At 46.3% G+C, this 142,479-nt stretch overlaps 3 protein-coding genes and 1 long non-coding RNA gene across 17 annotated transcripts in view; 2 read left to right on the top strand and 2 right to left on the bottom strand.

Annotated features, from left to right (window-relative positions):
* The window catches only part of RP9 (RP9 pre-mRNA splicing factor), a 22,537-nt gene extending 776 nt beyond the window's left edge, over nt 1–21,761 (top strand). The window contains exons 2-6 of one of the 4 annotated variants that reach the window (XM_051853290.3): nt 6,412–6,442; nt 7,732–7,861; nt 13,652–13,743; nt 16,872–16,933; nt 21,124–21,761. In XM_051853290.3, the coding sequence (XP_051709250.1) occupies nt 6,412–6,442; nt 7,732–7,861; nt 13,652–13,743; nt 16,872–16,933; nt 21,124–21,322 (514 nt within the window). In that variant the 3' untranslated portion in view covers nt 21,323–21,761. Of the gene's footprint in view, nt 1–6,411; nt 6,443–7,731; nt 7,862–13,651; nt 14,793–16,871; nt 16,934–21,123 lie in introns of those variants that run through there. The other 3 variants (XM_089315491.1, XR_016222611.1, XM_089315490.1) reach the window with 3 other exon arrangements.
* A 23,018-nt stretch (nt 21,762–44,779) lies between these two features.
* NT5C3A (5'-nucleotidase, cytosolic IIIA) lies at nt 44,780–87,662 on the top strand. Of its 11 annotated transcripts, XM_051852754.3 has the most exons (11): nt 64,651–64,688; nt 66,204–66,316; nt 68,751–68,805; nt 77,418–77,516; nt 78,616–78,685; nt 80,188–80,234; nt 81,069–81,154; nt 82,186–82,275; nt 84,144–84,306; nt 86,243–86,443; nt 86,955–87,662. In XM_051852754.3, the coding sequence occupies exons 3-11, from the start codon at nt 68,770–68,772 to the stop codon at nt 87,054–87,056; spliced, it is 894 nt and encodes a 297-aa protein (XP_051708714.2). In that variant the 5' UTR covers nt 64,651–64,688; nt 66,204–66,316; nt 68,751–68,769; the 3' UTR covers nt 87,057–87,662.
* Nucleotides 49,250–66,776, bottom strand: LOC127492663 (uncharacterized). The gene is made up of 2 exons (XR_007922339.3): nt 66,506–66,776; nt 49,250–49,776 (listed from the first exon to the last, which is right to left on the bottom strand). It is a non-coding gene; the product is annotated as an uncharacterized LOC127492663 (long non-coding RNA).
* A 7,380-nt stretch (nt 87,663–95,042) lies between the features above and the next one.
* On the bottom strand, nt 95,043–141,448 carry FKBP9 (FKBP prolyl isomerase 9). The gene is made up of 10 exons (XM_002713745.6): nt 141,051–141,448; nt 123,490–123,635; nt 122,911–123,100; nt 122,138–122,283; nt 116,745–116,934; nt 114,954–115,099; nt 106,367–106,553; nt 100,273–100,418; nt 97,768–97,931; nt 95,043–96,364 (listed from the first exon to the last, which is right to left on the bottom strand). The coding sequence occupies exons 1-10, from the start codon at nt 141,275–141,277 to the stop codon at nt 96,188–96,190; spliced, it is 1,719 nt and encodes a 572-aa protein (XP_002713791.3). The 5' UTR covers nt 141,278–141,448; the 3' UTR covers nt 95,043–96,187.
* Between the last annotated feature and the right edge of the window lie 1,031 nt (nt 141,449–142,479).

The following is a 142,479-nucleotide window of genomic DNA, read 5'->3' as shown; positions in this document are numbered from 1 at the left end:
CCTCCGCTGCCTGAGAGGGGTGAGGAGCCAGCCCGAGAGCTGAGCCTGAATTCGGGAGTGTGGACCTTTTCGCCCCAGTCCTGAGGAGTCTGTGCCGGGACCCGGGCCCGGAGTGCTGAGAGGGACAGCTGCAGCCCGAACTCGGGGCCAGGGTGTCCTGTCGAGGGGTCAGCCTGGCCCGACTGCGGCGCCCTGCGCTCTCCTAGCTCCAGACAGCCTGGGAGGGAGAGCCGGGTACAGGCCGGCACAAGGTCACTTTCCTGGGCCCTTTCAGGTTCCTTGGCCGGGCTACTGGTTACACCGAGGACCCGGGTCAGCGGGAGAGAAGCTGTCTGAATTGTGTACCCAGGCCCAGGAGCGTCACCAAATCGGAGACTCAAACATGCTTCTAGGCGTGTTGGAAAAGCGGTGGGGGTGGGGGTGGGGCGAGGGGAGGAAATGTGGGGAGAATGCAGGCGGCCTGGTAGGCAGGTAAGTCGGGGGTGGGTCATAAGGACTCACACAGCTGTCTTCCAGATAGGGTACGGCTGTTGTGAAAATTCCTGTGACAGGTGTAAATTTCTGTTCTTCAAGGGCCTTCCCACGGGCCTTGCAGGCAGTTGAGTGTGGGCTTAGTGTTGGCTGGCTCAGAGTAAGTGGTGTGTCCGGGTGCCATGTTCGGAGGTGGCGTGTTCAAGTCTTGCCAAGTTAGTTGGAGGAGGTTTCCTGAGGTCCAGTACAGTATCAGGCAGGTTAGTTCTGCAGCCCTTAAGTTCTCTGTGATTTTTGCATTAACATAGAAGTGGTGATTTTCATATTAGCGTAGAAGTCGGTTTTTTTAAGTTCAGTGTGTCCACAAATTGTTTCTGTTTCAGTCGCTTCTGGTTACCTGCACTAGGTCATGTAAGGAAAGGCCCTCAAGGAGTTAAAATCTTCCCTTATTAACCTGTGGCGGCTTTGATGCACAATTCTAATGGGGCCTGGCCTACTCTTTCCAGTGTGGCCCCGGAGCTGGCTGACTCTTCTTGGCCTCGGCTAGGCAATGGTGCAGGTGCAGGCCCTACATTTCCCACATGCACATTCAGGCTCGGTTCTGGCCCCTTCACTTCACTTTCTGGTGCTGAAGGTCTCCAGAGATCTTTCCCCAACATACAGGCAGGGAGGCCCCAGCCTTGCCCAGCCTTCCATATCTTTTAGTGTTTGCTGCCAGATGTAGTTAATACCATATGTATATTTTTTTGGTAGTTCATAGAGCTTTTTCATAAAAAGAGAGATTATAACCCACTTTACAGATGATAAAATGGAGGCTCCCTGGTTAAGTCGTGTGCTCAAGGATATGTTGTCCAGCCTAGAGCTGAACCCAGGTGTCTGATTCTCAGACTAACAGTTTTTCCTGTTCCAGAGTTGTTTGAATGTTGATGTATTTGCTTTGGCTACTTCAGAATCTTGTTCGATTCTTAAATTAAGCCATATTCACGCCAGAGTACTATTTACGTGTTGCATGAAACCTGAAATGGCACCAAAATGCTGTTAAAACAGTGGGCTGCCTAACTCCACACCATCACTCTCCGTTCTTTCTCTGTCCCTCTCTCCCTCCAAATAAGGTTTTCATGAGCAAATTCTTTTTGTTTTTAACCTTTGCAATTTAACTGCATATTTCTAAACTATATTCTATACTGTTTTCTTTCACTCAACAATTTTAGGCATATCTGTCAACCTCTTGTCATAAGAGGTAAGGATGTAGAAGTGGCCAAAGCTGGGAACCAGGAGTGCAAGTCAGGTCTCCCACGCGGGACATGAATTCAGTAACCTGAGCCTCCCAGGGTCTGCACTGGTGGGAAGTCGGAGCTAGAAATTGAGCCCCAGCACTGTGATATGGGATGCAGGCATCAGTCCCCATGCCGACCGGTGTAACCAGGCGATACTGTTCATCCTTGAGACGGGTGGTGTGCTGAGTCTTGCTTCCTCGTCAAAAGCCTCTGTTTTTCATTTCTTCTGCTTCCTGCTGCTGCTTTCCCTGCATAGGGTCAGCAAGCTGGGGCCATGGTAGAGGTAGAAAGGTGTGGTACCTTCCTTTCCTCACCTGGTAAGGGGGAGGCCTCAGACAGGAGACAATAGCAAGTATAATGAAAATCTTACATGACATAGGAGCCTTCAGGATGAAGGCCCAAAAAGTGCTCCCTGTTGTGCTTGGATCACGTGAAGAATCCACACCCGTGTGGAAATGTGATTGGACAGAAAGGCTGTGACCTAATGGCAACAGACTGCGGAGGCGGCCTTGGTGGGTTCCCTCCCCAGAGTTTCTGGGCCTTGCTCCTGGCTTTGACTTGGCGCTCCTGGCTTCGGCTCAGCACAGCTCTCGCCATTGTGGCCACCTGGGGAGTGAACCAGCAGACAGAAGACCTCTCTCTGCCTCTCCTTCTCTCTCTATGTAACTCTGACTTTCAAGTAAAATAAATATATCTTTTAAAAAAGAAAAGAAAAGAAAGTCCCTAGCTTGCCAAAGCAGTTAGGGATCCCCTTTGGTGCCCTGACAGTACTTTGCACACATGTTCCACCTACCAGATAACCCAGGAGTTCGTTTTCGACTTAGAATCTTTCTTATCTCAATAGGCATTGGTTACTTTCTATACCTGGTATCTTGCAGTTATCCTTAACTAACTCCCCTCCCCACTTCCTGTCTTGAATGCCAGTCCTGGATTCCATGGCTTCTTTCTATTTTTATTCCCCCATTTTACTACTGCATGTTCTCTAACTTCCCAGGAAAGAGTATGTCGAAGTTAAATCTGTAGACACAGCATGTCGTGTCTGAAAATTTCATTTTCAAACTGATAGGTAATTTGGCTAGGTATGGAATTCTAGGTTAAAAAAAAAAAAAAAAAAGCTTTGAATTTCAGAGGTGGCATCCCAGGGTTGCTGAGGAGTCTGATGTCATGCTCATTCCCTGTCTTTTAAGTTACCTGTCCAGTGTCACCCCACCCTTACAGAGCATCCTGTGGTTGCCATCCACAAGTTTCACGGTGATGTCCATGTTTCTTGGCGAACTTTTTTTTTTTGGCTTGGCATGTCATGGGTGTGTTTAGTACATAAGTAAACTTATATTTTGTTTCCTCTTCTGTTTTTCCTATTTCTTGGATTTCTGTTGATCTCTGCCTTTCCCTTCTGGCATCTATCTCTTTGTCTTTTTAACTTTACAGAAGACTTTATTTCTCTGCAGTAGATTTAGTTTATTTTTTTTTTTATTTGTTTGGAAGTCAGAGAGACAGAAAAAGACACATCTGCAGGTTCCATCCCCAAATGCTCTTAACAGCGTGGACTGGGCCAGGCTGGAGCTGGGACCTGGGAATTCAATCCAGATCTCCCCCATGGATGGCAGGTTCCCATCGTGGACGGCAGGAGCCATCACCGGCTGCCTTCCAGGATGTACATTAGCAGGAACCTGGAGCGGAGCTGAGACGTAAACCCAGGCACTGCAATATGGGTTGCAGGCATCCCGAGCAGTATTTTAACCACCACACCAAACACCACCCCTACAAAACATGCTTTTTTATTATTATTATTATTTATTTATTTGGAAGTCAGAGTTACACAGAGAGAGGAGAGGCAGAGAGAGAGAGAGAGGTCTTCTATCCTCTGGTTCACTCCCCAATTGGCTGCAACGGCGGGAGCTGCGCCGATCTGAAGCCAGGAGCCAGGAGCTTCCTCCGGGTCTCCCACTTGGGTGCAGGGGCCCAAGGACTTGGGCCATCTTCTGCTGCTTTCCCAGGCTGCAGCAGAGAGCTAGATCGGAAGAGGAGCAGCCGGGACTAGAACTGGCGCCCATATGGGATGCCGGTGCTTCATGCCAGGGCGTTAACCCTCTGTGCTGCAGTGCTGGCCCCCAAAACATACTTTTTAAAACTCTGTTGTATTTCTGAATTCATGGACTCCCAGTTTCTATCAACCCAGTCCTGGCCATTTTGGAGCGTGATACAGGGAATGGGAGCTCTCTTTGTATCTCTCTGCCTCTCAAATAATTGTTTCGTTTTGTTTTCTTTTAATTTAAAAATACCTGGGGAAGGAAGACAGATAACACAACAAGCCACGTTGAATGGGAAGCACTCCGCACTCTGGTGGTTTTTTACAAATTGAATTCAGATGCATGCTTCTCTGTCTGCACAGCAGTTTTCCAGACTTCACCCCCCTGCCAAGCCCTCAGGGGCATCTGAGTTCCACCCATATTCCTGCCTTTGCTGTCACTCAAGAGCTCCCGCGTGTCGGGCATAACAGGGTGGCCACTGTGGGCATCTGCAGGAGTTGGGTCTCTGCCTTCCAGCCCCTTTGATGCAGGGCAGGAACAAGTGTGTGAGGAGGAGTAGGCTTACATGAAGGACTCTTGTCAAGGAAATCCCACCCCAACATTCAAAAACTTAAAGGAGTAATATGAAATAATTTGCAAAAGAAAGATTTTTGCCTCATAGATAATTGAGTCTTATTGTTTGGAGCAATTACCGTCTCAGTGAATTAACATTAAGGCTTCTCAGGGGGTACAAAAGAATGGGGCTTTGCTAACTGTTTTTTAAATTTTAAGAATTAACTGCAAAGATAAGTGCAGATTCTTAGCTGCCACAGAAAACAACCTATACATAAATATGTTCCAGATTCCTTATCTTTTCTGTTTAGTGTTAAATACTACTTTAAACCTTGACTGGGGGGCCAGCACTGTGGCACAGTGGGTTAAAGCCCAAGCCTGCAGTGCTGGCATCCCATATGGGTGGTGGTTCAAGTCCCAGCTGCTCCACTTCTGATCCAGCTCTCTGCTGTGGCCTGGGAAAGCAGTAGAAGATGGCCCAAGTCCTTGGGCCTTTGCACCCACATGGGAGACCTGGAAGAAGTTCCTCTTAGCTCTGGCTGTTGTGGTCATCTGGGAAGTGAACCAGCAGATGCAAGACCTCTCTCTCTTTCTCTACCTCAATTCTCTAAAAAAACAAATAAACAAAAAACCTTGACAGGTATACAGGTATCTTTTTTTTTTAATTTTTTTTATTTGACTGGTAGAGTTATAGACAGTGAGAGAGACAGACAGACAGAAAGGTCTTCCTTCTGTTGGTTCACTTCCCAAATGGCTGCTATGGCTGGCGCTGCACCAATCCAAAGCCAGGAGCCAGGTGCTCCTTCCTGGTCTCCCATGCGGGTACAGGGGCCCAAGTACTTGGGCCGTCCTCCATTGCCCTCCTGGGACACAGCAGAGAGCTGGACTGGAAGAGGAGCAACTGGGACTAGAACCCGGTGCCCATATGGGATGCCGGCGCCGCAGGCGGAAGATTAACCAAGTGAGCCACAGCGCCGGCCCAACAGGTATTTTTCATGAAGGACTTATGTAGCTCTAGAAAAAATACCAACCACCTTTCTTTAAAATTGTGAAACCCGTGGTAAAATAGACTTTAGGGAATGCCATTGTTAATAATGTATTTCAAAATGAACAGTGACATCACGCCCTTTTTGATCTTGGCAAGATCAGATAGATTTTTTTTCTGTGAACTTGGATCTCCATTAGGCCATATGCTGCTGTGTGTACAGCTCTGACATGTTTATCAGATCTGTGGCTTTATACACTTCACTGCCACGCTCATTTCGGTCTCAATACATAAGGCGCAGCGTTAGTGTTTCTAATGAGACTGTCATCTTCCCAAGTTGTGCAGATTTCCAGTGTTTTTGCTGGGTCAGGCCTGTGTCATACCACCACTTTGTGTTAGCAAATATTTTAAACAGCTGCTGTGGAAAACGACTGTGACATACTCAAGAAGCTAATTCTGTTCATATCCGGTTGTTTACTGTGCAGGGCTCAGTGGGCAGATCCTCCTCTGCCCCTTCAAAAAGCTCTGGTTAGTGGATAGCAGCGTTTCTCATCCGTCCTCTGCCAAGTTGTTTTCCCCTGTTATTTTTCCCTTAGTCAATTTTCCTAGACACATACCCCTAATAACCATTCTCTTCTAAAGGGTCTCTTAAACCAGGATGAAGAAAATGTTCTCGTTGTTGTAGACTTTTCTGAAGTATCCGAATGAATCGTTCCCTGGAGCTGCACAGAGATGAGGCCCAGACCTGAGCTCAAAGTGTTTGTGTGTTACTCCTGGGCGGAGGCACGCACCCCTTTAAGGAGTGTTGGGCTTTCAGTCCGTGGACACTGGGTCTGTGGAATGGCCTTCCTGTCTTGCCACCTGTCCTAATGCACACTTCTACACTCAGCCTGCTGCGTCCTTCTCGGGGTTCAGTCCCTGAAACACAGCACCGTCTGGTGCCACAGAGCAGCTGAGCCTGAGCAGAGGCCCATTGCCGCTCTCCCAAGGTGATGCCTGGCCTGCACGTGGGATGCGGCTCTGATTCTCATTAACTTGGTGGGTTCTGTTCCTGTTAATGTGACTGATGATTTTCTCTGTGTTTCTTCTTTTCTAGTTATGAAAAACCTCCTCCTGGACTCATCAAGGTGAGTGTGAAGTTTGTATTCTTGGTTATTCCATTAGACAGGTTCTTGGAGACTCAGCCACTTGTTAGGAGAACGGGTTACATAAGAATTTAAACCTGCTTTTAGGAAAATCCTGTTTCTTCCCTGCAGGTGCTAGACAGCTCCTAATTTGTGGCTTTGTCACCAGCCAGTGCTTTTGTGGAAGCGGTGTTTCCCTCCCCCAAGGAACCAGCGCGGGCCGTGTATGTGTGTGTGTGTGTGTGTGTGTGTGTGTGTGCGCGCGCGCGCCTTGCCTCTGTTCTTTCACAGCTCTGCTGCCCCCTTTCCTTGCTTGTCCAACCTCATGTGGCCCCTGGGTACATTCTGCTGGTTTCCTGAGTGTCTTCAGCTTGCAGAACAGTAGGTTCAGACCCAGAGCTCCGGCGCTGCAGCCTCCCCTGTGCGGGGATCCCTCCTCCAGTGCCACACCTTGGTTTCCAGTTATTGCTGCATGAGGCAGGACCCAGGGCAGCAGTTAAAGGCTGGAGGGACTTGTTGTGTTTGTTAAATCTCAACTTTAAAAAAAGATTTTTTTGAGAAACCATTCTCCTTTTATAAATTTGATATTCCTGGAAACATGATAATCGGGCTCCACTCATGTAAATTGGGTCTGCGATTCACATGGGAGACCTGGGTTGAGTTCCCTGCTCCTGCCTTTGCACATTGAGGAATGAACCAGGGATGGGAACTCTTTCTCTCTGCGTCTGTCACTACCTGTCTGCCTCTCGAATTAACAGATTAAAAAAATAATTATTTAATTTTTTTAAAAATCAGAAAGTTTAAAAAAATAAACACCTTACCTGTAATCATGAAAGTGCCTGTCAGAGACATGATATGTATGACAGTGGCCTTCAAGATAGAGCTGGTTATTTTAATATGACATGCAATTTCCCTTATTCTCGAAAACAGCCTTGTATACTGTAATTCTTACCTTTTCTCATTACACAAATTTTGAGGTCATGAAACTTTTTTCTCATCTTCAAATCTGTCTGCGATCAGCATTTAGCTCGCAGACCATTCCTGTCTCTAGGACATGTTTCATCCATCCCTTTCCTCCCAAGAGAAGCCATGTGGCTGCTTTGCTGTAGCTCCTCGGTGTGTTCATTTCCAGTTTTTCTTGGTGGGTATAACTTGTCTTTCTCTACTTTTTGTGGAATAATTGGGGATGACTGTGGAACCAGCAGTGCTTGAGTGGGTTCCAAAGCAGGCAGAAGAGAATTCCCTGGCTTTTTCTGCCACCGTGTTGCTTACATTCTGTTTCCTTCCTTCAGGAAGATGAGACGAAGCCAGAAGACTGTATACCAGATGTACCGGGCAACGAACATGCCCGGGAGTTTCTGGCTCATGCGCCAACTAAAGGACTTTGGATGCCCTTGGGGAAAGAAGTCAAAGTGATGCAGTGTGAGTGAGGAGGAGTTTCAAGGAACACTCCCCGACACACGCAAGTCCCTGCCACTGCCTTGAGTTGTGTGCTTCTTTTCTTTAACTCACCACACTAATCGAAAGTCCTGACATGATCTCCATTTTCTAGGGAAGGAAGCTGGGGAATACATGTTAGCAGGTGCCCAAGGGAAGAGGGAGAACTTAGCTTGGGCTCTGGGGCTTTTTTTTTTTTTTTTTTTTTTAAAGATGTATTTAAAAGGCAGAGTCACTGAGTGAGAGGTGTTCCAACCACTGGTTCACTCACCAAATGGCTACAGCAGCCAGTGCTGAGCCAGGCTGAAGCCAGGAGCCAAAATCTCCATCCAGGTCTCCCATGTTGGTGACAGGAACCTCAAGTATTTGAGCTGTCATCCCCTGCCTCCCAGAATCACATTAGCAGAAAGCTGAGGAGCCAGGACTGGAACTGGCACTCTGATATGGGATGCAGGCATCCCAAGTGGTAACTTAGCCCACTGTTCCTCAACACCTACCTCCTAAGCAGTACTTTTTTTTTTTCAGTGAATATTTGGTAATTTTATTGCAAAATAAACATCCTTGCACTCCAAAAAAAATCCATTTTCTGTTCAGTATTACGTGACATATTCACAGTAATGATGAATCAGATTCAACCTACAAAATATCCAGACCTAACCATTTATACAGAATATGGATGCTGGAACTTTCTTGCTTCTCATAACATCAATCTTTGCAATGGTGGTCTACTTAAGATTAGTTCTCTTTGAATACATTAACTTTGTAGGAAAAAGGAAAATAACAATACTATTTATCATATGCCTTTTATGCTTCGACCACTATTTCACTATGTGCTTTCCATGTTAATTTACTATCTAGAATAGCCTCCATCATAACACCTGAGGACAATGGTGCAATACCAGCTTAAACTCGGAGCCTGGACCTCCATCTAGACGTCCCAGTACTTGGGCTGTCCTCCATTGCTTTCTGAAGCCTTGGATTGGAAGCTGAGCAGCTGGGATTCCAATCAGCACTTGGATAAGGGCTGCTGGCATTGAATGAGATGGCTTAAACTGTTGGACCACGATGCCAGCCTCCTAAGTGGCATCTTAGCCACTGCACCAAATGCCTGCCCACTAAGATTCTTTCTTAATAAACAAGTACTGTCTATTACTTTCCTCAAATCCCTGTAAATGGGATGTTATAAAAGTCACAGAAATGTAGTATCTCATAATTATGAGATCCAGAATCCCAACATCTGTTTCACTGCATTGAAATCGAGCTGTTGGCCAGGCTGCACTAACTCTGGTGGCTCAGGAGCAGTTCCATCCTCTTTTTTTTCCAGCTTCTGGTGGCTCTTGTATTCCTCTAAGTAGTATCTTAACTGCTATGCCAAGCATCTGCCATTTTTGTTACAATTTTTGGAGTTCTGCTTTCCATGTACTGATCTCCAGTTTAACCCCAAAATTGTTCCTACACATGAATATTAAGTCCTTTAATTCAGACAGTTGGTTGAATTCAATTCTGTCAATTTCATATCTGCCTTCTGTGGATTACCTTCCTTTTTTTTTTTTTTTTTTAACGTTTTATTTATTTATTTAAGAGGTAGAGTTACAGTGAGAGGGAAAGAGAAAGGTCTTCCATCTGCTGGTTCACTCCCCAAATGACCATAATGGATCAGGAGCGTATTCTGGGTTTCCCACGCGGGTGCAGGGGCCCAAGGACTTGGACCATCTTCTACTGCTTTCCCAGGCCACAGCAAAGAGCTGGATCAGAAGAGGAGCAGCCAGGATTAGAACTGGTGCCCATATGGGATGCTGGCACCACAGGTAGAGGATTAACCTACCATGCCGTGGCGCCGGCCCCATGTGGATCACCTGTCACCGTCTGTATAGAGTATGTCTGTGCCCCTAATTCATCTGCTGATGCCCTAATCTCTAATGTAATAACATTTGGAGGTTATACCTTTATGAGGTAAAATTAGGGTTAGACGAAACCATGTAGGCATTTGGCGCAATGGTGGAGTCATGACCTGGAGCCATGAACTAACCAGGTTTTTAAAAGTGAGATACAGGTGTGCCGGCGCCGCGGCTCACTAGGCTAATCCTCCGCCTTCCGGCGCCCGCACAGCGGGTTCTAGTCCCGGTCGGGGCGCCGGATTCTGTGCCGGTTGCCCCTCTTCCAGGCAGCTCTCTGCTGTAGCCCGGGAGTGCAGTGGAGGATGGCCCAAGTCCTTGGGCCCTGCACCCACATGGGAGACCAGGATAAGCACCTGGCTCCTGGCTTCGAATCAGCACCATGCGCTGGCCGCAGTGCGCCGCCCGTGGCGGCCATTGGAGGGTGAACCAACGGCAAAGAAAGACCTTTCTCTCTGTCTTTCTCTCACTGTCCACTCTGCCTGTCAAAAAAAAAAAAAAAAAAGTGAGACACAGGCAAACATATTAACTGTTAGACTAAGGACCTACTCCTTAGCCATTCTTTTTTTTTTTTTTTTTTTTTTTTTTTTTGACAGGCAGAGTGGACAGTGAGAGAGAGAGAGACAGAGAGAAAGGTCTTCCTTTGCCATTGGTTCACCCTCCAACAGCCGGCGTAGCCAGCGCACTGCAGCCGGCGCACCGCACTGACCCGATGGCAGGAGCCAGGTACTTATCCTGGTCTCCCATGGGGTGCAGGGCCCAAGCACTTGGGCCATCCTCCACTGCACTCCTGGGCTACAGCAGAGAGCTGGCCTGGAAGAGGGGCAACCGGGACAGAATCCGGCGCCCCGACCGGGACTAGAACCTGGTGTGCCGGCGCTGCAAGGCGGAGGATTAGCCTAGTGAGCCACGGCGCCAGCCTTCTTTTTTTTTTTTTTTTTCTTTAATCATTTTCATTTTATTTGAAAGGCAAAGAGAGATCTTTTTTCTTATTTTTTTTTTAAATTTACTTATTTGTTTTATTATTTGAAAGGCATGGTTAGAGAGAGAAAGATACTCCATCTGCAGGTTCACTGCCCAGCTGGCAACAAGAACTAAAGCTGGGATAGGCCAAGAGGCAGGCACTTCATCCAGGTCTCCCACATGGATGCCAGAGTCCCAAGCACTTGGACCATCTTCCCCTGCTTTCCTAGGTGCATTAGCAGGGAGCTGGATCAGAAGTGGAGCAGCCTGGACTTGAACTGGTATTTCAGTATGGGCTTCTGGTGTCACTAGAGGCAGCTCCAACACACTGCGCCATGCCACAGCATTGGACCAGAGAGAGATCTTTTATCTGCTGGTTCGCTTCTTAAAAACTTGGCAATAGCTGGGGCTGAGCTAGGCTAAAGCCAGGAGCCAGGAACTGTATTCAGATCTTCCACATGGATAGCAGGGACCCCATCACCTTCTTTCTCCAATGGGAAACATTAGGAGGAAGCTGGAATCTGAACAGGAGTCAGGATTTGAACCCGGGCATTCCAGTATGGGATGCAGGTATCCCAAGCAGTGCTTCAACCACTGCACCAAATGCCCACCTCTCCTTGGCCATTCGTGACGGAACTCCTGATTTATTCTTTTTGGAAGGAATTCCCTTTCTGTCACCTTGAAGGAGGGAATGAAAGCGTGTGACTATCTGCAGTTAGTCTGTAGAAGTCTACCGTCTGCTTTCTAAAAGCTTGTTGCCTACTACCTGTTTAATAAGGTGTCTGATTTTGTCTCATGTATTTTACATTTCTGTCCATTGATTTTTAAAATGAGAAGGTTTGTATTGGGAGCAGTTTTAACAAGAAGTTAAGCTAAAGCTTTGATTTCCTTGACCTGTGCCTCTAAAATGCCTGTGGAGACCCTAGCAGTGTGTTCACATGGTGACCATGTAAAGTTTTACAAGGAGAGGTAAGCCTGGTGGCACAGTGGGTTAAGCTGCTGCTTGGGGTGCCTGTGTTCCACATGAGAGTGCCAGCTCAAGTCCTGGCTACTCCACTTCCCATCCAGCTTCCTGCTGATGCGTCCTGGAAGGCAGATGATGGCTCGGGTGCTTGGGCCCCTGCCATCTGTGTGGGAATCTCCCACAGGGTTCTGAGCTCCTAGCTTCAGCCTGGCCCAGAGCTCGCTGTTGAGGCCTTCTGGGGAGTGATTTAGCAGAAAGAAGATTTTCTCTCCGCCCCCCACCCCCCCTTCCCCGGCTTTTCAAGTAGATGAAAATAAATCAGCATTTTTTGAATGTTAAACTTTTCCAAGGCAAGTTATTTTTCAATGCTATTCCTAAGCAATCTTTCCTCCTTCAGACTCCCAAAAACTTATACCCAACCAAGATGGGAAGCAAAGATGTCCCCATGTGCATGTGAACTACCAAACTGGTTCTCAAATTTTGATATACCTATAAACCACCGATATATCTTATTTATTCATTCATTCATTTAAAAGTAGAATGACACAGAAAGAGATAGAAAATCTCCCAGCTGCTGATTCACTCCCTTAAATGTTGCAACAGCCAGATCTGGGCCAAGCCAAAGCCAGGAGCCAGGAACTCCATCCTGGCCTCCCATATAGGTGGCAGGGGCCCAAATACCAAGCCATCATGCACTGCCTTCTCTGGGAAGAGTCTGGGATGCTGGATTGGAGTGGAGCAGTCGTGACCAAACCAGCACTTGGGGGGATGCTGATGTCACAGTAGGCAGCTTAAACTGCTATTCCACAGCACCAGCCCAGTACAGCTATAAACTCAGGTTATTGGCATTTGTTAGGGGGCCCTGATAGTCTGCATTACCAGCAGTCTCCTTCATGTTTTCATCTGTGCTGTGGAGCACGGTTAGAGTTCCTGGGATCACCTTTTCTTCAACAGTAACAGAATTTTGAGCAGACATGGTATCTTCTGGAGACCTACACGTGAATGCAGGTGCTGCGGCGGGTCACACCCCTTCAGTTTGGCCATAGAGAAGGCTTTGGTTGGATGGAGGGTTGTCCTTAAAGTGTGGGGAAGACAAGGACAGAGACAGCTTAGAGGCAACCACTGAAATCCCCAGACTTCATTCTTTTTGATGATTTCCTGCCTCCAATCCTTCTGTAGAGATAAAAGGGGAAAACTTTCTTTCTTTTCATTGCACATTTGCTATAGTTGCCAGCATGAAAGACAATTGGCTGGTCCTACCTGTGACCTCATTTCATGCCTCCTGACCTCCCTGGTTGTACCTGCTCAGGTCCCAAACACAGGTTCTCACTCCAGCGCACCACTCCCAGTTTTCTAACTTGCCTCAAATTCAGATGGTTCTGAAAGGATGGAAACAGGTGAGAAAAGTAACACGGATCTCCTCAGCCTTCTGCTGTTTCTAGTGTACCTCCTTGCAGGACAATCTCCCTGTCGTGCAGGTACCATTTTATTAGGGTTCTGATTATATCAGCACTTTAAGAGAATCTGTGGTTTCATTCACTTAAAGGAGAAGATTTGTATAAGGGTTGATTTGACCTGAGAAAGAAGCTCTGATCTTTTTGTGCCTAAATGTATGAATGAAGATGAAGCCCACTTTATGAACAGGAAGGATTTACTCTACAAATTATACTGAGGCACACTAAAGAGAAAATCCACATTTTTCAGTACTTTTGTATTGGATTGCTTCATAAATACTTGTGAATTGAGTATTTATTCCTAAAGCTACAAGATTCAAAGATGCTTGAGTTGACTTATGCACTCTGGAGTCTAACTTTGATGGCTCATGCACTGATTGTATTTGCTCTTAGAACTGGAGTGTGATGATGACAAGCTTTAATATAATTAAGTGTTGAGTGAAATGTGACCTCCATTAGTTGAGACCGTTTTACATCAGTATCCTTTCTTTGTTTTTAGGTTGGCGTTGCAAACGGTATGGTCACCGAACGGGCGACAAAGAATGTCCTTTCTTTATCAAAGGCAACCAAAAGTTAGAACAGTTCAGAGTAGTAAGTAAAACCCCAGTGTCCATTTACATTTATGAGAGATGGTGAATATTCGACAAGCCAGGGAGTCACCAGTGAGCTGAGTGGTCGTGTAAGACACAATCCTAGAAGCCTTTTGGCTTCTGGTCTGCCTGATCTAATTTTGCCTGTTAAATGGCATTTGTGTGACAGCTCAGCTCATTATCAGAAAACTAAATTCTATTAAAATGTTCTTTATTTTTATACCTTTGGAACAGTGCTGCATTTTCTGGAGCAGTCATTGTTATATGTTCAACCCCATTTTTGTGAACTTATTTAAACAGTCAAGTCTCATGATGGTAATCAGAATTTTTGTTTCCCAGTCTTTATGTAGAAATTGGGTGTCTTCCCATTTTTAGCTAGAAGTGTGTCTAAATTTCCTCTCTAGATGAAAGGAAGACATGTCTGTCACTCCTCACTTTATCTTAAGAGTCATCTGCCTCACGTGTGGATTCCTCATTCAGTAACTGTTTCTGCCACATGAACTATGCCGTGTGTGAACACATTGGGATTATCAGTATAAAATGGGGACAACAGCCATTTTCCAGACTTTTCACAGTATTTAGTTTTATGTTTTCATTTTAATAATCTGAAAAAAATTCCTCAATGAAATACTTGTAAGTAAAATGTCAATTTTTATAAATACCGTAAAATATAGCTCAATGATAAATTTCAAATAACTTTAAACTTTAATTGACAAATCCACTTCCAAAAGTTTACCTTAAGGATTGAACAGAATGTTCATATATATATATATATATATATACACACTTTATGTCAATAATGTTCATGATTACATACTGATATGATTAAGAAAATCAAAACTAATATTTATAAAAAGTCCAGCATAAATGAATGTAGTATAGAAATTATTTAGACATTAGGAATTAGGTTTTAGAGGAATGTGCAATATTCTGGGAAAATATTCATGAAAACAAAAGTATAAAACAGTAGAGCTGTGTATAATCCAAATATAATCCAATTTTTTCATAAATTATGAATCATGAGTGGAAGAACTACACCATATGTTAACAGTAAGTATCCCTGGCTGGTGGAATTTTTAAATTCCACTTTTTTTTTTTTTTTTTTTTTTTGACAGGCAGAGTTAGAGACAGAGAGAAAGGTCTTCCTTCCGTTGGTTCACCCCCCAAAATGGCCGCTACGGCCAGCGCACTGCGCCAATCTGAAGCCAGGAGCCAGGTGCTTCCTCCTGGTCTCCAATGCAGGTGCAGGGCCCAAGCACCTGGGCCATCCTCCACTGCCTTCCTGGGCCACAGCAGAGAGCTGGACTGGAAGAGGAGCGACTGGGACAGAATCTGGCGCCCCAACTGGAACTAGAACCCGGGGTGCCGGCGCCACAGGCGGAGGATTAGCCTAGTGAGCCATAGCGCCAGCCTAAATTCCACTTTTTAATAATATCTAAATTACTATACACGTTTTTTTGAGGTAATGGCTTTCCATATTTTACCTACATTATTCTTATATTTAAGACATAGAGGCACTTAAATTATCTAATCTAAATAATGCAATATGTTAACTTTTTTAAAAAAAGATTTATTTATTTATTTAAAAGACAGAGTTAGAGAAGGGAAGAGACAGAGAAAGAGAGATGTTCCAGTTACTGGTTCACTCTCCAAATGGCCACATTGGCTGGAACTTGGCCAGAAGCCAAGAGCTTCTTCTGGGTCTCTGACATGGGTGCAGGGGCCCAAGCACTTGAGCAATCTTCTGCCGCTTCCCCGGGCACATTAGCAGAGAGCTGGATTGGAAGTGGAGCAGCCAGGACTGAAACTGGTGCCCATATGGGATGCCGGCCCTGTGGCTTTACCCACTGTGCCACAGCGTTGGCCTCAAGAATATGTTAGCTTTAATCTACAAAATGAGAAGCTCTGTAAGTTGTTGCCATGAAATGCAATCCTGCCTCCCCACCCCAGAGGTGGGTTTGCTTCAGATAGTTTGATGTATACATTTCCAGACTTCTTTGCAGTATGTGACATGTATTTGTATGACTTTTACAGATATTTCTTACATATATTTTGTAAGTCATTTGTTTCACTTAATACTATCTCTTGCTTACCTGCTCATAAAAACCCAAGATAATTATATAAGTGATTCCAAACTGAAATACTGTTTGACACTTTCACTATGCCTCAGTTTATGCAGTTATTTCCCAGTGCAGAATATTTAATTATTTCCTATATATATATATATATATTTTTTTTTTTTTTTTTTGACAGGTAGAGTAGACAGTGAGAGAGAGACAGAGAAAGGTCTTCCTTTTGCCGTTGGTTCACCCTCCAGTGGCCGCTGCGGCCGGCGCACCGCACTGATCCGATGGCAGGAGCCAGTTACTTATCCTGGTCTCCCATGGGGTGCAGGGCCCAAGCACTTGGGCCATCCTCCACTGCACTCCCTGGCCACAGCAGAGAGCTGGCCTGGAAGAGGGGACAGAATCTGGCGCCCCGACCGGGACTAGAACACCGTGTGCCGGCACCGCAAGGCGGAGGATTAGCCTAGTGAGCCGTGGCGCCAGCTAATTATTTCCTATATATTTGTAATAGAAAAATTTTGGCTTGTAGCCTTCATAAGTTTACAGTGACGTAAGTCTTTTTTTTTTTATTTGTTTTACTTGAAAGTCAGAGTTACACAGAGAGAGGAGAGGCAGAGAGAGAGAGGTCTTCCATCCACTGGTTCACTCCAATTGGCTGCAATAGCCGGAGGTGCGCCAATCCAAAGCCAGGAGCCAGGAGCTTCTTCCGGGTCTCCCACATGTGTGCAGGGGCCTAAGGATCTGGGCCATCTTCCACTGCTTTCCCAGGCCACAGCAGAGAGCTGGATGGAAGTGGAGCAGCCGGATCGCGAACCAGCACACATATGGAATACTGGCACTGTAGGCGGTGGCTTTACCCGCTATGCCACAGTACAGGCCCCCAGTGACTTAAGTCTTAAAATGATTACAACATGTTGAGCTTAAAGCTATGTTAAACAATGAAATCACTGGTTTTGGAAACACACAGGGATGTAGTAGTGGTTTTTGTTGCTGGTTTTTAGGAGTTTTTATTTAATAGCATTCATGCAGTCTAATGAAACCTTAACCCTCTCTGACCCTTAAGGCACATGAAGATCCCATGTATGACATCATTCGGGAGAATAAAAGACACGAAAAGGATGTAAGGTGAGGTCATCCTGATCATAACAATATCTATCTCTTATCCATTGAGAACAACCATACTAATATTAGGGGGATGGTTTGATAAATACAGTCCTTTAGTCGTCAGAGATTGAGAGCTGAGGTGTCAAAGCTGAATGGGCCAGTGTCAAGGAAATGAGCTGGCCAGACCCCTCCTGCTGGGTTAGCTTCAGGTGGTGGGCTTGATGCAGCAGACTCACTCCACTGGTGTTGATGTTGGCAGCCCACCTCAGTGTCTACTTTTCCTATACAGTCAATGCCTTCACATGATTTAGGTTATCTTCTACAGTGTCTTTAACTATCTGAGCTTTTGATAAAACTCATTTTTAGACATGATTAAAGTGGCGTGGGAAATGGGAATATATTTTTCAAATTGGTTCCATTGCACTGTAATTTTTTTTAAGTCATACTTTTCTTTTGAAGATTATTTTATTTATTTGAAAGTCATAGTTAAAAGAGGGAGAGAGGTCTTCCATTTACTCCCCAAGTGGCTGCAGTGGCAAGGGCTGAACCAGGCCAAAGCCAGGAGCCAGGAGCTTCATCCACATCTCCCACATGGGTGGCAGGGGCCCAAGTACTTGGGTTGTCTTCTGCTGCTTGTCCCAGACAATTAGCAGGAAGCTAGATCAGAAGTAGAGCAGCTGGGAAAAGAACCTGTAGCCATATGGGATGCTACTGTCGCACACAACTGCTTTACACACTATACCAGAGTGCTGACCCCTGAATTAAAATTGTTAAGGAGCTAAATCTATGATAAAAGAAAGCAACAGAGGAATGGTTAGCAAAATATGGCATCTATTAGTAATTATAATTGTAAGGGTTGTGGGACCATGCAGAAATAGCACACTTAAAGGAATATAAACTATACAGTAGGGGCTAGCATTGTTGTATAGCAGGAGGAGCCACCACCTGCAACACTGGCATCCAAGTGGGCACCAGTTCATGTCCCAGTTGCTCCATCTCTGACCCAGCTGGCACCCATGTGGGGGACCCAGATGAAGCTCCTGGATTCGGCCTGGCCCAGCCCTAACATTGTGGCCATCTTGGGCAGTGAATCACAGATGGATGATCTCTCTGCCTCTGCCTCTCTCTGTTAATTTTTTTCTAAATAAATAAGTTGTCTTTAAAAATATGTACAGTGGTTAGGTGTACAGTGAAGTAGGTATTTATAGGAACAAGAATGGGGAAAACATAAAATACAAAGGGACTTCAGAAAGCTCATGGAAAATGAAATTAAAAGATAAAAATAAAAGCAAACTATTTCCCAACATGAGTGCCCTCAAAACCAGAACACTTTTATGAGTGATAGTCCATGTCTGAAGGACTGACAGTCCTTGGAATGTACCGTGTTTGTGTTGTCTTTTTTACATTATTAACTGAGGAGAAATAGACACCCTTTAAAGATTTTTTTAAGATTAGGAAGCAAGGGGCCGATGTTGTGGCATAGGAGGTAAAGCCATCAGCTGTAGTGGCAGCATCGCATATGGGTGCCAATTCGAGTCCTGGCTGTTCTACTTCCAATCCAGCTCTATGCTAAGGTGCCTGGGAATGCAGCAGAGGCCCAAGTGATTGGGCCCCTGCACCCACATGGGAGGACCCAGAAGAAGCCCCTAGCTTCTGTGTGGCCCCACTCTGGCTATTAACAGCCATTTGGGAAGTGAACCAGTAGATGGAAGATGTCTCCTCTCTCTCTCTCTGTAACACTTGCCTTTCAAATAAATAAATCTAAAAAAAAAAAAATGAAGCACAAAAAAATTAGAGAGAGCCAAATCAGGACTCTGACACCAATACCCAGTGTTTTTCCAATGAAGCTCACAAACAGGACAGCACTGGTTTTTCGTGGTGGAGCTTTTGTGGACATGTGCAAAGCACTGGCTAGTTTTCACTAAGCTCTGATTCTAAGCAGATGTTACCATTCTTTAGCTCTCTACAGCCAACAAACAAAGTGCTTCAAACCTCCCAAAACCCTGTTGCCCTGACCTTTGCTTTTGACTGGTCTGCTTTTGCTTTGGCCCACTTCTACTCTGGGTATCCATTGCTTTGATTGTGCTTTGTTGTCAGGTTCTACTGGTAAAACCATTACTCATCTTCATTTACAATTCTTAGAAGAAATGCTTCAGAATCCTGACCCCATTCCTTTAAAATTACCATTAAAAGCTCTGGGGAGGGTTTTGTTTTGTTTTTATTTATTTAAAAGGCAGAGTGACAGAAAGGGAGTGACAGATCAGTCTTCCATCTGCTGGTTCACTCCCTAAATGCCCAAAACAGCCAGGGCTGGGCCAGGCTAAAACCAGGAGCCAGGAACTCTATCCGGGTCTCCCACATGGGTTCCGGGGGTCCAAGCATGTGAGCCATCATCTGCTGTCCTCCCAGGTACATGAGCAGAAAGCTGGATCCAGGGGCTAGCACTGTGGTGTAGCAGGTGAAGCCACCACCTGCAGTGCTGGTATCCCTCATAGGCACCAATTAAAGTCCCGACTGCTCCACTTCCAATCCAGCTCCCTGCTAATGGGCCTTGGAAAGCAGCAGAAGATGGCCCAAGTGCTTGGGACCCTGTACCTGCATGGGAGACCTGGGTGGAGATCCAGGTTCCTGGCTTCAGCCCCACCTGTTGCAGACATTTGGAGAGTAAACAAGCAGATGGAAGATCTCTGTGTCTCTTGTCTTTCAAATAAATAAACCTTTTTTCTTAAAAAAAAAAAAAAAAAAAAAAAGAAAGAAAAGAAAAAGAAAAGCAGCTGGATCAAAAGTGGAGCAGCCAGGACTCAAACCAGCATTCCAGGAGACAGGCATCCCAAACAGCGACTTAACACCCATCCCAGGGCCTGCTCCAAGAGCTCTGTTACATGCAGCTCACCTGGGGGCAGTGGTTTTGGCAGAAAGTTTGCTTCACTGAAGTATTCAATCTGCATTGTATACGCTGAACTGATGGAGACACCTGTGGTGCTGGCTCTTGATCCTCTTCAGTTAACACTTGAGGAAGAGTTTCCTGCACAGTTGATGTATGTGATCTGTTGCTGCATGTTTCAAGGTTTGTCTCTTCTTTTTTTAAAGATTTATTTATTGGGGCCAGTGCTGTGGCACAGTGGGTTAAAGCCCTGGCCTGAAGTGCCGGCATCCCTTATGGGCACCGGTTCTAGTCCCAGCTGCTCCACTTCCCATCCAGCTCTCTGCTATGGCCTGGGAAAGCAGTAGAAGATGGCCCAAGTCCTTGGGCCCCTGTGCCCACGTGGGAGACCCAGAAGAAGCTCCTGGCTTCAGATCGGCGCAGCTCCGGCCGTTGCGGCCATCTGGGGAGTGAACCAGCAAATGGAAGACCTCTCTCTCTGACTCTACCTCTCTCTGTAACTCACTTTCAAATAGATAAAAAAAGAAAAGAAAAAAAGTTACACAGAGAGAAGAGGCAGAGAGACAGGTCTTCCAACCGTTGGTTCACTACCCAGTGGCCTCTGGCTGGAGCCGCGCCAATCAGAAGCCAGGAACCAGGAGCTTCTTCTGGGTCTCCCACGTGGATGCAGGGGTCCAAGGCCTTGGGCTATATTCTGTTGCTTTCCCAGGCCATAGCAGAGAGCTGGATTGGAAGTGGGGCAGCCGGATCTTGAACCAGTGCCCATATGGGATGCTGGCACTGCAGGCAGTGGCTTTACCTCCTATACCACAGTGCTGGCCCCAATTAATCTCTGCTTAAAATGAGTCAATCAATTTGTTAACTGCTGATAACTTTGGGGCATGGGTCTCATCAACTTTTAATTTCTTTGAAAGGCAGAGAGAGAAAGGGAAAGAGGCTTGTTCACTTTTGAAATGCCCACACTGATCAGTACCAAAGCTGGTAGCCAGGAACTCAATCCAGTCTCCCATATGGGTGGCAGGAACCCAATTAATTACTTAGCCATCACCACCACTTCTAGCATCTGCATTAGCAGGAGACTAGAACCAGGAGCCAGGACTGAAAACAGGTGCTCTGTCATACCAAAGTATGGATCTGCTGCATGCTGCAGTATTTTTAAATCCATGCATACTTTTTCCATAGTATGCATTTCCCTGAACTTTTTGAAGAACTCATTTGTACGTAATGAAATAGCTGATTGTAAGTCCCCCTCCTCCACTTATCTAAAATAAAACTTAAGTTAAAAATCAGAGTTCATTGACCAATTTTTTTTTTTTTTAATGTTTAGGATACAGCAGTTAAAACAGTTACTGGAGGATTCTACCTCAGATGAAGAAGGGAGCAGCTCCAGTTCCTCAGAATGTCAAGAGAAACACAAGAAAAAGAAGAAAAAAGAAAAACATAAGAAAAAGAAGAAAGAAAAGAAAAAGAAGAAAAAACGGAAGCATAAGTCTTCCAAGTCAAATGAGAGTTCAGACTCTGAGTGACAATATCCTGACTTGTTCAACATTCTCTTCTCAAAAGCAAACACTGCAGCCAAAGAACAGGGGGAGTTGCCATCCGAGCATAACGGGATCCATAGACCAGAGAGAGGAGGGTCTTGGGTGTCACGGCTGTGAAGTCTCAGCACCACCCAGTGAAGAGCTGACCCTCAGCAGAGTGAGTTGTCTCTTCCTAGGATCCAGTGCTGAGTAGCAGCGGACTTGGCTCAGACAAGAAGGCTTGTTTCGTGTCCATCTCCCTGCTGGCCACCTGAGTGTGCCATTCCTGCGATACTCCTGCAAGGTGCAGGCTGAAGCATTGAGGAAGTTCTGGGTTCTGGGACAAATTCTGCCCCCATAATGGGGCGACTCGAGTCCCATGGACTTCAGAATCAACCCTGCTCTGTTGTTGAGGATAATTAAAGTTCATGATGTATTTTTTAAATGTAGTTATTTATGAATATGTGCATGTGGTCAAAATTTACAATGTTTGTATGGTTTAATTATGAAAACCTTTCCTTCCTCCCCTCTAACCACAGTTCTTTCCCAGTGTTGCCAGTTTCTTTTAAAGGTTCCCAGAAATATCTCATATTTCACAAATATGGGATGTTTTATACACATACTCTGTAGAGATTCACTTACATGTAGTACTTTTTAACTTCACCATGTAAAGTGACCATCTTTACATGGAGTGTGTACGACCTTGCCACCTTACCTATAAAGGGTATATGTTTATATTCAACTGATAGGATTTATTGATTTGGGGAACAGGTTCCTGTCACAGCAGTGAAGAATCTTATATGGAACTGGCTTACATCTTACTATGAGAGTCCTAAGATGTTCAGAGAGTAATTGACTCAGGAACCACTTAAGAATATAGGGCAGTTATACTAGACCTGGTCAGCTTACCCACCTCCCCAAGTCCATCCCCCACTTCCTCCTCCTGTTGCCTGAACATAGCCCACCTGTATTCTTTGTAGCTTAGACTGGGCCACAGCAGAGGCAGCTCAGCAGGTTAGGGTGCTTAGTACCTTTAGCTAGAGAATAGAGGAGAGAAAGTCCATTTTTTCCTGAGCCAAATAGGCCAGATCTTGTTCAGCAGCAAGACTGCCTCTTTGTATCCAGCACAGTCTGTTGCTGTTGTCAGCATTTGGTCATGTTCCAGAAACTCTTTACTCTGTATTTCCTGCCCTTTTTCCTAAGAGTTGGATTCTCTCCTCTTTAAAGAACAGCCTGTGGGCCCAGAACTGATTCTTCTCCAGCTCTCATGGGTCAGTGCTCCCAGTCTTGGCCTTAGAATAGTAAATCAGGAACAATCAGCCCAAACTGGCACGGCCAGGACTTCCTCTTTCTGAAATCTGTGAGGCCAGTTGATTCGGCCAATCCTAACACTTGCTTTGTCATCCTCAGTATGCAGAACATAGGCCATGTGTTGTCTGCCATATGTCGAAGTATTTCTTACCCGGTTCTTGCCTTTTCTCTTCTGATAGCACATTTTTACTGTCCCTTGGTAATCTCATTGATGATTGCCTTGCTAACAAGATCTCAAGTGATGCTAATGCTATTGCTTCAGGGAACCACAGTTGGAGAACCAGTGCTGTAGACCTTTAACCTCTTTCCCAAGCATTCTTCCCCTTCCTGCTTCAGTTGGAATCTCAAATATTCCTTGCACTCCTTGCAGGTTAGTCGCTCTCCCATCTCCCTCTGGCATAGTTTCCAGGGCCCATTGCTTCAGCCTGTCATGTCTCTTGAACTCCTTTTGCCTGAATTTCCCAGAAGAGCCTCCAAACAAAATCCTCTTCTGTTCCTCTACCCCATCTGCTAAAGCGTCACACAGCCACACAGATGGGTGCTCCTAAAATTCATCCCCTCCAAACTCAACTCAGCACTGAGTCCAGAAAGCCAACTAGCAGATCCAGCACTTGTTAGACAACTGTTCAAACCTTTCCCCCACTCATCGCCTTCAGGAACTGTGTGGTCCTCTATTGAGGAATGTGATGGAGTCCTCAGACCTCCTTTCACCAAGACAACCTTGCAGATCAGCATCGTGACTGGTAGGAACTCTGACAGGCAAAATTCGAAAATGATCTTAAGATTTCTCCTTATCTTCAGGAGTATTCACATACTGCATTTCACTAACGATCAGATTATGGTGCAAGACAGAGAAAAGTAGACAATTGGTATTCCCAACTAAAACACGTGAGCCCTTTAAAACTTCAGAATTTTCTCTGGCTGATAACCAGAGAGACCCAATGCCTGTGAAAGATTGCACAAGCCATTACTGGCTGTAAAAAGAAAGATGAGGGGGCCATGTGGCAAGGAATGCAGCAGGCTTTAATTACTGGCCCCTGGAGAACAGCTGGCTGGGAAATGGGACACTACTATAACAAAATTCTGCCAATCTCAGTAACATTGGATGCATATTCTTCCACACAGCCTACAGATAAGAGCCCAACACTGCTGGCACCTTAGTTTTGACTGAGACCCTAAGCAGAGAACCTGGTTGAACCTACTCAGATATGTGACCCACAAAACAGTGATAATATTTTAAAGATTTACTTATTTACCTATTTGAAAATGAGGGAGAGAGATCAATCTTCCATCTGCTGGTTCATTCCCCAAATGACCACAATGGCCAGGGCTGGGCCAAGCAGAAGTCAGAAACCAGGAGCTTTTTCCAGATCTCCCATGTGGGTACAGGGGCTCAAGCACTTGGGCCATCTGCTGCTGCTTTCCCAGGCATATTAACAGGGAGCTGGATTGGAAGTAGGTAGGGCAGCCAGGACTTGAACCTGCACCACAGATAGTAGCTTAACCCACTGCATCACATTGCCAGTCCTGAACAGTAAGAATAAATGGTGGCTTGAGGCTGGTGCTGTGGCGTAGCGGGTAAAGTCGCATCCCATATGGGCGCCAGTTCAAATCCCAGCTGCTCTACTTCCCATCCAGCTCTCTGCTATGGTCTGGGAAAGCAGGGAAGATAGTCCAAGGCCCTTGCACCCATGTGGGAGACCCAGAAGCTCCTGGCTTCAGATCGACACAGTTCCAGCCGGTGCAGCAACTGGGGAGTGAGCCAACAGATGGAAGACCCCCCCCCCACCTCCCCTTCTCTATCTGTATAACTCTTGACTTTCATATAAATAAATCTTTTTAAAAATAATAATAATAAATGGTGGCTCTTTGAAGCCTTTTAAGTTTTTGCTAATTTCCCATGGAGTGATTGACAATGAGTAGCAGTGGTTTAATTAGGTTTCCCTTGTCCTCAGGCCCATCTACCTATGCTCTGGATCCCAGCCATGAACCAATAATAGTAGCAATGGCCTGGCTCTGGGTTTGGCCCCCAGCTGCACCGTTTGCTAGCTATGAGATGGGGCCAGTCGCCTGACCTTGTGCCTCCATTTCCTTGACGGTTAACATGTACCTTCTAGAGCCATAGAGACAGTGCTATGACTTCATCCCTGCAGAGCATCCGGAGCAGAATTCCACCATTTCAACTGCTAAGTGAATAGCACTGCTGCAGCTTCTATTGCCGTCGTCAGCATCTATTCCTGCTTCCCCTGGCGTCTCCCTCCTTTCTGTATCCCTTCTCTCTCATGTCTGAATCATCTTCCTCACTGCTGCTGTCTTGCCGCTAGAATTTTAGATTGTTTTAAACATACAAAAGTAATACATATTTTTAGTTCAGAGCCATTGGAACAAAGAAAGGAAAAGGGAGTCTACTGGTTTTGATATTGTTACCACAGAGTGTGTCCAGGTTCTTGATGCACTGCAGGATATGACAGGGTTATGTTTTATTTTGCACAAGCCAGCAGTTTATGTTAAGGGAAATACACTCCCAAGGATAGGGAAACAGGCAGGCTAACTAGGCGTGGGGGAAAGAGCATCTGTAACTGAGGGTCTAGGAGGTTTTTCCTTATTTTATAATGAGGAGGTAGAATATTCATGAGAGAAGGAAGAGTACTTAGGAGTAAGGTGGCGTTTTCCTAGAATAGGGGTGTTACCTATTTTTTTAAAACAAGGTTGAAGGTCACAATCACCACCTCAATGAAGATAACACAACAAAGCTTTTTCTGGGATGTTTTGAGTTATCATATATGACTAGTCCTTGGGACCTTTGTATCTAGCTGTCTGCTGATATTAACAATTTGGCCTTCCAGGCCCTTTTAAAAACACATCACTAGGGCCGGCCGTATGGTATAGTAGGCTAGGCCTCCGCTTGTGGTGCCAGCATCCCATATGGACGCTGGTTCATGTCCCAGCTGCTCCTCATCTGATCTAGCTCTCTGCTTATGGCCTGGGAAGGCAGTGAAGGATGGCACCAGTGCTTGAGCCCCTGCACCCACATGGGAGACCTAGAGGAAGATCCTTGCTCTTGGCTTTGGAGTGACCTACCTCCAGCCGTGGCAGCTGTTTGCGGAGTGAACCAGCAGATAGAAGACCTCTCTGTAGCTCTCCCTTTCAAATGAATACATAAAATCTTTTTTAAAAAATCACCAGGGACCGGTGCTGTGGCATACCAGGTAAAACCACCACCTGCAGTGCTGGCAGCCCATATGGGCGCCAGTTCGCAGTCCCGGCTGCTCTACTTCCGATCCAGCTCTCTGCTGTGGCCTGGGAAAGCAGTAGAAGATGGCCCAAGTCCTTGGGCCCCTGCACCCATGTAGGAAACCCAGAAGAAGCTCCTGGCTCCTGGCTTTGGGTCAGCGCAGCTCTGGCCCTTGCTGCTAATTGGGGAATGAACCAGTGGATGAAGATTTCTCCCTCTCCCTCTCCCTCTCCTTCTCTCCCCCCACCCTTTCTGTGTGTAACTCTGACTTTCAAGTAAATAAATAAATCTTTTTTAAAAAAATCACCAAACACGAAAGATGTACACACTTTTTTTGACTTTTTTGTTAGTTATCACACATACGTTCAGCACTACAATCATTGTCCTTTCACTTCATTTCACTTACTATACCTCAGTATTACCACAGCTTACAAGAAGCTTTAAATGGCCACACAATTTCATGGATTCAAACCAAGGCCCTCTAGTAGCAGATGAGGGCAGTCCCAGCATCATGGTAACCAGTAAGCAAAACACCTCCCTCCATTTAAATTTTCAAATACTACCAAGTGGGGCCCCCAGAAATCTGTACCAACTTACTTGTCCATTCTCTCACTGTGTACAAGGCCCACTTCCCTAACCAACAGTATCTAAAGAAGCACAAGTCTCCCTTACCAAAAAAAAAAAAAAATCCTACACTACCAAAACACAGTTAGAGGCAAGAAAAAGATTCTAGGGTAGCAACTGACACTGCAGTTAAGTCACCCTTAGTACACCCACATCCTATATTGAAGTACATAGTTTGAGTACTGGCTCCTATGCTTCTGACCCAGCTGCCTGCTGAAGTGTACCACAGGAGGCAGCAGATAATGGCTCTGGTATTTGTTTTGGTTTTGTTTTTTTTTTAAGATTTTTTATTTGAAAGTCAGAGTTAGAGAGGCAGGGACATAGAGAGAGGCCTTCCATCCACTGATTCACTCCCCAGATGGCTACAACAGCAGGAGCTGCACTGATCTGAAGCCAGGAGCCAGGAGCTTTTTCTGGGTCTCCCATACGGGTGCAGGGGCCCAAGGACTTGGGCCATCTTTCACTGCTTTCCCAAGCCATAGCAGAGAGCTGGATAGGAAGTAGAGCAGCCAGGACTGGCACTGGAGGTGGCAGCTTTTACCCACTATGCCATAAGGCCATCCCCTTGCTCACATATTTGTGTTAGAGTAGGCTGGTAGGAGCAGAGCCCCAAAGTTGCAGAAAGTTCCAAGGATTTTCCAAGTCATAACTCAAAACTATAGGGCTGACAAATGTCCCAGAAAAGGCAGCCACATTGTCAACCATATGGTTACCCTAACCCTAGGCTTGTTATAATATCATTAGCATTGCAGTTGTAGTAACAACCCGCCTCCAAAACCCGCCATGACAGATCTGAAAAGACCTATTTAGGAAAGAAAATAGGTGGCACCCCTATTCCAGGAGAACCTTGCCTTATTCCTGCAGCTCTCCTCCCTATCTCCTGAGCATCCCCACCCATCATTATAAGATAACGCAGGAACTTCCTCAGCCCCTCGGGGCAGATGCTCCCTCCCACACAGCCTGTCTGCTCTGCTGAGAATGTGCTTTCACTTAGAATAAGCCCTGGGAAGTCAACCTTGCCACGCCCTAGAATTCTTTCTTAGGGCAGCGTTGAGAACCTGGACTCAATTTCCAGTAACACTTGGCTCCCTGGATTGAGTGCTAGGCTCCTGGCGTCAGTCTAGCCCAACTCTGGCTATTTGGAGAATAAACCAGCATATAGAAGATCTCTTTTTACCTTCTTATTCTCTCTGCCTTTCAAATACAAAGAATGAAGACATATTAAAAAAAAAACTTTAATAGGACAGATTGGTGGCTCAGGGAACAGAAATTTACTGTCTCAGTACTGGGACTCAGAGTCCCAGATCAACAAGCCAGTTGGTTTCTCAAGAGGAATCCTGGCGGCCCTCTCCTTGTGCCCTCAAAAAAGCATTTCCTCTGTGCCCAGGTGCAGAGGCAGCCATCTCTGGTGTCTTGTCCTCTTTCATAGGGTACCAGTTCTATTAGACTTATCACTTCAATAAACCAGCATTACCTCAAATACCCCCATCACCAGTCACATTGGAGGTTAGGACTTCAACACAACACACTCCCTAACACCACTGTAGCTTGACTCAGAGTGATCCTGCTGTAACACCCTCTGTGACCTCCTGGTGAGCAAATCTAACATCTGTTCTGTCCTTTTCTTGATGTTTTTATCATCTGACACCATTGGCCACTTTTCCCTCAACAGTGGATTTCATGGCTCTTCAAGTTTCTCCACCTAACTCCCTCGTTGGCTAGATGCTCCCGATTCTCCCTGGCAACTCTTGTCGTCCATCCTTTAAATACCAGTGTTTCTCTGTTCTAGCCCTTCTCATCACTCTTCTATGCTCATTGACTCACATGGATTCCAATATCATCAATCTGATGGCAGCCCACAAGTCTCTCCTGAGCCCTAGAGCTATCCACTTCAGTGGGTACCATACTCTCTAGCCCCCTAAAACACATACTATCAGCATTCTTCTAAAAATAGCACCTCCAGCCACCTCAGCACTGAAGTCAGAGCCACGCCTGACTTCTATTTGAAGTCTGTCCAGTCTTCTTCCTCTTTGCTTCAACACAGGGCAGCCTGCACAGTCTACTGCAAACATTCATTTGTTCACTTCTCTGCCAGAGGATCTGATAGTTTTGTGGGGGCAGAGACTTTGTTCTGTGTTATCAGCTCAGTTTTTAACATGAGGCATGACTCATGACCTGACTTTTCATCCAGTCCCTAAGATAAAGATTAGACTCTAGGCAGCATTACCAAAGCAGAAGGAAAATTATTCATGGATTGGTTCCAAGTTATACTCATGCAATGACTCTTGCTTTGTTCCTGACATCTCCCTCCTATCCACAGCGCCTAGGGTCAGTTCTTCCCCAACACTAAAAATTTCTATAGTGCAAGCATCAAAAGGGCAATCAGATCCAATTCATTCCCATGAATGAAAACCCCTGCCCATTAATCTCACAGAATCTCTATTTCAGAAACTATTTGAGTAGAAATTGAAGTCTTTACAGATCCCATAAGCAAGGATGTTTGACACAACTGTAATCAGAAGAGTCCTAAATAACCTCTCTGGCCTCCCTATTCCAACCTTCTGTTACTCTAACCAAGCCACGTGCATCTCAGCATCTCAAATCTATTTGGGTTTTACTGTGTTTGGAATTCTGGTCATAAGGACAAATGTGTTAAACCAAGTTTAGAATAAAGCCCCTTATTCTTCAAATACTTAGGTGCCTACTGTGGATTATATCCCCAGTGGATATAATCCATGGTCATAAGGAACATAAGTCAGGTTGAGTGTACAATGAAGGTTGTGAGTCCTGGAAGTCATGTCATGAGGCAAGTCCTACAGGAACACTCAAACACTGAAACACAGGTCACTGACTGAAACACAGGTCACTGAATTCAGTGTTGAGTAGAGACATGGAGCAGAGTTAGATACTTACTATTCCCTAAACAATAGGGTAGCAACCATTTATATTGTATTATGTATTATAGTCATCAAGAAATGATTTAAAATATAAGGATGTGCACAGATTATGGCACAAATAGACTACCTTACACAAGAGACTTGAGCGTCTGTACATTTTGATTACCAAGGTGTGAGTTTAAGGCAAACAGAATGTGGATATTATGGTTATTTGACAGAATTATTCTAACTGCTGGTTCACCCCCAAATGCCTGGACCTAGGCAGGCCAGAACCTGGAGACTTCAAGTCCTTGTGGGTGTCCCACAAGGGAGACACAACCACTTGAGCCATCATCTGCTGCCACATATGATAGCAAGGAACTATAATTTAGAGTGCAGCTAGGACTCCTACATGGGACTGGGGAGTCCCACGTTGCAGTCATCACTGTTGTGCCAAATGCCCACCTGAATGTAGGTATCAATTTATAATCAGTGAAATAGCCATTTTGAGTGATAAGGAGGAAAAGTGTTTAAGAAACACATATGCAATCTCAATTATTTGCTTAATTAGGACACCTAATTCTACAGGGTTCACAAAGACTGTTTCCCCATCAGGATGTATGCATTGATGAACTCTTCCTTGTAGGGGGAAGTCAGCCTGGGAAAGAGGAAAAACAAAACATTTCCTGAAAGCTATTGTATAACAGACTCAGTAAGTCATAAAGATCTTTATTTTCCATCTTACAAAGCTAGTTAATGGTCTCATCTTGACAGTGTGCCTTAGTTATTAATATTTCATCTATAACCACTGCAGGTGGGGGCCAGCATTGTAGTGTAGCAGGTTGAGACACCGCCTGCAATGCTGGCTTCCCATATGGGCACTAATTCGGTTCTCTGATGCTCTACTCTGATTCATCTCTCTGCTGTGGGAGACTGAGATGAAGCTTCTGGCTTCAGCCTGGCCCAGCTCTGGCCATTGCAGCCATTTAGGGAGTTAACCAGTGGATGGAAGATCTCTCTCTACCTCCCCTCCTCTGTAACTCTGACTTCAAACCAAATAAATAAATATTTTTTTAAATATTTATTTTATTTATTTGAAAAGCAGAGTTATTCAGAGGCAGAGGTAGGGAGGGAGAGAGAGAGAGAGAGAGAGAGAGAGAGTCACTGGTTCACTCCCCAGATGGCTGCAATGGCTGGAGTTGGGCCCATCCAAAGCCAGGAGCTTCTTCCGGGTCTCCCACATGGGTGCAGGGGCCCGAGGACTTAGGCCATCTTCCACTGCTTTCCCAGTCCATAGCAGAGAGCTGGATTGGAAGTGGAGTATCCAGGACTCGAACCGGTGCCTATATGGGATGCCAGCACTGCAAAGCGGCTTTATCTGCTCCGCCACAGCACTGGCCCTAAATAAATACATTAAATACATCTTTAAAAAAAAAAAAAAACCGTTGCAGGGCAGGAATGGCCTTGAAGTCAAGGGACTGCTCCCTGATAAGCAAGGCTATTACTTAGGATGGACAGGGATACTCTACACCAAGACTAAATAGCAGACTTTGATGTTGCTAGCTCTCTGAAGTGATATGCTAAGCTTTCAATACACACTTCTAATCTGAGACAGTGCAATAGTGAAGTCACTGAGATAACTAACAAAGTCCCATAGAATCCATAATATAGTATCATTAGCACCATCAGCCATGTAATGTGAACCAGTGGGAAAACAGCATTCCATAGAATTCAAAATCATTGACTGCAATCTAAGCCAGGGTCTGCAGATCAGTCCACAAGCAATGTTAGCTTTGGAGGTGAGAACATGCGAACCATAAGAGGTTAGAAAAGTAAACCATGAGAACAAAATGGGGACACAGACTAATCACTGACCTCTATCTGCTGGGCATTTCTTAAACTTGCCCAGTACCTGGATCAAATCTGTGTACTGGGGGCGGTGCTGTGGTGTAGTGGGTAAAGCTGCCACCAGAAGTGCTGGCATCCCATATGGATACAGTCCAAGTCCCAGCTGCTCTACTTCCAAACCAACTTCCTGCTGGTGCACCTGGGAAAGCAGCAGAAGATGGCCCAAGTGCTTGGGCCCTGCACCCATGTGGGATACCTGAAGGAAACAGGCTTGTGGCTTTGGCCTGGCCCAGTCCTAGTCATTGTGGCCATTTGGAGAGTGAACCAACAGAGGGACAATCTAACTTTCTCTCTCTCTGCCTCTGTGTAACTCTATCTTTCAAATAAATAAATTAAAAAAAAATAAGTCTGTTTATTGGTTGGTCTCCAAGTCATCTTACTTTCTGATGTTTCATAATGACCTGAGTGGAAAAAAAAAATTTCATACAAATAATCAAAGCTACTTAAAAAGCCCCAGGAACAGGCCAGTGTTACGGCACAATCCTGCATCAGAAGAGCAGTTTGCTCCCAGTGCAGCTTCCTGCTAATGCACCTGGGAAGGCATTGGAAAATGGTGCAAGTACTTGAGTTCCTGTCACCCACATGGGAGACCCAGATGGAATTCTAGGCTCCTAGCTTTGACCTGGCCCAGCACCAGCGAATGCAGCCATTTGGGTAGTGAAACAGCAGATAGAAGCTCGCTCGCTCATTCTCTCTCTCTCTCTTCCTCCTCCTCCTCTTCCATGACTCTGCCTTTCAAATAATATCTTAAAACCACAAAGAGAAATTAAAGCATATCTAGAAAAATGATCTCTCAGTAGGCCTATAGAGGCCAATGAGGTTTTTTTTTTTTTTTAAACAGGCAGAGTAGACAGTGAGAGAGAGAGACACAGAGAGAAAGGTCTTCCTTTTCCATTGGTTCACCCTCCAATGGCCGCTGTGCAGGGCCCAAGGACCTGGGCCATCCTCCACTGCACTTCCTGGCCACAGCAGAGAGCTGGCCTGGGAAAGGGGCAACCGGGACAGAATCCGGCGCCCCGACTGGGACTAGAACCTGGTGTGCCAGCGCCGCAGATGGAGGATTAGCCTATTGAGCCGAGGCGCCGGCTTAGACACCAATGTTCTTATCAGAGCACCTGGTTTGATACCTGTCTCCAAATCTTAGTGCCTTTTTTTTTTTTTTTTTTTTTGACAGGCAGAGTGGACAGTCAGAGAGAGAGACAGAGAGAAAGGTCTTCCTTTGTCGTTGGTTCACCCTCCAATGGCTGCTGTGGCCGGCACGCTGCGGCCAGCGCACCGCGCTGATCCGATGGCAGGAGCCAGGTACTTATCCTGGTCTCCCATGGGGTGCAGGGCCCAAGGACTTGGGCCATCTTCCACTGCACTCCCTGGCCACAGCAGAGAGCTGGCCTGGAAGAGGGGCAACCGGGACAGAATCTGGCACCCCAACCGGGACTAGAACCCGGTGTGCTGGCGCCACAAGGCGGAGGATTAGCCTAGTGAGCTGCGGCGCCGGCAGTGCTTTTATATATATATATACATATATATATATGTATGGGTTCCTTTATTGGAGCCCCTGTCATTCTGTCTCCACTGAGGCTATATATATATATATATATATACACACACACACATATATTCATATATATATGTATATATATATACGATTTATTTGAAAGGCAGTAACAGAGAGAGAGAGAGAGAGAGAGAGAGAAAGAAAGATCAGTCTTCCAACTGCTGGTTCACTCCCCAAATAGCTGAAATGGCCAGGGCTGGCTCAAACTAAAACCAGGAGCTCCACTCTGGTCTCCTATGTGGGTGATAGGGTCCCAAACACTTGGGCCATCTTCTGCTGCCTTCCCAGGCACATTAACAGGGACCTGGATAGGAATCAGATCAGCTAGCACTCGAACAGGTGCTCATGTGAGATGCTGGCATCACAGGCAGTGACTTCACCCACTGTGCCACAATGCTGGCCCCCAACTCCAGCTTCTTCCTAATGTAGACCCCACATCAGAGACTTGAATTTGAGTTCCTGGCTCCTGCTCTCACCATTGCAAGCATCAGGAGAGTAAAAATAGCAAGTGAGAACTTTGTCTCTCGTAAAAGTTATTATAATTTATAATTTGAAAAAAAATTATCAAAATAATTCTTTCTCCCTATTTCATTCTACTACCCTTAGCATCCAAAACTGTCAGTGAGAATGGCCATAGAGAAACAAGACAAGAGAGGTTTAATCCTGTGTAACTGAAATGATATTAACTTTGAGTAAATTATTTACCCTTTGAGCTCTGGTGTTGACAACTGGAACACACTAGAATATAGTGTTTGGTCAACATTGATGGTCATTCATTTGAGTGATCCAACCTAAGAAGACTACTTGTTTTCAAGGTACACAGGTGTGGGTACTGTTCTTCCAATTTAAGCTCAATTTATGTTCTTCCTACCCATAACCACACGGAAGCCAAAAAAACATGTGTTCCGAAAGTAACTGTTTTTCATGGATTACCATCTTCTCTGCCTACAAGTGGTAATTTTATTTTTTTAAGATTTATTTACTTGAAAGTCAGAGTTACACAGAGAGAGAAGGAGAGGCAGAAGTGGGGGGGGGGGCGGCTTCCATCTGCTGGTTCACTCCCCAATTGGCTGCAACATCCAAAACTGGGCTGATCCAAAGCCAGGAGCCAGGAGCTTCTTCTGGGTCTCCCACGTGGGTGCAGGGGCCCAAGGACTTGTGCCATCTTCTACTGCTTTCCCAGGCCATAGCAGAGAGCTGGATTGGAAGTGTAGCAGCTGGGACCAGAACCGGCAACCATATGGGATGCCAGCACTGCAGGCGGTAGCCTTACCCACTACGCCACAGCACCAGCCCTGCCCAAATTTTTTTTTTTTTTTTTTTGACAGGCAGAGTGGACAGTGAGAGAGAGAGAGACAGAGAGAAAGGTCTTCCTTTGCCATTGGTTCACCCTCCAACGGCCGCCGCGGCCGGCGCTCTGCGGCCGGCGCACCGTGCTGATCCGATGGCAGGAGCCAGGTACTTCTCCTGGTCTCCCATGGGGTGCAGGGCCCAAGGACTTGGGCCATCCTCCACTGCACTCCCTGGCCACAGCAGAGAGCTGGCCTGGAAGAGGGGCAACCGGGACAGAATCCGGCGCCCCAACCGGGACTAGAACCCGGTGTGCTGGCGCCGCAAGGCGGAGGATTAGCCTAGTGAGCCGCGGCGCTGGCCCCAAATTGTTTTAATCACAAATCAATGTTAGTGATTCTTTTGAAATTCCTTTCCATCCCTTCATTTGACAGGCCGTCTGGCACCTTAGAGCCAATGACTTCAAGCAACTCCTCCTATCTACTGGATTTCCAGGCATACAAGGCATTGCTTGCTCAGCTCTCTTGGCCCTGTATTGCATTACAGGAAAGAAAGTTGCAGAACTCAGAGCAATTTGCTTTAGCCCTGACAGTTTGGCCAGACTACTTCCCCCATCCATCTTCCTGTGGCAGGAGGTTCTCAGGTTGAGCCTGTGGAATACATCTGACCTCCCCTGGCTGCCCTTTGAGGTCACACTGCAATCTCCACTGTCACTCCAAAATACACAGTAACTGTACTGCCACCAGAGACTGCCCATTTTCCCCAGCCTCAGCCAGGTCTCTGTCTCCTTTTCTGAGTATCTGAACCTCCTGACCTGAACACTCACCACTGTGTAGCTCTGTATTATCCCAGGTTTCTTTGTACTTTGTATTTTTTTTTTTTTTTTTTTTTTTTTTGACAGGCAGAGTTAGACAGTGAGAGAGAGAGAGAGGCAGAGAGAAAGGTCTTCCTTTTTCCGTTGGTTCATCCCCCAAGTGGCCATTACAGCCGGCGCGCTGCATCAGTCTGAAGCCAGGAGCCAGGCGCTTCCTCCTGGTCTCCCATGGGGTGCAGGGCCCAAGCACTTGGGCCATCCTCCACTGCGCTCCCGGGCCACAGCAGAGAGTTAGACTGGAAGAGGAGCAACCGGGACAGAATCCGGCGCCCCAACCGGGACTAGAACCCGGGATGCCGGCACCGCAGGTGGAGGATTAGCCTAGGGAGCAGTGGCGCCGGTCAATCTCAGGTTTCTTGTCTCATATAACATTAAGACATCCCAGGAGGCAGTAACCAATTTGAGATTCTGCGTGTGGGAGCCCATGTATATAGGCAACTGTGACTCCACTGAGATCATCGCAAAAACTTAAATTTCAGTGACTGGGGAGACACAGTCTTGGACTATAGCCCCTCCTCCGTGGCTGTGTTAAATTTCTTCTGGAGCCTGCTAACTGTGGTGCCACACCCCTCCTCCACCTTCACCCTAACAACCATAGGGACGCTCTCATATGCACGACACTGAGTAAGCGGGACAGCTCTCAGGAGATTGCCAGCTAATGCCTGCCCACCTACTGATAAAGCCTGCCCTCGTGAAGGATCGCAGGGTGCTGTGCACTAACTTCTTGAGGATAGCATCCCATTTGGTACATTTCCTCAACATCCTTGAGTCCTCAATGAATAACTACCCTATTTCTAGAGAAGACAAAGGGGTCCAAGTTCCCTTACCTTTAATCTTTTTCATCTTGGGCTGTTTTTCAAATTCTCATTACTGACAACATCAATTTCATCCTTTTAAAGAAATATTTATTATTTCAAAGTCGGTGTTACAGAGAGAGACGGAAAGGCAGTTTTCATCTGCTAACTGACTTGCTAGATGGCTGCAATGGCTGGAGCAGGGCAAGGCTGAACCAGGAGCCTGGAACTCCATCCAGGTCTCCCATGTGGGTGACAAGGACCTAAGCACTTAGGCCATCTTCCACGGCTTTCCCAAGTGCATTTTCAGGGAGCAGAATGGGAAACAGAACAACCAAGACTCCAACCAATGCTCATATGGGATACCAGCAGCACAGATGGCAGCTGAACCCACTGCGCTGCAATGCCAGCTCCTCAATTCCATCTTTTCTTCTTTTTTTTTTTTTTTTTTTTTTTTTTTTTTGACAGGCAGAGTGGACAGTCAGAGAGAGAGACAGAGAGAAAGGTCTTCCTTTGCCGTTGGTTCACCCTCCAATGGCCGCCGCTGCAGCCGGCGCACCGCGCTGATCCGATGGCAGGAGCCAGGAGCCAGGTGCTTTTCCTGGTCTCCCATGGGGTGCAGGGCCCAAGCACCTGGGCCATCCTCCACTGCACTCCCTGGCCATAGCAGAGAGCTGGCCTGGAAGAGGGGCAACCGGGACAGAATCCGGCGCCCCGACCGGGACTAGAACCCGGTGTGCCGGCGCCGCAAGGTAATTCCATCTTTTATGATAGATTCTTTGTCTATAGGCTACTTCCTCCTCTTGGGTTCCTTTATTGGAGCCCTTGTCATCCTGTCTCCACTGAGGCTAGGTTGTTAGGTAACAATTTTTCACTCATGGGCTATCGCCTGGGTGGAATTTCAGCATGGGAGAGGGGAAAGAGAACTTTCTCTCCTGGAACAACTCAGTTACATCCACTCTTATAAACTCCGTTTCCTCCTCTTTTAGCTCTGAGTTGGCCCATGGCTCAATTTTCTTGTTCGTCCAGCTCATGTCACGCTGGATTGCCTGGTCCACTTTGGCTGTTTCCCAACCAGAGGACGTCATACCAGAAGCTGGAAAAATGCCTTATTTCATGGCAGTATGGTTCATGTAAATCCTGTACTACACTGTAGGGCTCCAGCTCCTCTTTCTCCAAGAGACCTGTCCACATGGGTCTCCTCCTCCGACTACTCACCTTGAAACTGAATTACACAAACACTGCTTTTTAGGTGACTGCACAAGTTCACGTCACACTTGATACCTAAATCTACTCTGGTTTGTGTAAGCACCTCCTTGATGAGCTTAAGAAATGCTCTTTCTGGTCTGAGTGGTGGGTAAAAGGACTTTTACCAGAAAGCCAGTCCAGATGTGTGAGGCACAAACTTCCCTTCCTCCTCCTCTTTGAAATACTCCCACTTCAGATACACATATGGCTCCCAAGACCCTTCGCCCACATAAGCTTATGCCTTGGTATCAGCCTCCTCTGTTTTCTTCAACTCCCCCTCTTTAGATGGATCTCTTTCCACCTGTGCCTCACCAGGACAATGGCCTCCTGTTCATGATGCTCAACCTCCACACTGGCCAACTCATCTTCAAATAACTTCTTATCACATCAGCATCCTCTCTGCTTCTTCCTAGATATACCCAGCATGCAAACAGTGGGGCTGTCACTGAACAACAGCTGTACACAAGCTTTCTGGAGCTCTATAGCAGATTTCATTTTTCGACTGATGCCCAGAGGGCACTAGGGACAGTTCATGGCTGTCAGAACCCCACGAAGTGTCATTCTGGTCACACCTTACAGAGCCAAGAGGGGTGTTCTTTGGATGTCACAACCTTTAATTTGGCAGAGCATCAGTGAGAATGAACTCTTCCCCTGGTTCACTCCACAAATGGTCACAATGGCCAGGAGTGGGCCAGCCCAAAGCCAGGAGCCAGGAACTTTGTCCATGTATCCTACTTGGATGGCAAGGGTCCAAGTACTTAGACCATCTTCCACTACACTCCCACGGACATTAGCGGGAATGCTGGATCAACCAGCACTGATATGGGATGCTGGCTTTACAAGTGGCAGCTAACCTACTCTGCCGCAAGAACAGACACTGTGAAAGCCTTTCTAAACCTAATTATTCATGCACAGGTGTACACTGTGCCCCAGTTGCATTACACACAGGTAAACATGCAACAGTTGAATTCCTTCAGATCCATTTTTGTCCTAAACACACTCCTCCTTCCACTCTCCACCACTGCACACTCAGATACAACCAACTGCTGATCAAAAACTTTGGAAAAGTTATTGCTGTCTGTATGCAACATATACAGGCTTTTGCCTTGGCATTATTTCTTCTATCATAGGGACAAGCAAATAGTTACATAGTCCTTACATTGTAGTATTATTATAACCCAGAGATGACTTAGAAAATGCATGGTTTGGGGCCAGTGCTGTGGCGTAGCAGGTAAAACCACTGCCTGCAGTGCCAGCATCCCATAAGGGCAGTGGTTCGAGTCCTGGCTGCTCTACTTCCAATCCAGTTCTCTAATATGGCCTGGGAAAACAGTGTACTGTTTTTGCATGTAGTAGAAGATGGTCTAAGTACTTCTTCTAAGATGGCCCAGGCCCTTGGGCCCTGTACCCATGTGGGAGACCCAGAAGAAGCTCCTGGCTCCTGACTTCAGACTGGAGCCGCTCAGGCTGCTGCAGCCATCCAGGGGAATGAAACTAATGGGTAGAAACCTCTCTCTCTCTCTGTCTCTCCATCTCTCTCTCCCTCTGCCTCTTTCCATCTCTTTCAAATAAATAAATCTCTAAAAATAAAAAAGAAAAGAAAATGCATGGCTTACATGCTATTTTATATAAGAGACTTGCTCATTTCAAAATTTGGGTTTCTGAGTGGAGCCTGGAAATCCAGCCCCTGGATACCAAAGGATGATTGGACCTATTTTTAGGAAAGGGTTTTTATTCATAAGACAGGATCCTTCCAACAAAGGAAGACAAAAATATCTTGAAGTATATAGTGGAAAGAATAGACTGATTCAAATAAATGCTAATGGGGTATTCGCCTCAATAACTTCAACCTGATTTTGTGAACTCAATTCTACTGTTGAGTAAGTATTCAAAGTACCACCTGCAATACAATATATGAAAATAGGCTTTGCACCTGGAGTTCGAGTGCTATGGCTCAGCAGGTTAAGCCACTGTCTGTAGTGTTGGCCTCCTATATGGGCCTAGTTCAAGTCCTGGCTGCTCTATTTCCAATCCAGCTCCATGCTAACGTGCCTAGGAAAGCAGTAGAAGATGGCCCAAGTGCTTGGGTCCCTGCACTCATGTGAGAGAACCAGAAGAAGCTCCTGGCTCTCTGCTTTGGATGGGCCCAGTTCTAGCCATTGTGGTCATTTAGGGAGTAAACCAGTTGATGGAAGATCTCTCTCTCTCTTTCTCTCTCTCTCTCTCTCTCTCTCTGTAATTCTCCCTTTCCAATAAATAAATAAATAGAAATTTAAAGAAGGTCATAGAGGGGCTGGCGCTGTGGCACAGCGGGTTAAAGCCCTGGCCTAAAGTGCCGGCATCCCATATGGCTGCCGGTTCTAGACCCGGATGCTCCACTTCTGATCCAGCTCTCTGCTGTGGCCTGGGAAGGCACTGGAAGATGGTCCAAGTCCTTGGTCCCCTGCATCCATGTGAGAGACCCGGAAGAAGCTCCTGGCTCCTGGCTTCAGAATGGCACAGCTCCGGCCGTTGCGACCATCTGGGGAGTGAACCAGTGGATGGAAGACCTCTCTCTGTGTCTACCTCTCTCTGTAACTCTGTAACTCTTTCAAATAAATAAAATAAATCTTAAAAAAGAAAAAAGAAATGCCCTTAAAAAAAAAAAGGTCATAGAGCCTTCCAGATTGCATTCTGATATGTAAGGGACTTGGAAGCCACCACTCTATCCCAAGAAGTAAAAAGTAAATTGAAAAAATCTGGGGCCGGCACCGTGGTGCAGTAGGTTAATCCTCTGCCTGTGGCGCCCGCGTCCCATATGGGTGTCGGTTCTGGTCCTGGCTGCTCCTCTTCCAGTCCAGCTCTCTGCTGTGGCCTGGGAGAGCAGTGGAGGATGGCCCTGCACCTGTGTGGGAGACCAGGAGGAAGCTCCTGGCTCCTGGCTTCGGATCGGCGCAGCTCCAGCCATTGCAGCTAACTGGGGAGTGAACCAACAGAAGGAAGACCTTTCTCTCTGTTTCTCCCTCTCACTGTCTGTAACTCTACCTCTCAAATAAATAAAATATTTTTTTTAATCTAACAGTACCTTCTAGCTCCATCACAAAAGCAAGGTTTTAGTGTAAATGGATACACCCAAGATTGCAGAGACAGGGAGATACAGAAACTAGTAATTTATTGGAGTAGAAACTTCCCTAGCAAGAAAAAATGAACCATTTTCATTAAGCAGGAACAATGTTGTTTCTTAAGCACACCTCAGGAGAAACTATTTTAACCTTCTGGATTTCAACAAAGTCTAACCGATCTTGGAAAAGAGAAATAGCTAACTCGACTTTCCACAAGAGACAAAGAAGTACCCAATATTAACCCACTCGAGTTTTCCTGACCCACCTATGTGGTGGCAGGTTATGATAGCCTCCCGTGATGTTAACAGATCAGAAGCAACAAAATCACTAAGAACTAACTGGTATGGGCATTTAGTCTAGCAGTTATGATACCTGCATCTCAACTCAAAGAGCCCAAGTTCAATTCCTGGCTCCGGGTTCTGACTCCCAGTGATGAAGATCCTGGTACAGTGTTGATGGGCCAGTTACCTGAGTTTCAGCCACCTTTGTTGGAGCTCTTGATTATACTGTTGGCTCTGCGCTTTAGCCCTGGCCTAGCACATGCTGTTGCAGGTATTTGGGGAATGAGCAAGCATATGGGAGCTCTATCCACAACTCTCAAATAGGCTAAAAATTGGTCTGCGTGTATTAAAAAAATCAATTAATCATCTTCCAAAAGAACACTAGTTCCAAATGGGTTCACAAATGTATTGTAACAATGGAAGAATGATACCAAATTGCCTACCATCTCTTTCTTAAGACAAAATTCAGGGGTTGGAACTGTGGCATAGTGGGTTAAGCCTCCACCTATAGCACCAGCAAACCATATGGGAGCCAGTTCAAGTCCCAGCTGCTCCACTTCTAATCCAGCTCCTTGCTAATGCACCTGGGAAAGCAGCAGAAGATGGTCCAAGTGTGGGTGCCTGCACTCACGTGGGAGACCAAGGAGAAGCTCCTGGCTTCAGTGCGGCTCAGCGTAGCCCAGCCTGGCCCAGCCTGGCCATGGCGGTCATTTGGGGAGTGAGCCAATAGATGGAAGATATCTCTCTATCTCTCTCTCTGTCTCTCTGTAACTCTGCCTTTCAAAATAAATATAATAATTTTTTTAAAAAAATAGAAAATTCTTCCTAGCTCATCTGTGATGCCAGCATCACCCTACTACCAAAATCAAAGAGATTACAGGAAAACTACAGACCAGCATCTGTTATGAATGTACATGCAAATATCCTCAACCGATATTATCTAGTCAAATTCAAGAATGTATAAAAGTAAAGTACTCACTGGGATTTACCAAAGCATGAAAGGCTGGCTCAACACCTGATTGCTATACTCAGGCTGAAGAACCATCATGGGATTACATCAACACGTGCAGGGAAAATCCAACAGTCATCAAGACCCAGTAACTGAGGAATAGAAGAGCAGTTTCTCAACCTGAGGATCAAAATTTCCTGCTCATATCAGGAATAAGGCAAGGGATCCTCCCCTCTGCAGGGCTTTTCACATCCTACTGGATATCCTGAACAATACATCAAAACAAGCAAATTAAAGTTCGAGGGAGAAATCAAACTTTCTTCAACGATGACATAACATTTTGTTAGCACCAAAAAAAAAAAAAAAAAATAATTGCTTATAAATCTAAAAATATACTCAAGATCCAGATGAGGAAAATATCAAAACTCTGATAAAGGACATTAAAAATAAGTGGAGATATTCCATGTTGACGGATATTGTCAAGCGGTGCTTTTAGGGGCTGGCACTGTGGTGGTGCAGCAGGTAAAGCTGCCGCCTGCAGTGCCGGCATCCCACAGGGGCGTTGGTTTGAGTCCCGGCTGCTCCTCTTCTGATCCAACTCTTCTATGGCCTGGGAAATCAATAGAAAATGGCCCATATCCTTGGGCCCGTGCACCTGTGTGGAAGACCTGGAAGAAGCTCCTGACTTTGGATCTGCCCAGTTCCAGTCATTGCAGCTATTTGGGGAGTGAACCAGCAAATGGAAGACCTCTCTCTCTCTTTCTCTTTCTCTCTCTCTCTTTCTCTTTCTCTCTCTCTCTTTCTCTTTCTCTCTCTCTCTTTCCCTCCCTCTCTTCCTCTTTCCCTCTCTCCCTCTCTCTCTCTGTAACTCTGCCTTTCAAATAAATAAATAAAGCTTTAAAAAAATCTTCTCAAAGTAGATTAAAAAAAAAAAAAGGCCGGCGCCGTGGCTCACTAGGCTAATCCTCCACCTTGCGGCGCTGGCACACCGGGTTCTAGTCCTGGTCGGGGCACCGGATTCTGTCCCGGTTGCCCCTCTTCCAGGCCAGCTCTCTGTTATGGCCCAGGAGTGCAGTGGAGGATGGTCCAAGTGCTTGGGCCCTGCACCTGCATGAGAGACCAGGAGAAGCATCTGGCTCCTGGCTTCGGATCAGCGCGGTGTGCCGGCTGCAGTGCACTGGCCGCGGCGACCATTGGAGGGTGAACCAACGGCAAAAAGGAAGACCTTTCTCTCTGTGTCTCTCTCTCTCACTGTCCACTCTGCCTGTCAAAAAAAAAAAAAAAAAAAAAAGACAGTGCTTTTACCTGCTTGGTATATAGATTCAACACACTCAGAACCCAAAACCATCATTTTGCAGATTATTTTTAAAGATTTATTTGAAAGGCAGAATTCAGAGATAGAGATTCAGAGATAAAAAGAAATCTTCCATCTGCCTCTTGTCATGTGATGTTCTGACATTTTGAGATGTACAAGCAACAACACCTTTATAACATGCAAAACAAGTGGGGAACATCTATTCTTGGATGGCCCACCTCCAGAACTATGCATCAAAATACATTTATTCTCTTCATAAAGTACTCTGCCTCAGGTTTTGTTATAGTAATGAAAATCTCACTACTATAGGCTGAAACTGCTGTAATTATCTTTCCCAGGGTAACATGAACTCAAAAATTCTCCTCACATAGTTTTCTGGCTGGAAAACAGTTACACAATGCACACAATATTCAGACTTCCACTAGGGAGCCTGGCTTTGTGGCAGCACAGCAAGCCAAGCTGCAGCCTGCAATGCTAGCATCCCATCTCCTCACTACTCCAGTTCTGAACCTGCTCCCTGCCAACATGCCTGGGAAGGGAGTGCAGAATGGCCCAAGTGCTTACGCCCCTGCCACCCAGAACTGGACAGAGTTTCTGGCTCCAGGCTCCAACTTGGACCAGCCCAGGCCATTGTGGCCATTTGGGGAGTGAGTCAGTGGATGGAAGCTGGCTCTCTCTTAACGCACCTCCCCCACCCAGGTCTCTATCATTATAACTTCAAATAAATAAATCTTACAGATTAACATTTTGCAACCAGAGAATGTCCCATTGTGCTTCCATCTGCAGCTGTTCTTCTGCCCTCTCACTCTAAGTGCTCTCCTCCCTCACCCCTGTCCCTTTCTCCTCTCAATTTCCTTCCCATTCCTGTTAACCATTACAGACTGGAAAGTTCTCTCTGACTTCTGGAGTCTCATCCTTCATCCCCAGTGCTCGTTTTGAATTTTTTTCTTTATTTAAAATGTACTTGAAAGGCAGAAAGACACAGAGATCTCCCAGGTTAAAATGACTGTGGGGTGGAGAAGTTCCTGGGACTCCTAGACAGAGAGAGAAGTTCCATGGGCTGTGGTTCTGAAGTCCACTGGCAAAGCCCTAACTGGGGTTCCATTAGATGAACGGAAATTAAAGGTGTTAAAGTTGATAGAATTAAGGTAGAAGTTTCTATGAAAACTGAAAAGAGAGGGTATGTGGGAAAAAGTTGTTTTTATTTACCTAAATATTTTCTGTGAATGAGTTAGGCGTACTACAGGGCATACGTCCCCTACCTGGCATTATCCAAGCAAACACTATTGCTGGGGTCTCAGTGAAGTCTGCAAGTAGGAACATAAATTGAGAGGCCTGGGTGAAAGTTTGGACAAAAACTGATGGGATGAATGTGAAGGGGCTGTCTTTCCATTATACAATGGACACTGTATAATACGCAATATCTAACTGGACATGCTGAATGGGAGCCTATAACCAACCAACCAAAGGCAGGCACACACACTAACTGATCACGCACGGCTCACCCCCAACTTTGAACTCAAAGACTCACTACCTGTAATCCCCTGCGGGGTTCAGAAATTGAGTATTAGTAGTGAGACTCGTTCTGCGCATAGCAAAAAACTGCTTTCTTCCACCAGTCTGGCATTAGACGAGAGGATCCAGCTTAGGGGCAGGTGGCCCTATGGCAGCAACTCCAGTCTGCAGGATTGTTCCCTAACAGAAGCAAATGACTGGGCAGGCGGCGAGCGGGATACAGCAGGACAGCCACAGCCGCGGCGGGTCCCTCAGCGCCCTGCTCCAGCCCTCTCCGCCTGTAGTCATAGCGCCTTACAACCGACGCCACTGCGCAAGGCGGGCACTGCGCCGCGGCGCCTTCTGGGGCTTGTAGTCCAGAGCGGCGGAGGAGCGCAGGGCCAGGACCCTGTCTGAGGGGTTCTCAGTAGAAATCAGGTTCGTCCCGGACCGGGGATCGTGGGAACCACTGCCTCGTCCTCTTTAGCAGAGAGAGACGGTCAACGCAGCGGTTCCTCCGACCCAGGGTCTGGCCCGGCCTCGGGCCTGGACTGCGGCGCAGGCCACGCCCCTCCCGGGCCTTTCCCCGTCCCCGCCCCTCGGCGCTCGTGGGTGCGGCCTTGGGGGCGGGGCTCGCGCGGCGGGGCGGGGCGTGGCGGCGCGGGCTTCTCCCCCGGGTCCCGCGCCTGCGAGGTTCGCGGAGCCTGTGAGTGGCCTGTTGTTTTCCGGGCGGGAGGCGCCCGCGGGCCTGGCCCATGGACCGCGCGGCCGTGGCGAGGGTGGGCGCGGTAGCCAGCGCCAGCGTGTGCGCCCTGCTGGCGGGGGTGGTGCTGGCCCAGTACATATTCACCTTGAAGAGGAAGACGGGCCGGAAGACCAAGATCATCGAGATGGTGAGTGCGGGGGCTTAGCGCGCCGAGAGCGTTGGAGGGAGCTGCGGGGCCGTCGCTTCGGCCTCGCGCGCGGACGCCGGGCCGCTGCCGGGATGCTGAGGGGAGCCGGACGAGGGCGCACGGCTCGGGGGACTCGGCCTCCCCGCGGGCCGGGGGGCCCGGGCTCGGTCCCCGGTGGCGGCACTCGGATGCCCGAGGCCTTTGTGGGGGCTCCGTTGACTCGGAGACGGACGACCGCGTGGTGCGGGTCCTGGCGGGTGCCCGGCTCGCTGCGGCGCGCTGCGTGGTGGTCGCCGGCCCTGCCCTGAGTGAGTGCCATCTCCAGTGATGCCCGGCGACAGGAGTGCGTCTTGTGTCTGAGTGTTCGTCCTCTCGAACTCCCAAGATGTACCTTTGTGTTTATTTTTTCCTCCGAAGCTCCTCCATAAATGTTTGAGATGTCGGGGGAAATGCGTTTCCTGTTCTTTGCAGAGTGTGTATTTGAAATGTGTTATGAGTCATTTGTTCGTCGCAGTTGGGGCTGTTCCGTTTCGTTATTTGATCGTATCGGACTCCGGTAACTTAGTTACTGGGGTTCGTGGTCCTGGGTGGACTCCTGTGCTTGTGTTAGATAAGTTGAGAATCTGCTCCTCTACTGAGAAATATCGTTGTAGGTTATCGTACTTGGAATCTGTTCACACTGATGCACGTTTGTCCTGCTGGTTGATAGTGGACCTAGGTTGAATACAGGAATATGTTAACATAATTAGGAGAATAAGAGGATAATTCTCACGTATCTCCTATGCCACTAGTTTTTCTAGGTTTTGAAATAATTTATTTTTGGGTTGATATAACCCGTTTTCTCCACAGCAGTGTTTTTGTCTCAGAAGTCTTCATTTTTTCATGTTCATGTCCTGTTTACAGAATTTTTTTCAAAAGATTTATTTATTGGGGCCCACACAGTGCAATAGGGAGTGCAACTGCCTCTTGCAGTGCCAGTGGCTAGCATCCCATGTGGGTGCCAGTTCGAGTCCTGGCTGCTCCACTTCTGATCCAGCTCTCTGCTATGGCCTGGGAAGGCAGTAGAAGATGGCCCAAGTCCTTGGGCCCCTGCACCTGTGTGAGAGACCCAGGGAAAGCTCCTGACTCCTGGCTTCCAATTGGCCCAGCTCCGGCCATTGCAGCCATTTGGAAAGTGAACTCTCTCTCTCTCTCTCTCCCTCTCTCTGTAACTCTGCCCTTCACATAAATGAATAAATGTTTTTATTCATTTATGTGAAAGGCAGAGTTACAGAGAGAGGGAGAGAGCGAGATCATCCATCTGCCGTTTCATTCCCCAAATTGCCTCAGTGGCCGGGGCTGAGCCAGGCTGAAGGCAGGAGCCAGTAGTTTCATCCAGATCTCCCATGTGGGTGCAGGGTCCCAAACACTTGGGCCATCTTCTGCTGCCTTCCCAGGCGCATTAGCAGGGAGCTGGATCAGAAATGGAGCAGCTGGGACTCCAACCAGCACCCATATGGGATGCTGTGGCTTAACCCCTTATGCCACAAGACTGGCCAGATACAAGTCTTTATGTATATACACATATACGTTGTTTTAGTTTAAGATTGTAACCTTTATGTGGCTGCTGGTACTTTTCAGTGCAAAAGATAAAAAGAGCTTTATGGCTTTAGGAGGTTGCATCTTCAAGTGGGGTAGGTATTTGAGTGGAGTCAGAGACCTGGGCTCCAGTCCTGCTTCTCTTTGTGTAGTAGCCATGTTTCAGGTGGGATGCCCTGCTCAACCCCCACCCTCCTCCCTCAGAAAATCTGCACAAATGCATGGAATCTGAGCAAACTGGTCAGAGCTGGTAGAACCACAGGTAGCCACCTCCCCAAGATGGGCCTGCCTGCAGCTGTCCAGGAAAGCAGATGACTTCCTCAGAATGAGGCTTTGTCTTCCGAGTATCTCTGATGGGGAGACTTGGGGGAGTTGCTAGCAGGCTGCTCATGCTGCAGCTGAAATGTCCTGTAAGCAGCGAGCCAAGCACGCAGAGGAAGTCGGTCAGAAGCCGCGCTAGAAATGTCCAGGGCGTAAGAGATAAGAGGAGACATTTACTGAACTTGACTGTTTCCTGTCCTCCAAGTCTTAATTTTTCATCCTTTTCTGTGTTCTCTGAGGTTATGTAACAACTTTCTGCTCTGTTACTTGGGTACTTTAGGTAGATTGCTCTTCCTTGCACACAGAATCTCTTTAAGATTACTAATTATTTTATCATAGTCAAGAGGCAGAGACACAGAGGCAAACAGAGAAAGCACCTATCTAAATGCCTGCAGTGGCCAGGACTAGGAGCCAGGAATTCTTTTTATTTATTTATTTTTTAATTTTTTTTATTTTTAACAGGCAGAGTAGACAGTGAGAGAGAGAGAGACAGAGAGAAAGGTCTTCCTTTTGCCGTTGGTACACCCTCCAATGGCCGCCGCGGCTGGCGCACTGCGGCTGGTGCATCGTGCTGATCCGAAGCCAGGAGCCAGGTGATTCGAAGGCTTCTCCTGGTCTCCCATGCGGGTGCAGGGCCCAAGCACTTGGGCCATCCTCCACTGCACTCCCAGGCCATAGCAGAGAGCTGGCCTGGAAAAGGGGCAACTGGGACAGAATCCGGCGCCCTGACCGGGACTAGAACCCGGTGTGCCAGCGCTGCAAGGCGGAGGATTAGCCTATTGAGCCACGGCGCCAGCCAGGAGCCAGGAATTCAATCCAGGTCTCCCAAATGGGCGACAAGGACCCAACCATTTGATCCAGCCCCTGTTGCCTCCTCGAGTGTGCACAGAGAGGAAGCTGAAATTAGGAACCAGAGCTGAAACTTAAACCCAGGTCTTAACCACTAGGTCAGACATCCATTCCCATGGTAATTTTTAAGTCAAAAAAATTTTATGAAGGTTTATTTAATTACCTGAAAGTCAGTTACAGAGAGAGAGCAGAGGGAGAGAGAGAAATCTTGCATTCTCTGGTTCATTTCAGATAACCACAGTGGCCTGGGCTGGGCCAAGCCTACCAGCAGCCAGGAACTCCACTGGGGTCTCCCTATGGGTGCAGTGGCCCAAGTACTTGGGCCATTTTCTGCTGCTTTCCCAGGCATATTTGCAGGGAATTGGATCGGAAATAGAGTAGCCAGGACTCAAACTGGTGTTTATATGGGATGCTGGCATTGCAGGTGGAGGTTTAACCTGCTGAGCTAAAACTTTGGCCCTTAAATAAACTTTGTATTTTAGAACAGTTTTAAATTTGCACTACAAAGTTTTCACATATCTCACCAAAATGTCCTCTGTTAGTAACACCTCACATTAATGTACATTAATTACAATTAATAAACAAGTATTGAGACATTATTAAATGCCCATACTCAATTCAAGTTTCTTTGTGTTACTTAGCCCTGGGATCCCCTGCAGGGTCGCACCTCACACTGAGTCACCATGTCTCCTTATCTCCTCCTGGCTGTGACAGCCAGGCTTCCCTTGCATAGTTCTTTGACACTTCTAAGTTGTTGTGGTCAAGTATTTTGTGGAATGTCTTGTTGTTGAAATTTGTCTAAAGTTTTTCTCATGATTAACTGGAGTTAGAGATTTTGGGGAGGAAGATTGCAGGTTAAGTGTTATTTTCATCATGTAATACCACGAGGACATGCGGTTATTGCATGGCTTACAAATTTAGCCTTGATCACCTGGCTGAGATGGTGTTTGTCAGGTTTCTCCAGCGTTGCTCCCCTTCTCCTGTCTTCCATGCTGTGCTGTCTGTCAGGAAGGGCCAATGAGAAGTCCACACTTAGTTAATGGTGAAATACCTACATTCATTATTTGGAGTTCTGCATGGGAAGTTTGTTTCCCCCTGTGTATTTACTTAGGCAGTCCTATTTATATATTCACAGATATTTATTTTACAGTTTGAGTTATAATCCAAGACTACTTTATTCATTTGTGAGGCAGAGTGACAGAGCAAGAGGGAGAGAGAGATTTTCCATTCACTTGTTCACTCCTCAAATGGCTGTCACAGCAGGGGCTGGGACAGGCTGAAGCCACCCTGGTTCCCCATACCGTTATCAGGGACCCGGTACTTGGGCCATCCCCATTGCTTTCTCAGGCTTTTAAAATCTCTACATCTTTTACCTAATATATGTCAGAATTGTGATTCATGACCTTTCAGGGCTCAAGGCCTGTATTGAATTCTTGATTTGTTTTGTGAAACTTAAAAGATTTATTTATTTATTTGAAAGAATGACAGAGAGAGGGAGAGACAGAGAATTTTCCATCGGTTCACTCCCCAGATGGCTGCAGCTTCTTCCAGGTCTCCCATGTGGATGGCAGAGGCCCAAACACTTGGGCCATCTTCTGCTGCTTTCCCAGGTCATTAGCAGAGAGGATCAGAAGTGGAGCAGCCGTTACATGAACTGGAGCCTATGTGGGATTCTAGTGTTACACGCCGCCAGCTTTACCCGCTGCGCCACAACACCTGCCCCACAGAGCTCTCTGCCATTTTCTTGGTTTTTCTCACGGTCATGGGATGTCTGTTGTAGCCCTGGCCAACATGCCCACATTCCAGGCAGCAGAAGAGAGGAAGCAAGGAGGAGCTATTTTAGCAGAGCAGGATTGTGCTTAGAGGTGTTGGGGAGAACTGTAGTATCGCCACCCTACCAGAAGTGAAGATCAGCTTTTTTTCTTTGGTTGAGCACATTACCATCCTCCAGCAAAGTTGAGATTCTATAGTAAGAAAGAAGGAGAGAGAGTTTGATAATTAGGTGCTTGTATATAGCAGTAGAGAACACAAACTCAGAATAGCTTTTTTCTTCTGTCCACCCCAAGAATGAAGGTGTATTCACTCCCATGTGAAACATCTAGATTTTAAGTAATTCTTGAGCCATGGCCACCGCCTTCAACATATTCTAGTGAGATTTAGAAACTATTTCCCATTGTGTCCCATTGAGCTTCAAAACTAAGAGTTCTGAGGCCAGCACTGTAGCGTAGCCGGTTCCTTGCAGTACTCATGGAAAAACAGCCCAAGATGGCCCAACTACTTGGGCTGCCACCACCCACATGGGAGACCTGGATGAAACTCCTGGTTCTGGGTTGGCCCAGCCCTGGCTGTTGCAACTGTTTGGGGAGTGAACCAGCAGATGGAAGAGACCTCTGTCTCTCTCACTTTGTCTCTGTAACTCTGCCTTTAAAATAAATAAAATATTTTTAAAAAAAACCCTAGCATTCTACCAGTACTTTCAATGAATAAGTGTGTTGTAAATATATTGTAAAACAAGGGAAATACTTTAACATTGGCAAAGCATGTATCAAAGATCATCTTGAATCCTCAGATTTTCAAATATGGAACTGTTTGTAACAAGCATATGACTTTGCTCTTTATTTTTTTTAAAAAAAATACATAGCTTTTCTTTTCTTTTTTTTTTTTTTTAAGATTTACTTATTTATTTGAAAGTCAGAGTTACACAGAGAGAGGAGAAGCAGAGAGAGAGAAGTCTTCCGTCCGATGGTTCACTCCCCAGATGGCTGCAACGGCTGGAGCTGTGCTAATCTGAAGGCAGGAGCCAGGAGGTTCTTCCCGGTCTCCCACATGGGTGCAGGGGCCCAAGCACTTGGGCCATCTTCTACTGCTTTCCCAGGATATAGCAGAGAGCTGGATTGGAAGAGGAGCAGCCGGGTCTCAAACCAGCGCCCGTATGGGATGGCGGCGCTTCAGGCCAGGGCGTGCCCCAATGACTTTGTTCTTTCAAATTATATTTGTCACCTGTTTCCTGGGTATTACTCTCATGCCACAAGCTAACCACTTTTTCAAATTTAATGGAAGGTTTGATCTCTTACCTAATGAGCCGTTTTTGTGTTAGCTAGAAACAGTTACTTCTAGACTCTGTTAGATTTCTGAGTATTTTTCTTATTCCTTTTGTTGTGACTCTATGTAACAAGGCCACGTTTGAATGGATACTAATATGTCAAATTTATCCAAAACTATTTTTCTAGCCAAAAGCTGTTACATCTTTGGATGCCTTTACTTTTTTTTTTAAGATTTTTTTTTTTTTTAATTTATTTGAAAAGCAGAGTTACAGAGAGGCAGAGGCAGAGAGAGAAAGAAAGAAAGGTCTTTCATCTTCTGGTTCACTCCCCAGATGACCGCAGTGGCCAGGGCTGGGCCAGTCTGAAGGCAGGAGCCAGGAGCTTTTTCTGGGTCTCCCACATGGTACTGGGGCCCAAGCACTTGGGCCATCTTCTACTGCCATCCCAGGCCATTAGCAGGAAGCTGAATGGGAAGTGGAGCAGCCAGGACTACTCAAACCAGTGCCCATATGGGATGCCGGCACTGCAGGCAGCAGCTTTACCCACTATGCCACAGTGCCGGCCCCCCTTTACCTTCTTTCCATAGATTCTCCACACTAGCCATTAATTGAGGGGTTGGAGTAGGCATAAAAGAACAATTTTGTACAACCTGGCTAAGACCTATAAAAGCTGGTTATGTAGGGAGAAGTAACGATAGGCAGAGAAGGGCAGAACCTTGTTTTCAAGTTTATGGTCCCATGTGCTAGTGTTTTACACTGGGGGTTCTCAAAGAGTGGTCCCAGACCAGTGGTCTCAGCATATCTGGGAAACTTGTTGGATATGCAAGTTACCTAGGCCCACCCCATAAATTAGAAGCCCGTGGGTCCCATGATGTGATTTAGCAAGCCGTTGGAGTGATTTTGATCTGTTTGAAAGTTTGAGAACTCCTGAAGTAACGAATTGAAATGCTTACCCCAGCAAAGTTCAAATTCTCCACGTCCTGAAGCTTGCAGTTTCTTACACACAAAGGCAAAATTGGAACTGCTAGGCCATGGCTATGTGAAGAGAACAGTGGTGACGAGGATGTAGGAAAATGGGCACTTTCATTTACTCTGCTGAAGGCAGTGTATATTGTTTAAATAAATCATTGTGCATTTGTACTCTAAAATATTTTGCAGCTGCTAAAAACAAAGTAAATGTGTATGAGTTAGCATTTTTAATAGATCAAAAGATAGTGGCTGGGAACAAAAAGCAAGTTGTAAGACAGTGGTGTTCTCTCATACACATGTATTTGTCCTGGAAATTCTGTTTTAAAGATTTATGTATGTATTTTTGAAAGAGTTACAGAGAGAGGGAGATCTTCCATCTGCTGGTTCACTCCCCTGCAAGTGACTGCAACGGCCAGGGCTGGGCCAGGCTGGGCCAGACCAAAGCCAGGAGTCAGGTGCCTCATCTGGGTCTCTCACATGAGAGGCAGGGGCTCCAACACTTGCATGGGTCATCTTCAGTTGCTTTTTCCAGGCCATTAGCAGCAAGCTGTGTTGGAAGTGGAGCAGCTGGGTCTCAAACTAGCATCCCATATGGTGGTTTCACCTGCTGTGCCACAATGCCTGCCTATTGGAAATTTTTTTAAAAAATTTTATTTTGGGGGTTGGTGTTATGGCATAGTAGATTAAACCACTGCCTGCAATACCAGTATCCCATATAGGTGCTAGTTTGAAATCCTGCTGCTCCACCTTGATTCAGCTCCCTGCTAATATTAGTGCCTCAGAGAGCAGTGGAAGATGGCCAAACTACCTGGGCCCCTGCACCCATCTGGGAGATCTGGATGAAGCTCCTGGCTTTGGCCTGACCCTGTCCTGGCCATTGTGGCATTTAGGGAATAAACCACAGAATGGAAGATCCGCCTCTGTCTGTCTCTGTCTCTCCTTCTCTGTACCTCTGCCTTTGAAATAAATAAGTAAATCTTTATAAAAAATACATTAGAAGCTGTTTATAATCGTTACTGGTGACAGTGGACAGATGAAACTGGAAAAGAGGACTTCAACCTTTCTTTGCTTTAACATTTTGTACTTTTTTTTTTTTTTTAAGATTTATTTATTTGTAAGTCAGAGTTACACAGAGAAGAAAAGGGAAGGAGGGAGAGAGAGAGAGGTCTTCCATCTACTGGTTCACTTCCCAGTTGGCCACAACGGCTGGAGCTGTGCCAATCCGAAGCCAGGAGCTTCTTCTGGATCTAACACGCAGGTGCAGGGGCCCAAGGACTTGGGCCATCTTCTACTGCTTTCCCAGGCCATAGCAGAGAACTGGTTCGGAAGTGGAGCAGCCGGGATTCGAACCAGCACCTATTGGGATGCCAGCACTGCAGGTGGCGGCTTTATCTGTTATGCCACAGTACTGACCCCCCACGTACCTTTTAAAATAATTATGAATAATTTTATATTTTTTAATCAACTTTTTTTGCAAATAAGATTTTTAAAAAGTGTGTTGGGACTACATTGTGAAATGTTTTGTTTTTCTTGAAAGGCAGAGAGAGAGAGAGAGAGAGAGAATGAATGAATGAATGGTCTCTTATTTACTGGTTAACTCTCCGAATGCCTGTAATAGCAGCGACTGGCCTGGGCCAAACCACGAGCTGGGAACATAAAGTGGCAGGGCCCCAGCTACTTAAGTCATCACCTGCTGCCTCCCAGGGTATGCATCAGCTGGAAGCTGGGATCCAGAGAGGAGAGCAGAGCTAGAACTCAGACCCAGGCATTCCAGTATGGGGTGCAGGTCTCCCAAGCATCATTTCAGCCACTGCACCAAATCTCCGCGCCACACATCTTTATTATATTAACTGTATTTTGCTGAAGAGTCCTTGAGTGCTGTATGTGGTGTGTGTTTGTGTATGTATTTTAAGATTTATTTTATTTGTTTGAAGGCAGTTAGAACAGTGGCTTACCCTGTACATCACAACGCTGGCCCAGCGTGTTGTGTTTTATGTAAGTGATAGAAGCTGGAGTACACTTCAGTAGGATGAAACTGGTAGATGAGCCGAGCACACACTAAGTGGGGAGCATCCAGGGTTAAAGACAATGAGCCCGTAAACTAGCAGTAGAAAGAGGAAGACAGGAAAGACCTGGATAACAGAGCTGAAATGAACCTGTAGGACTTTATAATTTTTGCAAAGTGTTTTGTGTTCTTAATTTTCATAGTTCTTTGAAGATTCCCTATATGATTTTGTTAAATGATTTCCATATTTACTTTTTTTTTTTAAAGAATTATTTATTTGAAAAGAGAAAGAAAGACACAGAGATCTTCCATCTGCAGGTTCATTCCCCAAATGGCTGCAATAGCCAGGGCTGGGCGAGGCAGAAGCCAGGAGCTTCAGGTCTCCCACATGGGTGTAGCATCTTCTGCTGCTTTCCCAGGCACATTAGCAGGGATCTGGATCGGAAGTGGATCAGCTGGGATTGAACTGGCATCCATATGGGATGCTGGTGCTACAGGCAGCGGCCTACCCACTAAGCCACAGCACCAGCCCCCGATTTTTTACTTTTAAAATAATCCAGATTTCACATAATTTTTTTTTAAATTAGAAGTTGCAATTTACATTTTCTAACAGTTTATTTGAAATGTAGATATATAAAATCTTGCCCTGTAGGTTTTATATTTTTCTCACCATCAGGAAAGTATATACAGTTCAGTTTTTCTGTCAGCAGGTGGCAGACTTATCTCTACTATGGCCTAGTGCTACTTGTCAAAATTACCTTTCTTGTATGAGGTACTTTTTTTTTCCCCCAGATTTATTTATTTATTTAGTTAGTTAGTTATTAGAAAGAGTTACAGAGAGAGAGAGAGAGAGAGTGAGAGAGATCTTCCATCCATTAAGTTCACTCCCTAAATGGCTGCATTGGCAGAGGCTGGGCAGGCCAAAGCCAGGAGCCAGCAGCTTCATCCCAATTCTCTCACATGGTTGCAGGGGCCCAAACACTTGGGCCATCTTCTGCTGCTTTTCCAGGAGCATTATCAGGGAGTTGGATCAGAAGTAGAGCAGCAGGTGGCATTTGAACCCATGCCCTTATGGGATGTTGGTTTCACAGGCAGTAACTTAACTCGCTACGCCACAACTCTGGCCCCATGAGTTAACTCTCAGAGTTGCTTAAACCATTAACCTATAAAATTCAAATCAAGTATGACACCCTTCTCTTACAAACTTAAATTCCATTTTGTCAGGGTTTTCATTATGTATGTCTCTTCCTCGTTTTCAAGGTGCTGATAGTAGATTACAAAGTTGTCTAGAGATTGCTTGGGGGTTGCTTAATTTGTTTGGTAACTTCCTTTTTGTAAGTAAGTGGAAGTAGCTTGGGGTGCCCACAAGATCCTTCCTGTTTCCCTTATATCTGCCACAGCCTTGTTTCCAACAGCCATTTCACCTTGCTTACTGCAAATGGCCTGCCATTTGGAGTTAAGGTTAGGCACAGATTCAAAGTGTTGTAATAGAAAAAAATTATCAGTTTTCTTGAGTAAGTTGAAATTTATTTGTCTTGGGTCAGCACTGTGTGGAGTAGGTTAAGCCTCCATCTGCAGTGTGCCATCCCATATGGGCACTGATTCATGTCCCAGCTGCTCCAGTTCAATCCAACTATGCTTATAGCCTGGGAAAGCCGTGAAGGATGGCCCAAGTTCATGGGCCCCTGCACCCATGTAGGAGACCTGGAGGAAGCTCTTGGCTCCTGGCTTCTGATAGACCCAGCTCTGACCATTGCAACCATTTGGGGAGTGAACCAGCAGATGGAAGATATCTCTGTCTCTCTTCCTCTCTCTCTATAACTCTGCCTTTCAAATAAATAAATAAATCTTTTTTTAAACAAAGAATATGTTCTGTCTTGGTGTTTGTGTTTTATTTCACTTACTGTTTTAAATAATTATGTTTGGGAAGATGCCAACAGTATACTATCCTAAGTGTCCTCCTGTTTCCTGGATTATTAAGATGAAAAAAGATAATATATAAAACAGCAAACAGTGCTGATTAAATAGTAGTTATTTAATAAATGCTAATCTTCATATCTTCTATTACCTTCTGTTAAAGCTAATTTTGTGCTTTTCAACATGATGCTGTCCTGTGGTAGGTTCAATTAAGTAATGCATTTTTTTTTTTTTTTTTTTTGACAGGCAGAGTGGACAGTGAGAGAGAGAGACACAGAGAGAAAGGTCTTCCTTTTGCCGTTGGTACACCCTCCAATGGCCGCCGCAGTCAGCGCACTGCGGCCGGTGCACTGCGCTGATCCGATGGCAGGAGCCAGGTGCTTCTCCTGGTCTCCCATGGGGTGCAGGGCCCAAGCACTTGGGCCATCCTCCACTGCACTCCCTGGCCACGGCAGAGAGCTGGCCTGGAAGAGGGGCAACTAGGGCAGAATCCGGCACCCTGACCGGGACTAGAACCTGGCGTGCCAGCGTTGCAAGGTGGAGGATTAGCCTAGTGAGCCACGGCGCCGGCCCAGTAATGCATTTGTTTTAAAATATTTATTTATTTGAAAGGCATTTTTACAGAGAGATCTTCCATTCACTGGTTCACTCCCCAAATGGCTGCAATGACTGGGCTGTGCCAGGCCGAAGCCAGGAGCCAGGAGCTTCTTTTGAGTCTCCCGTGTAGTTGCAGGGGCCCAAGGACTTGTGACATCCTCTGCTGCTTTCCAAGGCACATTAACAGGGAGCTGTGTAGAAAGTAGAGCAGCTGGGACTTGAACTAGTGCCCATATGGAATGCTGGTGCCGCAGGCTGTGGCCCTAAGTAATGCACTTAAAAAGTTATGTTTAAGTAGTATTTTTAAAAAATATTTATTTTTTTGAAAGTTACACAGAGAGAGGAGAGGCAGAGAGAGAGAAAGGTCTTCCATCCGATGGTTCACTCCCCAGTTGGCCACAACGGCTGGAGCTGTGCCAATCCGAAGCCAGGAGCCAGGAGCTTCTTCTGGGTCTCCCATGTGGGTGCAGGGGCCCAAGCATTTAGGCCATCTTCTACTGCTTTCCCAGGCCATAGCAGAGAGCTGGATCGGAAGTGGAGCAGCTGGGTCTTGAACCGGCACCCGTATGGGATGGTGGCGCTTCAGGTCACGGCGTTAACCCACTGGGCCACAGCGCCGGCCCCTTAAGTAGTATTTTATGATCCCTCGGATTTGGAGATAAAAACAGAATGTTTGGTTATATCTTGTATCTTTCTTAAAGTTAAAAAGATAGGGTATAAGGAGAAGTCAAGCATTATGCCAAATTCTGACCAACAGTTTTGTTCTGAGCACCAAGTGCTAGAAAATAGGATCTGACCCTAGCATACCTGCGATAATCATTGAGGGTGCTTAAAGTAACAGGGGCAGTGAGGGTGAGGGATTTCTTAGAGGCTTGGGATATATAATTATTCCATATTGAGCTACCAACAGTTAATTTCACTCAAATTGTGTGAGAAAATAAAGCTCCCCTATCTGACTCACTTTTTAAATCCTCTCTAATGTAACAGCATGCACAGATCCTGTGAATCATCATAGATTTCAAAAAATTAGTCCTAGCATTTAGCATAGTGGTCAAGTTGCCACTTGAGGTGCCTGCATCCCCTATGAGTGCCTGGATTTGAGCCCTGGCTGTCTTCTGATTCAACTTTATACTGATGTGCATCCTGGGAGTCAGCAGATGATGATTCGAGTAGTTGGGTCCCTACCACCCATGACTGAGGTCCTGTATTGAATTCCTGGCTCCCAGATTTGACCCAGCCCAATCCTGGGTGTTGCAGGCATTTGGGGAATTAAGAAACAGATGAGAGAGCCGACGCCACGGCTCACTAGGCTAATCCTCCACCTTGCGGTGCCGGCACACCGGGTTCTAGTCCCGGTCAGGGCGCCGGATTCTGACCCAGTTGCCCCTCTTCCAGGCCAGCTCTCTGTTGTGGCCCAGGAGGGCAGTGGAGGATGGCCCAAGTGCTTGGGCCCTGCACCCCATGGGAGACCAGGAGAAGCACCTGGCTCCTGGCTTCAGATCAGCGCGGTGGCTGTGAAGCAGCAGCAAAGGAAGACCTTTCTCTCTGTCTCTCTCTCTCACTGTCCACTCTGCCTGTCAAAAAAAAAAAAAAAAAAAAAAAAAGAAAGAAAAAAAGAAACAGATGAGAAATACCTCCCCCTCCCATAATTAATTAATTTTAAAAATAATTGATTTTATCTTCTCTGCTGATTGGCTGTTTTTTTCTTGATTTGCAAAGACTATAAAAAGATTTTAATGGTGAATATATATTGGAAATATATTTTTCCCCAGATTTTTTTGCGAGCAGCCTAAATGCAACCTTCCCCTCCAAACTTTAAAAGGTTTCTTTAAACCAATGTGGTTAAGTCTCTGAGTATGTGGAACTTTAATTTGTACATGACTCTTCAGTTATATATTATGACTAGTCTGTAGTGTTACTGTTTAATTAGTTTGTGTATCTTACTAATTAGTTTACCCTCCCAGCTATAAAATGAAGAGACTACTATGTAGAAAAAAATAGTGAGATACTGTTTTGCCACTGTACATTATTTTCAGTTCACCTTCATACATGACTTAACATACACCGTGTCCTTTTCTTCCAAAGGAATAGTAGCAGTACTGAACAGATATGTTTTAAAGTATAAGAATACATGTAAGTTTTAAGAAATAATTCTTATATGAAACAGTAAGACATTTATTACAGAAAATTTAGAAAATACTGTGACCTTTGAGCCTATTATTACTCTATGGTGACTACTAATTGATTGTTGGAATATATTTGATTTAGTCATGTTAGGTAATTGTATTGTACTGTTGAATTTAGTTTATTACTGATTTAAGACTTCTGTAACTATATTCCTAAATGAAACGAGGGGGGCTGGTGTTGTGATGTAACTGGTTAAGCTGCCATAGGCACCCTTGGCATTACATATGGGGCTGGTTAGTGTCCTGGCTGCTCTACTTTCAATCCTGTCCCTGCTAATACACCTGGGAAAGATGGCCCAAGTGTTTGGGCCCCTGCACCCACGTGAGAGTTAAATAAATCTTTAAAAAAAAAAATGTGTTTCCACTTTCTGTGATGCTTGTGTTTCAATTTATTTTTAAAGATTTTTTTTTTTTAAAAACTTTTATTTGAGAGGTAGAGTTACAGACAATGAGAGGGAGAGACAGAGAGAAAGGTCTTCTGTCCATTGATTCACTCCCCAGTAGCTGCCATGGCTGGAGCTGCTCCCATCTGAAGCCAGGAGCTAGGAGCTTCTTCCAGGTCTCTCAGGTGGGTGCAGGAGCCCAAGGACTTGGGCCATCTTCTACTGCTTTCCCAGGCCATAGCAGAGAGCTGGATTGGAAGAGGAGGAGCTAGGAGTTGAACCGGTGCCCATAAGGGACGCTGGCACTGCAGGTGGAGGATTAACCTACTGCACCAAGGTGCCAGCCCCTTATGTTTCATTTATACTAATTAGCTTCTTAAATACACACAGCAGGGGCCGGTGCCATGGCTCACTTGCCTCCACCTGCGGCGCCGGCATCCTATTTGGGCACCGGGTTCTAGTCCCGGCTGCTCATATTCTAGTCCCAGCTCTTTGCTGTGGCCCGGGAAGGCAGTGGAAGATGGCCCAAGTGCTTGGGCGCCTGCACCCATGTGGGAGACCAGGAGGAAGCACCTGGCTCCTGGCTTCAGATCAGCTCAGCGTGCTGACCGTAGCAGCCATTTGGGGGGTGAACCAATGGAAAGAAGACCTTTCTCTCTGTCTCTCTCACTGTCTAACTCTATCTGTCAAATAAAAAAAATTTATAAATACACACAGCAATCAATTTAATTGACTTACCTACTGGGGATACATTTTTGCAGTGATTTTTAAGTGATAAAATCTTAAAGAAAGTCCTCATTTGCTATTCATTTTCAGGAGGATTTATCATCATGTTATGTGTTTCTACTCCTTATTTACACATTTTAAACCATATTCATATAATTATAGTACCTTGCTTCAGTTCTGTTTTGAACAGTCAACAATGTTAAAGGCAGTTTACTGTTGTCTTCTTCAGGGAAGTTTGAAGGGAAATCAGATACCTAGAATGGTCCTGCACCTACTTGGAGCAGTCATCTTTCTGTTTACATCATGCATCAGTTAGCAGGAACAAGTTTTTGCGAGTCAGTTTAGAGAACTTTGCATCTCTCCTCCTACTGAATTGTCTTCCTTATATGGCGTCATTGCTTTGTTTGGAATAACTTCCTGTGGTGTCATTCAATTTCAGATGTAAGTTTAAATGTACATTCCATGTTTGGAATGATAATTGGATTATGGTAACCTGATTATGATTGGTAGTTAAATCTTGGATTGGATTATTGAGAAGTGTCTATCCTTACTATAGGTTTTATGTGGCTTTATGATGAGGCTTTTTTACAGCTTTTAATTGATACAATATCTTTATTCCCTTTACACTCTTGTCCCAGTATTAAAGATTAAAAAAAAAAGTGTAAGTCATTAAGGTTTCAAGTGACAGATTTGATTTTCTGTCATTTTTTTAAATTATTTGGAATTTCTGAGAAACTTATTGATTGCAAAATACAGTGTTTAGCTTTTCAAGTAGATTGAATAACTGACAGTATCTGAAAAGATCTAGCTAGTTATTCAGAAGTACAACTGGATATTCTTTTCTCCATTGATGAGGACATCCAAGTTCACCTTTAGGAGAAAAATTGTCTCCCAAATGTGTTAGTCCTGTGTGAGTTCTCTGTTTGTTGGCAAGTGAATTTCAGATCTAGAGTTTAAAGGCAGGGACCAAGTGAGTGATTTCTTTCTATGACAATGATTAAAGGAACTCCAAGGCAGCAAGGCCCAGTCCTGTAAAGAGTTGAAGGTCCATGGTGCTACTAAAGACTGTGTCTTCACTTCTGGATTCTTGTTAGCCCTTCCTCAAATCAAAAAATCTATCCCAGAGCTGTTTGACACAGAATTTGGTGTCTTGTTCACTGCCTTGCTTGTGTCCTTGTTCCTCCCCTGTGGCATGTTTTCAAAACACTCTTTAGTTGTAGCCCTTTCAGGCCCTCTCATGAACATGTTACTTGTTTATTATTACCTAGAGACGGCATGGTATAGTTAAAAGAAGTGTTCCAACTCATGTATGTAAGTCAGCTGATTAATAAGGAACTTGACTTTTCCAGACTTTAGGCTCCTTAAAAAAGGGAAAAGTATGTAATAACGTCCTCTTGAGGGTGTTCTGGCTGAGTCAGAACATGTGTAAGGGGCCGTTGCTTGCTTCCAGGTCTCTGGCAAAGTAAGAACAGTGCTTGATAAATGTTACTTAAGTGCTCACTAAATGTAATTCCTCCAGGAAGGATACCCTGACAGCTGCAGCATTCCACCTTCAGAAGTGTAACTTCATACGCAGTTTCTGAGTTAAATTAAAAGGATGAAGAAGTCCTTTATAGGTAGGGTGGGACACCCATGTTCCTTCTCTTCTCTACTTTCCAGTACCAGACCAGCAGGACAGACAAACATTAACCTGTTACATAAGCATTTTTCCTCCCCAAATTGCACTCTTGCTATAGATAGTTGTAACTTTTCCCTCAGTGGTAGAAAAAGGGCATATCAATGTGTCTGTAAATACTGGTATCTGGGGTAGTACAGTGATTGACAGGTGTAGATTCTGGAGTCAGATCGACGTTTGAGTCCATTTCTGCCACTGGCCAACTATAACCCTTAATTGACTCATCTCTAAAATGAGAATAATAATAACATGCGCCTTCTAGGGTTGTTTCTCCAAGACAAGGTGTGTAAAGTGCTTAGAACTATCAGGTATATAGTAAACATGATGCATTTTAGCTATTTATAATAACCACTTTCAACAGCTATATAATTTTATGTATGAATATTACAATTCCCAGTCCTGCATTGATGAACTTTTTTTTAAAAAGATTTATTTATTTATTTATTTGAAAGGCAGAGTTACAGAGAGAGAAGTCTTTCATCCACTGGTCTACTATCCAAATGGCTGTAATGGCCAGAGCTGCCTGATCTGAAGCCAGGAGCTTCCTCTGGGTCTCCCACATGGGTGCAGGGGCCCAAGGACTTGGGCCATCTTCCACTGCTTTCCCAGGCCACAGCAGAGAGCTGGGTCAGAAGTGGAACAGCTGGGACGTGAATCAGCACCCGTATGGGATGCTTTACCCGCTACACCACAGCGTCAGCCCCATTAATGAACTTTTTTTTTTTTTTTTTTTTGACAGGCAGAGTGGACAGTGAGAGAGAGAGACAGAGAGAAAGGTCTTCCTTTTGCCATTGGTTCACCCTCCAATGGCCGCTGTGGCCGGCGCACCACGCTGATCCGAAGGCAGGAGCCAGGTGCTTCTCCTGGTCTCCCATGGGGTGCAGGGCCCAAGCACTTGGGCCATCCTCCACTGCACTCCTGGGCCACAGCAGAGAGCTGGACTGGAAGAGGGGCAACCGGGACAGAATCTGGAGCCCTGACTGGCACTAGAACCTGGTGTGCCGCCGCCGCAGGCAGAGGATTAGCCTAGTGAGCCACAGCGCCGGCATGAATTTTTTTTTTTTAAGATTTATTTATTTATTTGAAAGTCAGAGTTACACAGAGAGAGAAGGAGAGGCAGAGAGAGAGAGAGAAAGAGGTCTTCCATCTGCTGGTTCATTCCCCAGTTTGCCGCAGTGGCCGGAACTTTGCTGATCCGAAGCCAGGAGCCAGGAGCTTCCTGGTCTCCCACATGGGTGCAGGGGCCCAAGCACTTGGGCCATCTTCTAACTGCTTTCGCAGGCCATAGCAGAGAGCTGGATTGGAAGAGGAGCAGCTGGGTCTCGAACCAGTGCCCATATGGGATGCCAGCGCTTCCAGGCCAGGGTGTTAACCTGCTGTGCCACAGCGCCAGCCTCCGCCATTAATGAACTTTTAGGACTGACATTTAGATGGTTTCCCAGTATAAAGCAAATCTTCCGTTTTCATCCTTGTAACTAAAACATTGTGGACCATCTTATTCTGGCACAAAATTGTGTTAAAGGGGATGTGTGGGGCCAGTGCCGTGGTGTAGTGGGTAAGGCTGCAGCCTGCAGTACCAGCACCCTATATGGGCGCCAGTTCGAGTCCTGGCTTCTCCACTTCCAATCCAGCTCTCTGCTATGGCCTGGGAAAGCAGTAGATGATAGTCCAAGTCCTTGGACCCCTGCACCCACATGGGAGACCAGGAGGAAACTCCTGGCTCCTGGCTTTGGATTGGCTCAGCTCTGGCCGTTGCAGCCACTGGGGAGTGAACCAGTGGATGGAAGACCTCTCTCTTTCTCTCTCTCTGCCTCTCCTCTCTCTGTGTAACTCTGACTTTTAAATAAATAAATAACTCACACACAAAAAAAAGGAATGTGCATTTCTAGGGCTTTTAATAATAGTATTTGCAAATAGCCCTCTGGAATGGTTGTGGAACATGGTGACTCCAATGTTCATTGTTGCTGAAGGTGATTTATCTGTGAGACATCTTTCAAAGTGATATTTAAAATGTCTGTCATTGCAACCTGTAGTAATAAGTTAAAGGGCATTTTGAAAGTTTTCACACTTAAAAAGTACAGAAATATAATCAAACTGTACCCCCTTTTCTGCCTATGAGCTTCCATTATTAATTAGATATCATAGGTTGTGCTCTTAAGGGAATATTTTGTTATGAATCTTCTCATTAAAATCAGATAACTGCCAAAAATTTCACAGTTGGTAGATACCAAATTTGGATAATTTGTTGGTGACTTTTTTTTTTTTTTTAAGAAAGCAACTTAAAACTTTTTATGGGTTTTAATAGAGAATGCCCTTTCAGAGTTTGCTGAAATATTGCCTGGGTTAAGGTTTCAGGTCACAGTGGAAAGAAAGCTAATGTAAACATTTATTTACATAAGTGTGGCTTAGCTATGTGCTCTGTGATAAAGCTTCCAGTAGCCCAGGTCCTGGCTTATCTCTCAGGCCCTGCCACATGGTGTTAGCGCATTGCCTTCAAGCTCCTCAGGTTTAGATTTTCTTCGTGGCAGTTTGACTGCTGTTATATCTAACAGGAAAGGAATGTTTTTCCAAGTTGTAAAAAATAAAAATTAATTTCTGTTGTTTGTTTTGGATTATATGGCCTGGTCTTGTTAATGTTTACCAAAAAATAAAGAAAATTTTGAAGAAAAAATAAATATAAACACCACTCTCGATGAACATTCTGTTGACCCCGCTTTCACATATGCTCATGGGCCTTAAGTGAGCTAATTTTTAAATTGAACTGTGATAAAATATACACAGAATAAAAGGGACCATTGTAACTTTTTCAGTGTACAGGTTGGTGACATTGAGTACATTGGCATTGTTATGCAACCATCTACACCCTGCACCTCTAGAACTCTTCTGAAACTGAAACTATACTCATTGAGCAATAACTCACCATCCGCTTTCCGCCAGCCCTGGCAGCCATAACCTCACCTTTTTTATTTTGTATTGAAATACAGTATTTGTACAGGAAAGTGCATACATCACAAGCACACTGACAAGCCTAAAAACACCACAAGAAAAGGCATATTTTTAGTTGTTATTGTAGAGGTTTCTTTTTTCCTGGCAGAGCCAGTTGCACAGTGTTCTGATGGTACAGATCTGCCTTCTCTTAACCATCCAATGTTTTCAATTGATCACGTTCTATCAACTGGTGACTGGTTCAGAGCTTGCAAGGCTGTAGCACAGAGCATAATGAAGCACTGTGGGCAGTGCGTCACAGGACTGTTTTTGCATAGGCCTTACTCAAGACTTTTGGAACCGCCCTCGGTTGCACCTTGTACTATATTAGCACTTCTCAGACAGGAAGAATTTTCTTTCCGTGGTGTAGCTGGTCCGGTTACCTTCAGGGTAAGTGTGTACAGTTCATCTAAACATATAAGTTTGGCTTGCTTAGTAACTTTATTATGGTTCTTACTTGATTCTGTGTCTTGTTGAAACTTTGAACATTATAAAATACAAATTAGGAAAGTAAAATGATCCAGAATAATGCAAAACTGCTTTATAGTTTGTAGAGATATGAATGTGCAAAACTTGGAGGTGTATTAGGTCTCAGAAATTACATTTTCTACAATGGCATTTTAAGAGTTTCTTGTTTGGTGTGTAGATGTTAAGAAAAAGCAAAATGTCATTAGAAATCTTTTTCCAGGTTAGTAGAAGACACTGTAAAATCCAATTTTGTTACTCTTTCAGTTGCCATGTGACTTAATTTTGTTGATAGTCACGTGTTTTGTGTCACTCAATTTAGGAACTATTTATTAAAGCCAGTAATAAAGAGTACTGATTTTTATCTTGTGTCTGTGTGTCTTACCCCTGAAATATTATATACTAGGATTATATTGTTAAGTTTCATGAATTAATAAAAGTTAGATTATTTTTTTAAGGGAAAGGGTTTATTGGGAAGGGATGAAGAAGGAAAAAGAAGGAGAAGGAGAGCATAAGAGAGATCTAGAGAGAGGGAGAGAGATCAGGAGACGGAGAGAAAGAGCAAAAGTTAGATTATTGTTTTATAATCAGTTGTATAATAGAAATTAAGATTCATACACATATTATAATGAAAACCTGGACTATATTTTGGTTATTTTAAACAATTGAGCTTTCTAAATTTTACATTTTTTTTTTTTTTTATGAAAAAGTAGATCCTGTAGCAGACTATTTCTAAAAGCAGTCTGCTTGTTTTTTGTTGGTGGCCTGCATTTAAGCCAGGCATCTCAGGATGTTACTTGCCACCTATGCCGTTGCTCGAGGACAAATTCAAGGACAGAAGAACTCAGAATGCATTAAGTGTAAACTACTGAATTTCCATGTGCTTTGATTTATTCAGCTTGAAAACTGCTGTTAGATATTTAAGACGATGAGAGTTGGAAGGATAGAAGAATCAGTTCAAGGTTCTGAAATTATTTATTTTCATAAGTATTCATAACAATTCTAATAGAAGCCAATTTTTAAGTAACCAGCCTTTGAAACCTGTTTTTTCTCTTACATCCTCCTATTCCCTTCCTGCCCTTAGCCATTCAGTTTCATTTTTGTTTTATGTTTTACTTTCCACTTGTGTGGGTGTTGTGTTCCCCACCCCCTCACAACTAAGTAGAAAATCTAATTAGGGAGAGTTATTTAAATGTTCCCAAGAGAATGATTATAATCTTATGGAAAAAAACAAACCATAGTTTGATTTTTTCATCTGCTAATCATACTAAGAAAGTCTTATTTGGAAAAACCCAAGCTTGAGACAAATAATACAAGTTGCTGGCAAAGTGCAGAAAAAATTGATTCATCATGGATTTTTACTACGACTGCTGATACCTTGTCCATGCTGTAATAATACACGCTTTTTCTTATGTAAATAATATACAGTTTACCATTCAGAATTTCAGAACCTTGCTGGTATAGTTTACATGTTTCTGCAAGTTTCAAGATTAGAGTCACAACTTTCAGAGCTGTCTTAAATTCAACCTTACTTTTCTACAAGACAAAGTCAGGTAGGCCTTTTAAACTATTCAGTTTGCATTCAGATACTTAAGATTTGTTTCAAAATAAGTAACTTTTTTTATGTAGACATAATCCATTTTCAGGAACTGATTTGTAAGCTATCATCTCAGAATAAAATGGCATGACAACTAAGACATTAAGTTATCAAGTTTGCACTATTTAGTGGAAGTTCTTCTTACCTCTTGCTTCAGTCTTTAGCCTTGTTCTACATATTCCTTGTAATGAATACTCTTATTGGAGAGACCTTAACCTCAAATGGAAAGCACATAAAGTAATTATTTCTCAGTTTCCAGACTTAAAACTTCTAAAACTTTCTTTGGAGAGAGAACTGTGAAGTTCAAGGGTAGTATTTTCTATTTTTGAACACATCTTCTACACTTGATGTGTTTCCCCCCCCAGCAACTCTTCTCTTGAAGCGTCTGCGACAGATGACTGTTGGCAGAGTAAGCCAGAACTTTATATACCAGGTGTAGGTTTACAAGCCGATTGGTTTAAAAATACCCTGCCCTAATTTTTCGCTGTCATCCTTAGAATGTGCCAGAATGCTGACATTTATGCCTTACTCTTTACACTTTTATGATGGTACAGACCTCAGTGATTTTTGTACGGTATCTGTTGATGTGAGATTGTTTTTGAGCAAGTATAAATTCTGGTCTAATGGCTAGTGAAAACTGGGAAGAATGAAATAACGTCAGTTGAAAGTTGCCTAGTATCTATGAATTGTTTGTTAGGTTTAGTTGTCAGGAAAAAAAAAAGCCCTAAAGTTGGCCATTATCAAATTTCTGATCTATTTTTATTTTTTGTTTGTGTTTTATTGAAATAAAAGTTGAAGAGACTGTGAGAGAAATTATTATAATTTTATGTACTAATACTGACTCCTTTTCTGTGGGTTTAAACTAAAAATGAGTGCTCAAAAAGGGGCCATACTTGGCAGTAGATGCTGGGGAGGAATTGTGCTGCCTGACTTTGCAATAGAGAAAGATCTTAGATTTCCAGATATGAAAATGTGTTTAATTTTTTTCACTGCCTGGATTCTGTTTTCCTTTGAACTTATCACAGATCATATGACATATTTATAAACTCAACTGTACTTTTCAATGTTCTTTTTCAAACTATTAAAGTGTTTTTATTTAAACAGTACCATTTGAAAAAGTCTTGACCCCCTTTCTAACTTTAAACATCAGAGAAAATGTGTTAACATTTAGTATTTATGCTTTGATTTCTGTAAATGAAGAAGCAGACTGCTACACATCTATGATTTTCTTAAAGATGACTTTGGTAGAAAGAAGTTAGATCAAGGAAAATTACTTAAATTTGATCATAAGTATCTAAAGACTACTAACCCCTAAACTGCCATTATAATAACATTTTGTGGGTAGTGATCAAATGTTTTAGAAAAAAATATATCCATATATACTTCTGCAGATACATTGATTTTCAGATGTGAGAGATTGCAAGTATCATCTTACTATTCGGAAAAACTATATTCAACTTTAAGACACCATCAATTATGAGACCATCTGAGAGAGGGGAGAAAAAGACATCACACAATTGCATGTACTGAAAATAGAAGGCAGAAGAGGCTATAGTTAGAATCTGAGGAAATTTTGTATATCTGCTATAATACCTTTTAATTATCAAGAGCACAGATTTGATGTCTACTTCTGTTATTACAGTTTAAGGGAGTCAAGACTTTTCCCTCTTCACTTAAGTTGCCCTTCTAAAATAGTTCTTTGATTAGAAATTTTTAGTTATCCAGAATAAAGTAAAAGTGAAGTCTGTATAGAACAAAAATAAATTAGTTATTTTCCTAAGATCTATACCATAAAAGAAGAAATTTAAATAATAATGAAGAATGTTTTAAAAACTGCTTCTTTTAGTGTAGTGAATAGATACATATAAATTTCACCAAAGCCCTAAAACTGGTTATTCATTTAAGAAGCATTGTCACATGCTTATTTTGTGCCAGACATTATGACGGATTCAAATACAACTCAGATAATAGCATATCACAAAATTAAAGATTTTAATATAAGAAAATTGGACTTACATATTTCTCTTTTGTTCTATTCATATATTCCTACATTAACTCAGTAGGAACAGCACATACTTTTCCAACACTGTTGATACAATATTCTTGGAATAAAGCTTATGCTCTATTCATATCTTGTTAACACCATGTAAGCTCTTACAGGAGAGCTTCAAATTCTCCATAGAAAATTTAACTCAGAGCTTTGCTGGATAGAGAAAACCTTTGCTGAGCTTCTTAGAAATGAAAGGATGCCTGTAATAACTTGGTATTTAAGTCATACCAAAATTACCACATTAGTATGTCATTAGCATACAAGAAGAGCCAGAGATTTAAGTATGTCACATGTACCCTTTTTTCTCTTTTTTGCTGTGACATCACCTGGGAAAATCCAGAAGATTGGATAACCAAGAAATGACTAATCAAGAGACTGCTGTACATGTGAAAATGGTGGGTATTTGAATATTCCCATTTACATTTATTAATGGTGAATGTTCACCACTTTTACCTCTGTCTCTACATCATTATGGAACTGAAACTGCAGATCTCTCTTCACAATGCTTGACATACAATAGAACCTCAAATATTTGTTGAATTTATTTTCAAGTTACCTGTGCTTTAGAGTGCTTCTTAGCATATGAAATGGCTACCCTCTTCCTCAACATACTTAAACCATACAATCTGAAATATTTTATCTTATGCTCCTGATTTAAACTGACAGGCATTCAAATTAAAAACAGACTCTTGCATAAATAGTAGAGTTCATTGTGTTATGTACACTAGGATGAGTTAGGAAAGATAAAGACTTTGGAGTCAGAACTGGCTTCAGATCTCAACTTATTCCTTAGTAGCTAAATGTCCTTGAACAGTGGCTGTCAGTTACCATTTAAAATGAGTATGATTCCTCCAATCTCATGTTGTTCTCATTCATGTTTAATGGGAAAGTACATAAACTTCTTGGTAATACTTAATAAGTTCTGAGTAAATGTTAATCTCCTGTATATGATGGAAGTTTAAAAAGGTTGTGGAGTAGGGGGACATTTGCTGTAGAAGTTAGATGCTGCTTGAGATGCCTGCATCCCATATCAGAATGGCTGGTTGTGAGTTCCAGCTCCACTTCAGATTCCATCTTCCTGTTAATGCAGACCCTGGGAGGCAGCGAGTGATAGTACAATTATTCCACCAACATGGGAGACCTGGATGGAGTATTGAGCACCTAGCTTTGGACCGGCCCTGACCTAGGTGTTAAGTATTGAGGAGTGAACAGACACAGAATATCTCTGTGACTCTCTGCCTTTCAAATAAATGGAAATGAAATTTAAAACAAATTTAAAGATTGTGGGAAAATAGAATTAAAAGATAAGTTTATTTTGGCACAAAAAAATTTTGAAACCCAGGCATAACTTTTCACAATACAATCCTTGTGTGTATTGTTTTCAAACATTTTTAAACCATAATTAACTTTTAATTCCAATTTCCATAAACTTTTTGAAGTGCACTTCGAATATTTTAACCATGTATATAGTATATTTATTCATACATGTGGGGTAAATTACATCTGTTCTCTGTATTTACAATTGTGGGCTCCTAAAAATGACAGTTTCAAGTCTTTTTAAAAGAAAACAACTGCTCCCATGATCTGTTTCTTTTCTTTTTGTTACTGTTCTTCTTTTGCTCTCCTTTTTGTTTTTTTTTTTTTTCATCCTTCTCTTTGTCTTTCTTTTTCTGCTTGAGCCTGTAAATTAGAACTTAGCAAGCAAACAACTTTCTGTCACACTTACTAAATCTCTTGTTAAACTTACCTTCCCCCACCAGTATACAATTGAAGGTAAAGTTGACTCAAAGTGATGTGAAGTCATCATTTTGATTATTGTTATTAAGTTGGATCACAGGAAATTGTTTTTACATATCATATTTAGTCCAATATGGCCAGCTTTTATATTTTAGTTTTATTTATTCATTTGAGAGGCAAAGAGATGGAGATAGAGCTGTCATCTGCTACTTCATTTTCCAAATGGCCACAGCCACCAGGGCTGGGTCATGTGGGTGGCAGGAACCCAACTAACTACTTGAGCCATCACTGTTGCCTCCCCAGGTGTCATTTATAGGAAGCTGGAATCAGGATTTGTAACCAAGAATAAACCTAGGCACTCCAGGGTGGGACATGAGCATCTGAAGAGCCAGGTCAAATACTTACTCCCGAAGATTGCCAGTTTCATGTGGTTCAACATAACATGGACATAATCTTTGCATACATTGCATGGTTGTCATTTCAATCATTGGGTTGAGCATATATAGCTGATTCACAGATTTAAACTAATCTAAAACATATTTTCTTGTTTGAGCTGATTTTTTTTTTATTTGACAGGTAGAGTCATAGAGAGAGAGACAGAGAGAAAGGTCTTCCTTCTGTTGGTTCACTCCCCAAATGGCCGCTACAACCACCGCTGCACCCATGCGAAGCCAGGAGCCAGGTGCTTCCTCCTGGTCTCCCATGCGGGTGCAGGGGCCCAAGCACTTGGGCCATCCTCCACTGCCCCCCTGGGCCACAGGAGAGAACTGGACTGGAAGAGGAGCAACCGGGACTAGAACCAGCACCCACATGGGATGCTGTTGCTGCAGGTGGAGGATTAACCAAGTGAGCCATGGTGCCGGCCCCTGAGCTAATTTTTTTTAAACTAAAACAGGGAAATATTATAAATTTGTTGTTACTGGGAGTTAGAACCATTTAGCATGTGCTTCCTTCTAGAAGCAAATAGCAGTAGACACAACCTACAATTGTTTAGACTGAAAGAAAACAAACTGAAAGATAGTTACGGGGTTTTGATTTTCCTTTTTTACCTTGAGTTTCCTTTCTTTAAAAAAAAAGAATTATTTATTTATTTGAAAGAGTTACAGAGAAGGAGAAAGAAAGAGAAATTTTCATCTGCTGGTTTACTCCCCAATATGCCATAATGGCATAATGGCAGCCAGGAGCCTATAACTCTGGGTCTCCCACGTGGATGCAGGGGCCCAAGTGCTTGGGCCATCTTCATCTTCTTTCCCAGGAGCATTATCAAGGAGATGGATTGGCAGTAGAACAGACAGCAGCTTAACCAGCTGCACCACGCGTTGGCTCTTGAGTTTCCTTTTCTAAAAATGTTGATCTCTGTGTTTTATGTTGAGGACTCCTTAGGATGTTATTCTTAATTTTATATGACCTGGCTCCAAACAGGTCCTTCACAGAATGTGAACACACTTAAATTCCAGACAAACAGAGCTGTTTCTGTTTTTCCCACGTTAGACCCTGCGCTTGGACTCTTCCCCAATTTCCCAATTTTTTTTTTTTTTTTTTTTTTTTTTTTTACAGGCAGAGTGGACAGTGAGAGAGAGAGACAGAGAGAAAGGTCTTCCTTTGCCGTTGGTTCACCCTCCAATGGCTGCTGCGGCCGGCGCACTGCGCTGATCCGATGGCAGGAGCCAGGTGCTTCTCCTGGTCTCCCATGCGGGTGCAGGGCCCAAGTACTTGGCCATCCTCCACTGCACTCCCTGGCCACAGCAGAGAGCTGGCCTGGAAGAGGGGCAACTGGGACAGAATCCGGCGCCCCGCCCAGGACTAGAACCCAGTGTGCCGGTGCCGCAAGGTGGAGGATTAGCCTAGTGAGCCGTGGCGCCGGCTCCAATTTCCCCAATTTCCAAATGCTGTGTCTCTTCCAAAGCCTAGCTCAGATGGCTCTTCCTCCATTAGCTCCAGTAGAAGTAATCTGTTTCTTCTGTTCCTGGTCCTCTTCATATTTTAACTCTACATCTTGGCAATGTATTACTTATTTGGGTTCCCATATTGCAATGCACATCAGAGAGTATGCACTTTGAGTGTGTGTATCTCTTACAGAGCTACTTAATGCTGTGCCTTACTCCTAATGACTAAATATGGTGATTGACTGAATAAAAGAATTTGGCCCATGCTGCCTTAATGTGGAGACAGGCCAAATATGTGGTAGGCAGGGGATCTGGTTATCAGTAATAATTTAATAATGCAAAAGTTCCTAATAAACTATGAAATCATCTCTGTGTGGATATTTGTAATAGCCTGAATAGATGGCTTTAAAGCTATAACCTTTTTTTTTTTTCTAAATAAGTGAAGTTTTTTATTATTGTTTTTCAAATTTACTTGAAAGGCAGAAAGCGATCTCCCATCTGCTGGTTCACTCCCCAAATGTCTGCAAAGGCTAGGGTTGGGCCAGGCCAAATTTAGGTCAATTTAGGTCTTCTATGTGGGTGACAGGGACCCAGGTACTTGAGCCATCACCTTCTGCCTTCCAGGGTACACATTAACAGGTAGCTGGATCTAAAATGGAACTAGGACTTGAAACCAGACATGCAATACAGGAGGCAGGCATCCCAAGCAGTGTCTTAACTGCTATACCCAAGACTCATGTTTAGTTTTACTGTAGTACCCACACCTTGGTACCAGTACAGTATTTAAGGTTTTTTTTGCCTGTACCAAATGTGAAAAATAGAAGATATATCCCTGAAAATATCTGACTGAGATTCTTTTTTTTTTTTAAGATTTATTTTATTTATTTGAAAGACAGTTACAGAGAGAGGTAGAGACAGAGAGGTCTTCCATCCACTGGTTCACTCCCCAGATGGCCGCAATGACCGGAGCTGCACCGATCCAAAGCCAGGAGCCAGGAACTTCTTCCAGGTCTCCCACGTGGGTGCAGGGGCCTGAGGTTTTGAGCCATCTTCTACTGCTATCCTAGGCCACAGCAGAGAGCTGGATTAGAAGAGGAGCAGCTGGGACTAGAACCAGTGCCCATATGGGATACCGGAGCTTCAGGCCAGGGTTTTAACTCGCTGCGTCACAGCGCCAGCCCTCCTGACTGAGATTCTTAAATGATTTAAACTAATGTTATATGGATCATTTCCAGAAAATGCAGAATAATATTAAGGTAATTAAAAACAAAGATGAGGGACCAGCTGGGAGGCAGCAGATGATGGCCCAAGTCCTTGGGCCTCTACCATCCACACGGGAGATCCAGATGGAGTTCCAGGCCTCTGGCTTCAGCCTGGCCCAGCCCTATCCATCATAGCCATTTGGGGAATGAAGCAATGGATGGAAGATCTCCCTCTCTGTCACAGTGCCTTTCAAATACCTAAAATAAACCTTTTTTTGAAAAAATAATTCTTTATAAAAAGAATACATGTGTATATTATTTAAGTCAAAATTTAATGTTATATTTTTTAAATATAAATATGATTAAACTTTGAAGTTGTCATAATCTTATCCTGGTGATTAGGATAATAATTAGTCTGAGACATTATTGATTGGCAATATTAACACAGAAATTTGGTGGCTGTATCATGAAGATACTCATTTTTATCTTATCCCAATGTATCGACATGATAATATCAGATAATCTAATATTGCTATTGAGTTGTGAATAAAATGACATACTTTTGAAATCACCTTCTTTAGAAATTTTTGCTTTTTGGATGTGGGTGTAGGTTAATGAGTTCATCTGTGCAAACAAAATACATTAAACATCAGTCAGAATAAAGTATTTTAGGTCTTAATCATCTTTCATGAGGATTTAGATTAGGCTCCATTCGACTAACACACCCTGACTCTTTTTTTTATTCTTTTTATTATTTAATAAATGTGAATTTACAAAGTACAACTTTTGTATTGTTGTGGCTTCCCCCGCCACCTCCCTCCCTCCCTCCGCGGCCCTCCCCTCTCCCACTCCCTCTCCCATCCCGCCCTTCATCGAGTTTCGTTTTCAATTACCTTCATACACAGATCAACTTAGTATACACTAAGCAAGGATTTCAACAGGCTGCCCTCACACACCCTGACTCTTGTCAGAAAGGCTTTACTCCTTGCCTAACAGCTTACATGAAGGCCTTCTAAAATGTTTGTTTTCATTTTACCTCAAATGATGAAAATTTTTAGACCCTTATTTATTTTCTATAAAATTATATCATCAGATCAAAAAGTTTTCAGATAATTCAAAATAGTTTATCCTTTCAACTTGAAGTATTATTCTGTGTGCCACCAAACCAGGTCTTCTTTTGTCCAAGAGGAACCCGGACAGAAGGAGCTAACAGAAGGATGTGCTGTGTCTCATCACTCTCCTGCCCTGTGCTTCTCAGTGTTTTGATGCTCCTTGACATGATTCATAGAAACATCTTTGTTTCTGTTTTGTAGCTGCATTTTAACATAGCTGAGGAACATGACCCATCTCCTGTGTTCCTGAGAAGTATCTCTCATGGACTTCCCTGACACTGTGTGTGTGTGTGTGTGTGTGTGTGTAAGGAGAGAAGTGTACAACTCCATATAATGATCATTCTTGTGTTTCTCAGACTTCTTCCTCTACCTGTTGTGATGGTACACACAACATGTGTTATCTTCCGTGTGTTATCAGTTATTTCACTCCAGTGCTGTTTGGGTGTTCACCACTTATTTACCTGAAAACAAACAGTTGCATGCTTCCAAGAAGTAGGGCTACCAGTGCCTCCAGCCGCTTGTTCTCTTTATTCCACAGTGGTTTCGAATAAACCAGTCTTCTTGTTGGCCTAGTAGAAGCCAGCCTGTTTTGAAGTGGTCTTGATGCTGTTTTCTTGTCCATTATCTGAAACTTGAGAGTGTAATTTACTCTTGGTGGAAACAGTTGGTGACATACATCCTATGTTTTTTTTCACAATAATGGGTTAGTTACTGAATCAGGCATATGCTGATTGCTATGTATCTGCCAATTAAGGCTTGAGGCGAGAACAAAATTTACTTGTCAGATGAACCAACTCCATTTCCTTCTACTTTTGGTAGGTTAGAAAGAAGAAAAAACGCTTACCATTAAATCGTTGTACAAACATAAAATCTTCATAAACCAGTCTGGTAACAGCCTAAGCCTAGGTGGTCTAATATTTTTTGTAGATCTCTTAATTTTAATTTTTTTTTTAATTTTTTTTTTTTTTTTTTTTTGACAGGCAGAGTGGACAGTGAGAGAGAGAGACAGAGAGAAAGGTCTTCCTTTGCCGTTGGTTCACCCTCCAATGGCCGCCGCGGCCGGCGCGCTGCGGCCGGCGCACCGCGCTGATCCGATGGCAGGAGCCAGGAGCCAGGTGCTTTTCCTGGTCTCCCATGGGGTGCAGGGCCCAAGCACCTGGGCCATCCTCCACTGCACTCCCTGGCCACAGCAGAGGGCTGGCCTGGAAGAGGGGCAACCGGGACAGAATCCGGCGCCCCAACCGGGACTAGAACCCGGTGTGCCGGCGCCGCTAGGCGGAGGATTAGCCTAGTGAGCCGCGGCGCCGGCCCTGTAGATCTCTTAATTTTAAAGATATTTATCTTAAAATGTAAGCCAATTACATTGAATAAGTTATTTGGGATATAATACAGTAAAGAGAAACAAAGATCTTAAAGCAACTTTTTTTTTTTTTTTTTTTTTTTTTTTACAGGCAGAGTGGACAGTGAGATAGAGAGAGACAGAGAGAAAGGTCTTCCTTTTGCCGTTGGTGTTCACCCCCCAATGGCCACTGCGGCCGGCGCACTGCACTGATCCGAAGCCAGGAGCCAGGTGCTTCCCTTGGTCTCCCATCCGAGTGCAGGGCCCAAGCACTTGGGCCATCCTGCACTGCACTCCTGGACCACAGCAGAGAGCTGGACTGGAAGAGGAGCAACCGGGACAGAATCCGGCGCCCCAGCCGGGACTAGAACCCGGTGTGCCAGTGCCGCAGGCAGAGGATTAGCCTATTGAGCCGCGGCGCCGGCCAAAGCAACTTTTCAACATATTAAATATTTCAATTATTTAAATATTTAAATCAAAATATTTAAATGTTTATTTAAATAAATTAAATATATTAAATATTAAGCTGGTGCCGCGGCTCAGTAGGCTACTCCTCCGCCTAGTGGTGCCGGCACACCAGGTTCTAGTCCCGGTCGGAGCGCCGGATTCTTTCCCGGTTGTCCCTCTTCCGGGCCAGCTTTCTTCTATGTCCTGGGAGTGCAGTGGAGGATGGCCCAAGTCCTTGGGTCCTGCACCCACATGGGAGACCAAGAGAAGCACTTGGCTCCTGCCTTTGGATCAGGATCAACGCGATGCGCCAGCCGCGGCGGCCATTGGAGGGTGAACCAACCACAAAAAGGAAGACCTTTCTCTCTGTCTCTCTTTCTCACTGTCCACTCTGCCTGTCAAAAAAAAAAAAAAAAAAAAAAAAAAAGTTCTCTGTTCAATTTTGGGATTTTATTTTGATTAATGAATCCTGTTTGAAAGCATGTCATAATGATATATATGTATAATAATGTTAATTTGGAAAGGCCAGGTGCAAAAGTATATAATGAGAATGACTTAAAACTATTTGCATATTCATGTATATTTGTAATCAGAGAAATGGACTAATGGAAAAGAAATGAAAATGTTTACTTGTTTGTCTTTGATGGGTAGAACTCCAGGCAGTTTTCTTTTTTTATGTTCTATTATTTCTGTAAGTAAGCATCATTTTTTAAATTTTTTTAGATTAATTTATTTGAAAAGTGGCATTACAGAGAGGGACAGAGAAATCTTTGCTCCACTGCTTCACTTCCCAAATGGCCTCGGTGGCCAGGCCAGGGCTAAACAGAAGCCAGGAACCTGGAACTCCTTCTGGGTGACCCACATGGATGGCAGGGGTCCAAGCACCTGGGCCATCTTCCTCACTTTTCTAGGCCATTAGCAGAGAGTTGGATCAGAAGTCAGCAACCAGGACTCGAACCTATGCTCATATGGGATTCCAGCATCACAGGCAGCAACCTACCCCATTGAGCCCCAGTACTGGCCCCAAACATTACTTTTATAATCAGAAGTTACACTCTTATACAGTGAATGAATCACAAATGTAGTTTCATCTTTGTCTCTGGTGGAAACTACTGATGTACTTTGAAATATTTATATGTGTAAATGGTCATTTTTATACTGGCTTGCTTTTAAAAAATAATGTTTCAGTATTTTTGTTATCTTTAAATGATACAAGCATATGTTCAGTATCAAGGGAACTTGAGGAAAGAGACTTAAAAATACTAATTTCTTTTTGCTTTCAAGATGCCTGAATTCCAGAAAGATTCAGTTCGCATCAAGAATCCTGAAAGAGTAGAAGAAATTATTTGTGGTCTTATCAAAGGAGGAGCTGCCAAACTTCAGGTGAATAAGTGCCACCAGGTCTTTATTGTCAACCTTTTTTTTTTTAAAGATTTATTTATTTATTAATTTGAAAGAGTTACAGAGAGAGCCAGTGAGATCTTCCATCTGCTGGTTCATTCCCCATATGGTCGCAATAGCCAGCACTGGGCCAGGCCAACGCCAGGAGAGCCAGGAGCTTCTTCTGAGTCTCCCACATCAGCGGCAGAAGCCCAGACACTTAGGCAATCTTTTGCTGCTTTTCCCAGGCCATTGGCAGGGAGCTAGATCGGAAGTGGAGCATCCAGGACTTGAACAGTGCCAACATGGGTTGTTGGTGTGCAGACCGCAGCTTTACTCACTACGCCATTACACTACAACGCCAACTCCCCCCACCTTTAATTTTTACAGTTCAAGGAAACTCACTCATCTTCTGTTTTGATAAAATCTAATAATAATACTTAGAAGTACAGTTTCAAGTTCTTCCATATTTGAATTTAGTAAATAATAATTGTTTGAATTAAAATGTAACCTTATTAAAGAATAATTGAGTTAAAATAATTCTTTTTTAAGGAACATTTTAAATGTAAATTAAACCAACAAGCTGCATAATAAAGAAATCATTCCTTTTGTTAAACACTTGTGAAAAAATAGTATTTTAATTCACTCTCTTGAGCTGGCAGACTGTTTTACGTAGTCGTTCATACATTGGTATATTATATTAAATAAGCAACTCAAAGCCAGCATAAAGCAGTGTCACTAACAAATAGCTTCATATAATTAAATTGCTTCCGCTGTACTTTTGTACATTGACCAAGTTGGCTGAAATTATGTAATGCCTTATCTCTAGAGAGAATAACCACGTCACCTGCAATTGTGAATTCCCATATGGATTACTCAGGTTTTATTTGGTGACGTTAGAGCACTTAAGATAGCACCTTTTGGTTAAGGTCATGTCCAGGACCTTTTATATGAGCAGCATTGGGATGATGACCTACAGTAGGGATAAGGGACTAAGCACAATGCTGTGCCCAGAGAGCTCACAGTATGCATTTGCATAGCACACACAAATTGTCGCCATTGTGGCTGTGTTTACATAATGTCTTTCTCCCTTTTCTTACAGATAATAACTGACTTTGATATGACACTAAGTAGATTTTCTTACAAAGGGAAAAGATGCCCAACCTGTCATAGTAAGTGTGATATTTTTAAAGAAATTCATGAAACTAAAATTAAAGTATTTTAAGATCCTTTTATTTGTATAACCTGTAAGATGTCTGGGTTTTTAAAATTCTTTTGGGGCCGGCGCCACGGCTCACTAGGCTAATCCTCCACCTTGCGGTGCCGGCACACCGGGTTCTAGTCCCGGTCGGGGTACCGGATTCTGTGCCGGTTGCCCCTCTTCCAGGCCAGCTCTCTGCTGTGGCCCGGGAGTGCAGTGGAGGATGGCCCAAGTGCTTGGGCCCTGCACCCGCATGGGAGACCAGGAGAAGCACCTGGCTCCTGCCTTCGGATCAGCGTGGTGCGCCGGCCACAGCGGCCATTGGAGGGTGAACCAACGGCAAAGGAAGACCTTTCTCTCTGTCTCTCTTACTGTCCACTCTGCCTGTCAAAAAAAAATTTTTTTTTTGGGATATGGAAAGTGTGGGAATCTGCTTTTTCTTACTATATTTTGAGGATTTATTTTTCCACGTGTCACATATTTGGCTGTTTCATGGATAGTTCTGGTAGTGAAGAGAATGGAGACTTCTGAACTATTTATTACCAAATGTATGTTCATTAGTCAGGAGATATTTAAGTGAGTTTTAAACTTTGGGTTAATCTAAAGAAAAAAACTATCAAATAATCTGTTTTCTAGGAAAATTGCCAGTTTATTTTTATTTCGTTGAAAGGCAGATTTTTGGGGCAGTGGGCCAGGGGAGGAACACAGAAAGAGAAAGAGAGAGAGATCTTCCATCCACTGGTTCACTCCTCAAATGGGCAAAATGGCCAGGACTGGATCAGACTGTACCCAGGAACCAGGAGCTGTCTCTGGGACTGCCATGTGGGTGCAGGGGTCCACACACGTGGGCCATCTTCTACTTCTTTACCAGACACATATTAGCAGGGAGCTGGATTGGAAGTAAGCAGCCAGGACTTGAACCAGCACTCATATGAGATGCTGGCAGCACACGTGGCAGCTTAACTCACTATGCCACACTGGCCCCAGATTGCTAAATTTTTGTGTCATGTGTATAAATTAAAAGTAAGCTATTGGGGCTGGCATTGTGGTGCAGTGGGTTAAGCCACTACCTGCAATGCTGGCATCTCATATGAGCAGAGGTTCAAGCTGGCACTTTTGATCCAGCTCCCTGCTAATGCACCTGGGAAACCAGTGGAAGATAACCCAAGTATGTATTTCTTGCACCTATTTTATTAAAAAGGGAGGTGAAAATGTCAAGCCAGCGTATAATTCACAGTATGTGAAAACACTGAATTGTCTAGCTCAGTGGACTAAGTGAGCAAATGCTACATCTCAGATTTTGAAGCCATTAGCTTCTCTAGCAATGCCATGTGAGTGAAATCACTGAGACTACACGTTGTATCAGCTATGCTAGTTGACATGTTACTTAAAAGGAGAGTAACAAGTTGCTCATGGTAGTGATAGGAATAATCACGGTATTTCATTTGCTGTTTTTTTTCTTTCTCTCTCTAGATGTCATTGATAACTGTAAGCTGGTTACAGATGAATGTCAGAAAAAGGTAAGCACTGACACTCATCCCAGTCACAGATTTTATTAGACTTTTTTATCTGAGAATTTCTTCAGGATCATTCACATAAACAAGAATGCAAAGTGCATATAATCATGCCTGGCACAGAGTTAGCACTCAGTAAACATTCTGTCCTTTTCCTCCCTGAGAACTTTCCATAGCTGTGATCTCTGTAGACCTGTGGGACTCTTGGATTGACACCTGTGCACCTCCTCACCCCGGCCCAACACTTGAATAATACAAGGGCAATTGTTGCTGCCTCCCCCCCCACCCCCGAATTTTCTCCAGCAAAGTTTGCAGTAGATGCTTTGTAAATATTTGTCCAGTGAAATTTTTTAAAAAAGAAAAATAGTAACTTTTGAACAACAAAACTTATGTAAAGTAGTTACCAATATATTGTTATTTCCTTACATTAACTGGAGAATTATTTTTAAAATACTTAGATTTTATAGTTTGTGCTCTCTTAAATTGATCAGGAAATTGCTTCAGTATTTTGGTCGAGTTAGTGTCTGTGTATAGCTTAACAAAGACTCAAACTGTGAATCAAATTTAATACTTTTATATGAAAATTAAAGCTTTACTGTAGTGATAATTTGATTACTGCTTTCACTAAATTGCTTACCTGAAAGTGTTTTATGAAACAAAGATAACTTTTTGCATTTACATTTAGTTACACATAAACTAAGATCAACAACGATCTCTTCAATTTTAATCTTTACCTATAAAGCAGCTTATAGAGAATACTCGTTTACATTGTTCTGCTTTCTATAAACCTAAGCAGATCAATCTGCAATTGTCATGATTAAATTACTCATTTCTTTCTAGCTGATGCAACTAAGGGAACAATATTATCCTATTGAAGTTGATCCGATTCTTACTGTGGAAGAAAAGTACCCTTATATGGTAGAATGGTAAGTGTGTATTGAGTGGTGGGAGAATTAGAAAGCTAATCAAACATTATAGTTACCACTGATGGTTTATTTTTTCCCAGTATTATATACAAATAGAGTCATAAGTTAAGACAATGAATTCAATGTAACAGAATTTCTAACACTCTAGAATCTGTTTTAGTTTATTCAAGATGAAGTTCAGTGAGATTAAGTTAAAAATCCTGCACTGTAGTTAAAAATAAAGAACTTAGGGTCTAGAGTCTGAGCTTACTTGGACCTAAGCAGATGACATGGTTACCAGGATATACACTTGTGGTGTTTGTTGCATTAATCAAAATGCAGTTTTCCAAGAAGGCCACACTGGCAATGGAGTAACATCCCTGGGAGATTGAGTTCACTGGCCTGATAGAAACTGACGCAGAGAGGAGAGGCATTTGGGAATATTGTGGGGGGATTTTTTAGGTGAAAAGTCAGGTTATTTAGGGGAAAGGGGTTGCTGATTGCATAGTTGTAAAGGTGAGAGATTTTCAAGACCCATTATACTGAGATGCTGTGATTACACATATTTTTATATAATTATAAAGCAAGTTAATCTGAATACGACACGTTACATACCAAGGACTTTCTCTGTTGCTCACTAAGCAGCCTCTGCTGTACTTAGACATGTCATGAAAATGCAAACTACAGACAGATGGAAATAATGGTTTCATATTAATTCTTACTGCAGTCAGAGAAATGTTTATGTCTCCTTAGCTCGCATTGAATTCTTACTTGTAGACTGAAGGGAGGCTTAACAGCCGTTTCCTTTCATTACCTTGTTAACATTTTTACGCAAAGCCTGAGTTTGGGAGCACTGTGAAATGCAGTAAGAACATGCGCATCCCATCTCGAGATGCATGGGGTATATGTTCTTATGTAAGTGGTAAAGTTTAAACCAAATGTGACGAAAGAAACTCATTTTCTCACTCTAAAGAATGTTTTATAATAATGATAATAGTTTTGGTATGTTTTAATGGATATTCTTTTCCCCCCTCTGTGGTCATAAATTCCAGGTATACTAAATCCCATGGTTTGCTTGTTGAACAAGGTATACCAAAAGGTAAACTTAAAGAAATTGTGGCAGAATCTGATGTTATGCTTAAGTAAGTTTCTAGTTTTTGTTGTTATTTTCTACCGAATTGAATTATTATTATTATATATGCATTCAGTTTTGTGTTTTTAGCTGTAATAATATTGTATATCCAAAATATACCACCTGTCAGAAAATGGATAGCGGTGAGATAAAAATTTAGAATGACATGGTAGGTCTTGGTGTAGACAGTAAGAGCTGTATGAGAGTTAAGTACCAATTTATATTTCTTTTCTCCAGATTAATTTCAAGAGTAACTTAATTTATGAAATCAAAGCCATTTGGAAATTTTTTAGCAAAATACTTTTGAATTTTTTATTAATTTTTATTATTTATTAGTTTTTATTTTTATTATTATTTTTATTTTATTTTTGTAGGGAGAGAGTGATAGAGACAGAGCTTTTCTATTTGCTGGGCCACTCCCCACGTACATAGCTGGTGCTGGGCCAGGCTGAAGCCAGAAGTCGAAAACTCATTCTGGGTCTCCCTTGTGGGAGGAAGGGAACCAGCTACTTCAGCCATTACCTGCGCCTCCCAGAGAAGGCATCAGCAAGGGCGCAGGGCCAGGACCTGAACCTACGCACACTGTTACGGGGTGTGGGTGTCACAAGTGGCATCTTAACTGCTGTGCTAGACTCCCACCTGCAAAATACTTCTGAAAGACATCAGATATGAGTGCTTATAATCAACTTGAAGAGGTTTTAGTCCAGTGCCTTACTTCTAAATCTGCATGAATCTACATTTTGAAATCTCAAACTTCGAAAACTATTTCTAGGAAAAATGAATATGTTTTAATTCATACTTACAATATTTATAATGTATGAATTATAAGAGCTTTAATCTTAAGTTCAGTACTACTTATTAGCTCTTTTTTTTTTTTTTTTTTTTTTTTTTTTTTTTTTTTTGACAGGCAGAGTGGACAGTGAGAGAGAGAGACAGAGAGAGAAAGGTCTTCCTTTTGCCGTTGGTTCACCCTCCAATGGCCGCCGCTGCAGCCGGCGCACCGCGCTGATCCTGGCAGGAGCCAGGAGACAGGTGCTTTTCCTGGTCTCCCATGGGGTGCAGGGCCCAAGCACCTGGGCCATCCTCCACTGCACTCCCTGGCCATAGCAGAGAGCTGGCCTGGAAGAGGGGCAACCGGGACAGAATCCGGCGCCCCAACCGGGACTAGAACCCGGTGTGCCGGCGCCGCAAGGTGGAGGATTAGCCTATTGAGCCACGGCGCCGGCTCTACTTATTAGCTCTTAACATTTTCAACTCATTAGGCAGATTTTTTTTTTATTCTTTTGGGTGATGATTTATTGTAAGGTGATTGCTTCTAAGGAGGAAAGCATTACATTCTCAGAAAGACTATGACTAAATATCTCATTCCTTTGTAGGCAGGAGCAGCTTTATTTAACCTATAGTCCAGGAAGAGTAAAAAGGGAAGAACAGGTTCTAAGAGCTTAGGAGGGGGAGATACCAGAAGTAAAGAGGATGCAGCCAAGTTCTGGCTGTTCTGCTCTTCCAAGCACCGGGGGAGTAGACGAGCAGGATGGCAGGCAAGTGGTCTCTCAGCTCACCCTGAACAGGCTTTCCCAGAAGTGCTTTAATCATTGAGTTTAGGTGGTGTGAGTTGTAAACCCTAGGCTTATATCCATGTTCTTTATGATTCTAAAAACATCCCAAGTTTGCACTGTTAGAACTGATTAAAATGAAGATTTAACTGTTGTTTAAGTACCATCTTAGATAATCAGGAACAGCCCTTTTGGTTAGTATTTTGACACAAGAATATCAGTGAGTCATAGAATTAGGTAAAAATATTTTGGTTTTTTTTTTTACTTGTAAATTTAAAGGAGAAAAAGCTTATTCTTTAACAATATTTGTTCTTCCATCTTGCAGAGAAGGATATGAGGATTTCTTTGATAAGCTCCAACAACACAGTATTCCTGTGTTCATATTTTCGGCTGGTATCGGAGATGTATTAGAGGAAGTTATCCGTCAAGCTGGTGTTTATCATCCAAATGTCAAAGTCGTGTCCAACTTCATGGATTTTGATGACAACGTAAGAATATCAAATCATTCCTCAGAATTAAGTTTTAAAGTCTGAAACTAATTATGCAAATTCATTGGTTATTTGTTCTTGATGTCTATTCATTAAATTAGGTCAAGTTGATTTTTGCAGGCATCTGGGGAGTGAAGCACCAGATGGAAGGTATCTGTCTCTCTCTCTCTCTCTCTCTCTCTCTCTGTTTCTTCCCCTCTGTCACTCTGCCTGTAGAATAAATAAAGCATTTTTAAAAATTTATTATTTGAGAAAGAATGAGAGAGTATGCTCCCATCCACTGATTCACTTCCTCAATGCCTGAAATGGCCAGGGCTGAAGCTGGGAGCCAGAAATTTAATCCCTTCCTTGGGTGACAGGATCCCAGCTATGTGAGCCATTGCTGCTGCTTTCCAAGGTCTCCAGTAGCAGAAAGGAGCCAGCTCCAACAATCAAACACATACACTCCAGTGTGGGTCTCAGGTGTCTTAACTGGCATCTTAACTACTAGGCTAAATGCCCACCTGTATATCCATATGTAAAGAGTAAATATACCGGCCAGCACCACAGCTCACTAGGCTAATCCTCCGCCTTGCGGCGCTGGCACACCGGGTTCTAGTCCCGGTCGGGGCGCCGGATTCTGTCCCGGTTGCCCCTCTTCCAGGCCAGCTCTCTGCTGTGGCCCGGGAGTGCAGTGGATGATGGCCCAAGTGCTTGGGCCCTGCACCCCATGGGAGACCAGGAGAAGCACCTGGCTCCTGCCATCGGATCAGCGCGGTGCGCCGGCCACAAAAAGGAGTAAATATACCTTTGTGGTTTTGTTTGTTTGTTTGTTTGTTTGTTTTTTGACAGGCAGAGTGGACAGTGAGAGAGAGAGACAGAGAGAAAGGTCTTCCTTTGCCGTTGGTTCACCCTCCAATGGCTGCCGTGGCCGGCGCACCGCGCTGATCCGAAGGTAGGAGCCAGGTGCTTCTCCTGGTCTCCCATGGGGTGCAGGGCCCAAGCACCTGGGCCATCCTCCACTGCACTCCCTGGCCACAGCAGAGAGCTGGCCTGGGAGAGGGGCAACCGGGACAGAATCCGGCGCCCCGACCAGGACTAGAACTCGGTGTGCCAGTGCCGCAGGCAGAGGATTAGCCTATTGAGCCACGGCGCTGGCCATAAATATACCTTTGTTAAGCTTTCATTGCTAAAGCTATAGACTAATACTAAAGTTAGTAAAACTTCATTTAAAGTAATTTAATGTAGTAACTCTGAAGACAACACTCAGAGGTAGAAAAAGAGTAAATTAGAAGAATTATTTGAATAAGGTTCACAGAAGTATTCTATGAAATAAATAAAATGGAATGTTTTCATTAGGAACAGAATGAAAAGTGAAGATGGAATTTTCACCTTAGGTTTTACCATTTAAAATAGCCACTACAGGGCCCAGTGCTGTGGCGTAGTGGGTAAAGCCACTGCATGTGATACCAGCATCCCATATAGGCACTGATTCAAGTCCCAGCTGCCCCTCTTCCAATCCAGCTCTCTGCTGTGGCCTGGGAAAGCAGTAGAAGATGGTTTGGTTCAAATCCTTGGGCCCCTGCATCTGCATGGGAGACCCAGAGAAGCTCTTGGCTCCTGGCTTTAGATCAGCGCAGATCCAGCCTTTGCAGCCATTTGGGGAGTGAACCAGGGGATGGAAGATTTCTCTCTCTGCTTCTGCCTCTAACTCTCTGCCTTTCAAATCAGTAGATAAATCTTTAAAAAATAGTCACTACAGAATAATTACTTCTCTGAACCCTTTTTAACTATATGAATGTGATGGACCTCAAGGCTTTGAGATTTCTAGTATCAAAGGTAGATTTATAAGTACAATGAAATAATAGTGATATCTATTAAGAACTCCAAAATATGAAAATCCCAACAAACAGAATTTTTGAAACTTAGTATTTCAAAACATTTATATTTTTAATAGGGTATGCTGAAAGGATTTAAAGGAGAACTAATTCATGTATTTAACAAACACGATGGTGCCTTGAAGAATACAGAGTATTTTAGTCAACTAAAAGACAACAGCAACATAATTCTGCTGGGAGACTCCCAAGGAGACTTAAGAATGGCAGATGGAGTAGCCAATGTTGAACACATTCTGAAAATTGGATATCTAAATGATAGAGTAAGTACAGAGATCTATAATTTAATTTTCTTTTAAGAAGAAACCAGGATGATATTTTATAGGTAATTGTTGCCAGAGGTACCTGAGAAAGTAGTTGTTTGACCCTTTCACCTGGGTGATGATTTAAGGAGTTGATAAGCATAGATGCATGCTACAGGTTTTGTGGGAAGGGAGGGTGTACCTTCTAAAGGAGGTGCTAGATGCTGGGTAGCACTCCCTGGTCTTTAGAATCAGAAATGTCTCTAGACTTTGTCAGATGTTCCTGAGACCGAATCACCCCCATTGAGAACCACTGGACTGGAGGGAAATCATTTGAGGAGAAATGTTACCATGTGGAAAAATTTATTTCTCAATCAATGAGTGTTAAAAGTTTTAAAAATATTTTTAGGTCTCAGAGGTTTTATGAAAATGAATTTTGCCTAACACATAAAACGTAACAGTGAGATTCGTAATGAAATTATTTGCTTTTTTCTCCTTGCATGTTAATTTTATTTTTTGTCCTATTGATTAGGTGGATGAACTTTTAGAAAAGTACATGGACTCCTATGATATTGTTTTAGTAAAAGAGGAATCATTGGAGTTAGCCAACTCTATTTTACAGAAGATTCTATAAACAAGCATTCTTCAAGAAGTCCTCTCTCCTGGGTGCAATTTATGCAAGATCTGTTCACCTGTTCATCTTGCTCAAAGACTCGTATTTATAATATTTTCTTGCTCTTGAAGTTTTCCCTTCTCATAATGGAAGTATTTTTCAGACATATTCAGTCCATCAACTGGAAAATCATTTATCTCCATCTTCTCAATACACTCCTCACCATTTTTTTTTAATAAATTAAAAGAAAAAAAATTTAAAGCCAAAATTAGAAAAATAACGCCTGATTTTCAAAAGCAAATTTTGTAGTTCAGTGTTGTGATGCAGTTTTTGAGGAGTCTTTTACATCAGGAAAGTTTGTAGAAGTTGTATGAAATGGTGAAATGATGTGCATGATTTTAAGTGTTGTCATTTTTATAATTTGGAAACATTGTGCTGATGCTGTCACCATCTCCTGGAGTTGTGTACTATTTGGTTACATGGGCTGCGGAAACTCCGTATTTGCCAGAGAAGAGTGCACGTAGTACTTGAACACAACTGTGGTGTCCACCTGTCACTAATCATTACAAAATGTTCTCTGTTGGGGCACTGATAATAAACATGAACAAAAAAGCTTTTATAATTCTACTCCCCAGACTCTGTGTTCCCTTCTGCAGCATGTGTTCCCTGAGCACCTGCCATGGTTCTTCCTTCCCTCTTTCTGACCTTCCTTGAAATGTGAACGCTAATGTGTTTGTTGTAGTGGCTGTTTAGACTGAAGAGTCTCAGAATTGCTATACTATAAGGCTAAGAATAAGAAGATATTTGTTGGGAAAATTTAATCTGTTGTTCAGAAAATACTGAGCCCTGTGAACATTATTTTCCCCCATGAAAAACATCAGTAAGACAGAATATTTTAAGTCTAGAAGTTTCAGAGACAGAGACAGTGGGCAGGAAACCATAGCTGGGTCTCATGGGGACTGAAACTGAGTCATGCAAAGATAGGAACCAACATTTCTCCCTACAATCTGGCTTCCTCATTTCTAATCCCTGCTGCTGCTGCTGCTGCTGCTGCTGCATAATTGGTTTTCACAGAGTTAGACTTGCCACTATGATGCATTTGACCCTGACTTTAATTCTCAAACTCCAGATGCTATGGGCAACTAACTGGTTTGCTTGTGGCACCTGAGCTGTGATCCACACAAAGCATGATCTGATTGGTTCTCACCATCCACTATGGTATGCAGTCCTGGTCCAGTCAGATGTGGCAGGCAGGCAGGGTCCCATAAAAAAAGAAAAAAAAATTTTTACCCTGGAGCTGCCCATCCTTATCTTGCACCACTATTTCTCCTTTCATTGAAATAAACAACACAACAAAAGTACAATAGCAAAAGGCAGACTACATCCTGCTTAGCTAGTTCCAGAATCAAACTCAAAAGTAAACTTACATAAAAGCACATAGCATATGGTGTAAGAGTATCAGAATTACCTCAGGGACTTTTTCACATGGATAAAACCAGTTGTGCATCCCTGACCTCATGTTGAGAGCAATATTCTTTTTTTTTTTTTTTTTTGGACAGGCAGAGGGGACAGTGAGAGAGAGAGACAGAGAGAAAGATCTTCCTTTGCCGTTGGTTCACCCTCCAATGGCCACTGCGGCCGGCGCACTGCACTGATCCGAAGCCAGAAGCCAGGTGCTTCCCCTGGTCTCCCATGCGGGTGCAGGGCCCAAGGACTAGAACCCAGGGTACTGCCGCAGGCGAAGGATTAGCCTCGACGCCAGCCGAGAGCAATACTCTTTTTTTTTTTTTTTTTTTTTTTGCAGGCCTAGTATCATGCTTTCTTTTCTTTTTTTTTTTAAACTTTTATTTAATGAATATAAATTTCCAAAGTACGCTTATGGATTACAATGGCTTCCCCCCCATACCGTCCCTCCCACCCGCAACCCTCCCCTTTCCCACTCCCTCTCCCCTTCCATTCACATCAAGATTCATTTGAGAGCAATACTCTTTAATACAGTATTGCTGTCAGAGCTTGTCTTACTGGCTGTTTTCCAGAATTTATAATATGCTTTTACAAATAAGCATGCTGCATGGTATAAATGGAAAGAATACTGATGTTACGACCTGCAGTCTAATCAGGGCCCAGCCCCCTACTAAGACTACTGGTTCAGACACCTCTCTAAAATGATTGCTCTGAGAACATGCACTCTGTACAAGGCCCTTTCTCTTGCCTCTTTCACTATACACTAGTGGTCATATCACATTTCATGGCCTCTAGAGCGACTTATATGTAAAACGTGTTTGTATTCAAGTTTGGTGTTCAGAGCAGTTTACTGTAGTCATTAAGCCATGGGCTGTGGGGATAAGCACTGGGCTCAATGGTTGTCTCCAGTTAGGACACTTTATCCCATATCAGAGTACCCTGCCCACTCTGCTTCCAAAGCAGTTTCCTGCTGATCCCGCACCCCAGGAGCTGGCAGATGACAGCTCACTTACTTGGATTCTGGTCACCCATGTGGGAACCCCAGTGGAGTTCCTGGCTATTCAGGCATTTGTGGGAGTGCAACAGTGGACGAAAGGAAAATCAATCTTTCTCTCTGTGTTGTGTCTGCCTTTTAAAAATAAAGACTTTAAGAAAGAAATGAGCTGTGGGAGCAGGTGTTCATCCTAGCAGTTAAAACAGCTGGCTGCCATATTGGAGTATGACTCCCAGCTCTGGCTCCTGACTCCAGCTCTCTGCTGATGTAGACCCTGGGAGGTAGCAGTGGTAGCTACAGAAATTGGGTTCCTACCATCTGTGTGGGAGACAATGAATTGAGTTCCTGGCTTCCGGGTTGGGCTGGGCCTGACCTGACCCAAGGGCCATTGCAGGTATTTGGGGAGTGGACAGCACCTGGGAGCTCTAAATAGTGGGAGGATAAAATTACCAAGAAAGGTCGACATAGGAGAATGTGTATTGAAGGCATAGATTGTGAGCAGTTGCTTGGTGGTTCCATAATGGCTGGCAGACTTCAACCATCATCAGCTGTGTTTTGATGTCTTGCATATTTATGAATAGTTGCTTTTTCTTTAGGTCGTAGTTCTCCTTGGAGAAGACATTTTGTATGTGGCACTGCTCTTTCTGACACTTTCTTATTCCATATACACCAGCATGAGCTTCCCACAACGATTTCTTTTTGTGTCATGCTTCTGTGTTGCACTGGACATTCAGAAATGTTCTGCATGCAATTTCCTAAGACCACAGATTTTGGCAGATACAATGTAGGTGGTCAACAGCAACACAATTGTGTGTTTTATCCTATCATGCATAGAATTATTTTCAAACCAGTTAGTCACTTCCTGGCTTCTGAAGGCAAATGCAGCTTTAATTCATGAAAACTCTTGGAAGCACAGGCGTTTGGCCTAGTGGTTAAGACGTGTGTCCCAGCCCTGGGTGCCTAGGGTCAGTTCCGAGCTCCTGCACCGGACTCCAGCTTCCCATGAGTGCAGGCTCTGGGAGGCAGCAGTGGCTGCTCAAGTAGTTGGGTTCCTGCTTCCCACCGGGAGTTCCTGGCTTCTCAGCTTCTTGGCTGGGAGCCATTGTGGATATTATGGAAGTGAGCCAGAGGAGGGTACCTCTCTGTGTACTTCTCTGCCTCTCAAAACACCCAAAAACACTCCTGGAATTTCATCACCTGGATGGAATGCTAATACAGACGAATGGCAAACTTGCGAATGGAAGTTTTTCATTGTTGGTATAACGTGGAGCTGGTCCCTTCTTCAGACTTGGGCTCCTGTAGTCTCTATTCACAGAATTGTAACATTCAAGATTTTAATCTTTTGGGATTGTGATTTGGGGTTTCTGATCTTTTGGGATGTTACATAGGAGTATGGCTTTCAGGTTTGTGTTTTACAGGATGATGATTGGCACCGTACCAGGATCTTTCTTAATGCACATCCTGTTTTGCTTATCTATAAAGTGAAGATAATGTCATATGCTTAGGTTCCTGAGGACCAGATGTGCAGATCTCCATTTTGTATGCATTTCTGATTGATGCACAGAGAACAAACAGAAGTGTTCATTTCTGTTCACTAGTACCTAGCCACAGAAGTCATGACTAGCTGCAAGGGATTTTCAAAAGTTCATAGAGGCCGGCACTGGAGCTCAATAGGCTAATCCTCCGCCTGTGGCGCCGGCACACCAGGTTCTAGTCCTGGTCGGGGTGCCAGATTCTGTGCCAGTTTCTGCTCTTCCAGTCCAGCTCTCTGCTGTGGCCCGGGAAGGCAGTGGAAGATGGCCCACGTGCTTGGGCCCTGCACCCCATGGGAGACCAGGAGAAGCACCTGGCTCCTGGCTTCAGATCAGCGTGCTGTGCCGGCCGCAGCAGCCACTGGGGGGTGAACCAACGGAAAAGGAAGACCTTTCTCTCTGTCTCTCTCTCTCACTGTCCACTCTGCCTGTCAAAAAAAAGTTCATAGAAAGGCCGGCGCCACAGCTCACTAGGCTAATCCTCCACCTACGGCACCAGTACCCCAGGTTCTAGTCCTGGTTGGGGCACCGGTTTTGTCCCAGTTGCTCCTCTTCCTGTCCAGCTCTCTGCTGTGGCCCGGGAAGGCAGTGGAGGATGACCCAAGTGCTTGGGTCCCTGCACCCGCATGGGAGACCAGGAGGAAGCACCTCGCTCTAGGCTTTGGATCGGCACAGCGCACCGTCCATGGCGGCCATTTGAGAGGTGAACCAACGGAAGGAAGACCTTTCTCACTGTCTCTCTCTCTCACTAACTCTGCCTGTAAAAAAAAAAAAAAAAAAATTCATAGAAAGTGCACAGTGTTAAAAAGCTGCATGAATTTCAGAATTTTTTCTACCAGAATAAACCTAATTCCATTTTCCATGAACTCTTTAAAGTTTGTCTTACTACATATATGTCTCAGTATTTGGTTAAATCAAAGAAATGGAAGGATCTTTTGCAGTCCCAATGAAGAGTGGTATGGTAATTATCACTTCCTACAAAGTTGCATTAGCCAGTGGTTTTAGTCAACTTAAATTTTACTTTTTGAGGTAAAGCAGTTTTGAGTACTAGAACTGACAATTTTGATGAAACGGGAGGGAAAAAAAATAATAGTAGTTTGTTCCAGGATGATTTCACAAGAATCTGCATCCCATGGTGTATTTAATAGACATCCAAACAGAATTTTACCAAAGGTCTGTTTAACTACCTTTGAAGCTTAGCTTTCTCTTTCATGTACCCTGTGGAGAGTCAGCGAGGAAAAGGTAAACACGATCTTGAATGACTAGTCAGAAGCCTCTTTGTTACCCCACGTTCAACAACAGTGCTGTGTTTTGGGTGTAGTCTGGTGTCTCAGTACAAGCTGGAGAGGGGAGATAAAAAGCACATGAGGTTAAGGGGCACAGGCTGTAAAGCCAGTCACACTGGCATGCGAGCCTTTGATTTTGTGACTTGGGAGTGAGTTTCTGACTTTTCTAAACCTTATTTTCTTCATCTGTAAAGTGGGGTGTTGACCTGAAGTGAGGCTTACATGAAGACATTCATTCAACAAGCCCCTGGAGTGTGCTAGGTTCTAGAGAAACAACAGTTTCAAGTCAGACGTGTATCCTGCCCTCATTAGCTCCCTTTCCTAGCAGTCGAGACAAAGGAGAAGCAGAGTAAGCTGTTCTAAGTATGACAGATGCCATGAAGAAAACACAAATCACAAGGGATCTGTTTCATTTTTTTAAAATGACTCGAGAGGTGGAGACAGCTCCCATTTGCGGATTCACTCCCCACGTGCCCAGAACAACAGGGGCTGAGAATCAGCCCAGATCTGCCACATGGAGTGGCAGGAGCCCAGTCTTTCTATATTCACAGGAAGCTGAAGTCAGGAGCCAGGGCCAGATATCGAATGCAGGTACGTGTCCTATAAAATACTCTAATCCCACATCAGCTGCCAATGGCTGAGTTCACAGGTAGAGCCCAGAGTTTAATTAGGGGATCTCAGTACAGATGCCAGCACCCTTTCCTATCAGTACAAGCTGCCTCAAGCGGCAATACAGACATTGGGTACAAGATGTAATTCAGAAACGTTTTATATGGCAACTCCACCCTATATTTGGCTCCTTAATTAGTACTCAAGCCTTGCGTTGCTGGCAGAGCTATAACCCATAACCACGGTGAAAATACAGGCAAGTGTTGCCACAGCGTCCTGGAGTGGGGCCAGCTGAGCTTGTCCTTGCAGACAGACTCGGGCCTCTGCAAGGGCACGGGAAACTGAATGCCCTCCTTAGCCACGGGGGGAATGGGAGTGCCCAGGCGGCACTCAGCTCAGCAAGAGTCCCTCTTTTCTGAAGTTGTGCCTTTTTTTTTTTTTTTTTTAAAGATTTCTTTATTTGAAAAGCAGAGTGACAGAAAGAGAGCGCTTCCTTCTGCAGTTCACTAAATGCCCACAATCGCCAAGATGGCCAGGCTGAAACCAGGAGTCAGGAACTTCATCCAGGGCATCCGTATAGGTGACAGCAACCCAAGTACTTGGGCATCCCAAGTGGTACCTTAACTCATTTGCAACAGTGCCTGCCCCATATTCCTGAATTTCTAAGGCCCATATTTCTTGATTTCCTCAAAGAAACTTGTCTCCACCACTGTAGGAAACAGCTGCTGCAGACAGGGCCAAATAAAAGTTGGGGGTAGAGAATAAGGGCCAGTTTTTGTCTTGACAAAGGTATTCCCAAGTGCAGTCATTTGGAAAGATTATTAACCTATCATGCAAAAAGGCTAAGGGACATCAGTGTCTGGGTAGCAGCCTCCGGGATGGCTGTGGGCATCTCAGGTTGCCCCTGCATAGGATAAATACTATTTGCTTTCTTAAAAAATGATAGGCGGGTATTTAAAAAGCTGTGGAAGCAGCTGGCGTTATGGTGCAGCACTTGCAGTGCTGGAATCCTACCAGAGCGCTGGCTCGAGCCCTCTTCCGATCCAGCTCTGCTGATGCACCTGGGAAAGGAACGGATAATGGCCCAAGTACTTGGGAGTAGAGTTCCTGGTTTGGGGCTTCAGCCTGCCTCAGTCCTGCTCAGAACCAACACATGTAAGGTCCCTCTCTTCCCACTCAGTGTGTGTCTGTCACTCTTCCTTGTTCAAGGAGGAGTCGGCATTTGGCCAACAGTAAAGACACTGGTTAAGATGCCCACGTTCCATATTGGAGTGCCTGAGTTCAGTTCCCAGTTCCAACTACCAGTCCAGCTTCTTGCCAATGCAGACCCTGGGAGGCACTGGGTGATGATGGCTCAAGTAATTGGGTTCCTGACACCCATTTGGGAGATCTGGATTGAGTGTTCAGCTCCCAGCTTCAGCCCAGTCCAGTCCTGGTTGTCTCTCCTTCTTGAAATAAAAATAATAATAAAATGAAAAATGGCATTAAAAGATGAGTTTCCTTTTGTACAAAACATATTTAAATCCATGCATGATTTTTTATAACATGCATTTACCATGACCTTTTGGGAGATCCCTCATATATGTATTTTTTTCTGATTGAGTGCCAATTACTCTGCGTTTGCTCCAACCATGAGCCCAATCTCAAGATTCATTCTCCACCTCTCTGTGAACGCCAGGCCCTGAGCTGCTTTCCCTTTGGGTTCACATGGGATTCGCCTAATGGAGCTAGTGCAGGCAGGTGGCAGAGGGAGGACAGCCACGGTTCTAGGGGCTGCATCCCTCCAGGATGCCCACCAGGCAGCCCTCCTGCGCTCCTGTCTCCCCTTGAGCCTTCACGGAACAGCCTCCTGCTGTTGCTAGGCGACACCATGGAACGCCTCAGTATCCTGTTCCCAGAAGCCCACCCAGCTCTGCAATGCGCTCTTTCATTAGCTTCACTTCAGGGTGAGGGGTCTGTGTTTCCAGGCTGCACGCAGAGTGGCAACCCCCAATGCCACAGTGCTGTCCTTCCAGTAAAGACCACGCAGCGCTGGGAGTTTTGACCCAGGGGATGCTCACCACATGGTGCATTCTCACAGGATCCTCTCAGCCTTCAGATAAAACACCACAAAACCCGATGATACAATTCAATATTTTATACAAGGTCAGTTTTCCAAAATTCATTCCACTGAACAAGTGCACAGCATTTTTTGTGAATTATGGCAGGGCTACATCAGTACAAAACAGTTTAAATTAGTAAAGCAGTTTCAAAAGGGAAGACCTGGATTCTTTCTGGGCAGGCGCCAACACGGTGTGGGACACAGAGTATGGAACGGGCCTTCATGGCGCCACACTCAAGGACACAGTGAGGTGGGAAAAGGTCCCTGGCCAAGCTCATGCATGGGGACGATGCTGCCATCCAGCCACCAGCCCTGGGTGTCTGTGTAACCCACATGACTCGGCGTGGGAAGGAGAGAGGGGCACAAATAAGGAGCAGGTAACCCTACCTGGCCAAGGCAGAATCACACTCTCTAATCCTGGTCCGACCCGCGTCCCATGTGGTGCACCGTATTTTCTGTGCAAGAGGCTCCTTTTAGCCTTCAGGTTACCCTGTGCCTGGGAAGAGCCCAGGGGTGTGCTGGGCTAGGGTAGCGTGTGTTTCCTGCGTGGAGGGGGCAGGGACTGGGCATCACCAGGATGCTGAGAAAGCCACGGGTTGTTCTGCCAATCTCACTGGGCCGTGCCCTTTGTTTTGCCTGCTCATCGGAGTGTTTTTAAAAAAGATGTATTTATTTAATGGTAAGGCACAGTGAGAGGGGAGAGACAGACAGACAGACAGCTTTTTCACTGTTCTCTCCCCAAGTGAAGAATACTTTTAAAACATGAGCAAGTGAAAACAATTTTTTACCCCTCCCTAGATAGAAACCCTGGACCCTTTTCCTTGGGCTTCTCCAACAAGGTTATACTGCTACATGACACTATTTTCCTTTAAGAACAAAACTTCCCAGAAGACTCAGAAGTAAAGGTTGGCAGGGCAGCCTTTCCAATCGATTGTAAACACATCCCACGCCAGGGCGCTCTGCGCCGGTCTTGTTCGCCGTCCGGGCAGCTTGCAGTTCCCCAGGTGTGTGGAACACCCCAAGGGATGCACCAGGTACTGTGTGACCCACCTACTACTTGCTAATGATGTGCCCTCCTAGACACCCTCGCGCCCTCACCGCAGGTCCTGCCATGGCAGGTGGCGTGGCATCACGCACTCCCTGGCACCGAGTAGCTTGTGTCGTGTTTAGAGTTCATCGTGTTTGGCCTCCTGGTCTTTGAGCTTAAATTCCTCAGCCGTGACCTTCCCGTCTCCGTTTCGGTCCTGGTTGGTGAACATATTCTTCACGATCATGTCGGCATCAAAACCTGGAGCGAGTTTCCCTTTGCCAGAGGCCACCTGGGCGTGAATGTACTCCGAGAACTGGGGAGAGGGGAGAGGGCAGCCCGTGAGTTAGGGGTGCCGAGAACACCCCGCCGGAGCCTGCACAGTGCGGGGACTGGAGTCTGGGTGACAGTCAGGAGACCTCTCCTTGGGAGCCTCACGACCTGGGTTGTTTCCCTCGACGCTGGTGAAAACCCCAGGGACAAAATGGCTCCAAGAGGAAGCTAAAACCCAGCAGCCATCAGAGCAACCCCTGGCCAAGGTGGAGTCCCAGCCATTCTCACTCGTTCCATCACACGTACAACAAAAATGTAGCTTGTGCTGAGCACTCTTCTCGGGAATACGTCAATACACAAACCAACCAAAAAGAGCCTGCCCTTGGAAACGCGTGCATGCCGGGGGAAAGGCGGTCAGCGATGAACGTCGTACAGTAGTACACAAGGTGGAATGCTCCAGAGCGAAGGAAAATGAGCGAGAGGAAGGGAGAGTGGGTGAGGAGGAGGGGAGGCTTCGGTGGCTTCACGCAGTTGTCTGCAGGCAAGCAGTGAGGACGGCAGGCGCAAAGGCCCGAGGCGGCTGCGCACCTGCCGTGCACAGATGGCAAGCGGGAGTGTGGCTTGGCCAAGTGAGACAGGGAGAGAGGCTGGGGAGGAGGTACCAGTGAGCAGGGGGTAGGCGCTTGGCGGGCTGGGAAAAGGCCTTGGAGGTAGCAGGTCTTGACCACACTTGCGTTGGAGGAGGGCTGTTCTGGCTGCCGGAGGGGCAGGGGGAAAGCAGGAGCTGTGGCCATGATCCGGGTGCCGAGAGGATGGGCATGGGCGGTGAGGCCAGGGGCGGGAGGTGGGGGCAGGGGCCAGGCCCTGCAGGTGCCTCAGAGGATGCACTGGGCCTATGGGAGACGGGAGTCAGAGCAGAAGGAGGGTGCCATTGACTGGCAGGCAAAGCTCTGGGCGAAGCAGCCTCCCAAGGAGGAGCTGGGGCGGGAGAGGAGGTCTGGAGTTCAGTAGAGTTGTCAGAGCGGCAGGATGGACACAGGATGTGAAGTGGATTGAGAAGGCTGGACTGGGGCTCCCCAGGCTGCGGCAGCACAGAGGACTCCTGCCCAGCCCAGCCCGACGAAGGAACCTGCAGTCCTGCCTAGAGCCGCTGGGGAGCTGTGTGTCCTGGTGCCAGCCATTTACCTTCAGGAAAACAGGGATGATGCCCAGGGAATACGCGGGCAGGCAGGCGGACAGTCCCCAGTAAGCGAGAACGGGACTGAGACCCGGGGGCCCTGGGATCCAGCCCTGCCGCCCTCAGGGCTCAGGCTCCTCAGAGCTCAGGCGGCAAGCCTCAGCTCAGCGCGCAGCACACGTCTCTGACAGCAGCGCGAAGCCCTCGGAGAAGACGCACCCTTGGCCCACCTGGCTCCCCGAGCGCCTTCCGCCCCACTCTGCAGTTACCTCCTCCAGGACCACTTCTCCGTTGCCGTCCTTGTCGATCTCTTCAAAGAGGTTGGGGGACACCTCGCCGTTCCATATGAACATGTACCCCTCGGGCAGGCCGGCCACGAGCTCCAGCAGCTCGACGTCAAACACCAGCACGGCACTGCCGGGCACCTCTCCGTCTGCCCAAGAGCGAGGGGAGGGAAGCGGCGTGAGCGTGGCGAGGCAGGGTCAAGCCCACCCAGCTGGCCTCTCACCCCCGCCTCCACTGCTGGGCCAGGGGCAGGGCAGGCGTGTCTCGCGCTGCAGCTTTCCAGCTATTGGTAAGGCCCCATTAATAAATCACAACATCGAGTGAGAGGGTCGTGTCCAGCATCTTTTAAAAAAGAAGGCAAAGAGGGCCAGCAGGTTAAGCTGCCACCTGCAATGCCAGATCCCATGTCAGAGCACTGGTTCGAGTCCCCGCTGCTCTGCTTCTGATCCAGATCCCTGCTAATGTGTCTGGGAAGGCAACAGAAGATGGCCCAGGTACTTGGACCCCCGCCAACCATGCGGGAGACCCAGATGGAGTTCCTGGCCCTGCCCCAAGCATTGCAGCCATTTGAGGAATAAACCAATGGATAGAAGATCTCCCTCCCTGGTCTCTTTCTCTCTAACTCTGCCTTTCAAATAAAATAAAATAAATCTCTTTTAAAACTGAGATTAAATGCGATCAGGGTACACTGCATATAACATACGACAGGAACTGATTCATTACACTTGAGTTTCATTTTATATAAAAACTAAGTGTGTGCACATATAAATTACATGTTTATGTGCAATACAGATTGGGAGAAAATGTATTTCTTAAATGTGGCTTTGTGAAAAACATTTGAAAGCCAGTAGTAGGCACTATAATGGTAGAACTTGTGAGTAAATCTTACAGCAGAACTGGAAAAAGATGATCTAAGATTTGATTGTAAATACAAATTCCAGAAGAGTACAATGTTACTTTCAAAAAAAATTGTGAGGGGCCAGCACTGTGGTGTAGTGGGCTAAGCCTCCACCTGCAGGGCCGGCATCCCATATGGGCGCCGGTTCGAGTCCTGACTGCTCCACTTCCAATCCAGCTCTCTGCTATTTCCTAGAAAAGCAGTGGAGGATGGCCCAAGTCCTTGGACCCCTGCACCCGCGTGGGAGACCTGGAGGAAGCTCCTGGTTCCTGGCTTCGGATCAGCCCAGGTCTGGCTGTTGTGGCCATTTGAGGAGTGAACCAGCAGATGGAAGACCTTTCTCTCTGTCTCTCCCTCTCTCCGTCTCTAACTCTACCTCTCAAATAAATAATAAAATATTTTTTAAAAATTTGTGGAAAATGAGATTAAATGATAAGTTTATTTGGATGTTTCATGATACCATTTTTCACTAATTTTATGAAAATTCCTTTCATATACAGTATGAGCCTGAAAGATATTATGTCAGTTTGTGAATATTTAATATGCTATATATTATTCACAATTATATATTAGCTAGATCATATATTACAAGTAAATGTATTATAGCTATTTATAATAGATAGCATAAATTTTTTAAAAAATATTTATTTATTGTTTATTTGGAAGTCAGAGTTTGAGAGGAGAGACAGAGAGATCTTCTGTCCACTGGTTCACTCACTCCCACATGGCTACAACGGCCAGAGCCTGGGCTGGTCCAAAGCCAGGAACCAGAAGCTTCTTCCGCTTCTCCCACATGGGTACAGCAGCCCAAGCACCTGGGCCATCTTCCACTGCTTTCCCAGGACACAGCAAAGAGCTGGATCAGAAGTGGAGCAGCCAGGACTCAAACCGGCACCCATATGGGATGCTGGCACTACAGGTGGCAGCTTTACCCGCTATGCCACAGCACTGGCCCCCACAGATAAATTCTTAAAGGGTAACACAATATATTTTTTAAAAGGTTTCTTCTGGGATTGGTGGGAAGGGCAGATAGAAATTTTATAATTATTTAAAAAGTTGTGAAAAAGAAAATCAACCCCAAGTGCCAATCACTCTTAGAAGCTGTCACTCCCAGCTCCTCCACCTCCAGACACTGGAAGGAGGGGGTCTCACATCCCCACGAGGGGGACACATCCTGGCTGAAATCGTGAAGTGAAACATTCTCTATGTGAGGGTGCCCTGAAAATGGTGTTTCCGGAACTTGAAACTAATGTCTAACAGGAAACTGTCTTGCACGGCTTACAGGCCCAGGAGAAGTGAAAGCAGAGGCCTAGAGCACTCCACCTGCCCCAGGGAGTGGTTCTAGAAGGCAGGCGCCCAGGCAATCACGGCGCCAGCCCCTCCGAGGCGTCGGCCTCACAGGGTCTGTGCTGAGTTCACCGAGCCCGTTCTTTCCCAGGAGGGCCCACAGAAATCACGGGGGTCTTTAAACAAAAGTGCTAAATAATTGACAAAGGAGAACCCACAGACCTTCTGGGTTTTCAGTGGAAGAGGCATAGCGTGTTCTAACAATAGCACCCCAAAACCCACATGAGTCCCGCGGTTCACTCACCCACGCCGGCCTCGCCATAGCCCAGGTGGGGAGGGATGATCACCGTGCGCTTCTCCCCAACGCACATCTCTCGGAGGCCCATGTCCATTCCCAGCACGACTTGTCCAGACCCCAAAACAATATTGTAAGTCTTGCCTAAATTCCACCTGAGAACAGAAAAAGCCCTGCGTTAGATCACCACCCACTGCTAACTGAAGCTGTTCTCGTGAGAAAAATATCGCTTTTAGCATCTTTCTGCCAAAGCCACATAACACCCGCCTGATCGTAAGGGGACACCCAACCAACCTAATCTGAGGTGTACCTGCCTTGGGGCCGGCGCTGTGGCCTAGTGGGTAAAGCTGCCACCTGCAATACTGGCATCCCATATGGGCACCAGTTCGAGTCCCGGCTGTTCCACTTCCAATCCAGCTCCCTGCTAATGGCCTGGAAAAGCAGCAGACGGCCCAAGTGCTTGGGCCCCTGCACCTACATGGGAGACCCAGAAGAAGCTCTGAGCTCTTGGCTTTGGCCTGCCATATCCCTGGTGGTTGTGGCCATTTGAGGAGTAAACCAGTGGATGGAAGATCTCTCTCTCTGTAACTCTGCCTTTCAAATAAATTTAAAAAACAAAAACAAACAAAAAACAACAATCCTGGCCTGTAACCATCAAGACCATGACCTCAAGACAGGGGATTGTTCAGAGCGAGGAACAGACTGGGATGGAAGCCCTGGCTATAAAGTCTGTTCTGAATAGCTGATAAAACTAAGATGGGGCTGAGAAAATTGAATGGGAAAATAAAAACCAGCTTAGTCAAGGACTTCACGTCTCTCGATAATAAATCTTTGCTGTTTAAGCCAAAAAAACAAAGATCAAAACTAAAATGGGGTGTGAAGGTTAAACTGTAGTATGGGTTGGGCATCTTTAATCCGAAACTCCAAAATTGGAAACCTTTTAAAAGATTTATTTACTTATTTATTTGAAAGGTAGAGAGAGAGAGAGAGAGAGAGAGAAAGGGAGGGAGGGAGATCTTCCATCTGCTGATTCACTCCCCAGGTGGCAGCAACAGCTGGGGCCAGGCCAGACAGACCAGGAGTCCAGGCCTCCATCTGGGTCTCTGAGATGGGTGGCAGGGGCCCCAGCACTCGGGCCGTCTTCCCCTGCTTTCCCAGGCGCATCAGCATCAGCAGGATGTTGGATGAGAAGCCAAGGAGCTGGAACTCAAACTGCACTCTGCTGCGGGATGCCCGTGTCACAAGCAGCTGCACCACAACGCCAAGCCCTACACAATATTTTTAAACAATGTTGTATATGAGAAAGTTCCACGTGTGTGTCATGTGCAGTTTCGGAGAAATTTTGGATTCAGGATTTTCAAATTAGGGATGTGCCACCTGCAAAATGAAGTTATGATGCCACGTGGCGGATTCAGCAAGCCCTGAGCTTGAATCCTGGTTCTGCCACTTAATGTGACCTGGAAAATGTAATCTCTCAGCTTCCCTATCTATGAAGTGGAGGGAACAACGGCTATCTCAAGGGGATGTTGCACATCACAAATAACATAATATGCTTGGCACAGAGGAGGGCAAACAAAGGGCTCAGTAAAAGGGCGGCCTTGAGAGTATCAGCAGCTCCTGCCTCGAGTCCGGGATACCACAACAACCCACAGAATTTAATTACCCTTGACGCCCACAGACCCCAGGAGCCCAATTAAAAAATAAATAAAGGTGGGCCCTAGCATGTCAATCACTTCTGAAAATAGCCCTATTTTTAAATCTCCAGCTTTCTTATTGCGTTCTCAAGGCCAACAGAGGGTATGTTCTGGAATGCCAGGGGAAGCGCCCCTGGTGTCCCCTGACGCCCAGCAGCACACCAGCAGGTCGTGGGGCAGCCCCTTGGGGTCACATCCCCATTTCAGGCTTCCCATTCTCTCCAGGGCCAAGGACTGCCACCTCTCTCTTCCCCCAGCTGGTTCCCCCAGCCGCCTGCTTGTCTGCAGCTAGCAAACCAAAACCGGCCCATGTTTGTTCTACCAGGGACGAAACTGAAACAGAGCAAACTTGGCACGGTGCACTTGGCTGGAGGCCCTTGGGAGGGAGCCACCCTTTGTCCCAAACCACCCACCCCTTCCTTGTCAGCAGCACGGAGGAGCTCTTACAATGCCTTGCTTCAGGAACCAACCCAGGGACTACTGGGTTTCAAGTCTTCACAGAGTATTCTAGAATTGGGTCAACGTCTGAATGTTTGTTCTTCCCAGAGACCAGTTTAAACACGCACACATTAAGAAAATCCTCCAGGCAAACAGTTCAGGTGTCAGCTCTGAAAACACCTCGGTACTTTTTAGAATGTATTTATTTGAAAGGCAGAGAGACAGAGACAGAGAGAACGAGAGAGGTCTTCATCTACCAGTTCACTCTCCAAATGCCCACAACAGCCAGGGCAAGGCCAGGCTGAAGCCAAGGAGCCAGGAACTCCATCAAGGTCTCCCACGTGGGTGGCAGAGACCCAAGTACTTGAGCCATCACCTGCTGCCTCCCTCTGTGCGCGTTCACAGGAAGCTGGAACCCGAAGCAGAGCCAGGACTCAAAACAGGCTCTCCGATATGGGCTGCGGGTGTCCCAGGCAGTGTCCCGCCCCCATTATCTCACTTCAGCCAGTTCTCAAACACTCCCTCGCTCCTGCATGCTCCCCGGCTGCTCCCCGCTCACAGCTGTCCTGCACCCTGGGTGCCCTTCGCCCTCCCAGCTCTCCGCCCATGCCCCCTTCTCCTCTCAGCAGCAGCTTCGCATCCTGGCCCTAGCGACCAAGAGCTCAGGCCAGCTTCTGCCTCATGGCTTACTGTACCCTTGCAGCACTGGAGGTGGGACCAGGTGGGTGGGCACTTGCCACGATGCCACGATTCCCTCCTTCTGAGGCTTACACCGGAAGAGCCTGGCAAAGGCGCCTGGCTGCTGCTCTTCCAGGCAGCTTTACATATAACACCAGACGCTGGCCAAACTGTTAAGATGCCCACGTCCCAGAGCGCTTGGATTCGATTCCTGGCTCAGGCCCTGACTCCAGATTCCTGCTAATGCAGACCCTGGGAGGCAGCAGCAGTGGCTTCTGCTGCCCATGTGGGAGACTTGACTGGGTTCCCAGTTCTCAGCTTCAGCCCAGCCTAGCCCTGGCCATTACAGGCACTGGGGGAGTGAACCAACAGATGGGAGCTCTCTCTCTTTAACAAAAAGACCTTTAACAAAAGGTCTCTCTTTAACAAAAGACCTTCAAGGCCCAAAATGAAGCTCCTCCCGGGAGGTAGGAGGCTGCATCACGTGTCTGCAGAGTGCCTGGTGAGGCCGCTGTTCCACTGACACACACAAAGGCCAGAAGACTCTCCCCTCCTCCAGCAGGAACCCAGCACACACACAAAGGAATCCTTTTGTTCCTCTCTCAGCACGAGGAGCTCCAGACAGGAACAGGAAGGTCACGGAGAGCAGTGACAGCTGCCACTGACCCTGCAGCCAACTGTGGCCTTGTCACCACTTCTCCTGGGTGAGCTCACTTGATGTGCAAAGCAGCCGGGAGCCATGCCTCCTCCTGCTGCCCTCCGTGCACTTCCAGTGACCTGGGACTGGGATTTCTTTGCAAGGAGGTTTGTTTTAAGCCTGGTCCCTATAAATCCGGGCCTGAGAAGCCATGTGTCTATTTCACTGAATCTAAAATGCATATTTTTTTCACTCTTAACCTCTTTGTAATTAGGATACATTACATGATTAACAGTACATTAGTATTATTGGGCAGCATTTTGACTAAAGATTCAAAAATCATGTTTCAATCAAGCAGTGCATTTTACACTTTTTGAAATCTGTTGAATGCATTACTCTCCAGAACCTCAGAGCCCCAGAGAGAATGCTCTGGAGAGTATGTCCCTGGGCATCTCTGTGACTCTCAGCCAGAAGCTGGAAGGCAGAGGGACATGTGGGAGACAGGAGGGCCTTTCATAACTAGAATATATGCAACAGCAATTATATGAAAAATATTATTATTTTATTATATTATTATTATAATATATATTATTCATATAATTTCAAAAATATAATTTTTATAAAAATTGCCCCTTTACTGCCCCAAGACCAAACTTAAGAACCTAAGTCAGCTCAGTACAAAAATGGATGTACTCATATAGAAATATAAACAAAGGCTGTGGGTAGGTATTTTTTTTTTAAGATTTAGTTATTTATTTGAAAGGTAGAATTACAGAAAGGGAGGGACAGAGAGAGAAAGAGATCTTCCATCTGCTGGTTCACTCCCCAGTGGCTGGAGCTGGGCCAGTCTGAAGCCAGGAACCAGGAGTGTCTTCTGGGTCTCCCATGTATATGCAGGGGCCCTAGGATTTGGGCCATCTTCCACTGCTTTCCCAGGTGCATTAGCAGGGAACTGGATCGGAAGTGGGGCAGGTGGGACTTGGACTCGAACAGGCGCCCATATGGGATGCTGGCATTGTAGGCCAGGGCTTTAACCCACTGTGCCACAGCGCCGGCCCCTGTGGGTAGGTATTTGATGTGGTTAAGACACCACCTGGGGCACCCACATCCTATATGGAAGTGCCTGCTCCCTCTGCTTCCAATCCAGCTTCCTGCTAATGTGCATCTAGGAGGCAGCGGCTGACGGTTCAAGCAGCTGAGTCCCTGCCACCCACACGGGAGACAGGGATTGCGTTCTCAGCTCCGGGCTTCAGCCTGTCTCGGCCCTGGCTGTTGCAGACATTTGGGGAGTGAACCAGTGGATGGAAGATCGTTCTTTAACTTTCTCTGTCCATCTATCTACCTTTCAAATACAATTTTACAAAATAAAGACAAAAAAAGAAAGGCTGAAAATATTAACTGAGACAAATCTGGAGATTCAGACACACAGAGGCAAGGCTCCTGCACACTCATTACTCTGTTGTTATTTAATATCATTTCATATCATCTCACTCAAGTAATATATTTATAAAATGTTTCTTTTGTGCTATGCTCTGGGCTAGGTGCAAGGAATAAAAGTATAAATAAATACATAGACCCATACAGGGAGAGAAACAAATATAAATAACTAAGCTACAAGTAATACATGAAGTGTTAGGAGGCTACAGAAGCAGGAGCAGTTGATTCTTCTAGAAACTAAGGAAAGATTTTGAGGCAACGGAGGGCATTTAAGCTAGGGCAGAGTTGGCCAGAAGACAGGGGCGAGCAGTGCACAACCTGCACCACTGTGTGCGGCAGCTGTGGGCGGTGGAAGACGAGCTTCAGCAGAAGTGACTGGTGCAGAATGGGGAGAAGGGGGAGAGCACTTGAGAGCATGAGCTGGAGCACCACAGCGCTTCCACCTGCTGCTCCACTCCCCAGAGGCCTCGGGAACCAGGAACTCAATGGGGCCTCCCACGTGGGTGTGCAGGGTCTCAGTCACGTGAGCCACCCTTGCTGTCATCCAGGGTCTGCATTAGCAGGGAGCTGGAATCAGGAGCCAGAGCTGGGGATGGAACCCAGGCACTCTGATGAGAGATGTGGGAATCTTAACTGCTAAGGCTAAACACCTGCTCCTGTGAGGCAGAATTTAAAGACAGCAGTTATGGGACCAGTGTTGTGGCAAAGTAGGTTAAGTCTGCTGCTCCACTTCCGACCCAGCTCCCTGGTTATGCTCCTGGAAAGCAGCGGAAGATGGCCTAAGTACTTGGGCCCTTTGCCACCCACGTGGGAGAGTGGTATGGAGGTCCTGGCTCCTGGCTTCAGCCTGGCCAAACCCAGGCTGTTGTGGCCATTTGGGGAGTGAATCCGTGGATGAAAAAATCTGTCTGTCCTCCTCTCTCTCAAGTAAATAAAATAACTCTTGAAAAACAAACAATAAAGCCAGCAGCCACATGAGGAGATCTGCTTTGCCAAAAGACAACGTTCCAGAGTAAGAAATGGCCCAGCCCAGGGAAGAAGGGGTTAATGGGAAACTGGGAGAAGAATGCACTTGAGAAGTGTGCTGGGCTTGGGCAGTGCACTGGGAAGGCAGGAGAGGAACGCTCTCACCAGCATCTGAAGAAAAGACAGGAGAGCAGGCACCACCCCTGCTGTGTCCCACCAGGCTCACTCCCACCGGCTTCCCAGGCAGCCTTACGTGGAGTCCAGCAGGGTCCCATCGAGAAGCGAGGCATTGTAGTGATACTTGAGGTAATCCCCCTTCTTACTCAGCACCGAGCAGTCGGGGGGCTTGTAGTGCGAGGTGATGCTGATGGAGTCCGAGGGGTTGTGGAAGTCGATCACGTGGATGTCAAACACCAGCACCGCGGAGCCAGGGATATTCCCTAAGGGTCACAGGCGGGCGTGAGTGAATGGACGACGCCAGGCTGCCGCGCATGCGCCTCCCACCCGCCTAGGGGCAGCAAAGCCCGCCAGTGGGGAACACACGACCCAGAGATGAAACCCTAGGGTAGGACAACGAGGCTGAAAGGGCCGTCAGAAGTAGGCTAGTCTTCACCTTACACCTGAGGAAACCGAGGCACGGATTTCTCTGGGGCATGCAGCCAGTTATGAGCACAGTTTGGACTAGGGGGACTGCCCTATGGAATCGCATTCAGCCTCAAAGGGGTAGGGCCAAGCAGATCACAGGTGAGGAATGACAAGCCCAGAAAATTAACGTTTGCGCCTGACCCCCTTGGAACAAGTGAGATGAAAAACCCAGCTTTCTTCCTTCCACTGGTTCACTCCCTAAATGGCCTCAATGGCTGGGACTGGTTGAGGCCGACACCAGGAGCCTGTAACTCATTTCAGGTCTCCTACATGGATGGCAGGGACACAAGCACTTGGGTCATCCTCTGCTGCCTTCCCAGGCACACCGGCAGGAAGCTGGATCAGAAGCAGAGCAGCCAGGACTCAAACCAGCACTACAATGTGGGACTCCGGTGTTGCAAAAGGGAAGGAGCCCCTGGACCACCTGGACTAACCTGCTGTACCGCAATGCCAGTCCCAGGATGTGGATTATATCTCAAGAAAAAATTAACTTGAAAAACTTCTCTCCTAGGTATATATCCAAAAGAATTGAAAGCAGAGTTTTGAACAGTATATGTACACCAATGTTTACAGCAGCACTATTTACAACAGCCAAAAGGCTGCAGCACTCTGTGTCCCATGGACAGGTGAATGAACAAAAAACTGAGGTATATAATGGAACGTTATACAATCCATTCAGCCACAAAAAGAAATGAAATCTTCATCCACAAATAGGAGTAAAATTTACTAGCCAAAAAAGGGACGACATTTTGATATATGCTAAAATATGGATGGACCTTGAAAACATTATGCTACGTAAAATAAGCCACACACAGAGGATGTATTTTGTGTAACTCCACTCACATGAAGTGCCTAGAGGAAGCAAATCCGTGGATTGGGAAAGTACAATGGTGGCAGCCAGGAGAATGGGGAGTTCCTAAGTGATGGGTTCAGAGTTTACAATGGCAGTGGTGAGAGTTGGGTAGAGACAGCAGTGATGGTTATTGCAACAAGATTAATATATTTAATGCTACCGAACTGTACACTTAAAAATAGTTAAGGCACTTAACCTAGTGGTCAGGACACTCACATCCCACCCTGGAGGGTCTGATTCCTGGCTCCAGCTTCTGTCTCCAGTTCCCTACTAATGCAGGCCCTGGAAAGCAGCACTCACGGCTCAATTAGTTGGATTCCTGGCACTCATGTGGGGAACCTGGATTGTGTTCCTGGAGCCCAGCTTTGGCTGCAGCCCAGTCCTGGCCACTGTAGGCATTTGGGAAGTGAACCGGAAGATAAGAGGCTCTCCCTATCTTCTTGCTTCTCAAATAAACCTTTTAGTAATAAAAATGTCATGCATATTTTATCACAGTAAAAATAATGAATTAATGTAATTTACCACATTCACAAAAGAAATCAGATGGTCCTCCCAAAAAAATAAAATCACTTGGAAGATTAAACATCCTGTCAATGTCCGGGCCCACGCCGAGATGGGAGCAGCTTATCCAGGGCAGTGGTCCAGACCCTCCCGGAGGACTCAGCACCAGCACCAAGGGTCCCCCTCTCCTCCTGGGCCCTGTGAGCCCAGGGGATCCCCAGCTGTGAGCTGATTGGACAGCTTTTCAAAGGTTTCCAGTTGTTTTCCTGGTTGAAGGAACACTATGTGAAATGGCCTAAGTGAGCATTTAACATTCTTTTTTTTTTTTCCTTTAAGATTAGAGGGGCTGGCACTGTGGCAATGCAGGTTAAGCTTCTGCATGCGACATGCCTTATTCATACTTTGTTCAAGACCTGGCTGCTTCCAATCCAGTTCTCTGCTATTGCACCTGGGAAAGCAGCAGAAGATGACCCAAGTCCTTGGGCCCCTGCACCCATGTGGGAGACCTGGAAGATGCTCCTGGCTCCTGGCTTTGGCCCAGTGGAACCCAGCCATTGTGGCCATTTGGAGAGTGAACCAGTAGATGGAAGATCTCTCTTTCTCTGCCTCTCTTCTGTAATTCTGACATTCGAATAAATAAAATCTTTTTTTAAAAAAAGATGAATTTATTTTGGTGCAAAAAATTCTGAAATCCACACATAGGAAAATATAACACCCCCTGCAGCTGTATTCAGGAGCAGGGCCTTCTCCGGGGCAGCAGGAGGAGCCCCTGGACCACGCGCACACTGGGGCTGGGGCATCAGCGTGTCGGGCACTGTCCTGCTCCTCGGGCTGAAGGCTGCAGCACATGCGTGCCAGCAGCTTCTAGGGCGGCTCACGCCCTGTGGGGTCACTACTGTCCTTAGCACTCAGTGTTTGCAAGCTCCTGGGAAGTTAACGTGAGTCAGACGACCAGCAGCCTAGACACACAGGCACACGCACGCAGCACTCAAGGGCATCAGCGAGGCCGTGAGCTCTGTGTGGGCAGGGAGTTTGGTTTGTTTTTCTTGCCGTTGAATTCCCCACCCACACCTAGAGTAGGGTCTGGTCAGGAGGATGCTCAGTGAGTCTCTGGTGGACAGGTAAGCCGAGCCTCTGGGAATGCAGAGGCGGGGACCACACCTGGGGCTCCCCCAGGCAGCCCGCAGCTCTCCCACACCACCGCCTGAGCTCGCTCAGCTGCGACCCCTGCAGGTGCTGGGCTTCTGCTGGGAGCACGGGGACCCCAGCGCTCAGCTCTCTGTGTGTGAGGTCAGCAAGTCACTGCCCACTGAGAACTGTGAGCAGCAGGGTCACGTTCAGGCCCCATCACTGCTTAGCAGATGACGTCACCTCTCTGCGCCTCACTGTTCTATCTCAGCGGTAGGATGACAGTGTTTCAGATGACCAGCACTGAATGTGTTTGTGTGCACCAGGTAAGCGCCCCGTCCTGTGATGCAGGCATCCCATGTCAGGGAACCTGTTCGAGTCCCGGCTGCTCCACTCTGATCCAGCTCCCTGCTAATGTCCCTAGGAAAGCAGTGGAAGATGGCCAAGTGCTTGGGCCCCTGCCACCCACATGGGAGACTTGGATGGAGTTCCAGGCTCCTAGCTTCAGCCAGCCCCAGCCCCGGCTACTGCAGCCATTTGTGGAGTGAACCAGCAGATATAAGATCTCTCTTTCTCCCTGTCTCTGTCTCAGTAACTCTGCCTTTAAAATAAACAAACATATATATAAATAAATACATATTTAATATATAATATATATATTTTTTAAAGTAGTAATGTGGAAGTTGGGTGGCAGCAAACCACTGAGGGAACGTTGCTTATACCTCTCTGTGGGCAGAACCCACGCTCTGTTTCAGGAATGCACGCCCACCCAAGCACCCTAATTTCAGGACTGACCGTGTGGAACAAAGCAGACTGAAAACAGGTCTAGAACCTTTTCCAGAAGGCCTGTCCCCAACCCCTCCCCTGCACCAGCTCCGCACAGGAAGATGGCGGCAGTACAGGGAAATGCTGACGGGGGCAGAGCCCAGCAGTTCACTGGTCCCACAAGTATTTACTGAATGCACACTACATGCCTGGCCCTGCGTCTGTGGCGAGCCGAGCTGCTCCTGACACCCGCCCCGTCGGTCTCACAGGGATCAGCCTTGCGTCCTGTGCCATGCCCACACGGAGCCCCGAGCACTGACGAGGGGAGGGCACAGCAACACTCGGGTCTGACACATGGGGCAGCCTCCCCCCATGCATGTGATGCAGGAGGAAGCAGCCGCCTCAGGGCCAGGGAATGTATGAGTCTCTGGATGCTTCCAGAGCCCAAGATAATTCTTTGCAGAGCTCACATACTTGATAGAAAGCCAAAAGGAAAACAATCATTTAAGCAAATGTTTTCCATTAATGCATTCTTCTTAGACAAAGGACTCGATGGTCCTCAGGCCATAATGAAACAAGAATGCTCGGGAAGTTTCTATCTGTTTCTGTACGTAATTGGTTAGAAGTAGAAGTCTGCGTGATACAAAACGGCAGCATCAAGACACTGGAAAAACAGGCACGAAGCAACACCTGCTGAATAATCCTTTAAAAATGTTTTGTAAATTATTTATTTGAGAAGCAGAGAGAGACAGAGTGCTCCCATACAGCGGTTCACTCTCCAGACACTCACAATGGCCCCCACAATGGAGACCAAAGCTGGGAGCCAGCAACACAATCCAGGGCTTCCACGTGAATGGCAGAGACCAATACTTGACCGATCACCTATCACTGCTGCCTCCCTGGGTCTGCATTAGCAGGGAGCTGGAATTGGAGGCTGGGGCCAATTACCAGGATCCAGGCACTCTGAAATGGGACGTGGATCTTCAACAGGTGGGCCAAACGCCTGTCCCTTTTTTCTCTTTGAATTTTATACTTTTTGTGTGTTAAATGTATCTTCAGCTAGGATCTGTTGGGGCTTAATAACCAGAAATTTAAATCAGTGATAAAAACTGTTTCTCCATGGGACACCTTAGTTTCCAAACACTTGATGTTTCTTAGATCTTCCAGGATAAGCCTACTGGGAAAATGCCCCAGATTGATGCATTACATCAGCAGAAATCAGAAAATGGTTAATAAGATGAATGTGCATGGTCAGCAAAGCCAGCCAGAATCCCACCAGCAGAGTTGTGTTTTTTGTTGTTGTTGTTGTTGTTGTTTTTGACAGGCAGAGTGGACAGTGAGAGAGAGAAAGACAGAGAGAAAGGTCTTCCTTTGCCGTTGGTTCACCCTCCAATGGCCGCCGCGGCCGGCGCGCTGCGGCCGGCGCACCGCGCTGATCCAAAGGCAGGAGCCAGGTGCTTCTCCTGGTGTCCCTTGGGGTGCAGGGCCCAAGGACTTGGGCCATCCTCCACTGCACTCCCTGGCCACAGCAGAGAGCTGGCCTGGAAGAGGGGCAACCGGGACAGAATCCAGCATCCCGACCGGAACTAGAACCCGGTGTGCCAGCACCGCAAGGTGGAGGATTAGCCTATTGAGCCACGGCGCCAGCCCCACCAGCAGAGTTTTCAAAAGCAAAATAAACACTGAATTGGGGCTGGTGTTGTGATGCACAGGGCAGGTTAAGATGCCTCTCGTAATGCCAGCATCCCATGTCAGAGAGCTGGTTAGTCTTGCCTGTTCTGCTTCCAATCCAGCTCTAGGCAGACCAAGTACCTGACACCCAAGTAGGCAGCCCAGATTGAGTTCTGGGCTCCTGCCATTGGCCTGGATCAGTCCAGGCCACTGTGGCCATTTGGAGAGCGAACCAGCAGATGGAAGATTCTCTCTTCCTCTCTTCCTCTCTCCTTCCCTCTGTCATTCTGCCTTTCAAATAAACAAAAAATCTAAATAAATAAATAAATAAATGCACATCAATTTATTCCTAAGCAAGTAAACAAAAAATTGTCCATGAGGAGCTAGCACTGTGGCAAAGCAGGTAAAGGTGCCACCTGCAGTGCCAGCACCCTATATGGGTGCTGGTTCGAGTCCCAGCTGATCCTCTTCCGATCCAGCTCTTTGCTATGGCCTGGAAAAGCAGCAGAAAATGGCCCAAGTCCTTGAGGCCCTGCACTTGCATAGGAGACCTGGAAGAAGCTCCTGGCTCCTGGATTTGGATTGGTACAGTTCTGGTCATTGTGGCCATTTGGGGAGCAAACCAGCAGATGGAAGACTTCTCTCTTGTTCTCTCTGCTTTTGCCTCTCTGTGGGGGGGGGGGGCCTCCAATCGAAAAGGAAACAAAGTTGCTAAGCCTTCCCTTGACAAAGCGCTGAGCCTTTGCTCGAGTTGTTTGTGGCACTTCCGCATCCCAGTGACTCAGCGTTTCCAACAATCCAAGATGGACCCCAGGGGAGGTACCTAGCCTGACAGGAGACTTCCATATTCATGGACAGTATGTGTCCTCGGCTGTGATAAGCCCTTGAGGCGTGCCCGGCTCATGTCCTGCCTTACCTTTCTGCTGGTTGGCTCAGTTCCCTTGTGCCCTGGAAGGCCCCCTTTCTGTGTCTATAAAAGCTCTTCCCCTCCCAATAAAGTCAAGAACCCGGCTGCGCCCTGGGCGTTGACTGCTCTCCCGGCTCTGGTGTGGTTCCTTCGCCGCCGACACTCATCATCCCGCTTGGCCCCTGAGCTCCCCAGGCTGGCCCTGAGGAGCTCTATCGGACCTGCTGCCCTGTGACAAGAAGCACCTCTCTGTGACTCTGCCTTTCAAATAAATAAATCTTTTTTTTTTATTTTTTTTTTTTATTTTTTATTTTTTTGACAGGCAGAGTGGACAGTGAGAGAGAGAGACAGAGAGAAAGGTCTTCCTTTGCCGTTGGTTCACCCTCCAATGGCCGCCGCGGCCGGCGCGCTGCGGCCGGCGCACCGCGCTGATCCGATGGCAGGAGCCAGGAGTCAGGTGCTTTTCCTGGTCTCCCATGGGGTGCAGGGCCCAAGCACCTGGGCCATCCTCCACTGCACTCCCTGGCCACAGCAGAGGGCTGGCCTGGAAGAGGGGCAACCGGGACAGAATCCGGCGCCCCGACCGGGACTAGAACCCGGTGTGCCGGCGCCGCTAGGCGGAGGATTAGCCTAGTGAGCCGCGGCGCCGGCCTCAAATAAATAAATCTTAAAAAAAAAAAAAAAAGTTTGTCCATGAAAGAAAACATGGTCTGGAATACTATTCTGCCATAGAAATATCTGTTGGTTACAACAAACTGAGTGAAAAGAGAAAGGCACAGAGGAGCAGATCTTTGTCACTATTCATCCTGGGGTCAGAAGTGGGAATGCAAGGTGTTGGCAGGGATGTGCTCCTGTGGGAGGCCTCATCCCTCGCCTTGTGCAGTGTCAGTCCCTGACTGTGGTCCCATCTGTGCTGGCTTCCATCTTCCAAGTCAGCAGCTGCACCCTTTCTCCCGTCTGACCCCTGCCTCCCTCCTACAAGGACCTTATAAGTACGTAAGGCCACCTGGGAAACCCAGGATGCTCTTCCAATCCAGAACCCTTAACTAAATCCCATGGGGAAAGGCTACTTCCTTTTGTCTAAATGTGTTATTTATTCATGTTTATTTAAAGAGCTGGGTGCATGTTAGCAGGAAAGTGGACTAGATGTGAGAAGACATAATTCAAACTAGGGACTCCAATATGGGATGCAGGCATCCCAAGTGGAGGCTTAACTGCCGTGCCAAATACCTGCCCCTGTGAAGTCCTTTCTAATAAGACAATTTATGGACAGGCCCTGGGGATCAGGTATGGGAACATTTGGGAACTAATATTCTCCCCCTGGGAGGCAGCAAGTGACAGCTCAAGTAGTTGGGTTACTGACACCCATGTAGGAGACCTGCACTGGGTTCCCAGCTCCTGGTTTCATCCTGGCCCAGCCCAGGCCACTGTGGACATCTGAGGAGTGACCTAGTGGATGGCAGCGCCACCTGCCTTTCTGTCTCTCCTCTGTCTGCCTCTCAAATAAATACTGATAAATAAATTAAAATGTAAAGTCATACCAATAACAGAAGTTGACTACAGAAAAACAAAATACAGATAAACAAGAAAACAAGAATCTCTCATAATGCTATTATCCAGAAATAAACATTGTCAATGTTAATTATGAAATCCATGTATAGTTTCTTCATAAATATACATTTTCCACAAACTTTTTGAATATCCTTCATAAGCACAGATTTCAACAATTTTTACACCAAACTAACCTCACCTTTTAGTTCCATTTTCCACAAAGTTTTTGAAGTTCTCTCATAAATATAAAGAGAGACAAAATAGAAAAAGATGTTCTCAATCGGTCACACTGGAATTCACTATATAACTCTTTTAACTTTGGTGTAGATTTAATATTTTCAAAGAAAAATGCAAAGGGAGAGCAAGGAAGAGAATTCCGGAACTAAATTTATCTGGGGGGCCAGAACTGTGGTGCAGTGGGGTAAACCACAGCTTGCGACACTGGCATCCCATAGTTTGCATCCTAGCTGCTCTGTTTTCCATGCAGCTCCCTGCTAATACACCTGGGACGGCAGCAGAAGTACGTGGGTCCCCGCCACCCATGTGGGAGACCCAGATGGGGTTCCAGGCTTATGGCTTTGGCCTGGCCCAACCCTGGCTATGGTAGCCATTTGAGGAGTGACCCAGCAAATGAATGATCTCTCTGTCTGTTCCTCTGTCACTCTGCTTGTCAAATTAATTAACTAATTAAATTTAAAAAAATATATGTGGGCACTTGAGCCATAAGTTTGCCATTGGCTTCAAATGCTGGCTGTCAGAAAGCCGTGTTCCAAGCAGTGTGGAGGCAGCCAGGTAGTGGCGAAGGCAGGCGATGCTCACCTCTCCCCTCCTCCCCATAGCCCAGGTGAGGGGGGACCACGATCCTCCGCTTCTCCCCAATGCAGACACCAAGTAAACCTTCATCCATGCCAGGAATCACGTAGCCCTGCCCAATGTATGTGTCAAAGGTGCGGTTCCGGGAGTAGCTAGGGAAGGAGAAAGAAAAGGAGAAGGAGGTCACTCCTGAGGGTCAGGTGCACGCCGTATCCTAATGCACACTCTGCTTTCATTTTGATCTTTCACTGCTGTTTTCCCCCCAGAGAACTTTAAAATGTAAAAGAAAAGATCCTAGGAACAGGAAGAATGTATTATTCAAATAAAATAATGCCATATAAAGATTCTTGTGGGATGTTTTGGATGACTAAATTAACTGGAATCCTATTATCTCTGGTAATAGAGACAGGTAGGTTGCTGTCACTACTTGTTTACCCTACAGCAAGCTGAGGGAGTGGTTCCACAGAGCACATGCCACCTGAATGAGCTGGACTTACCAAATGCCTGCCACATGCATTTTGCATTTACTTGAGCCTGATAAACAAAACAAAACTTGGATAACAAAAGAGGCACAGTCATTAGCACCGGCAACACCAGGAAGGGAGCCGAAGGCATCCAAGCCGCCCTTTCAGCTGAACAGCCTTTAAAGTCTGCCGGGTATTTTCCTGCCTTATCTCTGTCATCTGGAATCTCCGAGAAAGGTGCTGCAACGGGGAAAAGCCTGAAGCTCAAGGAAATCAAGGCTGCTCACTGTGACTCGGGCAGAGACCGGGAGCCAGCTCTCCCGGCACGCCATGTTCTCTGCCCGTTCCGCTTCCTTCACCTCACTTCTGGGTACCCCCCATCTCGTGCTCCACAGCTGGGTTTACACTCGGAAAGCTCAGCACAGAATGCGGTTTGCTGGCGTTCCAGGATGAGCCTCTCCTGTTTTCCCACAGTCCTCAAAAGGAGACTGATAACGGCATATGCAGAAATCCAGGCCAGGGGTTGTGGTGCAGAGGGTTAAGTTGCCACATGCTACGCCAGCATCCCATATGGGCACTGTTTTGAGTCCCAGCTGCTCCACTTCCAATCCAGCTCCCTGTTAATGCGCATGGGAGAGCAGAAGATGGCCCAAGTCTTTGGGTCCCCGCCACCCACCTGAGAGACCTGGATGGAGTTCTGGCTACTGGCTTCGCCTTGGCCCAGCCCTGGCCGCTGTGGCCATCTTGGGAGTGAACCAGCAGATGGAAAATCTCCCCCTAGCCCACCTTATCAGATACAATAAATAATTCTTTAAAAAAGAAAGGAAGACATGCAGTACAGAAACCAGAAACCAGGGGCTGGCATTACTGGGTAGCCAGCTAAGCTGCTGCCTGCCCCGTTGGCATCTCATACTGGATCAATGGTTTAAGTCCCAGCTACTCCACATCTGATTCAGCTCCATGGTAATGCTCCTGGGAAAGCAGCAGAAGATGGCCCAATTACTGGGTTCCTGTCAACCATGTGGGAGACCCGGATGAAGCCCTGGACTCCTGGCTTCAGCCTGACACAGCCTAAGCTGTTGTAGCCATGTGGGGAGTAAACCAGCAGACAGAAGATTTCTATATCTCTCCCTCCTTCTCTATGTCACTCTGCCCTTGAAATAAATAAAAGTAAATCTTTAAAAAAAAAAAAAAAAAAGAGGGAGAGAGAGAGAGACTGACCATTACTAGAGGTGAAATCCTAGCCAGGAGTCGGCACTGACAGATATTCAGGCCTGTGGTGGTAGACTTAGAAGACATTCTGACGAGCCGAAGGCTCCACTTATGTCCTTACCTGGAATCAAAGAAGGTGCCATCCAGAAGTGTGCCATTGTAATGATACCGGAGAAAGTCCCCGCTCTGACTTCTCCGTTCACAGTTTTCAGGCACTACCTTGTTCTCAATGGAAATGCTGTCCTTGGGGTTGTGGAGGTCCAGTAATGCAACATCAAACACCAGAGACGCCTGTCCAGGAATGTCCTTCCCTAGAGGGCAATGGAGGGAGGTGGTTCCATCAGGACTCGGGATTTAGGGAGTGCATAAGCTATAAGGCAGCACCTCCATGCTGCTGTTACTCAATCCTGGAAGTTTGCACGCCAAGGAAACATGGTTCTCTTTTTTTAAAAAATATATATCTTTAGTTATGTCTTTGAGAGGCAGAAAGACAGAGTGTGCAGAGTGTGCACTTCCATTTGCTAGTTCACTCCCCAAATGCCCACAACCAGCATGGCTGGGCCAGGCCAGGCCAATGCCAACAGGCGAGAACACAGTCCAGGTCTCCCATGCAGCTGGCAAGACCCTAACTACTTGAGCCATCACCTTCTGCTTCCCAGGGTCCACATCAGCAGGAAGCTGCCGTCAGGAACCGGACCCAGGGACTCTGATGCAGGACATGGTATGCTGACCGGAGTCCCAGCTGCTGGACTACATGCCTGCCCCAGTTCCTCTAGGTCTCATGATGCCTCGCCATGGTGTCCAACGCAATTCAACCAACCCCAGGCTAGTGAGTACTAGCCAAAGCCCAGCTCACCCAGGAGAAGGAACAAACGGATACTAAAGACATAAGAGACTATTACGACCACATTTCTATGTTCATGCTGAACCATGAATGCTCTATGCGGGCGCATGTGTTTTACACCCACAGGCAAACACAAATACACACCTCTGTGGGTTTCTGTTTGTGTACAGATGCAAATCAGAGACTTTTAAAGGCATAAGTCCCAACACTCTGATCTGGTTTTGGAGAACATACACACACCTGTTTTTTTTTAATCAACAGCCAATATTTTTTTTAAAGAGGCAAAATGCAAACTTCAATCCTTTAAGTGTATCCAAAACAGGATATAAATAAAATAAAAGTTAGCTGAAATAACAGAAAAAAAATATGGTTTCCAAAACCCAAAATGTAATTATTTCTCTAGTCGTTTTTGTTTTTGTTTTTTAAATTTATTTGAGAGGCAGAAAGAGAGAGGGAGGGAGAGAGTTCATCCACTCCTCCAATGCCCACAACAGCTTGAGGGCTTGAGGGCTTCAGGTGGGAAGGAATCAAAGCCGAAAGCCAGGAACTCAATGCAGGTTTCCTACATGGGTGGCAGGAACCCAGCTACTTAAGCCATCACCTGCTGCCTCCCAGTATATGCAGCAGCAAGAAGCTGGAGCCAGGGGGCAGAGCCAGAAATCCAACTTTGGCACTCTGATGTGGGACACAGGCGTCTAGCCAGCGTCCTAACCACTAGGCCGAACGCCTGCCACTGGGTGGTACTATTTCTCTTGGGTGTGCCTAACACTGGGGATGTGGTGAGTACAGAATGTAATGAATACACACATTCATGAATTCAACCAATGTCAAGTTCAAAGAAAACAAAATTATGTGCGTACTAAACAGGTATAGACTTTCCCTTGTCATTATCCCACAAACAATACAGTGTAACAATACCACAAGCCATTTACATTCTATCAGGTATTGTAAGTAATCGAGAGATGATTTAATACACATGGGAGTATGTGTGTAGGTTATGTGCAAACCCCACATTATTTTATGTAAGTGACTTGGGCCGCTATGGTTTGGATATGGGGTTGGGGAGGGATGCCTGTTCTGAACCAATCCCCTGCAGGGACTGAGAACAAGTGTATCTGCAAAGGACCATCCACATGGCACTACGGGATACCAGCTCATCCCCAAAGAGCAACACCAACCAATAAAGAACTCTGACTCCAGGAATCTGAGATAACAGAAAATTAACACGACAAAGCAAGTGACCTGGATCCTTCAGCTGGACCTGTGGCAGAGCTCAGCCCTCTTCTCTCCTGTTGAGAGGAATGAAATCTGCACAAAGCAAGGTGCTGACTCAGCCTTCAGAATGCTTTTCTTCATCTTTTAACTTAAGAGGAAAAGAAAGGAAGTCTTAATAGTAACACCAGCGGCTGGTGTTGTGGCACAGTGGGTTAAGTCACTGCCTGCCACACTGATATGCCACACTGGAGTGTCAATTCGAGTTTCGGCTGTTCCACTTCTCATCCAACTCCCTGCTAATGTGCCTTGGAAAATAATGGAACACGGTCCAAGTACGTGGGCCACTGCCTACCATATGGGAGACCTAAATGGAATTCCTGGCTCCTGGATTTGGCCTGGCCCAGTCCCAACCATTAGAATCATTTGGGGAGTGAACCAGAGGATGGAAGATCTTTTTCTTTCTGTCTCTCCCTTTCTGTCACTCTACCTTTCAAATAAAAGAAATCTTTAAAAAGAAATGTAACACCAGGGTTTAAATTTTTTTAGCATTAGCATGCGCTAACTGAATATTTTTATAGCAACTTTACTACTAAGATAATAGTCCATATACCATTAAATTCACCCACTTGGAATTATACTTGGAGAGCTGAGAACAGTATTCAAGTATAAAGTATTTTTTTTAAAGATTTATTTATTTGCTTGAAAGTCAGAGCTACACAGAGAAGGAGAGGTGTGGGGAGCAATTGGGAGCAACTCAGACTAGACTAAGTTACTGGAATTGGGACTTATTCTATGCATCTGCTCTCCCACAATATGGCGCTGAGAAGGGAGAAACAGCTTCTACACAGCTGCCTCCAGTTCAGCCAATAAACTGTAGGACTTACTCCTGATTGGAGGAGAGCAGCGTACTCGGCGTGTGGGTAGCAGAGTTGGGATTGGTGGAAGAGGACTATAAAGGAGGAGAGAGACAACATGCACGAGGAACATCTAAGAGGAACATCTATCTGAAGGAACACCTGTGCAGCCCCCGAGAGAGCCGGCCGGCGGTGTGCCGCTCCCCCGCGGAAGTGGGGAAAGTGGCTAGGGGGAACCGCCCTTCCACGGAGGTGGAAGGGACGGCAGCCAACCCGGGAAGAACCAGCAGCAAACCCAGGAAGGGCCGAGCAGATGAAAGAACAGCGCAGGGTCCTGTGTCGTTCCTCCATGAAGACGGGGAGCGACATAATGGTGCCGTGACTCGGATATGAAGCCTAGGCAGGGTTTAGTGTCGTTCCTCCACGAAGACGGGGAGCGACAGAGAGGCAGAGAGAGAGAGAGGTCTTCCATCCACTGGTTTACTCCCCATTTGACTGCAATAGCCAGAGCTGCGCTGATCCGAAGCCAGGAGCCAGGAGCTTCTTCCCGGTCTCCAATGTGGATGCAGGGGCCCAACAACTTGGGCCATCTTCTACTGCTTTCCCAGACCAAGCAGAGAGCTGGATCAGAAGTGGAGCAGCCGGGTCCTGAACCAGTGCCCATATGGAATGCTGGCACAGTAGGCAGCGGCTTTACCCACTACATCACAGCACCGCCCCCCCCCCCTTTTAGTATTTTTTAAAAGTAACTATTTTTAAAAGTAACTATTTAATGGAGGCCAGCACTGTGGAGTAGCGAGTGAAGCCACTGTCTGCAGTGCCAGCATCCCATATGAGCGCCAGTTTGAATCCCAGCTGCTCCACTTCTGATCCAGCTCTGTTATGGCCTGTGGAAGCAGTAGAGGATGGCCCAAGTCCTTGGGACCTGGAAGAAGACCCGGAAGAAGCTCCTGGCTTCGGATTGGCACAGCTCTGGCCACTGCGGCCAATTGGGGAATGATGGAAGACCTTTCTCTCTCCCTCTCTGCCTATCCTTCTCTCTGTGTAACGCCGACTTTCAAATAAATAAATAAATCTTAAAAAAAAAAAAAAGTAACTATCTAAAATAAGCTGGGGCCAGCGCTGTGGTGCAGCAGGTTAAAGCCCCAGCATGGAGTGCCGGCATCCCATATGGGCACTGGTTCTAGTCATGGCTGCTTCTCTTCCGATCCAGCTCTCTGCTATTGCCTGGGAGAGCAGTAGAAGATGGCCCAAGTCCTTGGGCCCCTGCACCCACATGGCAGTCCCAGAAGAAGCTCCTGGCTCCTGACTTCAGGTCAGCTCAGCTCTGGCTATTGTGCCCATTTGGGGGAGTGAACCAGAGGTTGAAAGACCTCTCTTTCTCTCTCTCTACCTCTCTCTGTAATTCTTTCAAAAATAAAAATAAATAAATAAAAGAAGCTATGTATTACAAATATTTATTTGACATAAGTAAATAATATTCCTCAAATTAGGCTGGGGATCTATTTTTTTTTTAACGTGGATGATGATATCCAAATAATTTGAGAGCTAGGTGAATGAACTTCCACTGGCCAGAGATCATTTGAATGTCAATTAGAAAGGCCACACCTCAAGGAGAAGAGACTAAAACATATGATGGTAGTGGTTTTCACACTTTTCTTTTCATGGGTAATGCTACCCCCACCCTCTTTTAAGAAACTGTCAACAGATCCCTAGCAGGTAAAATATATAAAAGTGCAGGTGGCGCAGGAAGACCGAGCCCCATCCACTGAGGACTCCCCCTCATCCAGCTCACCTGGACAAGCTTATAAGGGTTATTACAAGTTGGTACCACTATCTATCAGTAAAGTTCTCAGGCAGCATCACGTTCTCCTTTCTAGTCCCAACTAGATAGATGCATCTCTGCTGTTTAAATGCTTACAATTCTCTCTGTTATGTCAGTCCGTCAAGCATGGTTAAACATACCTGAAATTCAAACCTGAGTAACTGAGAGATTCTGTTTATCAGCCACTATCGGGACACTCATTCTTACTAATTTATTTTCTAATGGTATGCTTTGCATTTGCCCACAGGAGCTAATGTCACAAACAAAATCTATCACGGAGGTATACACTGGGGGAAGTCTGGCAATTCTGACATCGTATGAATAATGATTTTCTACCTTGATATCTGCAACCTTTAGACATTCAAACCTTATTTCACAGATGGGGAAATAAGAGAGGATGGTGCCCAAAGCCACAGCTGGTAAGACAGAGACGAAGGGCTGAAGCTAATGACCATGAGCAAGTGGGATTTTCTGCAACTCGGGCAACAGAGAGCAGACCACCCAGACGAAGGCTGTCCACTAGAACTTTCTGCAGTGATGGGCACCTCCGGATCTGCACCGTCCACTACAGCAGCTCTCGGCTGCCTGTGTTGCTCTCGAAATGTGCAGGGTGACCAAGGGAATGAATTTTAAATCTTATGTAGTTTTAATTTATTTCCATTTAAATGTAAATAGCCTCATGGGTCTTAGTGGCTACCATACTAGACCAGAAGGCCCCATGGGTGTCACGTGGTGTCCCTGCAATAAGAATGAGGGTGGGTAAGAGAAGGTCTTACCATCTCCCTCCTCTCCGTAGGCCAGGAAAGGCGGGATGGTGATGATGCGCTTCTCCCCCACACACATCCCTAGGAGCCCTTTATCCATTCCAGGAATCAGCCAGCCGATCCCCACGTACGTGTCATACGTCTTCATGCGATTGTGACTGAAAAACCAATGAGAAGGGAGAAAGTTCCATACCATGAGGGTGTCTCCAGTTCACCCTCAGTAAGGCTCGTGCTACCCAAATCCAGCTGCACAATGCGCCCACACCCATCCCCAGGGAGCAGCATTCATGGATCCTTGCTGCCAAATAGAGAGCACACGTCCTGGAGTCTTGGAAGACCTAAAAAGCATGTGTGTGTGTGTGTGTGTGTGTGGCAGTGATGGACAGAAACAGGCCAGCTGCCCACTAATCAAACGCACCCCAGCAAGAGGGGTTCTTGGCCTCACTCAGCCCCAGCCCTGTGCACAGCTCCAGGTGCCTTCACTGTTCCACCCACCCCCCTTCCAGGGGAGAACTCAAAAACCAATCAACACGTGTGTGAGCCTCCTTAGAAACGGGACCGTTCACTTACGCTGTGAAGTTAGATAAATATTGCTCTTGGGGTTTTCTCCATCATACTACATTCTGACCCTGGCACCATGGAACATGAACCATGGAACAGAGTCTGGTGCCAGATAAAGTCTGGGAAGGGGCCTTTTCCTGGTTTTCCCGTGGGTACAAAAAGCAGACAAGACAGAAGGAATGAAGAGGTGCTTCACTGACGATACCCCCAACAGCAAGACGTACCTTGAATCGAAGAGTGTCCCATCCAAGAACGTCCCGTTGTAGTGGTACCTTACAAAATCAGACACCTGGATGGTCCGAGGGCAGCTGGGGGGCTTGAAATATGTGTGGATCTGAACCTGGTCCTCAGAATTCCAGATGTCCATCAGAAGTACGTCAAAATGAAGCACGGAGTTTGGGGGGATCACGCCAGCTAGAAAAGAACTCACACTGAGACTCCACTGCCTGTCAGCCCAGACAAGCACTCACAAATACCTACGACATCGCCAACATAAATGGAAGCCATAGGGCTTTCAAGTGGTCGCTGGTGTACCATTCCCTTCTTCCAAATGAAATTGAAAAGAGAAAAAACAAAACTGCTTCTCATCAAGGGTATCCTTCGATACCCCAGCATTAATAATGCCCTCTTGCATATCTAGCAGAGGTGACCCGAAGAAGGCAATTTTAGCTCTGTGTGTTCACTGCTTCTCATGTTCCAGAATCTAAATCTTCCAAGATTTCACTCATCTGCATGACAGAGCTGAGTGTGAGTGTTCTGGGCGTTTCTGCAGAGCTGTTCATAAATGCGGAGCAAACACTTACAAACTCCTTCGCTTCCGTAGGCAAGCTTTGGGGGGATCTTCACGAAACGCCTCTCGTTGACACACATCCCGACCAGAGCTTGGTCCATCCCCGCGATCAGCTGTCCTTTCCCCACAAACACGTTGAAAGTGGAGTCTCTGTCATAGCTGAAGATGCAAAAGGCAGAAAGAGAAAAGCATAAGAGGCCTTTCCTTTCCGGGGCGCAACCAGTGTGGCAGGGGCAGGGACACAGGACAACCAGAGCAGAGCAGAGGGGTTGCCTGCCGAGGAGTTACTGATGAAGGGAGCATCTTCATGGGACAGTACTTATTTTTACATTATTATTTCTCTATGGCCTTTTTATTTGAAAGGCAGGAACAAGAGTCAGACAGCAAGAAAGCGAGAGAGAGAGAGAGGGAGGAGAAAGATATCTTTCATCTGCTGGTTCACTTCCCAAATGCCTGCACACTGAGGACTGAGCCAGGCCAAAGCCAGGATCCTGGAACTCCATCAGGGTCTCCCTATGGGTGGCAGAGACCCTAGGACTTGGGCCATAATTCATTGCCATCTCAGGGACATTAGGAAGAAGCTGGATCAGGAGAAGCCTGGATTTGAACTGGCACTCCAATCTCCAATGTGAGATACAGGTGTCCCAACAGCAGCTTAACTTGCTGTACCACAAAGCCCACCCTGGATTTAAACTCTTTTTGTTTGTTTGTTTGTTTTTTTAGAGATTTATTTATTTTTTGAAAGGCAGAGTTACAGAGAGAGAGAAGGAGAGACAGAAAAGAAGGAAAGATCTTCATTCGCCGGTTCTCTCCCCAAGTTGCCGCAATAGCCAGGGCTGGGCCAGGCTGAAGCCAGGAGCCAGGAGGTTCTTCCAAGTCTCCCAAGAGGGTGTAGGAACCCAAGGACTTAGTCCATCTTCCACCACTTTCCCAGGCACATGAGCAGGGAGCTGGATCAGAAGTGGAGCAGCTGGGACGTGAACTGACACCCATACGAGTTGCTGGAGCTGTAGGCTGTGGCTTTAATCTGCTGTGCCATAGCACCAATCTCCAGATTTAAACTCTTAACCTCCACTTCCTCTATTTTGAAATGGGAGGAATAACACCAGGCATCCCAGGATGTATATAACAACATGAAAAGTGTTCAGGAAACCTAAGGGTTATGCCAATATTATAATTATCACAGGTAAAAGAAAAGTCTGACAAAGTATTTTTAATAAATTATTTATTTATTTGGGAAGCAGCGAAACAGACAGGGAGAAAGCTCCCATCCACAGTTCACTCCCCAAATGCTGGCAACACTGGGAGCTGGGAATTCAACCCAAGTCTCAATCTAGGTGGCAGGAGCCCAGCTACTTGGGCCTGCTGCTTCCCAGAGCACAGATTAGCAGGAAGCCCGGACTGGAACAGGGGAACTCAGATATGGGATACGAGTGCCTCAGCTGACTTTTCAACCACTGCACCAAGTGCCTGCCTCTGATGAAACCACTAACGTATGAGTTTTAAAGGCTGACAGGTGATGGCCTTAGGTCAGAAGATAAATAATGAAATGGTAGCTGGGAGACACGCCCTCATCAAACTTACAACCACCAAGGGTTTGCCTATTAAGACACTATGCGGCCGGTGCTGCGGCTCACTAGGCTAATCCTCAGCCTTGCGGCGCCGGCACACCGGGTTCTAGTCCCGGTCGGGGCGCCGGATTCTGTCCCGGTTGCCCCTCTTCCAGGCCAGCTCTCTGCTGTGGCCAGAGAGTGCAGTGGAGGATGGCCCAAGTGCTTGGGCCCTGCACCCCATGGGAGACCAGGAGAAGTACCTGGCTCCTGCCATCGGATCAACGCGGTGCACCGGCCGCAGCGCGCCGGCCACAGCGCGCTGGCCGTGGCAGCCATTGGAGGGTGAACCAACGGCAAAGGAAGACCTTTCTCTGTCTCTCTCTCACTGTCCACTCTGCCTGTCAAAAAAGAAAAAAAAAAAAAAAAAAAGACACCATGCTAGGTTGCTTTGGGAGGAAGGGGGCTATAAAAGAAGTCCAAAGCATGGACTTTGCCTCCAAGTATCTTATAAACTGGTGGAGAGGCCCACGGAGTTTCAGCCACTATGCTCAAGAAAACAGCTGCAGACAGAGCTTGGTTTAGCACAGTGAACAGTGGAAATAACTTAGAAGTTCAAGGGTATGGCACTACCTGTATGTAAGGCAAAGACATAGGATAAAATGTCCCGCAGCTGTTTTCAGTGATGGAGATTCCTACTCGCTGACATGGAGAGACAGACACAGTAAGAGTCAAGGGCAGGTTCCAGAGGCACAGCTACAAGGTAGTCCCATTTTCAGTTTACATATAGGGAAGCATATGAAAGAATCCACAAGTTGATACATGAACATTTTACCAGCAGTCATCTAAAGCTAGGGGATTTCAGATGATTTTCTCTTGCGTTCTCGCTGACTTTTCCAAATGGTCATGTCATTCCTCCTGCCCTGAAATGCCAGGAGCTGTGGGGATTTCTGTCATTAGGGCGTGCCACCTTCATTTTGTAAGCCACTCCCACCTCTTCCTCATTGTTCCCTAAGGAGCAGCTTGGGCAAGAGTCCACGTCACCATGCCAGGTGGGGCTGCTTCCTCACACCTGCCACCCTTCCCTTTCCCCTCGCAGCTTCGCGAGCTGTGTCACCAGCCTTCGTGTCCTCCAGGGCAGTGAGCAGGCAGCAGGACTGCAAGGGCAGGCCAACAAGCTGGTGGACACAGCTCTGTGCAGCACGGCTTCCCACCTCAGCCCGCTACAGCCGGGGGCTCAAGACCGACTCCCTGGAATGCCAGCTCTCGCATTTCACCTGGCTGGGGCCTGGCGGCGCCAGAACCATCATCAAACTGGCGGGCTGCTAATAACGGGTCAGAAAGCAAGACTTCAAAGACTCCCGAGGCTCAGAACATGTGCAAACAGCAACAGGGCACAGGTAGAAAACGACTTCAAGCATATATTTTCCTTCCACAGAACCTGAAGGTGCAAGGAGACTTCAGAGAGTTCATGGGAACTGCATTTTATGAAAAAACTACGCACAGATCTCAAATTTGTTTTGCACCAAAATAAACTCATCTTTTAATTCCACAGACTTTGGGAAGCACCCTCCTAGTTCCCAAAACACTTTGTAATAATGACTACCATTTATGGAGGGTTTATTACGCTTCAGAGCCAGCCGCAAACTAACCTCCTCACACGCACCACCTCACTTAATCCTCCTGTACGGGTCTCCAAAGAGCTCATGGGAAATGCATGGATTTCATACACTTTTTGTACCAAAACGGACCTATCTTTTACTTCCATTTTCCCATGAGCCTTCTCAAGTGCCCTCACACAACACTTTAAGGTAGATGCTGTGATATTCCCGCTCCTTGGAGATGAAACATTTTCCTAACCTCTAGGGCACAGAGGGTTAAGCACGAGCTTGCTATGTCTGATCCCATATAGGAGTGCTGGTTTGAGTACCTAGGCCTCCACTTCTGAGCCAGCATCCTGCTAAGGCAGCAGATGACAGCCCAAGTGCTTGGGTCCCTGCTGCCCACGTGTGAGATCCACATGGAGCCACCTCCTCCTTCAGCCGTGGCCCAGCCCCAGCTGTCGTGGGCATCTGGGGAGTGAACCAGCAGATGGAAGATCTCTCTGTCAGTCTTTCCCCCAGTCTCTGTCACTCTGCCTTTCAAACATATATTTAATTTCCCAAGCTCACAAACTCAGCTAAGTGGGGGGAAGAGCTAGACCCCAGGACTGCGTGACTCTGAAGCTGAGACACAAGACCTCCAAGATGGTGTATAAAAGATGCTGCTACCTCGCAGTACTACTTTTCTTCACCTGATGACTGCCAAGCCTGTGAACAAGTAAGCAGCAAAGTGTTAAATACAAAAAAAGGCCTTTCTGATAGCAAATGTATACATTTACACACACAAGAAACTGACAATGCGAGACTTATCTACTGCTTAGAACTCCGACCATCTGGAAAGTTGCTCTTAGCAAGTACATGCTGATCAGCACAACTGGCACAATTTCAGGGGTAGCATCGCACCCAGAACCAGTCATGAAAATTGATTTTCCAGACTCTGGAGTACTCGTCAGCACTTATGTCGCCTGACGCGGCAGCTGGTTGCTTCCACCTCTTTTTTTTTTTTTAAGATTTACTTTTTGTTTATTTGAAAGGCAGAGTTAATTAGAGACAAAGGCAGAGAGAGAGAGAGATAGATATGTTCCATCCGCTGGTTCACTCCCCATATGGCTACAATGGCCTTGGGCTGGGCCAGCTTAAAGCCTGGAGTCAGGAGCTTCCTCCAGGTCTCCCACATGGGTGCAGGGGCCCAAGCACTTGGGCTATTCTCCATTGCTTTTCCCAGAGTGCATTAGATAGGAATTGGAGTAGCTGGGACGCGAACCTGCACCCATATGGGATGCCAGCGTCACAGGTGGCACTTTTACCCACTAAGCCACACACTGGCCGGTTTCCACCTCTTATTGTTATCCCAGCCAGGATCCTGCAGGAAACAGGAGACACACCCCGGTGAGGCAATTCCAGGAAACTTTAACAGAAGAGCTGTGCTCGGCTGACATCAGGCTCAATGGTGAGAAATGAAAGCTTTTCCTCTACGATCAGGAACAAGGCAAGGATGCCTGTGTTTTCTGCATCTGTTCAACATAATCTTGGAACTCCCAGCCAGGGCAATTAAGCAAGAAAAAGAAATATGACGCATCCAAACTGGAAAGAAGAAAACTATCTCTGTTCACAGATAAAACGATCCTGTATGTAGCAAACCCTGAAGTGTCCATACACACACAGTCAGAACTAATAAACTGAACTCACTAAGCTACACAATATGAAAACATCAGCACATAAAAATCAGTTGTGCTTCTATAAATATGAATGACCTGAAAACAAAACAGTACTATTAACAACACCATCAAAAAGAACAAAATTTTGGCCAGTGCTGCGGCTCACTAGGCTAATCCTCTGCCCACGGCGCCGGCACCCCAGCTTCTAGTCCCGGTCAGGGTGCCGGATTCTGTCCCGGTTGCTCCTCTTCCAGTCCATCTCTCTGCTGTGGCCCGGGAAGGCAGTGGAGGATGGCCCAAGTGCTTGGGCCCTGCACCCGCATGGGAGACCAGGAGGGAGTACCTGGCTCCTGGCTTTGGATTGGTGCAGCGCACCAGCAGAAACGCGCCAGCCATAGCGGCCACTTGAGGGGTGAACCAATGGAAAGGAGGACCTTTCTCTCTGTCTCTCTGTCTCTCTCTCTCTCACACTGTCTAACTCTGCCTGTCCAAAAAAAAAAAAAAAAAAAAAAAAAAAAGAACAAAATTTTTAGGAATAAACTTCACCAAGGGGCAAAAGCACTGTGCAGTGAAAACCAGAAAAACACCATGGAAAAGAAATGAAGAACACAGATAAACGGAAAGACATCTAACGGTTACAGGGCGAAAGCTCTGTATTGTGAAAATCTCCATACTACTCAGAAGGTCTCTATAGGTTCTATGCAATTCTTATCCTAATCCCAATGGCATGTTTTGCAGAAATAGGACAAAAACCATCCTAAAATCACATGGAAACTCCAAGGCCTCTAAATAGCCAAAACAACCAGGAGAAAGCACAAAGCTGCAGTCTCCCATTTGCTGATTTTGAAACATATTCCAAAGTTACAACAGTAAAAACAGTATGATACTGGAATAAACACAAACATACAGAAATTAATGCTTGCATATATGGTCAGATGAGTTTGCCTAGGACCCCAAGACTACCCAACAGGAAAAGGACATCTCTTCAATGAACAGTACTAGGAAAACTGAATACCCACAGGTGAAAGAAGAAAGCTGGGTCCTTACCTTACACCATAAGTGACTCAACGTGCAAATCTAAGACCTGAAACTATAAACTCCTAGAGGAGACCATATGGGAAAAGTTTCATAACATTGAATTTCACAATAATGTTTTGGATATGAAACCAAAAGCATAAATATCAAAAGTAAAACAGACAAGTGGGACTTTGTCAAACAAAAACAGGAGCCAGGAGCTTCTTCTGGGTCTCCCATGAGGATGCAGGGCCTTAAGCTTTCCCAGGCACACTAGCAGGGAGCTGGATCAGAAATGGGGCAGCCGAGACTCAAACCAGTGCCCATATGGGATGCTGGTGCTGCAGGCAGTGGCTTTACCAGCTACACTACAGCACCAGCCCCAAGAAGGAACTTTGGAAAGAAATAGCAAAAGGAACACACTCTGAAAGCCCCCAAAGCCCACTCCTGCCCCAATCCCCTACTCTCTTTTTTTAAAAGGGACTGAAAAGGAGGCTATTGTGGTTAAGGGATGGCAACAAAATGTTGGGAGGTACAGAGGGAATGGAGGAGCAGGAACAGACCTACAAAGGAAAACACAGGATTGAGGTCTACAAGGGCACTGCAAAAAGTGCTTAGAAAAATGAAATTAAACTATGTTTACTTTGGCGCTAAAAATTTTGAAATCCATGTTTTTCATATACATTTTCCATGACTGTTTGAACACTGTTCATATGAAGAGACAGAGACAGACAAACAGGGAAAGAGAGTTCCCATCTGCCAGTTCACGCCCCCAAATGTCCACATCAGCTGAGCCTGGGCCAAACCAAAGCCAGGAGCTGGGAACTCCAACCAGAGCTCGCACATGGGTGGCAGGATCCAATCAGCTGAACCATTATTGCTGCCTCCTGAGTTCTGCACTAGAAGGAAGCTCAGAACCGGGCACTGAATGCAGGCACTCTGATGTACGTGACGGTCTCAACCTCTAGGCCAAATGCCCACCCCTATTCTCTCTCTCTCTCTCTTTTTTTTGACAGGCAGAGTTAGACAGTGAGAGAGAGAGACAGAGAGAAAGGTCTTCCTTCTGTTGGTTCACCCCCCAAATGGTTGCTATGGCTGGCGCGCTGTGCCGATCCGAAGCCAGGAGCCAGGTGCTTCTCCTGGTCTCCCATGGGGTGCAGGGCCCAAGCACTTGGGCCATCCTCCACTGCACTCCCGGGCCACAGCAGAGAGCTGGCCTGGAAGAGGGGCAACCGGGACAGAATCCGGCGCCCCAACCGGGACTAGAACCTGGAGTGTCGATGCCACAGGTGGAGGATTAGCCTAGTGAGCCACAGCGCTGACCGCCTATTCTCTTTTAATCCCATTTTCCCTGAACAGTCCCTGAAGGGGCTTCAGAGTGGAAATCGGTGAACAAAAGTCGCCGGAAAGTGAGCAGTGATGCAAAGTAAACCTTCAGAACAGCTACACCATCTGGAGCACCTTCTCCACGCCTAACAGCTTAGCAACTACAATTTTAATCTTCTAGAATTCTCTAACCAGTTTTAAAAACTCTGTGTGTGGGGCTGGCACCATGGCGCAATAGGTTAATCCTCTGCCTGAAGCGCTGGCATCCCATATATGGGTGCTGGTTCTAGCCCCAGCTGCTCCTCTTCTGATCCAGCTCTCTGCTATGGCCTGGAAAAGCAGTGGAAGATGGCCTAAGTCCTTGGGCCCCTGCACCCATGTGGGAGACCTGGAAGAAGCACCTGGCTCCTGGCTTTGGATTGGTGCAGCTCCAGAAGTTGCGGCCATTTGGGGAATGAACCAACGGACGGAAGACCTTTCTCTCTGTTTGTCCCTCTCACTGTCTGTAACTCTACCTCTCAAATAAATAAATAAATAAAAACTCTGTAGGTATCAAAATTCAATTAATTCTAATTTTCTTGTGTGTAAACTGACACGTTTGTACTACTCATTGCTGAATTTTTTTTTTTTTAAAGATGTATTCATTTATTTGAAAGTCAGAGTTACAGTGAGAAAGAGAAAGAGAACCAGAGAGAGAGAGAGATTTGCCATCTGCTGGCTCACTCCCCAGACGGCTGTCACCCCCAGGAATGAGCCAGGCAAAAGCCAGGAGCCAGGCTATGAGATTATTCTTATCTCAGATTCAGAGACTATCACTGAGGGGAAAAACTGCCCTTTGGTTCTGTGAGCTTGGATCAGTTTATAAAAGGGAAGTCAGCTTGCCCTGATACCAGTTTTAGATTCTGTGTACTCAATGAACATTGAATACTTTTGAACATGGGAAAGACTGCTGTGTTTGAACAAGATGATAAGGAACAAGCCCTCAAGGTTGGTCCAGTCTCATGTGGACCAACCCAGATGGCTGACTTGCCAGGAACCTGCTGGACACAGGACAATGGTGCCACCACGGTGCTTAGCAAATGGGACTGAAACTCAACTTTGAGCTGGCTGACTCACGCCCTCCCCTGGCTGAGATCCACCACCAAGGCAGACCAACTGCAGACTCAACGAGGGGGAAGCAGGGGTGGGTGTTCAGCACAGCTGTCAGGTTCCCTCCTGGGATGCCCACATTTCATGTTGGGGTGCCTGGTTTCAGCACTGGCTCCTTTGCTTGTGTGGGGTGTGGACCAGCAGATGGAAGTGAATATAAATAAATAATTAAATGTCTACTGGAGGGGAGCAAAGTCTTGACTCTTCCGCCCGCCACCCCCTCTCCATGCCTTACACTCCCAAATGTGACTCTGGGCTCCCCAGGCCCTCTGCCCATGCGTATTTCCCTCAAACAACCACCTGTAGCAGCAACTGAAACCAGGCAAGGGAGGAAGGGCAGGCAGTTGATGAAATGGCAAAAACAAGAAAAGACTGCAATGAAGGAAGACAGAGAAGGGGACGGGGAGGAAATACATCCTCTCCTACCCACATGGGGGCTCAGATCCTGCCATGGGAACAGTCGGCTTGGATGGCCTTTGGGACACTTAAAATACCCTTAAAAGAAACATTCTGCAAAGTAAAATCATTACATTGCTGTTATGGACTTTTGTTGCAACAGCACAAATGAAAAGATCAGATCCCAATAGATAATTCTTATTTTACACAAGTGCTCAGCTCAGTAAACCACAACCAAAGCAGTCATTAATACGAATGCACAGTTGCCTGCAGCAGACATGAATGAAAATTAAAAGCCCTGCTCATCAGCCTACACAGGGGATGCTTGGCTAGCCTGCCAAGAGCCCCAGGAGGAACAGGCCTAGAGGCTAGCAAGAACTCCTGGGGCTAACATCGAACCAGCAGCGCTCCTTGCATCACTCCTCTTTTTCCTAAGAGTCCACCACACAGCTGTGCAGATTCACACTCTTATGTGTGTCACCGAAAGCAGCATGTCCTGACCTCACCCACTGCCCTGTCACCACTGACCCCTCCTGACCATCCCTACACCATCTGGTGCTGCCCAGCCTACTGCCTCTTCTCTGCAACCAGTCCTGCTGATAGGAGCCTGTGCCCCAACTTTGGACCCTGTGACAACACCAGTCAGCTTCTCTCCTGGGAATCTGGAATTGCGGTGGAGTCTTGTTAGCACCGGTGGACAAGGAACGCTGCTGTAGCGCTCCCTTTTGTGGGGGAGGGGAGGGAGTGAAAGTCCCTCTGCAATCCTGGATTGGGGGGGGGGGGCAGGTGCACCCAGCAAGTCACCTCCGTTCATGATTCTGGACCTTCACAAGGAAGCCGAGCCCCTCTCAGTAATTCCCCCTCCTTTCTGCTCATGCCAACGGGTATGGCTTTGTGTCCTCTCTTCCCCTTACCCCAAGGTGCAGGTAAGGATTTCTGTCTGTTTCATTCTCTGGGCACCTAGAACATTAGACGCTAGATAACTGTAAATGGTAAATTGAAGCTCCCTGGAGTTGACCTGTAGGATTCCTGCTCACACTGACAGCTGATCCACTTACTCCTCTGCGCAAAAATCTTTTAAAAACACCATACAGAAGTAGACTCCCCAGCCTGGCCACTGGGGCCGTCTATGGATTCATTCTCCCACATCTCTCCAGTTCCGTGCCCTCCACCTCCTAAGCCTCCTGACTGCAGCCTTGCACTGCTCATGCCCAGGCCATGGGCCACCCCATTTCCTCTATTTTTTTTTTAAAGACATTTATTTGAAAGGTAGAGTTACAGAGAGAGAAGGAAAAACTGAAAAAGAGAGGTCTTCTATCTGCTGGTTCACTCCCCAAACAGCCTCACTGGCCAGGGCTGGGCCAGGACGAAGGCAGGAGCCTGGACCTCCATCCAGGTCTCCCAGGAGGGTGCAGGGGCCCATGTGCTTGGGCCATCTTCTGCTGCTTTGCTAAGCTTATCAGCAGAGAGTTGGATCTGAGGTTGAGCAGCGCCCACATGGGATCTGGGCAATGCAGGTGGCTTATCCTGCGTGCCACAATACCAGCCCTCTCCTATTTCCTCACTTAAACACACTTCCCACTCCAAGGAATGAGATCCCATCCATGCTCAACGCCCAGCACAAGCCTCAGCTCCTCCCCAAAGCCTTCCTCCTGCAGGAAGAAATCCTTGTCTTTGGTATTGGTAGAGGTGCCCATGTCTACTACTCCCGTGGCACTCTGCACGCTGCCTGACTTATGGGGGGCACGAGAGTGCCCAAGCCCAAGTCTGAAGGTCAGTCATTGGGTGACCAATATCATCTCTCATTTTCTGGGCCCACTGCTGTGCCCCCATCCCTACTGCTTCCTATTTCACCACAGCCCTGGCCAGCTTCTACTTTACCATGTAACCTCCTCCAGGCCTGTCCTCCCACCAGAACATAAGCTCCATGACGGGCAGAGGTTTCTGTCTGACTTATTTACTGCTACGACCCCAGCACCTGGAAGGGGAAGGAGTCAATGAGAATGTGTTGCCGGCGCCGCGGCTCACTAGGCTAATCCTCCGCCTTGCAGCGCCAGCACACCGGGTTCTAGTCCCGGTCGGGGCGCCGGATTCTGTCCCGGTTGCCCCTCTTCCAGGCCAGCTCTCTGCTGTGGCCAGAGAGTGCAGTGGAGGATGGCCCAAGTGCTTGGGCCCTGCAACCCATGGGAGACCAGGAGAAGCACCTGGCTCCTGCCATCGGATCAGGCAGCCATTGGAGGGTGAACCAACGGCAAAGGAAGACCTTTCTCTCTGTCTCTCTCTCTCACTGTCCACTCTGCCTGTCAAAAAAAAAAAAAAAAAATGAGAATGTGTTGAATGAATGAATATGTAAAACAGAGTTGGCCTCCATGAATGAGTCTTTTAGAGCGATGGTTCACAAACTATGGCCATCAGACCAGCAGCAGCAGCTGGGAACTTTCCACAAATGCAAATCCGTTGGCCACACCCCAGAGCTACCTGAGTCAGAGGCCACGTATAACTACCACTGCAGCTCTCCAGGTGAGTCTGATGCATGCACAGTTTGACCACCACTGTGCCAGGGCACCTGCAAGTCCACAGACTCACAAAGGCATGTGGTGGGCACACGATATTTACTGAGTGCTTAGACCTTATGGGTCTGGAGGCAGTGGATGAATCAACCAGACACTGACACATGTTCTGCCTGCTTAATGACAATCGGAACATGTTAAACTCTGGTCACAAGAAAGGAGCTGATCATTTTCCTCACTCTTATTGCTAGGAATGCTGCAGAACTCCTACGAAGCTGAACCAAGGGGCAGGCATTTGGCTCCGCAGTTGAGCTGACGTTTGGGATGCACACATTATATATCAGAGTACCTGGGTTCAAGTCCTGGCTCTGCTCCCTATTCTAGGTTCTTGCTAATGTGCACCCTGCAAGGCAGTAGTGAGGGATCAAGTACTTGGCTCCCTACCACCCTCAACGGAGCCCCAGATGGACTTCCAGGCTCCTGGTTTTGGCTTGTCCCATCCTTGGGTATTCGGACATTTGAGGAGTAACCCAGTTGATGGAAGATCTCTTCCCTGCGTTTCAAATAAATTTCAAAAATTTTTTAAAAGCTGAATCAGGAATGGCTGATGAGAGGCTCGGAAGAGCTGGAGAGTAACACCAGTAACCTCTGGAACAGCAGGCACAGAGCACACTACAAAGCCCTCAGAAGCCCTGAAACACATTCCAGGCAGTGGCCAAGGGCTGAGGGTCTCTGGGCCTCCTGGCAACTGCAAATGTCTATTAACTGAAAAGGCACCACCTGCCCTGATGCCAGCAGAGACACAGAAAGAAAGCCCCTTGTGGTTTGTGATCCCAGTCAAATCAAAGCTCAAAACACCCAAATCTCTGTTCCTCCAAGCCCCGAGCACAGGCATATCAAAGTCATGCCCTCTAGCTCCCAAAGTTTCAAAGGAGTGGAGATCTAAGAGGGAAGCTCCCAGGGTGAAGCAGCTTCTGTGTGCCTGGCCCCCTCCACTCCAGTCTCCCAGTGACTTCTGTAAGCGCAAGTCTGACCCCACACTCCTCTGATTAAAACTCCTCAACGGCTTCCCACTGCCCTTAGCCAGGCAGCAGGATCTCTCACAGGCTGACCACTTCCTCTCTGGCTCCCCCTCACCTTTCCCCTGGTCCACTGTCACCCCTCAACTCCTACTCTAGCTCACTTTCCCCAACTCCAGGTGACCCGCTCCAGGCCTCTGTAGGGCCCGTAAATCTGTCAAACACTTTCTCGCCCCTCCCCTCTGCACTCCAAGCTCTTATCCCTCAGCAACTGCCTGGCAAGTTCTCTCATCCTTAGGTCTTATTCCTACAGTCAATCATACCATTCCCCACCCCCAATAGAGCCATGCCTTCTGTGTCTTCACAGCTTCTTGACTTTCTTCCATCAGACTCGTGGGCAGACTACAGACCACAGAATATGGCCATAAACTACCTGGCTTCCAATTTCCACTCAACTGGCTAAGAGCTAGGTGTTTGGGGAAATTCATTTGTACTTTCTGAGCCTCAATTTCCTCATCTGTAATGAGGAACCTTCCTGTCTTGTGAAGCTAAATGAATTCTCTGGAGACTGAATGAATTCTTACACGTGAGGGCATGAGGCAAGAACTACAGGTGACCTCAATGTGAGAGAAGTGTGTGTTTCTGTTCCTACTACACGCGGTGTTGAAATTGCTGGGGCTATAGGTGGCAGGGACAGGGAGGGGACACACTAGGCCAGGACAAGTCTCTGTCTTGCAGGGCTGGCACTGTATCAGTATTTGATGAGCCTCTGGACTCTTTCCACTGTCCTACACTGCCTCACAGTGGCTGCCAGTCTCAGAGACTAGCTCATTCTAGTGGGAATTATTAATTACCATCAGCTGAAGCAAGAATCGTCCCTACTTTCTTCTTTCAAGATTTTATTTATTTGAGAGGTAGAGTTACAGAGAGAAAGGTCTTCTCCATCCACTGGTTCACTCCTCAAATGGCCACAACGATACAAGCCAGGCCAATCCTAAGCCAGGATCCAGGAACTTCTTCTAGGTCTCCCACGCAGGTGCAGGGGTCCAAGGACTTGGGCCATCTTCTCTGCTTCCCCAGGCCATAGCAGAGAGCTGGTCAGAAGTGGAACAGGGACTGGCACTGTGGCATAGCAGGTAGAGTCGCTGTCTGCAGTGCCAGCATCCCATATGGGCACCAGTTCGAGTCTCAGCTGCTCCACTTCCAATCCAACTCTCTGCTATGGCCTGGGAAAGCAGCAGAAGATGGCCCAAGCCCTTGGGCCCCTGCACCCGCATGGGAGACCTGGAAGAAGCTCCCGGCTCCTGGCTTCGGATCGGCACAGCTCCAGCCATTGCAGTCAATCAGGGAGTGAACCAGCAGATGCAAGACTCTCTCTCTCTGCCTCTCCTTCTCTCTCTGTGTAACACTTTCAAATTATTAGATAAATATTAAAAAAAAAAAAAGTAGAACAGCCAAGACACAAACCAGCACCCATATGGGATGCTGGTGCCACAGGCAGAGGCTTACCCTATTACGCCACAGTAATTTGCTTCCAATTAAGGAAGCAAATAAAAGATGTACAAATGGCCATAAACACATGAGAAGGTGTTCAACATTACCCATTAGGGAAATCTAGATCAAAACCACAGTGACTCATCACCCTTTACCATTGGGATGACTACACTATAATCTAAACCACAGATCGGGCAGGCAGTTGGCCTATAGGATGCCTGCACCCCCTACTAGGGTACCTGGTTCCATGCCCAGCTCCAGTTCCTGAGTCCAGCTTCCCAACAATGCAGACCCTGGGAGGCAGTGGTGATGGCTCAATGGATTGGGTCCGGCCACCCATGTGGGAGAACTGGATTGTGTTTCTAGTTTATAGCTTCAAACCAGCCCAGCCCCAGCCATTGTAGGCTTTAGGGACTAGCACACGAGAGTGTGCACACTCTCTTTAAATAAATAAATAACAAAAACAACAGACAATTACAAATGTTGATGAGAATGTGGAGACCAGGAACCCTCATATACTGCTGGTGGGAATGTAAAATGGTGCAGCCATTGCAGACAACAATTTAGCAGCTCTTCAAAGAATTAAGTTGCCAGGGGCCAACGCCATGGCTCACTTGGTTAATCCTCCACCTGCAGCGCTGGCATCCCATATGGACACTGGGTTCTAGTCCTGGTTGCTCCTCTTCCAGTCCAGCTCTCTGCTGTGGCCCGGGAGGGCAGTGGAGGATGGCCCAAGTTCTTGGGCCCCTGCACCCACATGGGAGACCAGGAGAAAGCACCTGGCTCCGGGCTTTGGATCTGCGTAGCTCCAGCCATGGCAGCCATTTGGGGGGTGAACCAACGGAAGGAAGACTTTTCTCTCTGTCTCTCTCTAACTCTGTCAAATTAAAAAAAAAAAAAAAAAAAAAAAGAATTAGGCCGGCGCTGCAGCTCAACAGGCTAATCCTCTGCCTTGCGGCACCGGCACACCAGGTTCTAGTCCCAGTCAGAGCACCAGATTCTTTCCCGGTTGCTCCTCTTCCAGGCCAGCTCTCTGCTGTGGCCAGGGAGTGCAGTAGAGGATGGCCCAGGTGCTTGGGCCCTGCACCCCATGGGAGACCAGGAAAAGCACCTGGCTCCTGGCTCCTGGCTCCTGCCATCGGATCAGCGCGGTATCCTGGCCGCAGCGGCCATTAGGGGGTGAACCAATGGCAAAGGAAGACCTTTCTCTCTGTCTCTCTCACTGTCCACTCTGCCTGTCAAAAAAAAAAAAAAAAAAAAAAAAAAGAATTAAGTTATTAAGTTGCCAGACAGCCCAGCAGCTTCACTCCTAGGTATATACCCAAAGAAGTAAAACACATGTCCACCAAAAACCTTGTACTTGAGTGTTCACAACATTGTTCATAATGGCAAAAATGTGTAACAGAGGACAGGTGTTGTGGTATAGCATGTTGAGCTGACAACTGGACACTTGGAGCGCCTGCATTCCATATCAGAGTTCTGGTTTGAGTCTCAGCTACTTTGCTTCCAATCCAGCTTCTTACTGGTGCACCTGGGAAGGCAACGGATGATGTTTTTAGGTCCCTGCCACCCATGTGAGAGACCAGGATGGAGTTCCTGGCTCCTGCATTTGGCCTGGCCAAACCCTAGCTATTGTAGGCATTTGGGAAGTGAACCAGCAGGTGGAAGACGTGTCTCTCCCTCTCTCTGTCACACTGCCTTTTAAATAAATAAATGTAATATTTTTAAAAAGGTGCAAATAGAGACCACAGGGGCCAACATTGTGGCACAACAGCTAAAGCTGCTGCCTGTGATGCCGGCATCCCATATGAGTGCCAGTTTGAGTCCCAGCTGCTCCATTTTCAATCCAGCTTCCTGCAAAAGTGCCAGGGAAAGCAGCAGAAGATGGTCCAAGTGCTTGGGTCCCTGCACCCACATGGGAAACTCAGAAGAAGTGCCGGGCTCCTGGCTTCAGCCTGGCCCAGCCCAAGACGTTGTGGCCATTTGGGAATCAGTGGATGAAAGACCACTCTTCCCTTGATCTTTAACTCTGCCTTTCAAATAAAATAAATCTTAAAAAACTTTTTTTTTATTTTATTTTTTTTATTTTTGACAGGCAGAGTGGACAGTGAGAGAGAGAGACAGAGGGAAAGGTCTTCCTTTGCCGTTGGTGCACCCTCCAATGGCCGCCGCGGCCAGCGCACCACGCTGATCCAATGGCAGGAGCCAGGTGCTTTTCCTGGTCTCCCATGGGGTGCAGGGCCCAAGCACTTGGGCCATCCTCCACTGCACTCCCTGGCCACAGCAGAGGGCTGGCCTGGAAGAGGGGCAACCGGGACAGAATCCGGCGCCCCGACCGGGACTAGAACCCGGTGTGCCGGCGCCGCTAGGCGGAGGATTAGCCTAGTGAGCCGCGGCGCGGGCCTTAAAAAACTTTTTAAAAAGTGCAAATAATCTAAATGTCCATCAACTAATGAAGAGATAAATAAAATGTATAAATCCATACAATGGGGATTATACATGCAGTATGGAAAGAAGGAAGTGCTGAAACACGCGACAGAATGGCTGAACCTCGAAAACAGTAAGCGAAGTGGAAGAAAACAGACACAAAGCACCCACAGTGTATGGTTTCATTTGTACAAAAGATGCCCAACAAGCAAAGACATAAAGTGGATCAGTGGTTGCCAGGGGCTGGAAAGGAGGGAGGCAGAACGCGGGGAGTGACTACTAATAGGTTCAGCGTTTCCAGGAGTGGCAAAAAAATGTTCTGGAATTGAAGAAATATACTAAAAGTACTGGATTGTACATTCTAAATGGGCAAATTCAGGGTGGGCATTTGGCCTAGTGGTCCAGATGCTGGTTGGGACACCCATGTCCTACAACAGGGTGCCTGGGTTCAACTCCCAGATCCTGCTCTAACTTCAGTTTCCAGATAACGGACACCTTGGGAGGCATTGGTGCTGGCTCAAGGAACTGGATTTGCTCTTGGCTTTGTACTCCCAAACACTGATTTCAGGAGTGAACCAGTGGGTGGATCACTCTTTCTCGCTGTCAATCAATAAAAATAAGTGGGCTAACGGTATCATGCCTGAATTAAATCTCATTAAAGCTGCTCACACAAAGGTAGCAACAAAAACCAGAGTACGAATGCCCATGTCTAAGCCCTTGCCTGTGTCATGCGGCATAGCTGTGGTATAGTCACTCCTTGTCTGGAATTTCAGAAGCCCTGAGACAGGCCTGTGCCTGGCGTCCCTGGCAGATGCGCACTCTGTTCTGAGTCACTAGAAGTGCTTGCGCTCACAAGGCCTTGGGATGAGAGCAGCCTGGAGCTGGAGGACCAGAGGCCTGTGCGCCCCAAGGCCAGGCTGCAGAGGTGGGCAGCAGTGTGAGGTCCCACCCGGACCTGGTGCACCGCCCCGCCCGCAGAGGTCGAGGGACAGCCGGCACGCGAGGCAGGGGGAGTGACGCGCACCACTCGCCTGCGTGTCAATCGGACTGCCCCGTTAACAAGAGATACTCGGCCTCCGCCCGCGGCCTCGGTTACCGCCTGGGCAATGGCGGGTGGGACAACCACGCCTCGCACACCGTATCCGCCCAAACCGTAGCGGCCGCCCTCTGGGCTGCGGCATCCCCGCCTTTACGGCGCCGGCCGAGATACCCAAGGGACCGGCCGGAAGGGGCCGGCAGGGGAGGCGGCGGCGGACTTCGACATCGCCCCCCCGGGTCTGTCCGAGTGGCCATTTTACCCAGAGCGGGGCACCGGCGTGCGGCGCGGCCAGGGGCGAGGGCGGCGCAGGGTCCCGGGCGGGCGCGAGGGGCGGGGCGAGGGGAGGTCCGTCGGGAGGGGAAGGCCCGCGCGGGGCGAGGGCGCGCGGTACCTGGAGTCGAACTTCTGGCCGTCGGGGAAGGTGCCCACGTAGTGGTAGCGCACGAAGTCGCCGCTGCGCACGGTGCGCGGGCACTCGTCGGGCACGAAGCGCCGCTCGATGTGCAGCTCGGCGTCGGAGCCCAGGCCTGCCACCGGCGCCGCCTGCCCGGTCACCCAGAGCAGCAGCAGGAGCAGCGGCGGCGGCGGGGGCCGCCAGCTCGGGGCCCCGAACGCCATCGGCACGGCGAGGCGAGGAGGAGGAGGAGGAGGCGGCGGGGGCGCACGGCGGACCTCGGGCGGCGTGGGTCGAGCCTGGGCGCGCTGCGGCTTTGCAAACGTGGAGAAGTCTCGGGCCCTCCCCGGGCCGCAGGGCCTCCCCTCCGCTCTGCGCTCGCCCGCCCCCGGCAGCGGCCGCGCGGGGAGGAGCCGGGGGTGGGGCCGGCGGCGCGCGGGGCCCCTCGCGCCCCTCCGGAGCTGGGGCCGCGGGAGGCTCCTACGTGGCCGCGGATCCCGCTTCCCTCTGCTGTTTGTGGGACGGAGGGAAACTTGGGTTTACAAGGGTGGAGTCTCCATGGAAAGAAACTGAAGCCATCTTTCAGGACAGAGAAAGGGGGAGGTCTGGGTACCCCCGAGCGTTGTGCGGTGAGAGCCCCAGGCCACGGGCGGGCGCAGCGTCCACGTCCCGAGTACGTGGCCGTGCCGCCTAGGACCCCGTAACACAGCCACGAGGAATTCATCAGCGTACACGCAGTCTTGGCTCAGCATTGGCTGTTGGAGTTTATGAAAAATGTGGAGTCATAAAAGCAGATCCCCAACACTTTCCCAGCTCAGTTTGGAAACAAACATAATCCTGACGCCCAAACCTGGTAAAAACAGCAAGGAAAGGAAAAAAAAAAAAAAAAAAAGGCCAACCAATTTATAAATATAAATGCAAAATTACTTGTACTAAATGAAACGTGCACACATTGAACCCAAAACGTATTGAAGGACTAATACACCATTACCCGGACTACCTTCTGCAAGTTACCCAACGAAGGTTCTGTGTAAGATGAAGATGAAACCAGTAGTTGATTATGGATCTGCTTGTTGGGTTCCAGGAATCTAATGAGAAACCACGCATAGCACTCAAGAAATGGTCACTGTTCCTATTAGAGCTTATTCTGATTGTCTTAAGGCTGTCTTTTATGTATTGGAAAGGCAGAGAGACAGAGGGAGAGAGACCTTCCATTCCTCGGCTCTCTCCCCAAATGGCCCCAAAGCGGGAGGCCCTGCCAAGCTGAAGCCAGAAGCCTGGAGCTCTGTCAGGGTCCAAGCACGTGGGCCATCTTCTGGTGCCTCCCCTAGCACATGAGCATGGACCTGGATTGGAAGTGGAGCAGCAGGGACTGGAGCCAGGGCTCCGATCCGGGGTGCAGGGTGGAGACACCACTTAACTTGCT

Source organism: Oryctolagus cuniculus, chromosome 16, assembly GCF_051225735.1.
Source record: "Oryctolagus cuniculus isolate XC-2025 breed Fujian yellow rabbit chromosome 16, ASM5122573v1, whole genome shotgun sequence".
Lineage (NCBI taxonomy): Eukaryota > Metazoa > Chordata > Mammalia > Lagomorpha > Leporidae > Oryctolagus > Oryctolagus cuniculus.
The sequence above is the reverse complement of the archived record's forward strand: the minus strand, read 5'-3'. Positions and strand labels throughout refer to the sequence as shown.

Bases quoted from the DNA above. Each gene is read 5' to 3' on its own strand.
- NT5C3A (XM_051852752.3), top strand. From the start codon at position 44,927: ATGGACCGCGCGGCCGTGGCGAGGGTGGGCGCGGTAGCCAGCGCCAGC. The intron at 77,517-78,615 runs GTGAATAAGTGC...CTTTTCTTACAG, and splicing joins GAGGAGCTGCCAAACTTCAG to ATAATAACTGACTTTGATAT. The intron at 86,444-86,954 runs GTAAGTACAGAG...CCTATTGATTAG, and splicing joins TTGGATATCTAAATGATAGA to GTGGATGAACTTTTAGAAAA.
- FKBP9 (XM_002713745.6), bottom strand. From the start codon at position 141,277: ATGGCGTTCGGGGCCCCGAGCTGGCGGCCCCCGCCGCCGCCGCTGCTC. The intron at 116,935-122,137 runs GTAAGACCTTCT...ATTGCCCTCTAG, and splicing joins CTACGGAGAGGAGGGAGATG to GGAAGGACATTCCTGGACAG. The intron at 106,554-114,953 runs GTGAGCATCGCC...TGTGACCCTTAG, and splicing joins CTATGGGGAGGAGGGGAGAG to GGAATATCCCTGGCTCCGCG.